We start from the raw sequence: 106,410 nt of genomic DNA, 5'->3' as shown, positions 1-106,410 counted from the left end.
TTACAGCCTTGAGTCTTCTTGGGTATGACGCTACAAGCTTGGCACACCTGTATTTGGGGGGTTTCTCCCATTCTTCTCTGTCAGGTTGGATGGGGAGCGTCGCTGCACAGCTATTTTCAGGTCTCTCTAGAGATGTTCGATCAGGTTCAAGTCCGGGCACTGGCTGGGCCACTCAAGGACATTCAGAGGCTTGTCCCAAAGCGTTGTCTTGGTTGTGTGCTTAGGGTCGTTGTCCTGTTGGAAGGTGAACCTTCTCCCCAGTCTGAGGTCCTGAGCGTTCTGGAGCAGGTTTTCATCAAGGATCACTCTGTACTTTGCTCTGTTCATCTTTCCCTCGATCCTGACTAGTCTCCCAGTCCCTGCTGCTGAAAAACATCCCCACTGCATGATGCTGCCACCACCATGCTTCACCGTAGGGATGGTGTCTTTTGGCAAACTCCAAGTGGGCTGTCATGTGCTTTTTACATTTTTAGTCATTTAGCAGACGCTCTTATCCAGAGCGACTTACATGAGCAATTAGGGTTAAGTGCCTTGCTTAAGGGCACATCGACAGATTTTTCACCTAGTCGGCTTGGGGATTAGAACCAGCGACCTTTCGGTTACTGGCACAACGCTCTTACCCACTAAGCTACCTGCTGCCCCTGAGGAGTGGCTTCCGTCTGGCCACTCTACCATAAAGGCCTACTTGGTGGAGTGCTGCAAAGATTGTTGTCCTTCTGGAAGGTTCTCCCATCTCCACAGGGGAACTCTGGACCAAGGCCCTTCTCCCCCGATTGCTCAGTTTGGCCGGGCGGCCAGCTCTAGGAACGGTCTTGGTGGTTCCAAACTTCTTCAATTTAAGAATGATGGAGGCCACTGTGTTCTTGGGGACCTTCAATGCAGCAGACATTTTTTGCTACCCTTTCCCAGGTCTTTACGGACAATTCCTTTGACCTCATGGCTTAGTTTTTGCTCTGACATGCACTATCAAATGTGGGACCTTGTATAAACAGGTGTGTGCCTTTCCAAATCATGTCCAATCATTTGAATTTACAACAGGTGGACTCCAATCAAGTTGTAGAAACATCTTAAGGATGATCAATGGAAACAGGATGCATCTGAGCTCAGTTTCGAGTGCAAAGGGTCTGAATACTTATGTAAGTAAGGTATTTCTGTTTTTTAAATACATTTCTAAAAATCAGTTTTCGCTTTGTCATTATGGGGTATTGTGTGTAGATTGATGAGGAATTGATGAATACTTTCCGAATGCACTGTAATACAGGGTCCGAGATAATTTGGTGTTCCAGCAATGCATTGGTACGGTTGTTTATGCTTTTCACTTTGGATGTATCAGAGTAAAAAGGATTATCGGGATAAAATAAAGTGTTGTTTAAAAAATAACTTTATATTTGCTATGCAATCATGTAATGGAATACTGTTGTTTTTATTTGTGTTTATAATGTGTATAGTGAAAATACATTACAGTACTCTAATTATGTTGAACCTAAGCCATTAACTGTTTAAAATGTATGACGTGGCTGCGTGGCCGAATTCTCTGGACGTCTCTTCTCGATAGCTAAACTACCGAACCTTCTGTGAAAAAATGTATAGCTGAGTTGTGCATATGAATAACAGTATCAGCAGTTACACCTCCCTACCACGAGGTGGCAGTGAAAGAGCATACATTTGGTTGGTGTAACATTCCAAGTGTGACTGCTCTTGAGTCTGAGTGGGCGTGCAACAATTTCATAATACAATATACTGTTTAGGGTTTTAAAGGGTATATCCATTTTTGGACTTTTAATGAATTATATTTCTTGAATACAACTTATAAATGCCCTATGAGCTTACTTCAACTGACATACCACATCAGACAGTCTATAACAGGGGTACTCAACTCTTACCCTATGACAGGGTTCTTCAATCCCGGTCCTGGAGGGCCAAAACACTTCTTTTCTTTATTTCTACCTGGTAGTTAATTGCACTCACCTGGTGTCCCAGGTCTGAATTAGCCCCTGATTAGAAGGAGAGGATGAAAAACAGAGGTGTTTCGGCCCTCCAGGGCCGGAATTGAAGAACCCTGCCCTATGAGGTCCGGAGCCTGCAGGTTTTCTGTTCTACCTGATAATTAATTGCACACACCTGGTGTCCTAGGTCTAAATCAGTCCCTCATTGGAGGGGAACAATTAAAAAATGCAGTGGAACTGGTTTCGAGGTCCAGAGTTGAGTTTGAGGGCTCTATAACCTCCAAACATGGTTAAAACCATAATATTAATATCATGGATGGTCAGTCCTCGCATAATTGTCAGTCTTGTAGGTTAGAAATGTCCTTCAACCATGCAAACAGCATCTCTCGCAGACAGAAAGCTGTTTAGTTATTACATGTTAACACATTATGACCAATCCAAATCACACTTCAAATATCACTGCAACATGTAAGCTCATTGATCATTTCAACTATTGAAATATAGAGCACTCCTTGAGATTTGAAGAATAACAGTGACTTATTAATGCCTAAACTAGTAAATTCCTGAAGTATTTTACCTACTGTACAACTAGCTATGTGTATTGAAGTTAGGCAATCATTGAACTGATCAATTAGCTGTCGGTCAAGTGTGGTGCCTAGTTGGAACAATATCCTGCAGTACCTGCGGCGCTCCAGGAACAGGGTTACATACCCCTGAGAAAGAGCAAGCACACAGGCTCTAAAGGCTTCCTTCCTTCCTTCCTTCCTTCCTTCCATCCTTCCATCCACCCATCCATCCATCCTTCCATCCACCCATCCATCCATCCATCCATCCATCCATCCATCCATCCATCCATCTATCCAGCCTTCCATCCTTAAGTAACGGTGATTTAGTGAACCACACTTGTGTGGTGAGTAACCTTTCCTGAGGTCTGAAACCCCCAATTTAGCTCAGTGGGCTAACACAGTCTTGTGGTGCACAGGAGACCTGGATTCAAACCTAGTCTACCACATCCCCTTCCTTCCTTTTCTCTTTCCCTACTCACTGTCATTTAGTGATCACCTAAAGGAAGGAATACAAATCAGACTGTATTTGTAATGTACACAGTTGGCATGTATAAAAGGTGCAGTGAAATGCTTGCGTTCAAGCTCCCTCAACATTCCAGTACAATAATCAATATCCCCATACGTCCCCAACACACTCAGGTTAGCCCCAGGTTAGGTTACCCACCACTGTTCCAACCAAAGCTGACGATGAACAGCCTGACCTGTCTAGCGTACCGTAGGAGATACACAGACCAGGGCTTCCATTGTCTGACCCATTGATAAAACCCTCTCTGCCCCTAAACCTGCTGACAGGGCTGAAACATGGCCCTACCCCCGCTACGTCCTGCACCCCTATCCTCTCCCCCATCTCCCCTCTGGCCTTCATCCAGCCCCACAATGCCCTCTAAGCGCTCTGCCCTAGCCGAGGACGGTTGGTCTTGGCAGGTGAGTCTGTGGGCTGGAAAAAAAGCCTGGCTGATGCTTTGTGTAAGCCTCTGTGCTGGGCCGGGTGAAAGCCCAGCGGGATTAGGTTAATACAGCGGTGAGCGAGGCCCGGAGGGAAGTCACCGGGAGAGGGATCAGAGCCATGGGAACTGGCGGTGGGTGTGGAGGGGTCTGTTTGGGTGGATAGCTCCTCTCTCTGTGTTCTTAGGCTTTAACACACACTGCTGCTTTACAAAGGAATTGCCATGCTATTTCACACAAACACAATGATACAGACACAGACACACACACACACACACACACAGATCAGACAGACATAAACAACGGCTCCACCCACACACACACACACACACACACACACACACACACACACACACACACACACACACACACACACACACACACACACACACACACACACACCACACCTCAATAGAGACAGAATCTGTAGGAAGGCTATTGTATTGATTAATGTACATGACCCATGATAATGTAGGCTACATAGAGCTGGGCCCTAACATGACCCATGATACTGTAGGATACATAGAGCTGGGCCCTAACATGACCCATGATACTGTAGGATACATAGCCAGGGGGCCCTAACTATACATTAACTGTATCCGGCAGTTCAGATCACCTCCCTTTCAGTTTCGCCTGCTGTTTCTCCTGCTGTTTCCCTGCTGTTTCCCTTCTGTTTCCTCTGCTGTTTTCCCTGCTGTTTTCCCTGCTGTTCCCCTGCTGTATACCTGCTGTTTCCCCTGCTGTTTCCCTGCTGTTTCCCTGCTGTTTCCCCTGCTGTTTCCCTGCGGTTTCCCTGCTGTTTCCCCTGCTGCTTCCCCTGCTGTTTCCCAGCTGTTTCCCTGCTGTTTCCCCTGCTGCTTCCCCTGCTGTTTCCCCTGCTGTTTCCCTGCTGTTTCCCCTGCTGTTTCCCTGCTGTTTCCCTGCTATTTCCCCTGCTGTTACCCTGCTGTTTCCCCCACTGTTTCTCCCGCTGCTTCCACTGCTGTTTCCACTGCTGTTACCCTGCTGTTTCCCTGCTGTTTCCCCTGCTGTTTCCCTGCTGTTTCCCCTGCTGTTTCCCTGCTGTTTCCCTGCTGTTTCCCTTGCTGTTTCCCTACTGTTTTCCCTTATGTTTCCCCTACTGTTTTCCCTTATGTTTCCCCTGCTGTTTCCCTGCTATTTTCCCTGCTGTTTCCCCTGCTGTTTTCCCTTATGTTTCCCCTGCTGTTTCCCTGCTGTTTCCCCTGCTGTTTCCCTGCTGTTTCCCCTGCTGTTTCCCTGTTGTTTCCCCTGCTGTTTCCCTGCTGTTTCCCCTGCTGTTTCCTCTGCTGTTTCCCCGGCTGTTTCCCCTGCTGTTTCCCTGCTGTTTCCCCTGCTGTTTCCCTGCTATTTCCCCTGCTGTTACCCTGCTGTTTCCCCCGCTGTTTCTCCCGCTGCTTCCACTGCTGTTTCCACTGCTGTTACCCTGCTGTTTCCCTGCAGTTTCCCTGCTGTTTCCCCTGCTGTTTCCCTGCAGTTTCCCTGCAGTTTCCCTGCTGTTTCCCCTGCTGTTTCCCTACTGTTTCCCTCTATTTTCCCTGCTGTTTCCCCTGCTGTTTCCCTGCTGTTTCCCTGCTGTTTCCCCTGCTGTTTCCCTACTGTTTCCCTGCTGTTTTCCCTGCTGTTTCCCCTGCTGTTTCCCCTGCTGTTTCCCTGCTGTTTACCCTGCTGTTTCCTCTGCTGTTTCCCCGGCTGTTTCCCTAATGTTTCCCTAATGTTTCCCCTGCTGTTTCCCTGCTGTTTCCCCTGCTGTTTCCCTGCTGTTGCCCCTGCTGTTTCCCCTGCTCTTTCCCTGCTGTTTCCCCTGCTGCTTCCCCTGCTGTTTCCCTGCTGTTTCCCCTGCTGCTTCCCCTGCTGTTTCCCTGCTGTTTCCCCTGCTGCTTCCCCTGCTGTTTCCCCTGCTGTTTCCCTGCTGTTTCCCCTGCTGTTTCCCTGCTGTTTCCCCTGCTGTTTCCCCTGCTGTTTCCCTGCTGTTTCCCCTGCTGTTTCCCCTGCTGTTACCCTGCTGTTTCCCCCGCTGTTTCCCCCGCTGTTTCCACTGCTGTTTCCACTGCTGTTATCCCCTGCTGTTTCCCTGCTGTTTCCCCTGCTGTTTCCTCTGCTGTTTCCCCTGCTGTTTCCCCTGCTATTTCCTCTGCTGTTTCCTCTGCTGTTTCCATCTGCTGTTTCCCCTGCTGTCCCTGCTGTTTCCCTAATGTTTCCCCTGCTGTTTCCCTGCTGTTTCCCTGCTGTTTCCCCTGCTGTTTCCCTGCTGTTGCCCCTGCTGTTTCCCCTGCTCTTTCCCTGCTGTTTCCCTGCTGTTTCCCCTGCTGCTTCCCCTGCTGTTTCCCTGCTGTTTCCCCTACTGCTTCCCCTGCTGTTTCCCTGCTGTTTCCCCTGCTGCTTCCCCTGCTGTTTCCCCTGCTGTTTCCCTGCTGTTTCCCCTGCTGTTTCCCCTGCTGTTACCCTGCTGTTTCCCCCGCTGTTTCCCCCGCTGTTTCCACTGCTGTTTCCCCTGCTGTTTCCCCTGCTGTTTCCCTGCTGTTTCCCCTGCTGTTTCCCCTGCTGTTTCCCCTGCTGTTACCCTGCTGTTTCCCTGCTGTTTCCCTGCTGTTTCCCCCGCTGTTTCCACTGCTGTTTCCCCTGCTGTTATCCCCTGCTGTTCCCCTGTTGTTTCCCCTGCTGTTCCCCTGCTGTTCCCCTGCTGTTTCCCCTGCTGTTTCCCTGCTGTTTCCCCTGCTGTTTCCCTGCTGTATCCCTGCTGTTTCCCCTGCTGTTCCCCTGCTGTTTCCCTTGCTGTTTCCCCTCTGCATTTCTCTTTACATTCCATATTACATTCCATACATTCCATACTTTTCGTCCCACATCGGACAAATACCCATGTTGACCGCTCCCCGCCCTCACACAGCCATCCCCAGACTGTATTGTGACTAAGTCTGCTCTTCATCCCAACAAAGTACCAGAACAATACTGTGTGTGTCTGTGTGTGTGTGTGTGTGTGTGTTCGCATGTGTGCATGTCTGTGTCTGTGTTTGTGTGTGTGTGCGTGTCTGTGCGTGTGTTTGTGTGTTTGTGTGTGTCTGTGCGTGTCTGTGCGTGTGTTTGTGTGTGTGTTTTTGTGTGTGTGAAAGACAGAGAGAGAGAGGATGAGCATGTCGGTGCTCCACAACTTCGCTACACGTCAAGGCCTTAATGTACACACACAGACAGGTTCAATTCCCATACCCTGTTTCCAATGTCAGAAACCCCACCAACCACAGGAGGCTGCTGAGGGGAGGACGGTTCATGATAATGGCTGGAATGGAGTGAATGGAATGGTATCAAACACATGGAACCCATGTGTTTGATTTGTTCAATACCATTCCATTTATTCTGTTCCAGCCATTACTATGAGCCAGTCCTCCCTCTCTCTCTCTCTCTCTCTCTCTCTCTCTCTCTCTCTCTCTCTCTCTCTCTCTCTCTCTCTCTCTCTCTCTCTCTCTCCGTTCTCCTCACCCCTCGACAGGCCAAGCCTCGGCTTGTTTTGGCAGACCCTTGTCGTCCGGTCGGCGCTGGCATAGGTCCCGCCACGTTACGAGGGCCAGCCTCCCCCGGGGGCCAGACTGTAGCTGAACGGGCCAGTGTGCACACCGCCTGCAGATTCTGCTGACAGAGCCCGTCCCACCATGAGATAATGCCATTCCACAGAGATCCACACTAAAGCCCCTCTTTTCTGCCCCACAGGTATATAAAGAGGGGGCGGCTGCAGAGGAGAGGGCACGCACCACTTGGGACCCCTACTCTTCTCTACTACTATTACTGCCTTTGTATCTCTCCCACTGCAGCTCTTGTCCTCCCTCTCGCCTCTCTCTCTCTCTACTCCTAACGGAACACAGGCACTAGCCAGCCGAGCTAAAGCCGAGCAGCGAGAAATTGCTTTATTTTGTTTAGCCCGTTGAGCTAAAACCTAACCTACACTACTATGGATATTGCCATCCAGCACCCCTGGTTCAGACGCGCCATGGGCTCCATGTATCCTGCCCGTCTCTTTGATCAGTTTTTTGGGGAGGGCATGTTCGACTACGACCTGTTCCCCTACGCTGCCTCCACCATCAGCCCCTACTACAGACAGTCGCTGTTCCGCAACTTCCTGGACTCCACCAACTCTGGCATGTCTGAGGTAACAACTAACCTGTTCAACCTGACCGATCACTGTGCTCAGCATTGGAAGTGAAGCGTTCAGTCTGGTTTACCCAGGCTAACCTGCTCCATCCTCTGGGGAAGAATAGGATCCACTAAAACCTATTCATTCACCATCATTCTGAATCTGTAGTCACTTTAGTTTAGTTCAAACTACCCAAACGTATAATTTGCACTTTTTTGTTTTCTATCTTTATGGATAAAAAGCAGATTTGGTTGTCCGTGTTTGATGTCATAGAATAGAAGAGCCTGCATGTTGTCGTAGCTTACAGAGAGAGCTTGTGTGTCCTTGGAGGAATCGAAGCCGGGTTATTAGTGCCATGATGCATTGGTGCATTGGTTACATCCTCTACAGTTTCATTGGTTGAACAGTATGCTGTTTTCCTATAAAAAGAGGAAGCGCAAAATGGACTGAGATTGGACAGATCTGACTCATACTGTAATTTGCCCTAAGGTGGTCTATGTGTGCAGATCTTTCACAGAGAAAACTCAATGTATTTAATCTAGGAGGCCTATACTGAATTCATTACTAATACAGGGAGATGCAACAGTTATAGAGTAGAGAAAGCTGAGTGGGGGAGACAAGGACATGACCCTGGGGAAGTGGCTGTAGTAAATCAGAGAGAAGCAGTAGCGCTAGCCAGATCTGTTCTTGAATGGCTATGACAGCAGTAGCGCTAGCCAGATCTGTTATTGAATGTCTACGACAGCAGCAGCGCTAGCCATATCTGTTATTGAATGGCTACGACAGCAGTAGCGCTAGCCAGATCTGTTATTGAATGGCTATGACAGCAGCAGCGCTAGCCAGATCTGTTATTGAATGGCTACGACAGCAGTAGCGCTAGCCAGATCTGTTATTGAATGGCTACGACAGCAGTAGCGCTAGCCAGATCTGTTATTGAATGGCTACGACAGCAGCAGCGCTAGCCAGATCTGTTATTGAATGGCTACGACAGCAGTAGCGCTAGCCAGATCTGTTATTGAATGGCTACGACAGCAGTAGCGCTAGCCAGATCTGTTATTGAATGGCTACGACAGCAGTAGCGCTAGCCAGATATGTTATTGAATGGCTACGACATCCTGCAATCCTATACAGCTGTAGTATCTGTTGCTGATTCTCATAAGAGAGCACAGAGAACAAAGAGGTCAAACATCCCTACTAATGGAGCTTTAACCAACTAAACAAAGTGCATTTTGCGGTTTGCAAGATTATTGCAAGTGTGCTGAAAATGTATTGAAATCATCTTGTTCACGTTGCCACATGAGCGGCAAATGGAAGGCACTAATCTTGTGTGATTCTCAGTAGGGAAGAGCTCAGAGACTGGTGCAGTGTTCTCTATCTAGTCGAAATCAGGCCAATCAGAGTCATGCTCCCTCCAGCCCATCATATACTGGCTTATTCCATTACTAGCTTAAACTGCATTTCAACTTGGGTGCCAGGATAGCAGAATTTCGATGTCCAAACAACATACAGTGGGGGAAAAAAGTATTTAGTCAGCCACCAATTGTGCAAGTTCTCCCACTTAAAAAGATGAGCGAGGCCTGTAATTTTCATCATAGGTACACGTCAACTATGACAGACAAATTGAGAAAAAAAATTCCAGAAAATCACATTGTAGGATTTTTTATGAATTTATTTGCAAATGATGGTGGAAAATAAGTATTTGGTCACCTACAAACAAGCAAGATTTCTGGCTCTCACAGACCTGTAACTTCTTCTTTAAGAGGCTCCTCTGTCCTCCACTCGTTACCTGTATTAATGACACCTGTTTGAACTTGTTATCAGTATAAAAGACACCTGTCCACAACCTCAAACAGTCACACTCCAAACTCCACTATGGCCAAGACCAAAGAGCTGTCAAAGGACACCAGAAACAAAATTGTAGACCTGCACCAGGCTGGGAAGACTGAATCTGCAATAGGTAAGCAGCTTGGTTTGAAGAAATCAACTGTGGGAGCAATTATTAGGAAATGGAAGACATACAAGACCACTGATAATCTCCCTCGATCTGGGGCTCCACGCAAGATCTCACCCCGTGGGGTCAAAATGATCACAAGAACGGTGAGCAAAAATCCCAGAACCACACGGGGGGACCTAGTGAATGACCTGCAGAGAGCTGGGACCAAAGTAACAAAGCCTACCATCAGTAACACACTACGCCGCCAGGGACTAAAATACTGCAGTGCCAGACGTGTCCCCCTGCTTAAGCCAGTACATGTCCAGGCCCGTCTGAAGTTTGCTAGAGTGCATTTGGATGATCCAGAAGAGGATTGGGAGAATGTCATATGGTCAGATGAAACCAAAATAGAACTTTTTGGTAAAAACTCAACTCGTCGTGTTTGGAGGACAAAGAATGCTGAGTTGCATCCAAAGAACACCATACCTACTGTGAAGAATGGGGGCGGAAACATCATGCTTTGGGGCTGTTTTTCTGCAAAGGGACCAGGACGACTGATCCGTGTAAAGGAAAGAATGAATGGGGCCGTGTATCGTGAGATTTTGAGTGAAAACCTCCTTCCATCAGCAAGGGCATTGAAGATGAAACGTGGCTGGGTCTTTCAGCATGACAATGATCCCAAACACACTGCCCGGGCAACGAAGGAGTGGCTTCGTAAGAAGCATTTCAAGGTCCTGGAGTGGCCTAGCCAGTCTCCAGATCACAACCCCATAGAAAATCTTTGGAGGGAGTGTTGCCCAGCGACAGCCCCAAAACATCACTGCTCTAGAGGAGATCTGCATGGAGGAATGGGCCAAAATACCAGCAACAGTGTGTGAAAACCTTGTGAAGACTTACAGAAAACGTTTGACCTGTGTCATTGCCAACAAAGGGTATATAACAAAGTATTGAGAAACTTTTGTTATTGACCAAATACTTATTTTCCACCATAATTTGCAAATAAATTCATTAAAAATCCTACAATGTGATTTTCTGGATTTTTTTTCCTCATTTTGTCTGTCATAGTTGACGTGTACCTATGATGAAAATTACAGGCCTCTCTCATCTTTTTAAGTGGGAGAACTTGCACAATTGGTGGCTGACTAAATACTTTTTTTCCCCACTGTATACTGTTTTGGTGACTAGTGACACACATTTTGTTTTGCAGCATCTATACACAAACTTTAGAAATGGATCATCTTCTTCATATCTCTCTGAGGTATGACTCGATGACAACATATAGAATTGAATTGAAAGGATATTGAAAAAAAATACATTTCAGAAGATGAGCATCACTGTGGTTACCAGATTTCCGCCACCTGCTACCCCTGACCTCTAACCTTCAACCCCCCTCCCTCTATCTCTCCAGGTGAGGTCCGACAGGGACAAGTTCTCGGTCTTCATGGATGTGAAGCACTTCTCTCCTGATGAACTCAACGTGAAGGTGACTGATGACTATGTGGAGATCCAGGGCAAGCATGGAGAGAGACAGGTGAGGCCTCCCACCATCGGTGTCCCCTGGTTGGATGGGTTAAGATTCCATCCCCATCCAAGCACCACACACCCTAATCTCTCTGGACAGACAAGCCGAGCTAGCTCAAAACTTTTACTATGACTTGTGGTAGTACACCCAATCCTGAGTTCAAACACAATCCCTCTACTATGGCTTGGCACACCAAAGCCAGGTTTCTCTCATGTGCACATATATATCAGTGAAGGCTGCTGACGGGAGGACGGCTCATAATAATGGCTGGAACAGAGCGAATGGAATGGCATCAAACACCTGGAAACCATGTGTTTGATGTATTTGATACCATTCCACTAATTCCGCTCCAGTCATTACCACGAGCCCATCCTCCCAAATTAAGGTGCCACCAACCTCCTGTGACATATATACATAGTGTGAGTGTCTGTCACATAGAAACGACCTGTGGCAGTAGTTGAAGCAACAGGCGCACCAGATACTGTCATCACTGTGCTTTCCAGGTCAGTGCATTGATCCTTAGGCAGGTTGCTCATTCCAACTAACTAAACACAGCCACAACAACAACCACCAGCTTTAACCAGCCAAGTCCTCAAAGAGATGCTAATAAGATGTGTTATTAGAGTCAACAGTTTGAGTCAGAGGAGAATTTCTCAACCTAAATAGCTAATTGATTCAAAGAATGTGTGTGCGTGTGTGCGTGTGTTTGTGTGTTGTGCACTCGTGTGTAAGTGAGTATATGTGTGTGTGTGTGTGTGTGTCGATGTGCACACACAACAACAGCCTTGCTTTGTTTACTCTGTGAATTGGTCGGCTTACGCGCATTGCCCTTCATACAAATTCAATTCAACCCTTTTCAAGACCCATGTTCAGCCAGGATAAAGTCAAACAACCAAGCAATTACGTGTCCTCAGACGAAACCATACACACTGACACACTTTGCTAGGAAAAACATCTCCAATGATAGGGATTCCTACATAAACAATGGGACACACTGCTTGGGATCAATTAATTTCCTTGGCCACACGGTGACACAGAACGAATGTGACGTATGTTAGTCATAGAGGTGAACGTGGCCCACATAGAGTTTTCCTTTTGTAAGATTTAAGCATCATTACATTAGATTACACTATACTACTTCTCCCTCTCTCTCTCTCCCTCTCTTCTCTCTCTTCCACTCTTTCTCCCTCTCTCTTTTCTCTCTCCTCTCTCTCTCCCTCTCTTCTCTCTCTCCCACTCTTTCTCCCTCTCTCTTTTCTCTCTCCTCTCTCTCTCTCCCTCTCTTCTCTCTCTCCCACTCTTTCTCCCTCTCTCTTTTCTCTCTCCTCTCCTCTCTCCCTCTCTTCTCTCCCTCTATCTCCTCTTCATAGTCTGTTGTTATTCACTCTCCTGTTTCCTCCTGCATTTTCCTCTCTCTCTCTCCCTCCATGTTGTCATGTATTGTCATTCTGGATGTTAGTGGCCTCCAGGGACAGGCTGAGTTGGGGAGTCGTTGTAACTAAACAACGTTTTGTTTTCTCCAACGTCCTTTCTGCGTAATTCCCAGCAGCTGCAGATCTTTTTTCTTAGAGGGCGGAATTCATACGGTTAGGCCTACATATGACAGACAGCATGAAGGGATAATGTTTTTTTTTTTAAAGCACCATAAAAACTGTAATATTTTGTTAAAATCTAAAGTGTTGAACCCCCTACATTGCAACCATCTGCAACCATTTGTTTCTCTCACCTTCATTTCTCTCTCTCCTCTCTCCAGGACGACCACGGTTACATCTCGCGTGAGTTCCACCGCCGCTATCGCCTCCCCTCCAGCGTGGACCAATCGGCTATCTCCTGCACACTGTCCACCGACGGCCTCCTGACCCTGTGTGGCCCAAAGGTCACCGGTGGCGGTGGCGACCTCGGCCGTGGCGACCGCAGCATCCCCGTCACCCGTGACGACAAGACTAACGCCGCCCCCTCCTCTTAAGAAGACGGGCGTGTGGCGTGCTGCCGGCCGGGTGGCACCGGGGATGGGGGGGAGGGGTCGATGGGCGGGAGGGGGCATGCAGAGGGGGCTTCTCTTCCAAATAAAGCAGCCATGTGGCTGGGGCTGGGGCAGGGTGGGGGGGGGCTGAACAACACATTCCTTTACCCCCAAAGTCTCCCTCCCCCCTCGCTCCTCTTCCTTCCCCTCGCCACCCTACCCCGATCCCTCTCTCCCTGACTCCACACCTAGAAGATATCAGTGTATTTCTAGCCTAATATTTTCTCCTTTTTTAGACTTCGCTAGACTATTATGGCAATATTCATATTCTGGTTCTGATTCTGATGACTCATGACCCATGAGGACGGATAAAGAGAGGGATGGTTGGGGCTTGGGGGACAACAACAAAACAAAAGGATTTAAGAGAGGGTCACATGACTTAACCCTGGCTTTCTACTTCCTGTGTAAACAAACAACACCCCAGGGGTACCATGGGTAATATTTCACCCAGTGAGGAAGCTGCCGTCTTTCTCCTGGCTGTACTGAAGGGCTTTACTGAGCAACTCTTCCTAAGAGTAAGAAAGAGAGGGAGGGAGGGAGGGCTGGAGGATAGGAGGGAGGGCTGGAGGATAGGGGGGAGGGCTGGAGGATAGGGGGGAGTTGGGGTTAAGTGCATACCATTGTCTGGTCGTATAGGATTGTTGTAGTACTGCAAAGGGGTTCCATCATTGGGCTCATACCACCCACCTGGCTTTTTTCCATTCATGTGTCGCGACTTTTTCCAAACCCTTCTCTCTTGTCCTTGAATATTTCCTGTGCTGTAGCGTTAGCCCTGTTCAGCTGATATCTGCTCACTATCTGAGAAGTAGAAACAATAAAGCTGTAATATTAACCAAGAAGCAACCCCTTGTCTGTACTTTCTCTGTTTCATGAAGTATTCATTGGCTGTGAACGTATCCGTTGCGCAGGTCAACCGCAAAGCTACTGAGGAAAACTAGGCCACCTATTCTTGTATAGAGGTGAGTGTTTGTTTCTTAGAGCTATGATTAATCTTATCCTCTTCTTCTCTCACATAATCAGTCAAAGAGACTGAGACAGAGAGAGACTGAGACATAGAGAGACTGAGACAGAGAGAGACTGAGAGAGACTGAGACAGAGAGAGACTGAGACAGAGAGAGACTGAGACAGAGAGAGACTGGGACAGAGAGAGGCTGAGACAGAGAGAGGCTGGGACAGAGAGAGACTGAGACAGAGAGAGACTGGGACAGAGAGAAGCTGGGACAGAGAGAGGCTGGGACAGAGAGAGACTGAGACAGAGAGAGACTGGGACAGAGAGAGACTGGGACAGAGGGAGCCTGAGACAGAGGGAGACTGGGACAGAGAGAGACTGAGACAGAGATAGACTGGGACAGAGAGAGACTGAGACAGAGAGAGACTGAGACAGAGAGAGACTGAGACAGAGAGAGACTGGGACAGAGAGAGACTGGGACAGAGAGAGACTGGGACAGAGAGAGACTGGGACAGAGAGAGACTGAGACAGAGAGAGACTGGGACAGAGAGAGACTGAGAGACACTGAGACAGAGAGAGACTGAGAGAGGCTGGGACAGAGAGAGACTGAGACAGAGAGAGACTGGGACAGAGGGAGACTGAGACAGAGAGAGGCTGGGACAGAGAGAGACTGAGAGAGACTGAGAGAGAGAGAGACTGAGAGAGACTGAGACAGAGAGAGACTGGGACAGAGAGAGACTGGGACAGAGAGAGACTGAGACAGAGAGAGACTGAGACAGAGAGAGACTGAGACAGAGATAGACTGGGACAGAGAGAGACTGGGACAGAGAGAGACTGAGAGAGACTGAGAGAGAGAGAGACTGAGAGAGACTGAGACAGAGAGAGACTGGGACAGAGAGAGACTGGGACAGAGAGAGACTGAGACAGAGAGAGACTGAGACAGAGAGAGACTGGGACAGAGAGAGACTGAGACAGAGAGAGACTGAGACAGAGAGAGACTGAGACAGAGAGAGACTGGGACAGAGAGAGACTGAGATAGAGAGAGGCTGGGACAGAGAGAGACTGAGACAGAGAGAGGCTGGGACAGAGAGAGGCTGGGACAGAGAGAGACTGAGCCAGAGAGAGACTGAGACAGAGAGATGCTGGGACAGAGAGAGGCTGGGACAGAGAGAGACTGAGACAGAGAGAGACTGAGACAGAGAGAGACTGGGACAGAGAGAGGCTGGGACAGAGAGAGACTGAGACAGAGAGAGACTGAGACAGAGGGAGCCTGAGACAGAGGGAGACTGGGACAGAGAGAGACTGAGACAGAGAGAGACTGAGACAGAGATAGACTGGGACAGAGAGAGACAGAGAGAGACTGAGACAGAGAGAGACTGAGACAGAGAGAGACTGAGACAGAGAGAGACTGGGACAGAGAGAGACTGGGACAGAGAGAGACTGAGACAGAGAGAGACTGGGACAGAGAGAGACTGAGAGAGACTGAGAGAGAGAGAGACTGAGAGAGACTGAGACAGAGAGAGACTGGGACAGAGAGAGACTGGGACAGAGAGAGACTGAGACAGAGAGAGACTGAGACAGAGAGAGACTGAGACAGAGAGAGACTGGGACAGAGAGAGACTGAGACAGAGAGAGACTGAGACAGAGAGAGACAGAGAGAAACTGGGACAGAGAGAGACTGGGACAGAGAGAGAGACTGAGACAGAGAGAGACTGAGACAGAGAGAGACTGAGACAGAGAGAGACTGGGACAGAGAGAGACTGAGATAGAGAGAGGCTGGGACAGAGAGAGACTGAGACAGAGAGAGACTGGGACAGAGAGAGACTGAGACAGAGAGAGACTGAGACAGAGAGAGACTGAGACAGAGAGAGGCTGGGACAGAGAGAGACTGAGACAGAGAGAGGCTGGGACAGAGAGAGAGACTGAGACAGAGAGAGACTGAGACAGAGAGAGACTGAGACAGAGAGAGACTGGGACAGAGAGAGACTGAGATAGAGAGAGGCTGGGACAGAGAGAGACTGAGACAGAGAGAGACTGGGACAGAGAGAGACTGAGACAGAGAGAGACTGAGACAGAGAGAGACTGAGACAGAGAGAGGCTGGGACAGAGAGAGACTGAGACAGAGAGAGGCTGGGACAGAGAGAGGCTGGGACAGAGAGAGACTGAGACAGAGAGAGGCTGGGACAGAGAGAGACTGAGACAGAGAGAGACTGAGACAGAGAGAGACTGAGACAGAGAGAGGCTGGGACAGAGAGAGACTGAGACAGAGAGAGACTGGGACAGAGAGAGACTGAGAGAGAGAGAGACTGAGACAGAGAGAGACTGAGACAGAGAGAGGCTGGGACAGAGAGAGACTGAGAGAGAGACTGGGACAGAGAGAGACAGACAGAGAGAGACTGAGACAGAGAGAGACTGGGACAGAGAGAGGCTGAGACTGAGAGAGAGGCTGGGACAGAGAGAGACTGAGAGAGAGAGAGGCTGGGACAGAGATAGACTGGGACAGAGGGAGCCTGGGACAGGTGAGAGAAAAAGAGATAGCGGAGCCAGGGTCAGTAGTGCATTGTGTGACGCACAGTCACACACACACACACACACACACAATCAAGGAAGTGCATTTCAGACAGGAAACACCACATATTGGTTTTACCATTAAATAACCAAATAAATGACAATACATTAGGTCTTGGCGTGCTCCTTCAGAGGAGCTCACTGCCAGAGCAAGGCTCAATCATTACCATAATACCAAACTCCAGGCAGTGAGGGAGGTATATCTATACCAATCCCCCTGACTGGAACCAAAGCAGAGCCAGACAGGTGGAGGCTGGGGTGGTGGTGGGCCAGCAGAAAACAGAGGAGACATAGAGAGCAACAGCAATAAACAGCAAAGACCAGTAACAGCTTTTTTAATTCCTTTGTTAAAAAATGGTCCAACAACGTATGAAATAGTATTAAACTAAAAAAATTATATTTACAATGTTCAACAAATACAAAAAAACTGTTATTACAGAGAGGTTTGGTGAGTCTGGTCCACTCAATACTATGTGTCATATTGTTTGTTCAAAAGGCACAAGGCGGGTCTGAATTCAAACCGCATGAGAAAACACTTATTTTAAGTCGTCTTCCTCATGCCAACTGCACTGAATCAAAGACAGTTTATAGAAGACGACAGGGAGACAACAACTATTAATGAACCTAGTTAGTAATAGGATAATAGGAGAATACTGGGAGTAGTGCTTCCTGGAAAAAACTAACGTCTCCATAGTAGCTCAATTATTGGTATTTTCAGTTCACACAACATTTTACATTTACATTTTAGTTATTTAGCAGACGCTCTTATCCAGAGCGACTTACAGTTAGTGAGTGCATTCATTAATTTTTTTTATATATTTTTTTCATACTGGGAATCGAACCCACAACCCTGGCGTTGCAAACGCCATGCTCTACCAACTGAGCTACATCCCTGCCGGCCATTCCCTCCCCTACCCTGGACAACGCTGGGCCAATTGTGCGCCGTCGCATGGGTCTCCCGGTCGCGGCCGGCTACGACAGAGCCTGGATTCAAACCAAAATCTCTAGTGGCACAGCTAACACTGCGATGCAGTGCCTTAGACCACTGCGCCACTCGGGAGACATGTCAGTTTGCACATGATCAGAATTACATTAAAAATAGATATATAATTGAATCATTTAGCAGACACTTTTATCTAAAGCGACTTACAGTAAGTGCATTCATGTTAAGATAGCAAGGTGAGACAACCCCATATCACAGTCGTAGTAAGTACATTTTTCCCTATATAGAAAAGTTATCGGCAAAGTCAGTGCTAGTAGGAAAAGAGAAGTGCAATGTCTTATTTAAGATACTCTTTGAAGAGGTAGGGTTTCAGTTGTTTTGGGAAGATGGGCAGGGACTCTGCTGTCCTAGCTTTAGGGGGAAGCTGCTTCCACCATTAGACTCACAGTCCATCCTAAGTAGGTCCCACTGATGTCATCCTTCTTTGTAAATGTCCACAGTTGCCAGAGTATTGTGGCATTGAGTCATTAGGGACATATGTCTGAGGACCAGTTCCATTTCTCCAGTCTCTCTCCTAATGTTAGCCTTGAGACCGTTGCTGTCCAACAGCTGCTAGGCCTGTAGTCCTGGGTGTTTCCTACAGGCCGTACCCAGGCTCCATTCTCCCTACTAGGCATGGAGGCAGACGTGGCTGGCGTTGGAGCTGGGGCCGCCTGGAGGTCTGGGAGGGGGTATAGAGGAGGTGGTTGGCCCAGGGTCTTGACTGAGGCTGAGGCTGGGGGTCAGAGTGGGAATGCAGTAACTGAGGCTGAGACTGGGGGTCTGGGTGGTTGTGGGGATGGTGGTGCAGTAGCTGAGACTGGGGGTCTGGGTGGTTGTGGGGGTAGGATTGCAGCAGCTGAGACTGGGGGTCTGGGTGGTTGTGGGGGTTGGAGTGGGGGTGCAGTAGCTGAGACTGGGGGTCTGGGTGGGTGTGGTGGTGGGAGTGGGGTGGGGGGTGCAGTAGCTGAGACTGGGGGTCTGGGTGGTTGTGGGGGTGGGAGTGGGGGTGCAGTAGCTGAGACTGGGGGTCTGGGTGGTTGTGGGGGTGGGAGTGGGGGTGCAGTAGCTGAGACTGGGGGTCTGGGTGGTTGTGGGGGTGGGAGTGGGGGTGCAGTAGCTGAGACTGGGGGTCTGGGTGGTTGTGGGGGTGGGAGTGGGGGTGCAGTAGCTGCGACTGGGGGTCTGGGTGGTTGTAGGGGTGGGAGTGGGGGTGCAGTAGCTGAGACTGGGGGTCTGGGTGGTTGTGGGGGTGGGAGTGGGGGTGCAGTAGCTGCAACTGGGGGTCTGGGTGGTTGTAGGGGTGGGAGTGGGGGTGCAGTAGCTGCGACTGGGGGTCTGGGTGGTTGTATGGGTGGAGGTGGGGGTGCAGTAGCTGAGACTGGTGGTTCGGGTGGGGGTACTGGGGCTGAACAGGGAGGCGAGGAAGGTCAGAGAAGGGTGGGCTGTGGTTCTCAACCCGAGGAGAGCTGATATGGAGATGGGTCTCCAAGAGGTGGGCAGCCGACGCCACCATGGCTGAAGAAGAGAAGGAGGAAGAGGAGGAGGAAGGGGAGGAGGAAGGGGATAAGTCTAATGGTTGCTCCGAGCATAGAGATAGGTAGGACAGTGGGTGTGTCTTTTGGTGTAGCTGTGGGTGCAGTTGTGGCTGTGGATGTAGTTGTGGGTGTAGTTGTGGCTGTGGGTGTAGTTGTGAGTGTGGGTGTAGTTGTGGCTGTAGTTGTGGGTGTAGTTGTGAGTGTGGGTGTAGTTGTGGGTGTAGTTGTGAGTGTGGGTGTAGTTGTGAGTGTGGTTGTAGTTGTGGCTGTGGGTGTAGTTGTGGCTGTGGGTGTAGTTGTGGGTGTGGTTGTGAGTGTAGTCGTGGGTATGGGTGTAGTTGTGGTTGTGGGTGTGGCGAGTGGGTCTGTTGAAGGGAGTGTGTGAGGAAGTCATGTGACAGTGTGTGTGTGGAGAGCAGGCCAATGGGAGGACGAGGAGGAGCGGGAACGTTAGGAGGGACGGGAGGAGACAGGAAGAGGTGTGGTGACGGGGAGGAAGAGGTGGGGTGGCGGAGAGAAAGAGGTGTGGTCGGGCGGAATTGGTACAGTGGAATCTGGATCACTCTGGGGGAAGACACAGAGAAGAGTCAGTAGAGCAACAGGTGTCTAATATTTTCAAATACTCGGGCTGCGCTTCATTTAGTTTGCTCCAATACAATGGAACCAATGGAACCAATGGAACTGGTTGCAGGAGCAACGTCCAAGACAAATCAAGCAAATGCTTAAAAGCTTTTGACAAATGTATTTCACCCAAATCAAAATGGCTTGATAATAATTTGAGTCGCAATGATAACATCTGAAGAAACAAAAAGGTCTCTGCCTCACTTCTGCTGCTGGAAGCTGTCCTCTGACAGTGGTGTGGTGGGGACACAGTGGGACAGGCCTTGGCCCCCCCAGGCAGGGGGGCAGGGTGCAGGGCAGGGTGCAGGGCCAGAGGCAGGGCGGGACCACCCGGGCCGGACCCTGGGGCCCTTCATCTTGTTCAGTCCCAGCAGGCCCTTGGCGCTGGCATCCCTCCTCAACTGCTGGCGGAACACCCTCAGACCTGGAACAGAGGTCAAAGGTCATGACATCATAAACCTTTATGAAAGCCGCCACAAATAGATCTAGAACTAAATTGTTACTAACGGTTACAGAATTATGTTTATTTTAGAGAGCAGTTTGTGTGTTCAGACAGGTATCTTAATATCTTGTGGAGTTCCTCAAGGATCCATTCTAGGACCTTTGTTGTTTCTGATCTACATCAAAGATGATTAAAACTCAAGAGTTGTCTCCAATGTGTAAGACAATAGCCAATTACAGTATATGTAAGGTTTTCTTCTTTCCATCCATCATACTTGATCTGTGCTTTCATTTTGATGTGGTCGTCCATACCTTGTGTTAGAGCGCCGGTGTCCATGTCGGAGGATCGGTGGACCTCCTGGAAGCTGGGTACAGGGAGGCTGTCCTGCGGAGGGGGCTGCAGGGTGGACGACAGGGCCAGGGCCAGATGACCGGTAGTGACCAGTAACTGATAGGGGTCGTCAACAGTGCTGGGCAGGGTAGAGGACTGGGTCAGGGGGGACTCTGTTGGAATATAGGTCCCAGGGCCAACCACAGTAGTGACCAGTAACATATAGGGGTCCTCAATAGGGCTGGACAGGCTGGGACTGGCAGAGGACGAAGAGGAGGAAGAGGATAAACTATCTGAGGAAGCTTGGTCGGATGAGTTTACCACAATACCTGTAGATGAGGAGAGAGCAGGGAACAAGTAAAGTAGTTTAGCCCTGTAACTTTGACAATGTGAAAGTGGGCTATGTATAGTGGTGTGTATAGTGGTGTGTATAGTGGTGTGTATAGTGGTGTGTATAGTGGTGTGTATAGTGGTGTGTATAGTGGTGTGTATAGTGGTGTGTATAGTGGTGTGTATAGTGGTGTGTGTAGTGGTGTGTATAGTGGTGTGTATAGTGGTGTGTATAGTGGTGTGTATAGTGGTGTGTATAGTGGTGTGTATAGTGGTGTGTATAGTGGTGTGTATAGTGGGTGTGTTGTGTGTACTTCATGCAAATGTGTGTATCTAAATGAACATAGTGCAGATTTGTGTGAGTGTGTGTGCGTGTGCACATGTGTGTCTCAGTACTCACAAGGTGGGCTGCACTGCTGGAGGCTGGCAGAGACCTCAGCCAGAGTGTGTCTGAGGGAGGGGTCTAAGGAGAGGAGTGCTGCACCTCCCTCCTCTTGCAGCTCCTCTTCCTGTGGCTCCTCCCCCTGGTTTCCATGGTGATCCTTCTCACTGATGCAGGTCGGTAGCAGAGTGCCGGGGTCAGGATTGGGGGTCAGGCCCACCTGTTCGGTGCTCGGGGGCAGTCTGAGGGAGCGCAGCTCTTTCACCTTCTCCAGCATGAGACGGTAGATAGCAGAGAAGTGGTTGTAGCTGCTGCTCTGAAGAGACTGGAGCGAGGGAGAGAGCGAGAGAGAGAGAGAGAGAGAGAGAGAGAGAGAGTGAGAGAGAGAGGCAGAGAGGAGATTGACTCAAATGGCATATACATTCAAGAGGATAAACTTTTTCCCAAACACAAAGTGGCTAAACTCTGGTGCCCAAACACTAGACATGCCCTGGAGCTGTTGTCAGAGGACAGACTAGGGTCCCCCAACCACATCATAATTCACACGGGCACAAATGACCTGAGAGCCCAGCAGGAAAGGGTGGCCACAGCACTCAAGGGAGTGATTGAAAAAGCTTCTTCCACTTTCCCCAACGCACAATATGATGATTATTATTATTATTCATTTTTCTACCTTTATTTAACTAGGCAAGTCAGTTAAGAACTAATTCTTATTTACAATGACGGCCTACCAAAAGGCAAAAGGCCTCCTGCGGGGACGAGGGCTGCGATAAAAAAAAAATATATATATATATATATATATATAGGACCAAATACACATCACAACAAGAGAGACAACACAACACTACATAAAGAGAGACCTAAGACAACAACATAGCATGGCAGCAACACACGACAACACAGCAAGGTAGCAACCCAACATGAAAACAACATGGTAGCAACACAACATGGCAGCAGCACAACATGGTAGCAGAACAAAACGTGGTAGAAACATTATTGGGCACAGACAACAGCACAAAGGCAAGAAGGTAGAGACAACAATACATCACGCGAAGCAGCCACAACTGTCAGTAAGAGTGTCCATGATTTGAGTCTTTGAATGAAGAGATGGAGCTCAAACTGTCCAATTTGAGTGTTTTTTGCAGCTCGTTCCAGTCGCCAGCTGAAGCAAACTGAAAAGAGGAGTGACCCAGGGATGTGTGTGCTTTGGGGACCTTTAACAGAATGTGACTGGCAGAACGGGTGTTGTATGTGGAGGATGAGGGCTGGAGTAGGTATCTCAGATAGGGGGGAGTGAGGCCTAAGAGTTATCTCCACCCTGCTACCATGAAAAGACTTTCACCCTGCTACCATACAGAGGGTGAATGCAGCATAATGTCTACCTGGCCCACCACTCCACCCTGGACTTGAACAGCCTTTACCACCAGGTCCACCTCTACATGGCAGCAATCCCAACTTTTGCCAGGTCCCTGAAGGACGTCACCATCAACCGTAGCCCCAGCACCTCACACAGGAGCAACAGAGCAACGGACACCCCACCCAGACCAGCGAGACACCCTCCCAGACCTGCAAGACCCCCTCCTGAAGGACCTGCACCGAGAGAACCCACGCCAAGAGGACCTACACACAGACCACAGCATCACAAGCCACACCCCAACCAGCTAAGACCACCCCAAGCAAACCCTGGCTCACCCTATATAGGCCCCCCCCAGATCAGACCTATGCCCTTTCCACCAAACTACCAGGTGTAGAGGAGACGGACCCACTGGTTGCCCTCTAGGTTACAGAGAGCTGGTAGTCCCATCCACCAAACTAACAGGTGTAGAGGAGACGGACCCACTGGTTGCCCTCTAGGTTACAGAGAGCTGGTAGTCCCATCCACCAAACTAACAGGTGTAGAGGAGACGGACCCACTGGTTGCCCTCTAGGTTACAGAGAGCTGGTAGTCCCATCCACCAAACTACCAGGTGTAGAGGAGACGGATCCACTGGTTGCCCTCTAGGTTACAGAGAGCTGGTAGTCCCATCCACCAAACTACCAGGTGTAGAGGAGACGGACCCACTGGTTGCCCTCTAGGTTACAGAGAGCTGGTAGTCCCATCCACCAAACTAACAGGTGTAGAGGAGACGGATCCACTGGTTGCCCTCTAGGTTACAGAGAGCTGGTAGTCCCATCCACCAAACTACCAGGTGTAGAGGAGACGGATCCACTGGTTGCCCTCTAGGTTACAGAGAGCTGGTAGTCCCATCCACCAAACTAACAGGTGTAGAGGAGACGGATCCACTGGTTGCCCTCTAGGTTACAGAGAGCTGGTAGTCCCATCCACCAAACTACCAGGTGTGAAACAGGTAAGAGACTCAGGGGTATACTAATTTGGTATAGAGCAGACCTAACCCACTCTATTAAATTAGTCAAAACAGGAACATTTTACATCTGGCTAGAAATTAATAAGTAAATGATCTCAACAGAGACAAATGTCCTCCTGTGTGCTACCTATATCCCCCCAATAGAATCCCCATACTTTAACGATGACAGCTTCTCCATCCTAGAGGGGCAGATCAACCATTTCCAGGCCCAGGGACATGTACTAGTCTGTGGCGACCTAAATGCCAAAACTGGACAAGAACCTGACACCCTCAGCACACAGCGGGACAAACACCTACCTGGAGGTGACAGCATTCCCTCCCCCATACGCCCCCCTAGGTGCAACTACGACAACATAACCAACAAAAACGGGTCACAACTCCTGCAGCTCTGTCGCACGCTGGGTATGTACATAGTCAATGGTAGGCTTCGAATCTGAAGTCAAATGTCTACTGTTTGCTGATGATCTGGTGCTTCTGTCACCAACCAAGGAGGGCCTACAGCAGCACCTAGATCTTCTGCACAGATTCTGTCAGACCTGGGCCCTGACAGTAAATCTCAGTAAGACAAAAATAATGGTGTTCCAAAAAAGGTCCAGTTGCCAGGACCACGAATACAAATTCCCTCTAGACACCATTGCCCTAGAGCACACAAAAAACTATACATACCTCGGCCTAAACATCAGCACCACAGGTAAATTCCACAAAGCTGTGAACGATCTGAGAGACAAGGCAAGAAGAGCCTTCTATGCCATCAAAAGGAACATAAAATTCGACATACCAATTAGGATCTGGCAAAAAATACTTGAATCAGTTACAGAACCCATTGCCCTTTATGGTTGTGAGGTCTGGGGTCCGCTCACCAACCAAGAATTCACAAAATGGGACAAACACCAAATTGTGACTCTGCATGCAGAATTCTGCCAAAATATCCTCCGTGTACAACATAAAACACCAAATAATGCATGCAGAGCAGAATTAGGCAGATACCCGCAAATTATCAAAATCCAGAAAAGAGCCGTTAAATTCTACAACCACCTAAAAGGAAGCGATTGCCAAACCTTCCATAACAAAGCCATCACCTACAGAGAGATTAACCTGGAGAAGAGTCCCCTAAGTAAGCTGGTCCTGGGGCTCTGTTCACAAACACAAACAGACCCCACAGAGCCCCAGGACAACAACACAATTAGACCCAACCAAATCATGAGAAAACAAAAAGATAATTACTTGACACATTGAAAATAATTTACAAAAAAACAGAGCAAACTAGAATGCTATTTGGCCCTAAACAGAGAGTACACAGTGGCAGAATACCTAACCACTGTGACTGACCCAAACTTAAGGAAATCTTTGACTATGTACAGACTCAGTGAGCATAGTCTTGCTATTGAGAAAGGCCGCCGTAGGCAGACCTGGCTCTCAAGAGAAGACAGGCTATGTGCACACTGCCCACAAAATGAGGTGGAAACTGAGCTGCACTTCCTAACTTCCTGCCAAATGTATGACTATATTAGAGACATATTTCCCTCAGATTACACAGACCCACAAATAATTCGAAAAAAATCCAATTTTGATAAACTCCCATATCTGTTTGAATTGAATTGAATTGATAGAGAGAGAGAGAGAGAGAAAGAGAGAGAGAGAGAGAGAGAGACAGAGAGAGAGAGAGAGAGAGAGAGAGAGAGAGAGAGAGAGAGGAAGAGGAAGAGAGAGAGACAGAGAGAGACAGAGAGAGAGAGGAAGAGAGAGAGACAGAGAGAGAGAGAGAGAGAGAGAGAGAGAGAGAGAGAGAGAGAGAGAGAGAGCTACTGAAATGACATACAGTAAGCAATGTAGCTATATAGATATCGAATTACACATAGGACTCGCATTGGCCTAATCAAACCTGGTCTCTTAGTATTTCTCCCACTCACCTCAATGGTCCTCTGCCGGTCGATGCCCAGGGTCTGCATGAGGCCAAGGACCGGCTCGCTGTAATTCTCCCCCAGACAGGGCTCTGCTTCAGGGGCCAGGGCAGGGGTCTGCTGGGGCGTCTCTGGAGGGGCTGCCGTGACCGGGGGGTCCGCCTTCATCCAGCGGTGCTTCTTGATCCGGGCCACCGTGATGCGTTTGGCCGGGTCAATTACCAACATCCTCCGCACCAGGTTCTCACAGTCTGACGGTATGGAGGGAGATAAGGGACAAAATAAAAGAGGGTTTCAGAACCAGCTGATGTCACCGCTGTAGTTTGATTGGTTAGTGTTCTATGATCAAAGGAAAAGCCATTTTTTTCGTTGGTGGTGACTATAGCAGTGTTTGGTTGATTAATACAACATGGATTTATAACATCTATAATCATATCTAACTTTGTATGTGAATGTGTTCGAAATGGCACCCTATTATCAAGGGCTGGGAATTGCCAGGGACCTTACAATACAACATTATCACCATACTATATGTATGAGATTCCCATCATTCTATTTGTATTGCGATTGGATGTTCCAAACATATTGCTCACTATATGTCTGCTGCAGAGAGACAAGAGAGCATGAGAAAATGAGTTTTGATCGGTCATGGAAATAAAAGTGCTGAAAATAAGCTATTGGTGTCACGACTTCCGCCGAGGCTGCCTCCCCTCCTTGTTCGGGCAGGTTTCAGCGTTCATAGTCACCGGCTTATTAGCTACTGCCGATCCATTTATTATCACTCCATTTGTCTTGTCTTCAATCACACACCTGGTCCTTATCCCTCATTAGTCATTGTATAAGTGTTCCCTCTGCTTCCTTGTCTGTGTGGGTGATTGTTTATTGTGGAGGTTAGTGAAGCTCGGTGGAGTATTTCCTGTGTGCCTTGGAGTGTGTTTGACGCAGTTCTGCGTAAACCTGTATTTTGCGGATTAAAGCCTGTTATTCTGTGATTTACCCTCCTGCGCCTGACTCCTTCAACACCACCTCATCACAATTGGATGAATAATACCGGAGTTTTGGCGTAATTACATCCGACTAGCGCTAGCTAACGCTAGCAACAACAACAACAAAAATATATATATACAGAGCCTTCAGAAAGTATTCATACCTCTTGACTTATTCCACATTTAGTCATCTTACAGCCTGAATTCAAACTGGATTAAATATATATTTTTATCACCCATCTACACACAGTACCCCTTAATGGAAAAGTGAAAACATGTTTTTAGAAATTGTTGCACATTTGTTGAAAATGAAATACAGAAATTGAATTTACATAAGTATTCACACCACTGAGTCAATACTTTGTAGAAGCACCTTTGGCAGCAATTACAGCTGTGAGTCTTTCTGGGTAAGTCTCTAAGAGCTTTCCACACATGAATTGTGCAACATTTGCCCATTATGCTTTTCAAAATTCTTCAAGCTCTGTCAAATTGGTTGTTGATCATTGCTAGACAAACATTTTCAGGTCTTGCCATAGCTTTTATGTAGATTTAAGTCAAAACTGTAACTTGGCCACTGAGGAACATTCACTGTCTTCTTGGTAAGTAACTCCAGTGTCGATTTGGCCTTGTGTTTTAGGTTATTGTCCTGCTGAAAGGTGAATTCGTCTCCCTGTGTCTGGTGGAAAGCAGACTGAACCAGGTTTTCCTCTAGGATTTTGCCTGTGCTTAGCCTCATTGCATTTATTTTTTATCCTGAAAAACTCCCCAGTCCTTAACAATTACAAGCATACCCATTACATGATGCAGCCACCACTATGCTTGAAAATATGGAGAGTTGTACTAAGTAATGTGTTGGATTGGATTTGCCCCAAACATAACACTTTGTATGCAGCACAAAAAGTTAATTGCTTTGCCACATTTCTTGCAGTATTATTTTAGTGCCTTGTTGCAAACAGGATGCATGTTTTGGAATATGTTTATTCTGTACAGGCTTCCTTCTTTTCACTCTGTCAATTAGGTTAGTATTGTGGAGTAACTACAATGTTGTTTTGATCCATCCTCAGTTTTCTCCTATCACAGCCATTAAACTCTAACTGTTTTAAAGTCACCATTGGCCTCATGGTGAAATCCCTGAACGGTTTCCTTCCTCTCCGGCAACTGAGTTAGAAAGGACGCCTGTATCTTTGTAGTGACTGGGTGTATTGATACACCATCCAAAGTGTAATTAGTAACTTCACCATGCTCAAAGGGATATTCAATGTCTGTTGTCAATAGCTGCCCTTCTTTGCGAGGCATTGGAAAACCTCCATGGTCTATGTGGTTGAGTCTGAAATTCAGTGCTCGACTGAGGGACCTTACAGATCATTGTATGTGTGTGGTACAGAGATGATGTAGTCATTCAAAAATCATGTTAAACAATATTATTGCACACAGAGTTAGTCCATGCAACTTATGTGACTTGTTAAGCACATTTTTACTCCTGAACTTATTTAGGCTTGCCATAACAAAGGGGTTGAAAACGTATTGACTCAAGACCGTGCTTCTACATCTGCATTGCTTGCTGTTTGGGGTTTTAGGCTGGGTTTCTGTATAGCACTTTGTTACATCTGCTGATGTAAAAAGGGCTTTGTAAATAACATTTGATTAATTGAAGCTTTTCATTTAATTTCAATTCCACTTTACATTATGGGGTATTGTGTGTAGGCCAGTGACAGAAACAAGCAATTTAATCTATTTTAAAGTCAGGCTGTAACACAACAAAATGTGGAAGTCAAGGGGTGTGAATACTTTCTGAAGGCACTGTATACAGTTGAAGTCGGAAGTTTACATACACCTTAGCCAACAACATTTAAACTCAGTTTTTCACAATTCCTGACATTTAATCCTAGTAAAAAATCCCTGTCTTAGGTCAGTTAGGATCACCACTTTACTTTAAGAATGTGAAATATCAGAATAATAGTAGAGAGAATGATTTATTTCAGCTTTTATTTCTTTCATCACATTCCCAGTGGGTCAGAAGTTTACATACACTCAATTAGTATTTGGTAGCATTGCCTTTAAATTGTTTAACTTGGGTCAAACGTTTCGGGTAGCCTTCCACAAGCTTCCCACAATAAGTTGGGTGAATTTTGGCCCATTCCTCCTGACAGAGCTGGTGTAACTGAGTCAGGTTTGTAGGCCTCCTTGCTCGAACACGCTTTTTCAGTTCTGCCCACACATTTTCTATAGGATTGAGGTCAGGGCTTTGTGATGGCCATTCCAATACCTTGACTTTGTTGTCCTTAAGCCATTTTGCCACAACTTTGGAAGTATGCTTGGGGTCACTGTCCATTTTGAAGACCAATTTGTGACCAAGCTTTAACTTCCTGACTGATGGCTTGAGATGTTGCTTCAATAATCCACATAATGTTCCTTCCTCATGATGCCATCTATTTTGTGAAGTGCACCAGTCCTTCCTGCAGCAAAGCACCCCCACAGCATGATGCTGCCACTCCCGTGCTTCACGGTTGGAATGGTATTCTTCGGCTTGCAAGCGACCCCCTTTTTCCTCCAAACATAACAATGGTCATTATGGCCAAACAGTTCTATTTTTGCTTCATCAGACCAGAGGACATTTCTCCAAAAAGTACGATCTTTGTCCCCATGTGCAGTTGCAAACCATAGTTTGGCTTTTTTATGGCGGTTTTGGAGCAGTGGCTTCTTCCTTGCTGAGTGGCCTTTCAGGTTATGTCGATATAGGACTCGTTTTACTGTGGATATAGATACTTTTGTACCTGTTTCCTCCAGCATCTTCACACGGTCCTTTGCTGTTGTTCTGGGATTGATTTGCACTTTTCGCACCAAAGTATGTTCATCTCCAGGAGACAGAACGCATCTCCTTCCTGAGCAGTATGACGGGTGTTGTGGTCCCATGGTGTTTATACTTGCGTACTATTGTTTTTACAGATGAACGTGGTACCTTCAGGCATTTGGATATTACTCCCAAGGATGAACCAGACTTGTGGAGGTATACCATTTTTTTTCTGAGGTCTTGGCTGATTTATTTTGATTTTCCCATGATGTCAAGCAAAGAGGCACTGAGTTTGAAGGTAGGCCTTGAAATACATCAACAGGTATACCTCCAATTGACCAAATTATGTCAATTAGCCTATCAGAAGCTTTTAAAGCCATGACATCATTTTCTGGAATTTTCCAAGCTGTTTAAAGTCACAGTCAACTTAGTGTATTTAAACTTCTGACCCACTGGAATTGTGATACAGTGAATTATAAGTGAAATAATCTGTCTGTAAACAATAGTTGGAAAAATTACTTGTGTCATGCACAAAGTAGATGTCCTAACCGACTTGCCAAAACTATAGTTTGTTAAAAAGAAATTTGTGGAGTGGTTGAAAAACTAGTTTTAATGACTCCAACCTAAGTGTATGTAAACTTCAGACTTCAACTGTATATATATATATATATATATATATTGTTTTTATCGATACTTGGTGTCAAAGTATCGATATAATATCTTCCAAAATAATATTGGGATATGTAACTGTATCGATTTTTGCCCCCATCAATAATCGTATCTATATACCGCACTAACTTACTGCACTACTGCAGAGTAGCAATAATCGTATCTATATACTGCACTAACTTACCGCACTAACTTACTGCACTAACTTACTGCACTAACTTACTGCACTACTGCAGAGTAGAGCACTAAATAGGGAATAGGGTGTCGTTTCAGACTTGTCCTGTGAATATCTGTCATGTGACCACTCCTGCAGGACCGTACCTTGGGACATGTAGAAGGGGATTCTAAAGCGTCCCTCCCGGACCCTCTGTCTGAGTGCGGGGAGGGAGGGGCCATCAAAGGGCAGGACGCCACACACCAACACGTACAGCACCACCCCCAGACTCTGAACACCAGAGGGGAGAGAGATGAGCACCACAGTCCTGCTACTTCCTACTACTATTAGTACTACTGTCACTACCAGGGATTTGATTGGAAAAAAGGGACAATTTCTGCAAAAAATAGGATAGGATAAAGATGTAGAATTCCTGATGAATCATCTCTGCACCGCCATAACCACCTATAGGGTTATTACAGTACAAGAGGGAATCTGAGATCTGAAAACGTACAACCTTCATCTGCACTTTCCTTCCCATGACATTCCAATGGGTTATAGAGGAATAACCAACCCAAAGCAAGAGAATAGGAGCGAAACCATCCCTTCCTGGTCCCTTACCCAGATGTCTAGAGGTGGCCCCTCGTACTCAATCCCCTCAAACACCTCTGGAGCGGCGTAGGGCGGGGACCCACACCAGGTGGACAGAAATTCTCCTTCACTGAAGAAGTTCCCAAAACCAAAGTCTACAGGGAGGGAGAGGAAAAAGTATATTCATATTAGAGGATACTATCCCTAAAGCCAGGGCTGTTCAACTCCGGTCCTGGAGGGCCAAAACACTTCTGGTTTTCATCCTCTTCTGATCAGGGACTGGTTCAGACCTGGGACACCAGGTGACTGCAATTAACTACCAGGTAGAAACAAATAATGGATATGTTTTGGCCCTCCAGGACCGGAGTTGAATAGCCCTGCCTAAAGCCCTCGCGAATCCTCTGAAACGTTCTCATTCATATCATAGGACACATATGCACATGACAAGGGACACCATAGCAACCATACTGTAAGTGAATATTTTTTGTAATTTCTTAAACCACCACCTTTAATAGAATCTAATAAATATAATAGTGCATTCGGGAAGTATTCAGACCCCTTGACTTTTTCCACATTTTGTTACATTACAGCCTTATTCTAAAATTGATTCAATTAATTTTTTCCCTCATCAATATACACACAATACCCCATAATGACAAAGTGAAAACTGTTTTTTAGAAATCTTTGCAAATGTATTACTAATAAAAAACAGAAATACTTATTTACATTTTGGATTGATGAGGGGAAAAAACTATTTAATCAATTTTAGAATAAGGCTGTAATGTAACAAAATGTGGAAAAAGTCAAGGGGTCTGAATACTTTCCGAATACACTGTAGCTTAATTACTAACTAAAACAATTATATTTGACCAGTTTTTTTAAACATCCATCTTTCTGTGAATCAAGGTTGATTGATTTCCAAGCCTCTCCTTTCTGCCTGTACCTGCTACTTTGATGTCCATGTTGGAGTCCAGCAGAAGGTTCTCAGCCTTCAGGTCTCTGTGGACGATGTGGTTGCTGTGGCAGTAGTCCACCGCTGACAGGATCTGCCAGAACTTCCTGCGAGCCTCGCTCTCACACAGCCGCCCCGACGATGACAAGTAGTCTACAGAAAGAAAGTGGGATGTAGGGAGAGGAGGGCATAGAGGGTGGGATGTAGGGAGAGGTGGGGATAGAGGGTGGGATGTAGGGAGAGGTTGGGATAGAGGGTGGGATGTAGGGAGAGGTGGGGATAGAGGGTGGGATGTAGGGAGAGGAGGGGATAGAGGGTGGGATGTAGGGAGAGGTGGGGATAGAGGGTGGGATGTAGGGAGAGGTGGGGATAGAGGGTGGGATGTAGGGAGAGGTGGGGATAGAGGGTGGGATGTAGGGAGAGGTGGGGATAGAGGGTGGGATGTAGTGAGAGGTGGGGATAGAGGGTGGGATGTAGGGAGAGGTGGGGATAGAGGGTGGGATGTAGGGAGAGGTGGGGATAGAGGGTGGGATGTAGGGAGAGGTTGGGATAGAGGGTGGGATGTAGGGAGAGGTGGGGATAGAGGGTGGGATGTAGGGAGAGGTGGGGATAGAGGGTGGGATGTAGGGAGAGGTGGGGATAGAGGGTGGGATGTAGGGAGAGGTTGGGATAGAGGGTGGGATGTAGGGAGAGGAGGGGATAGAGGGTGGGATGTAGGGAGAGGTGGGCATAGAGGGTGGGATGTAGGGAGAGGAGGGGATAGAGGGTGGGATGTAGTGAGAGGTGGGGATAGAGGGTGGGATGTAGGGAGAGGTGGGGATAGAGGGTGGGATGTAGGGAGAGGTGGGGATAGAGGGTGGGATGTAGGGAGAGGTGGGGATAGAGGGTGGGATGTAGGGAGAGGTTGGGATAGAGGGTGGGATGTAGTGAGAGGTGGGGATAGAGGGTGGGATGTAGGGAGAGGTGGGGATAGAGGGTGGGATGTAGGGAGAGGTGGGGATAGAGGGTGGGATGTAGGGAGAGGTGGGGATAGAGGGTGGGATGTAGGGAGAGGTGGGGATAGAGGGTGGGATGTAGGGAGAGGTGGGGATAGAGGGTGGGATGTAGGGAGAGGAGGGGATAGAGGGTGGGATGTAGGGAGAGGTGGGGATAGAGGGTGGGATGTAGGGAGAGGTGGGGATAGAGGGTGGGATGTAGGGAGAGGTGGGGATAGAGGGTGGGATGTAGGGAGAGGAGGGGATAGAGGGTGGGATGTAGGGAGAGGTGGGGATAGAGGGTGGGATGTAGGGAGAGGTGGGGATAGAGGGTGGGATGTAGGGAGAGGTGGGGATAGAGGGTGGGATGTAGGGAGAGGTGGGGATAGAGGGTGGGATGTAGGGAGAGGTGGGGATAGAGGGTGGGATGTAGGGAGAGGTGGGGATAGAGGGTGGGATGTAGGGAGAGGTGGGGATAGAGGGTGGGATGTAGGGAGAGGTGGGGATAGAGGGTGGGATGTAGGGAGAGGAGGGGATAGAGGGTGAATAATGAGGAATGTAATTGATTGGTTGGTTCAGATTGTTTGATTGAACCATTGTAAATAATGAGTGATCAAGTACACATGTGCACATACACACACACACACTGTTCTAAGAGATTGCACCAAGCAAGATGGAAACCTCTAGAGCGATACCCTCCCACTTACCAAACATCTCTCCGTTCCTGGCATACTCCATCACCATGTACAACATGTCCTTAGTTTCCATGACCTGCAAGACACAAGAGAGGCACACTCACTGATAAATAAATACATCTTAAAATATAAATGTCCTATGTCACTATTACATGTAAGGCTGTGGAACAGTGTGCCCGAAGTGGCACATCTTGGAATCCTTAAAAACCATTACAAAAACGAAGTAAAAGATTCTCGGACTCACTGAGTTGTTTTAAGAAATATTTGCTTTGAGACCATATTGGAAGTAGGGGAGGGTTCACGGGGTCTTCATTTTCCATTCTAAAAACCCCATGTGACTCATAGAGCTGGGGTTGGCTGGGCTGAGGGCTGGGAAACACACACACTTAACCCCTATTACAAGATAAACAACCTGACCTTTCAAAATCCTCCTCGTACTGAGAATGAGAGAGGGGGCAGAGAGAGAGAGAGAGAGAGAGAGAGAGAGAGAGAGAGAGAGAGAGAGAGAGAGAGAGAGAGAGAGAGAGAGAGAGAGAGAGAGAGAGAGAGAGAGAGAGAGAGAGAGAGAGAGAGAGAGAGAGAGAGAGAGAGAGAGAGAGAGAGAGAGAGAGAGAGAGAGAGAGAGAGAGAGAGAGAGAGAGAGAGAGAGAGAGAGAGAGAGAGAGAGAGAGAGAGAGAGAGAGAGAGAGAGAGAGAGAGAGAGAGAGAGAGAGAGAGAGAGAGCGTAGTTCCACATCTCTATACCTTACCTGATAGAGCTTGACAATGTGAGGATGATTGAGGAGCTACCCAATAGAGCTTGATAATGTGATGATGGTTGAGGAGCGACCTCATACAGCTTGATAAAGTGAGGATGGTTGAGGAGCTACCCAATAAAGCTTGATAATGTGAGGATGGTTGAGGAGCGACCTCATAAAGCTTGATAAAGTGAGGATGGTTGAGGAGCTACCCAATAGAGCTTGATAATGTGAGGATGGTTGAGGAGCTACCTGATAGAGCTTGATAATGTGAGGATGGTTAAGGAGCTTCATCACCTCGACCTCTCTGTAAATCTTCTTCAGGTCAGAGGGCTCCAGTCTTTTCTTATCAATGATTTTAATGGCCACCTGTGTGTGAAGAAAGCAGAGTTAATTTCAAAATGGTACCCAAACCCTATATAATGCACTACTTTTGACCAAAGCCCTGGACCCTGGTCAAAAGTAGTGCACTTTGACTATACAGGGAATAGGGTGCCATTTCAGACTCAACCAAGGTCCCATTCCAGCCTGGTCACATAGACTAGACGTAACATAGTAAACATAAATCCGGGACACTCAAATTAGTATGATATGATACTTCGGGATGTTGGCAATGAGGCCCTTTATCCACTTCCCCTGAGTCAGATGAACTCGTGGATTCCATTTGTATGTATCTGTGTCCAGTATGAAGTAAGTTAGAGTTATTTTTGCGAGCCAATGCCAACTAGTGTTAGCACAATGACTGGAAGTCTATGGGTATTTGCTGATAGGGGATACCCATAGACTTCCAGTCATTGTGCTAACAGCAATTAGCAATTGCGCTAGCGCTAGTTAGCTGCTTCCTTCAAACTGGATGCAGAGACATAAAAATGGTATCCACGAGTTCATCTCACTATTGGGAAGTAGATAAAGGGCCTCATTGCCAAAATCCCGAAGTATCCCTTAAACACCATAACCTAACTCCTAGCCTTAACCCTAACATTAGCCACCTAGCTAACGTTAGCTACAACAAATTGGGATTCATAACATATCATACATTTAGAAAATTCGTAACATATTGTATGTTTTGCAAATGTATGTAACATATCATACGAATTGTAATTCCTAACATATCATACGACATTGATGATGGCATCCACAAATTAATACATTCCATACGAAACGTAACATATCATGCTAAATGTAGTGTCTCGGAATTACGTACAGAATAATACGAAATCCTCTGAGACCATGTTTCTCATTCTGTCACTTGTTTGCTAAGCAGCAGCTGGCTGTAAATCCTAACAGTATGAAATCACTCTATGTTAACAAACTGTATAACGTTGGAGTTGAATATTGGAGATTGATGGTGTAGGGAAGAAATGTTTAATATGCATTATGCTTGCGTAATTAAGCACCTGGGTTTTTGTGACTTTGTGACAAGCCAGTTTAACCACGGCGAAGTTTCCCTTCCCCAGCGTCCTGATGATCTCGTAGAAACCGACCTGAACCGGCCCCCCAGGGCACGGAGGAGAGCCATCTGATAAAACCACCATTGTGCAGAGGCACCCCAGTGACCGGATAAATCTATTGTCCACTTCCCAGGATTAGGCTACCGTTATTAGGTCACTCCTGTAAACAAAATTGAAAAAACATATTTGGCTGCATATATATAGGCTGCATATAACAGGAAATAAAAAATATACAATTGTGATATTAAATCTAGTAGGCCTAGGTTATAAATCACCTTTCAAAAAGTGTAATTCTATTTAACTATTTAGGAGATTAAAGACTATAGCCTGCGTAACAGCGTAAGAGTATAGCCATTAGCCAACAAGTGTCATTGAAATAAAAAAAGACCATAGGTTATTATTCATTTGTAATTTACCTTCACAGAAAACCTACAGTTCAATACATCCACCTGTGTTGTTGGAATCCTCCACCGTTCTAGAACAATGAGCGCACCCAGGCTACTTTCCTAAGAAGTGCGCACAGACGATTTGTTCCTCATATTTTGATAACGGGGGATCAGTCTGGTATGCAATAATTCACACAACCTCTGTAACTCAAACTCGGCTGGAAATCTTCTCCTGCCATAATAAACTAAAACACACTTCAATAACGTCACGCTTGCGTCAGAGTTGCTGAGCAACTGTCCCGCGTGCTTCTCGTGGAGCGGGAAAGGTGTATTGGAGCTGGACACGGTGACGTCCAAGTGGTCTCCACGAGGTTTGCACAATGAATAGGCTGTGGCAGCCGCTCACGGTACAATAACGCTAAACAGTAACATTGGGCAGCAACGTCTCTCTATTGAATTAGACCATACACGTTTCTACTAGACTAGAGGCTCACTAGTCTCCTCCCTGTAAGCAGTTTAACGGACAGGCATCAAGTCAAGTGGGTCATGATGACCAACGTGGTGATGACTCATGAGCCAACGCTAACATTGTTCAACTCAATTTGCGACACTCAGCAGCATGATATTTTGTTGGATTCTAGCCTACATTTTGTTGTTATGTTAATGTTGCATTGACATTGTATGATACAATATACTTTATTGCCCATTTGCATTGGAATTCTACTGTATATATATAACACAAAGAAAGTACACAAATCCAATACACTATAATTCAACATAATATAATGCAATGCAATACAAAGTGAACACAGACATTCACACAGTACCCTGTGACATGCATAGCCTACTGTCCGGACAGATAATGTAAATTGTGTCCTTTGTCCCACTATTCAATAGGATGATGGGCGTAAGGATGAAGCTTGCCCTGCTTCTGTTGTTACTGAACCCCGGGACCTTGTAGCCTTGTAGTAGTTGTGTTACTGAACCCCAGGACCTTGTAGCCTTGTAGTCGTTTTATTACTGAACCCCGGGACCTTGTAGCCTTGTAGTCGTTTTATTACTGAACCCCGGGACCTTGTAGCCTTGTAGTCGTTTTGTTGTTACTGAACCCCGGGACCTTGTAGCCTTGTAGTCGTTTTGTTACTGAACCCCGGGACCTTGTAGCCTTGTAGTCGTTTTGTTACTGAACCCCGGGACCTTGTAGCCTTGTAGTCGTTTTGTTACTGAACCCCGGGACCTTGTAGCCTTGTAGTCGTTTTATTACTGAACCCCGGGACCTTGTAGCATTGTAGTCGTTTTGTTGTTACTGAACCCCGGGACCTTGTAGCCTTGTAGTCGTTTTGTTGTTACTGAACCCCGGGACCTTGTAGCCTTGTAGTGTTTTTGTTGATGCTGAGAAGTAGGAAGTTGTTTAAGATGGAAAATACACTGGGGAGAGGACTGTCCCTTGGGGAGCAATGTTAGATATACACAATGAGATAACTGTCCCCTTGGGAGCACCGTTAGATATACACAATGAGAGAACTGTCCCTTTGGGAGCACCGTTAGATATACACAATGAGATAACTGTCCCTTTAAGAAGCACCGTTAGATATACACAATGAGAGAACTGTCCCTTTGGGAGCACCTTTAGATATACACAATGAGAGGGATTTGGAATTGTTGATTTTGACATGCTGACCCCTGTTCAGTAGGACGTCCATCACCCACAACTTTATTGTAGGTCAACTGTAGGTCTAGTCTAAAATAATTTTGATGTGTAATCCTTCTGGGAGTTCTTCACAGTCCACTAAGGATAGTTGCCACAGAGCAAAAGTTCATCAATGTTTCTTGTCTCCTTTCCGTTCCTCAAAATACAGGAAATCGATCAGGAAGCAGGCTCCCAGCAGCACAGCCTTCATCTTCACATCCAGGTCCATTGGGAACACGATTCCAAAATTATCCGCGTCTGTGTAGGCTTCTCGCAGGAAGCCGGACCACTGCTTATTGATGTGTCCTATCGACATTGAGTCATCCAGAGTCTTTACCTCAAATGTGACGTCTCTGCAACAACTACAGAAAAACAGCGGCCCTTTGATCCTCAGCTGAGGCTGTCTCCTCTCGTTCAGCACAGTGAGTTTGGGCAGGAACGGGTGACACTCCTGCACCACATACCCTATTGGAATACCGGGGGGACTCTGCACCTCCAGGTCTTGCAGGCAGCAGGGGAAGCAGCAGTAGCTGCACGCAAGAGGGCGCGTCAGGGTCAGCACCTCCTGCCCCAGGTTGTCCTGGATGTGAAAGGTGAAAGGTCGGCTGGGACCAAAGCACTGTAGGGTGCAGCAGTTGTTCTCCTCTTCCGCGAGAAACACTTGTTGCCCGATGCTGTTCTTCACATTGTAGGAATTTCTAACCTCCCAACCAAGCAGTTCGGCCAGATGAAAAGTCTGATGGACGAGAAGCTGGTCGATTTGAATCAGGTATTCCAGTCCTGGGGGGCAGCCGGTGGGTCGGAGATCAGGCGGAGGGGCAGGCATCATCGCGGGGACCGGAGGGGGCACGTAGCCTGGGGGTACTGGCGGGACTCCGGGGTTCGGGGGCGCGGGGTAGACAGCATTAGGGTGTCCGAAAGGGGCAGGCATCATCGGAGGCACCGGAAGGGGCACGTAGCCTGGGGGTGGGAATCCGGGGTTTGTAGGCACGGGGTAGACAACATTAGGGTGTCCAAGAGGGGCAGGCATCATCGGAGGAGCGGAAGGGGTCACGTATCCGGGAGGTGTGAAACCAGGGTTCGTGGGCGCGGGGTAGACAACATTGTGTGGTACGAGGGAGGCAGGCATCATCATATGAACCGGTGGGGCTGAAGGTGTCAGGCAGCTTGGGGGTGGTGGCACCACGGTGGGCGCTGGGTACACAGCATTGTGACCAGGCGGTACCTCTTTGGAGTAAGCTGGGGCCGGGGGTAACTGTCCTGAGTCGGTGTCGCCATGTCCTTTGGAGGCCATTGGAACGATGGACTTCCACGTTCTAAAAGATCAAACAAGACACCAAAAATGTTCTTCCTTATTTTTGTAACTACAAAACCAAGTTACACCTCTGCTGTATCGCTTCACATGCTCTGACACATACATTTTCTACAAGTTAGCAAGGTATTGGCAACACACCTCTCTTCTGAGTGTAAGCAAGTTCGTGTTGGTTTGTGAGAGGATTTGCAAATTACTATTATTAGCAAAGATCCTTAGCGGACAGAATCCAGCCCAGTCTTTTAGCCCTCTCATCTTATGTGTACAGTACAGTAGCACCTCAGAGATACAATCACGTTGGGAATGGAGGTCGGGTCAGAATATGGAAATGTTTGTGACTTTGAAATGGACTGCAACTCAACAAACTGAGGCTTGACTGTATATGTACACAGAGTCTTACTTGCTTCAATACCATACAGCCTGGTGTCCACGTGCCGAGTCAGCTTACTCAGTGTCATCCCCTCAGACACTGAAAGGCTTATCCACTTTAGGAGACTCCTAATGACCAGGCCAATCTCTACGTCATAATCTCTGTTTATCTGGGAGACGGGGGCTCAGTTGGTAGAGCATGGCGCTTGCAACACCAGGGGGATGGGTTCGATTCCCACGGGGGACCAGTACGAAAAAGTATGAAAATGTATTCACTCACTACTGTAAGTCACTCTGGATAAGAGCGTCTGCTACATGGCTAACATGTAAACGTAGATGGTGTTGAGGAGTCACGTGTGAGGTGGTCCAGGATATGGTGGTGGGAGAACAGGACAGTCAGACAAATTCACACACACAAGCCTCTCCTAACCTGGTTAAAATAGGCTACATATAAATGAACGTTCATTTGGGAAAAGTTTTGAATAACATTTTTATTGTCTGTAACAATGGTAAAACACAACACACACAAATAACCGATCCTCCATTGTTACTTGACCTCAAGGTACTTGACCTAACAAAATAAGAACATGAGGCTGACTATGGTATTAGCTGGTATTAGGTCAACAGGCTAACTGGTAGAAACAGATCCAAGTCAACAGCAGCTAAATACGTTAAACAAACAGACTATAACATATGGCAAGTAAAGGTAATGCTTGCCTTGGATTGTGTCAACAATCTGTTGACATACACAGTTTTGTAGTGCGTATGTATGTTCTATGTATGGGGTATGAATGTGTTATGAAGCCCTTATGTACAGTTATGGGGTTCTACTGGTCCGGAACCAACCTGACAAAGTCCGAGGACCGGGTGGAAAAGCGAGAAAGGGACACGATGGAACCGCGTAATGAGGAGAGAGTTCGGACCCAGCTTCCACAGTGCACCATGGGAGCTCTCCTCAGTAGAGAACTCTCTCATCAGAGAACCGTATGAAAGCATCATCATCATCATCACATGAGTGTGACGTGTCGCTAGTGCTGTGTGTTTGACTGGGTTGGGTGTATTTATACATGTACTTGGTCAGAGGAGGAGGTGCCGTGGGGGTCCAGGAAGGAGGCGCGGAGGGAGCCCAGGTCATCCAGGGTCTCCTGGGCCGTCTGCCTCAGGGCCGGGTGGCGGCTGGAGGTGGCCAGCGTGCGGATGCGCTCCAGGGGGATGAGGGGGTCGTCTAGCAGCAGCCCGGGCCCCACCAGGGCCACCGCCTCCTCCAGCAGCACTGACTGGAGCAGCCGCAGGGCGTGGAGGCATACCTCAGAGTCCCCGTCTCAGGAGGGGAAGATGGGTCAAGAGAGGGAGAAAGGAGGACAGAAGAGAGAGAGAGAACGAGAGAGAGCGAGAGAGAGAGAGAGAGAGAGAGAGAGAGAGAGAGAGAGAGAGAGAGAGAGAGAGAGAGAGAGAGAGAGAGAGAGAGAGAGAGAGCGAGAGAGAGAGAGAGAAAGAGAGATATTCTTAATCCACCTAACTGTCCACAACAAATGAGCCCTGCTTCACTGATCTGAGTTAAACATACTGATGCCAGCTCTCTGACCTCTGATTCAGGCTCTCTCTGTCCGACACACACTGGACTCTTGGACGATTAGCCCCATTGTGGGCTATAATAGATCCTTATTAACAAACAAATGCTTTTGAATGCACACATTTTATAACGACACATACAAAACACACAAGCCCACGCCTCACTCCCCTCTTACCTTCCAAAAGGGTCCAGATGAGAGAGTGAAGTCCTGGAAACTCCCTGATATACTTCAGTCCCTTTACACTGATACTGACATTATACAGAGCCATCAGCATCAACCTGCAACACAGAGAAACTACAATAACCATCATCATTCATCCACTTGCAGATAAACTACAACAACCATCAGCATCCACCTGCAGATAAACTACAATGGTCATCCACATCCACCTGCAGAGAAACTACAATAACCATCATCATTCATCCACCTGCAGAAAAACTACAATGCCTAGTTAATTTATTATTGCAGGTATCATTTGATTTGGATTCAGACGGCTGTGTGTATTAATGTGTGTGTATGTGTTGGGTCGGCCAACATAACCGCTGAGGAGAGCGTGTGTGTGTGTGTGTGATTAAGGAGTCCTCCAGTCTTACACTTTGAGTTTGGGGAAGACCCCAGGCTTAAGGAGCTCCAGCAGCTGCATCAGAGTCTCCAAGAGGACGTGGGCGAAGCTGGACAGGTAGTCCCGCCCACACGTCACCGCCGCCACGTCTGAGTGGACAATCACGCAGCAGGGAGGTCACCAATTGGAGAGCTAAAGATGTTAATGCTGAGCAGCGTGCGTTATTTATTATACGATGCAGAATATGATATATAGTACAGCATAGACTGGAATAACTCACAGTGAGATAGTGTAATTACTGTGGTTATAAAATACATTCAATAGACAGTTTGGATGGCATGCCATGCTGGCATAGTTGCATACTCACTGGTGACGACTCCGGCCAGCGCCAGGACAAACTGGTGCTCATGGGAGTTGGAGTCTTGCTGCTCGGCCTTGGCCTCCCCATCCAAAGACTTGACAAAGCTCTCCAGGGTCTGGCCCGCCACGCTCAGGAAGGACTGCAGCTTACCCTACAATCAGAGTAATGAGGCAGGGTCAGAGGTCGGCCAGAGGAAAAGGGGAGGAGTTAAGGAACAAGGAAGGATAAAAGCAAACGAGAACCAGGACATGGACTGGAGTTCAAAGAGAACCAGGCCATGGACTGGAGTTCAAAGAGAACCAGGCCATGGACTGGAGTTCAAAGAGAACCAGGCCATGGACTGGAGTTCAAAGAGAACCAGGACATGGACTGGTGGAAAGCATCAGAGGCAGATGAGTGCTGAATCCTAAATTGACCCCTAGGTCCTTGGTACTTCTGTGGATCTGAAATGATATGATAGGTGTCAGCGCAATACAGTGAAAAGTCCACCAAGTCTATCAAAGGGTGTGATGAAGCTATTGGCCATAATGTTATACCTATCCAATCCTCTCAGATCTCCACAGGTGCATAAGCGACTAGGGGTTGATTTGGAATTGGGTGAAAGGGTTTGTACGGTCTGTAGATGAATGCCTCTCACATCGGCCAGGATGTCTTTGACTGCCTCCTCCTTACTGGAGGTGCTCCATAGCAGGGTGCAGGAGGCAGCCCCCAGCCCAGTACAGAACTCCGCCTGCTGCTGCAGCTGCTCCCGACTCTCCCATAGCTGCTCCCTCAGAACCAGCTTCTCCTGCAGGGGCATGCAGCAGATAGACTAACACGCATGCACACACACACACTTGTTCCAGGAACCATCTTCTTCTCTGGGTCTACTAGTAAGGCCTTAAGACATACTCTGACACACCCAATGTTACCTAGGAAACAGATTACCCAATCCACAGACTCAACACACATTTAGTTAATCTCCTTTCTCTAATATCCCTCCATCTCTCACCTCCCTCTCTAATATCCCTCCCTCTCTAATATCCCTCCATCTCTCACCTCCCTCTCTTATATCCCTCCATCTCTCACCTCCCTCTCTTTCTGACACTCGCTCTGCGCTGCGTCCAGGCGAGAGCGGAGGTGCAGACACTCCTGTCTCAGTTGCTCCTGTTCCTGACCAAGGCGCTCCTTCACTACACACACACACACACACACACACACACACACAAACACACATACACAGGATTTTCCCTTTCACTGTTTAGGCTACTTCCCAATACCAACATTCATGTTATTCATCATCTGCCCACTTGTATGATAACAACCGGCGTAGAGCCATTTCAAGGGCAGCTTACTTGTCTCTGCAGCACGGGCTTTCTGCAGCATCTCAATCAGGTCTCCGTTCACTACTTTGGGTAAGAACTCTCGGAGCTGCATGACCTCTGTAGTCAATCTCTCCAAGTCTCTTTTTCTGATTTGGACCAAGCCATCTCGGCTGTCATCCTAGAACAGAAAACCAATAGCCAGTCATGTGCATAAATGTTTTGTTACAGCTTTAAATGATTATTTGCAAGGTGTGGCTTATATTTGCCAACATGACAGGCAAATATGTGTATGCAGTAGTCATAGCTGTAGTCTCCCTAGGCAACAGGGGTGCCTTCCACAATGTGAACAATGCTCCTAGTGCTTTTGCCCTAGATCTGGGATTTCCGACACTATCATATCTGTAATATTAGGAGGTATGCAGTAGTCATATCTGTAATATTAGGTGGTATGCAGTAGTCATATCTGTAATATTAGGTGGTATGCAGTAGTCATAGCTGTAATATTAGGTGGTATGCAGTAGTCATATCTGTAATATTAGGTGGTATGCAGTAGTCATAGCTGTAATATTAGGTATACATTTAGAGTCCCTGTATACATACAGTTCACTAGAAGCAGACCATCTTTGCTAGAAGCTCTGTAATAGTTATTGCAGTTCTGGCATCTAGTGGACAAATCTGAAAATTACCATGTCAATTTCAGGACACGGATGGACAGACCTTTCCCGTACCTCTTCACACGACAAATAACGGGCTCGGGCTTGACCAGACCGAAATAGTATAGCTAGATAGTAGCCAAATTCATCATTACTCATCCTAAAAGTCTAGCTGACATTGACTCTTCAACTTTGTTTTCTGAGATGGTTGTTACAAGGAGAGAATTTACTTGTGAATAAGTAGTAACTTCATCTTCATGTAAGTGCCTGTGTATATTCGTGTCTGGTTAGCTCTTGTTAGCTAGCTAGCTGTAGCAAGCTTAGCTAGCAAACATGCAGCTTCATGGTCAAGGAAGCTAGTTTGTGAGCTCAATATTTTTGTTTTACTGATAGTCAAAAATACCTTTCCTTTCTTGCACAAAGCCACCACTTTTGTGTCTATTGCTTGAGTCATTTTGAATTCCTCCGAGGTTTGTTTTGAGATTAGTTTAGTGCACTTGCCACTAGTGATGGGCATTCCGAGTCTTTTCAGTGAATAGGCTCATTGGCTCCGTTCACGTAAAAGAACCGGCTCCCAAATGGTTCCTCGTTCAAAAGGCTTAAAAATCGATCTAGAACCAAGGAAAATGTGCACAAAAAGTAGGCTACCATTATGTCAGATCGTGAAATGCGCGTTGAAATGCATTTTTACCTGGATAAATTATTAATCTCTTTTTAAGGCACTGCAAAAATTAGGGTGGACCAGAATGACGCGCTCTCCCCACTATTTATTGTTATCTCTCTTTAGATAATTATTTTGTAATTTATCTGCAGGTAATAGTTATTTTGAGAACAACAAAAAAACAGTAGTAGCTGTATGTAAATCAGGGAGCCAAATGAACGGCTCTTTCACCGATGGGATTCCCGATGTTCACCAAAAAGATCCTTTCGCGAACGACCCATCGCTAGTACTGTAGGAGGAATAGATACAATCCTTTTAGTTCACGTTTATCTCAGGAAGAAGTCGATAATTTAACCAATGCTCTGTCTATCTATAAACACGAAACTGTGAAATGTGTTGGTCGGATTGACCAAAGGTTTTGGATTCTATTCAAACTATAATGGTTTTTTTCCCTAGGGTTTATTGGTGGAATGTTGTATTACTCCAGCACAATTTCCGAAAATCATACATAATCTCTATGCAACGGCACTGTTTCACTGGGATTTCTTCAGTGCATGTCAAATTATAGGATAAAGTCACAGACAAAATTGGAAAGTTAGTTAGTTACCAGTATATTTAGTAAAGAAACACCATCATCAATTTACAGGAGTAAACAAACAACTTAATATAATTTCACCCCTGGCATAGCCGCGGGAAGTAGGGGTGCTGCAGCACCCCCTGAAAAATCATAATATATATATATATTGTATCTACAAAAGTATTGCACTGGGCCTTTACTAGTCCTGTATTAGCGAACCGATATAAAGCCGTCTGTAGCGCGGGCAACAACAAAAAGATATGCCCCTCCAGTCTCGCAGCACCCCCACCTCCAAACATCTTCCTGTGGCTCTGACCCCTGGGCCCTCAGTGGCCCTGACCTACATGACGTCACGTTTGACGTATCTAGCGTCCTGTGGGCTAGCTACAGTACACAGTGATTCGTTTCAAGAGTTCCTCCATAATGTACTAGAAATCTACAGTACTCACTGTATATTTGACCCATCTCTCATGGTTCAAATGTGTCATTATCTCTCTGGTTGTGCTGTTGTTAAAGTGCACGACCAACGCAGCACGGCGGGCTGGACCTCCTAGACAAGACCCTGTCGTATGTCTGCGACCGGCCCCTCATGCAGGGGGCACTGCCTCCGCTGACCGGGCGTCTACTGGTTCTACAGAGGGGAGCTATGTTCTCTGAGGATTGTGGTCGACCGAGTGGTAGCTGTAGATGGAGAAACTACCACGTCATGTTCATTGGAACAGGTACTGACTGTTGAATGACAGCCCTTCATCAGCCCAATAGACACACCTTATCTTTTGAGCTAGACCCTCCGTGGTAGTGATGTCAGTGTTGATTCTACAGTTAACTGAAGTGTCCTGCTCCCTAACAGAGGAGTGAAAGGTGCAGTACGCTGGTGGTGTCACCGTCACCAAATGAAGAGATTTTGGTCTTCCAGAGCCCAGAACCTGTGAAAGTGCTACGTCTCTCCTCTAGTATGGTAAACACATTTAATGCAAAACAATATTAAACTGACACACTACTGTTTAGGAGTATTTTATTTTTATTTTCTGAGTAACATTGACACTGATGATGATGCGTTCGTCTTGGCATTCATTTCAGATGCCTGGTTGTTAAATAGTGTACAGAGAAAGTGTATGCTATTCCCCCCTGACATAAAGCATAATGACTGCTCGATGTGATGCGTCATCATTGCTGACATCTGTGAATTGTTTTGTACCCAGTAATATCTGTTCCAAAACAGACCACTAGATGGCGGCATTCAATAATTCTTAGGTTCCAAGAACTGGTACACTGATGATTTTGTTTTGCATGACTTTATTCAATTAGTACAGCCAAATATTTATATTTACACACAAGGAATGTACACATGGCAGAAACATTTTGGTCAGGTCATTCATTGTCTGTCCATGAGGACAGGGTCCAGGCCACGGTCCCATATCTTTCATTGGTTATCCAAAACTGCCCCTCTGGACCCAATATAGAAGAATATGTACCTTTAACCAAAGGCAGACAAGGCCCACTGTTTGACATCTGTGGGGCATTGTGGGTATTTCTGCAGGGCCTCCATGATCTGGCTGTGGTCCAACATGAGTTTCATCAGCTGGTACTCCTTCTGGATCTTAGCTGTGGAGCTGTCCATAGACTTAATCAGCTCCAACTGCTGCAGGTGCTCAAACGCCTGGAACAGAGTGTTGTTGGGTTGAATAAATCTTGAGTATCAGATAATACAATAGGCACATGTATGCCAAGACTGTATGTATTATAATACACCTTAGTCAGGGACAACATACAGCATTATATACTGAACAAAAATATAAACGCAACATGCACCGATTTTACAAAGTTACAGTTCATGTAAGGAAATCAACATTTTTTATTTTTTTATTTCACCTTTATTTAACCAGGTAAGCCAATTGAGAACAAGTTCTCATTTACAACTGCGACCTGGCCAAGATAAAGCAAAGCAGTGCGATAAAAACAACAACACAGAGTTACATATGGGGTAAACAAAATATAAAGTCAAAATTACAACAGAAAATATATATACAGTGTGTGCGAATGTAGTAAATTATGGAGGTAAGGCAATAAATAAGCCATAGTGCAAAATAGTTACAATTTCGTATTAACACTGGAATGCTAGATGTGCAAAAGATGAGGAGCAAATAGAGATACTAGGGTGCAAATTAGCAAAATAAATAACAATATGGGGATGAGGTAGTTGGATGGGCTAATTACAGATAGGCTGTGTACAGGTGCAGTGATTGGTAAGCTGCTCTGACAACTGACGCCTAAAGTTAGTGAGGGAGATAAGAGTCTCCAGCTTCAGAGATTTTTGCAGTTCGTTCCAGTCATTGGCAGCAGAGAACTGGAAGGAATGGCGGCCAAAGGAGGTGTTGGCTTTGGGGATGACCAGTGAGATATACCTGCTGGAGCGCAGACTACGGGTGGGTGTTGCTATGGTGACCAGTGAGCTAAGATAAGACGGGGGAGTGTGCTAACGCAGTGATTAACTCAAACTTAGGGAGGAGGCTTCGGATGTTAACGTGCAAGAAACCAAGGCTTTTACAGTTACAGAAGTCAACAAATGATAACGCCTGGGGAGTAGGAGTGATACTGGGGGCTACACGGCCTGGGTTAACCTCTACATCACCAGAGGAACAGAGGAGGAGTAGAATAAGGATACGGCTAAAGGCTTTAAGAACTTTTCTTCTAGTGCGTTGGGTACAGAGAAAAAAAGGGGCAGATTTCCGGGCGTTGTAGAATAGATTCAGGGCATTATGTACAGACAAGGATATGGAAGGATATGAGTACAGTGGAGGTAAACCTAAGCGTTGGGTAACAATGAAAGAGATAGCATCACTGGAGGCACCGATTGAGCCAGTCTCGGCGTGTATGGGGGGTGGAACAAAGGAACTATTTGAGGCAGTTTGAGAGGGACTTGGGGTTCTACAGTGAAATTGTATAATAAGAACTAACTGGAACAGCAATAGGCAAGGCATTTTGACATGGGAGAGAGGCATAAAGCAAGCACAGGTGTTATTCGAGAGAGCTAACACAACAGCTGGTAATGGCGACAAGGTTTGGGCTGAGGATAAACATAAACAGGATGCGGAACCGTATAAAGGAACAGTCCAGCAGGCATCAGCTGTATAGCTGAGTTATCATAAGGTCCGTTGAACAGCAATAGGAGAGTTCGGAGGTAGTTCGGGGGCTGCTACAGCACTGGCGAGCAAGAGGCCCGGCTTACGTGTGCTAGCGGGCCGGGGATAGCAGATGGATCTTCGTGGTCGACGTCGTAACGGGAAGCCTGTTGAAACCACTTCAGACGATTTCGTCGGCAAACCAGTCGTGTTGGATCGGCGGGGCTACGTGTCAACACTAGGAGGTCCCGTCCGGTTGACAGAGGTAGATAGCTGGGAGATGGGCCTGGCTCGAGGCTAGCTCAAGGCTAACTGGTGCTTGCTAAGGGGCAATGGTAATTAGCCAATAACAACAGCCATTTGGTTGCAGCTAGCTGGTTGCGATGATCCGGCGCTAGGGTCCAGGGATTTCGGCAGAAAATCCGATATGCTCTGGGTCGATAGCACGCTGTGCAGACTGGCCGACAAATTGTCCAGGCTAGAGCTAGAGCTGGCTGGTGGATAGTGTAGGCCACGGACAATGGTGAAGACGCTAACGGTGGCTAATAGCAAGAAGCCATTCGGTTGCAGCTAGACTGGTTTCAGCTTAAGGTTCTTGATAAAAGTTATAAAGAAATAATAGAATCCTTTCCACGTTGAGTGAGGTGGGTTGCAGGAAATTATATTTAGTTAAAGAATGAAAAGTAAAATTGAGAAATATATACAAAATAGACAAAAAACAAAAAAAATGGCTATTTACACAAGGACACAGAAAAAAAACACGACCGCAATGCTACGCCATCTTGGATTGATCAGCACACATCCACCCTTCTTCATTGTGGAATAAACTTACTTGAGAATTATCTACAAAAACTTTATAGGATCTTTATGAAGTATACTATTGGAAATGTCTGATGATGTCATTCTACTGAGACAATGTCATGCAGACCCACCTTTATGACGACTGGCTTGTCAAAGTTATGGATAGAATGGGATTTCCTCTGGAGGAATTTCTTGAACTCTGACAAAAATAAAATATATATTAACAGAAACGTATGTCATTCCCAACAATCACATACCAGCTGTTACGTACTGTTTTCCTTACCATTGTGAACCATCTGGAAGTTAAACGGCTCTCCGTCATAGATGTCATTCAAGTGTTTCATGGCAATTATCAGGCACAGTTCAAGAATGGACAGACCTGGAAAGAACAACGAAGCAAAATTATCAATGTTTTATAAAATGGTCATACGTCTATCAAAGAAATCCTCTCAAACTGACCAGGCTATTCTCATTCACTAGAGGCCAATAACACTGAATGTGTGAGCTGCGGGCTCTAAAAACAACCCTAGCTCCAGGGCTCTACCCTGTCTTGTTCTTCAAAACAACCCTAGCTCCAGGGCTCTACCCTGTCTTGTTCTTCAAAACAACCCTAGCTCCAGGGCTCTACCCTGTCTTGTTCTTCAAAACAACCCTAGCTCCAGGGCTCTACCCTGTCTTGTTCTTCAAAACAACCCTAGCTCCAGGGCTCTACCCTGTCTTGTTCTTCAAAACAACCCTAGCTCCAGGGCTCTACCCTGTCTTGTTCTTCAAAACAACCCTAGCTCCAGGGCTCTACCCTGTCTTGTTCTTCAAAACAACCCTAGCTCCAGGGCTCTACCCTGTCTTGTTCTTCAAAACAACCCTAGCTCCAGGGCTCTACCCTGTCTTGTTCTTCAAACAACCCTAGCTCCAGGGCTCTACCCTGTCTTGTTCTTCAAAACAACCCTAGCTCCAGGGCTCTACCCTGTCTTGTTCTTCAAAACAACCCTAGCTCCAGGGCTCTACTCTGTCTTGTTCTTCAAAACAACCCTAGCTCCAGGGCTCTACCCTGTCTTGTTCTTCAAACAACCCTAGCTCCAGGGCTCTACCCTGTCTTGTTCTTCAAAACAACTCTAGCTCCAGGGCTCTACCCTGTCTTGTTCTTCAAAACAACCCTAGCTCCAGGGCTCTACCCTGTCTTGTTCTTCAAAACAACCCTAGCTCCAGGGCTCTACCCAGTCTTGTTCTTCAAAACAACCCTAGCTCCAGCAAGTGATACCAGTAATGGCTTTAGGCTTTAAATTACCATGAAGTATGTTTGCTTTAGAGTCCACCATACAGACTCTGCTGGCCTCCAAGAGATCAGTGGGCTTGATGGCAGGTTTAGATGCGCTCACACGGCTCAGAGCCAGCATCTGCAGAGAGGGGGCCACACACACAAACCAACATACAGATTTTTTTTTTCCCACTCTTTGCTTTAATACTACAGACATGTTCTAGAAATACAAACTCTTACCAGCAACAAGTGCAAGGAGCGGAAGTCTTTGCTGGAGTTATAATGTCTTTGTAAGACATCCACCACTGGTTGGTCTTCACATAGCGTCTGAGAGAGAGTCCGGAGGCATCGTGAGTCAGAAGAAAAATGCCTTTCAGATAAAGCCAACTACAGCACATCACAAATCAAGTATTTTAAAAAATGTATAATAATGTTTGCAGTCCTGGACTGGCCTGGTCTCACCTTGATGCCGTCGTTCCACTCCTCACAGAACTTGGTGTCGGGGAAGTCTTGTGGCAGGCTGAGCTGTGAGCGGACGTTGTCCAGGTACTGTCTGAAGCTCAGGGAGCTGAGCAGGTGGATCTGTCTGTGGCTGAACCTGGACTTGACCCTCTTCTCTAGCAGCTCCAGGACATCCTGCAGCAAGCAGAGACGAGACCAGTTGTGATCACCAGAGAAGAGAATGAAAGAGAAGAGGGTAAAGTAGAATTGAGTAGAGTCACAGGAGGCTGCGGAGGGGAGGACAGCTCATAATAATGGCTGGAATGGAGTAAACGGAATGGTATCAAACACATGGTTTGCCACAAACAGATTCTCTTCTCTTTCATTCTCTTGTTCAATACCATTCCATTAATTCCGTTCCAGTCATTACTAAGAGCCCCTCCTCCCCAATTAAGGTACCACAGGCCGCCTGTGAGTAGAGTAGAATAGAATAGAGTACAATATAGTAGAATAGAGTAGAATAGAATTGAGTAGAATAGAATTAGATTGAAATCTATCCTTTTGAAACTAAAACTAGTTCATCACTGGTCCCTGAGGTCTAAATACTAGATAGAACAGAACTCAAACTGAGGCAGAAGAGCCCTTACCAGTCTGCAGGTGAGGCCGATCACAGCGACGGGAGCCTGGGCAGACTGGGAGACGTCCAGGAGGTTGTAGAGCAGAGTCTGGTTCTTATGGTGGGCAAACAGGTCAAACTCATCCAGAATGAAGAGGACAGGCCGACTGCTGCTACGATCACCTGGGACAAAGACAGAACAGTACACTGTAGAGACATACTATCAGCATAAATGGGAGGATTCTTCTAAATTACAGTGAGGGCAATGTGCAGAAATGATTACCTTTTTTCAACGCCTCAAGAAGGAAGGCCAGGTTTTCTGCAAAACTACCCTGAGAATAACAACCAAATAAAGAGCAAGTTCTAAGTTGCAAAGGAACATAACATACAGCATAACTTCTGTAAACACCGTCTTACTGTCTACATTACTTACAAACACTTTGTCTCCAACAACATTCTCCAGATTGAGCTGCCGTGTGATTTCTTTGAGCGCTATTCGATCATCAGTCTGTAAAAGACCTAGAGAGACAGAGGACAGAGAAGAAGAGTTTGGGAGAGAATTAACAGACACAGAAACAGACACAGAAACAATCACAGACATCCTACTACCTACCATTCAGGTGGACCGGTAACACATTCTTATTGACATCCTTCACCTCCAGCAACTCTCTCAAGACACAGTTCAGGAGCTGGAGAAAACAGAAGAACGTCAACATGCATGACGACGACAATAGGAGTTGGCTGATCTGGGACCAGGCTAGGTAATGACTATAGGAGTTGGCTATATAGCACAAACAGATCTGGGACCAGGCTAGGTAATGACTATAGGAGTTGGCAAGACAGCACAAACAGATCTGGGACCAGGCTAGCCTCTTAGCATTCCATACCATTGTTTTCCCAGATCCCCTGGGTCCAACGATGAGTACAGAGTTACTCTCTCCGTGGACAGCTGTCCTCCTCAGCAGCTCCAGCAGGTGTCTGGAACATTAACACAAGGACCGTTACCCACAATGCCCTACTCTCTGCAGCTCAGTATATATCCTGGCCGGTTGACACATTCAAAACAACTGGCAAATGGGAAATCTCTGACTTCCGACTTCAGTGCGTTCAAAAGAAATGGGAACTCTGAAAAAAACCCGATTTAAACGGTCATCCAACTCGTAATTCCAACTCGGGAACTCAGGCCTCTTTCTAGAGCTCCGACTTTCCGACCTGAAGATCACTGACGTCATGATTTGACCTCGTATTTCTCTGAGTTTCCAGTTGTTTTGAACGCGGCCGGTGGCTGCCACAGTGTGACACTAGACAGCACAGACACAGAAACAGACATGACAGGTGTAGCTGGAGCAAAATAATAAACAACAGGGTCCGTGTGAAATTGAAAATCTGAACAGTTAAGCTTATTATGCTGAGACTTTCAGCCCCCCCCAAAATGCACATTGCCATGATACATGACCTGTGGTGTACCCCTCATAAAACACACTTGTCATGTGTCATGGCAAATAAACCCAACTTATACCCTTACATTAATCAATCTGCTACAGTACAGTCGGTGTCATGTTTGTCAATTTATAAAACCTTAGTTAGTAGGTCAGCACCACCAAGGTACCTACTTGTGTTGTGATTCCATTCCCACTGGCTTTTCAGGAAGTCTCTGATGACAGAATCTCTCCCTCAATATCACCTGAACCTACAAGTTTAAGTATTTGTGAGTAATGTTGTTCATGGGACATCATACCTTAATGTGTTATCTGGGTAAGGTCACCACCACCAACAAATGCATTGATAATGTATGTTGCCTGTTCAATGTAAATATTCTATAAAAACAAACGAATACAAACCTGAGAAATACATTCGCCGACTGTCATGTGTGTTTCTTTCACCTTTCGTTTACTCATGGTGACAACAGTCCTGATGGACAAAACACAAGAGACTTGAGCTAAAGCTAACTAGCTAACAGGAGCTAGCTAGTAAGCAACATGGCATGCAGTGCAAACAAAGCGATATATTTCTCTATTATACTAGGAACTAGCTGCTGAATCGCCTTATAAAAATAGAAATGTAAGATGACACATATGACTGAGTGATATTTACAAGTTTGTTGCATTTTTTAAGAATAATTATTTACTTTTTTCTCGATGACAGTGGTCTAAGCGCGAAATTGGAATCTTTGCGAAGACATTTCTCATTCAAGATTCACAACTCCAACCAACTTCCGGGTTACCTAATTATTGGACCTAGGAGGCGATCTTTCTGCACAAAACAATCTACACACAATTAAATTAATGATTCCAGTATGTAAAATTCCATGCATCTAATTAATATAAAATGTATCTTTCAACAGAGGCCTGAGACACAACAATGATTATCCTACCACCCCCACCAAGTTAGCATTTATGATGGGAATCTATTATGAATGCATTTACTGAACAAGGTCGGTCCCTTTTATCAGTGGTGGAAAAACACCCAATTGTCATACTTGAATAAAAGTAAATATACCTTAATATAAAATGTAAAAGTGAAAATCACCCAGTAAAATACTACTTGAGTAAAAGTCTAAAAGTATTTGGTAAGTATCAAAACCAAATGTATTTGCTAAAATATACTTAAGTATCAAAAGTAAAAGTATAAATAATTTCAAATTACTTCTATTAGGCAATCCAAACGGCACAATTTTCTTGTTTTTATTTTATTTACGGATAGTCAAGGGCACTCCAACACTCAGACATAATTTACAAACGAAGCATTTGTGTTTAGTGAGTCCGCCAGATCAGAGGCAGTAGGGATGACCAGGGATGTTCTCTTGATAAGTGTGTGAATTAGACAATTTTTCTGTCCTGCTAACAATTCTAAATGTAACGAGTACTTTTGGGTGTCAAGGAAAATGTATGGAGTAAAAAGTACATTATTTTATTTAGGAATGTATTGGAGTAAAAGTAAAAGTTGTCAAAAATATAAATAGTAAAGTACAGATACCCAAAAAAAATACTTAAGTAGTACTTTAAAGTATTTTTACACCAAGTACTTTACACCACTGCCTTTTATTGAATCAGCTGAAAGTGAGACATGACAGATTTGCAGTTGTGTAAAGGACTTAAGTAGGTTGTTTTGGTATCTGTACTTAACTTTACTATTTATATTTTTGCCAACTTTTACTTTTACTTCACTACATTCATAAAGAAAATTATGTACTTTTTACTCCATACATTTTCCTTGACACCCAAAAGTACTCGTTACATTTTGAATGCTTAGCAGGACAGGATAATTGTCCAATTGGATATCCATAAATAAATAAAAACTCGAACATTGTGGTTTGCTTAACATAAGGAATTTTAAGTGATTTATACTTTGACTTTGACTTTTGATGCTTAAGTATATTTAGGCAATTCCATTTACTTTTGATACTTAAGTATATTTAAAACCAAATACTTTTAGACTTTTACTCAAGTAGTATTTTACTGGGTGACTTTCACTTTTACTTGTGTCATTTTCTATTAACGTCTCTTTACTTTTACTCAAGTATGACAATTGAGTACTTTTTCCACCACTGCAGATTGGTAATTTAATTTGAAGGAATATCTGGATAGACACTTTTCTATTGTGTTGCATAACTGAGTAACATGATGTTTTTCTTGATTTTGCTCTTTGCTCTTGTCATGTCTGAGCAACACATATCCCCCCCTACTGTGCTAATGGAAAACGGGATCCTTGGGACGTCCCAATTCTGACGTCACCCCAGTAAAGTTAAAATGTAAAACGGTTAAAGTAAGGGTAAGTAACCGTAAAGGTAATGGTTTAGTTTTAGGTTTAGAGTTTCAGCTTTCGTTTTTCGGGTAGGGACGTCCCAAGGATTCCGAATTGCGCTAATCCTGTTCTCTCCTCTCATCTCATCTCATCTCATCTCATCTCTCTGCGGCGCAGGAGCAGTAAAGCGCTCCATCTTTATCCCAAGCCCAGGGAGAACCAGCCGAGACATTTCATGGGCAGGCTTTTTATTTTTATTTTTAAAGGGCCAGAAGCAAATAGGAGGGAGTTGAAATATACTATGTCAGCCACCATGGACTTTCAAGAAATCATTTGATTCTCGGAAAGATGGAGAAAACGTTTTTAAGGCTATAAGATTGGAATCTCAAAAGCTCCTGTCTCTGCAAAGCAACCCTCTGCACTGCTCAGCTATCCTTTCACTGGCCTGTGTGCCCCTGCCTCGTCCCTAGCTGGAGACGTTTCACATAGGAAAATACGCTCAACGCTCTCCAGTTACGATAAAAACTTCGACATTTCGAGTCGGGATATAATCTTTTCGTACAGTGGAATATCATTAAAGGTATGTTAATGTTTTGGAGTTTGTGTTAGATTACACGGGTATGTTTATTTCCATTTCATTTTCGGTTAACGTTAGCTACTTACTAGCGTTAGCATTCTGCTAGTTATTTAGCTTAGCTAAGTTGGTTACCTAGCCTGCCATCGACAAATGATGTTGTTTGGCGAGCTGTCTTCTAGCTAACGTTAGATAGCTAGTCAAAATCGATGGGCTAAATAAGGCCCGCTAGTAGTTGTTTTTCTTCGTTAAAACAACCGTCTTATATTGACTTTGGCTAACGTCAACATTAGACCGAAGAGTTAGCTAACTGTTAGCGAGCTAATATCAAGTGCATAGATATCACCCACCCAACTAGCAAACATTTAGATTCTTTATAACTAACGTTAACTAACTAGCTAGGCTAAGTAACGTTGGCGATCAGCTGATATGCTAGCCTAGTAGCTAGCTAGGTAGTTGGCAAGGTAGCCAACTATCTCCCTATCTAGCTAACGTTAGCTAGATAAAAAACATTGTATGTCCCCCAAAGCTAGCTAACATTATCTGGGTAGCTAGCTAGCTAACTTGTAATAATTTAGCTAGACCTTTTTGATTCTGCAGACGAAAAGGAGTGCTCTAGCTACATTAACGTTATGCTATGTGGCGCATTGGTCGAATTTGATTTGGCATTTCAGCAATAGCTTGCCATCACATATCATGGCAATTATTAACAATAACCTAGTTTTCCAGCTATACAGGTGTCTGTCTGTTTCTTCCCCATCTTCATGTGGTTGTCAGTTTAATAAGAGTTAGTGAGCTACCTGCTGTCATTTCTCAAAATATCTTGTTGAAATGCACCACTTGATTCACAGAGAGCTGTGCAATGCCATTAAGCCTGCTGTCATAAATGGGTCGTTGCTTTTCTGCAACCCAAAATGGGCCCAGTCAGGTGTCAGCCCTATGTCATTCCAGAGGTTCAACCAGTGGGTCTTTCACCAAATCAAATCCTCACACAGGAGGTTTGTCATAGATGTATGAAAAAAAGAAAGAAATGTATGCCCTCACTAACTGTACTTCGCTCTGGATAAGAGCGTCTGCTAAATGACTAAAATGTAAAAATGTATTAGTCCTGTAACACCTCCGTATTCATATTCAGTGTTTTTGGCAGGAAGATTTCCATAAAGAAGATTAGGTATTCTGTGACAGTGAATAGAGGTTTTACATAATCAACTATCATAAGTAGTAAGTAAGTAGCCTTGCACGAGCCTTGGCTTGTGCGAGTGGAACGGCTAATAGGAGCAGGAGCCTATCTCCTGTTTCTGTAGCGTGAGGCAGCTTGATGTACAAGCACACCTCCTGGACAGGACGCTAGTCTATCACAGGGCCTTACCACCCAATCTATCTCCTTAATGATGAGTGCCAAGCAGAGATGCATTTTATCCCATTTTTACACTCTTTGGTATGACTCGGCCGGGGATCGAACTCCCAACCTTCCACTCTAACCACAAGGCTACTGAGTTGGTCTCAGCTATCATAGCTACATCGTATAATACAGATCCTTCTGCTTGTTGTGACCCTGGGTGCCGCTCCACCCGTCCGACCATACCTTGACTCCAGATAGAACCTGGTGCTTGTGTCTCTCTTTAGCTCTCCCCCTCCCTCCATCCCTACACAGGGACAGTTATGAGTCAGCACACAAGGGCTTGGATTAGTAGCCTGTGGCAGTACAGCACTGATCCCTGTGACAGTCAAGGCCAAAGCATGGCCTCTCAACAATAGTAAGATCCTTGGTCTTCAGAAAACACATTTAGACCCCCCGAGTGCCACTACTATATCTTTCACAGAACTTGTCTGCAAGGAATTATTCAGTGGATCAAACTGATGTTAAATCTGCACCATTAGATAAAGGTGGGTAGGTCAGGTAGGCCTGAATTGGACATAACATGAATGTAGGCTACAATCACTGCACACACACAAACCTTTGTTTGTTGTTGCAGGTAGTTTTGTGTAAATGTTGGTTGATGTCATACAACAATGTTTTCTAATACCTTTCTTTATTTTTCCCAATCAGGAACCATGGGAATACTTCAAATAACCTGCTCCAGAAGGAATACCTAGCATGTCTTCATGAGCCACTCCTGGTTCCACCTGTGTTGCCCCAGTCTCTCTGAATCTGATTCAGTGTCTATGGCTCTGAATGACAGAGACAGATATGGAAATCTCGTTGGTGTTCAGTAGTAAAACTATGAAGGGTCTCAAAGGTTAGGATTCGCTGTGAGCTTGCCTCACATCACACGGACCCAGCCCATACTTCATCCAAATTTGAGAGTGAAGTTGTATTGTACAGCAAAGTCCTCTTTATTGGAAGACAAAGATGCCATGTACTCTGAAGTCTCTGGTTAATGTGTGATATGCTCTGAGGTGTTGTGTGCTAAACCAACTAGAACAATGAATGGAGGAAAGGACTGTAAGGGAGGGGTCTCAGAGGGGGTGGGGCATACAGCCCCTGTCCAGGTCCCTATTGGCTGGCAGCGCAAGGTGGATCCAACTAATGGAGTCCTCTACATCAGGTAAGACCCATTGCAGTGCTCTGTTTTTTGAAATGATGCCACAATAATGCACTTCTGTTTGGTTTGTAATCAACAGTCTTGGTGGCTAGAATCAACTCTCCAACCTGTGTGTGTGTTTCTTTCGGAGAGGTTGGGATAAAGCACAAGATAAATGTCCTTATTGGACAGTCATGTATATTGGACAATAAATGTTTTTATTTTAACATGATCCTTTGTTTGGTTTGTAACCTCCAGTCCTAGTGGCTCGGTGCTGTCCTGTCTAGACCGGGTGAAGAGCTACTTGCTTACAGACGGGACCTGCAAATGCGGCTTGGAGTGCCCGCTCATCCTCCCAAAGGTACGTTAACTAACCGTGTTGTTGGTTGTCGCGTCTGTCTGTCTAAGCCTTTAGCTAACCTCAATTGACTCTGAATGCCTAGCTGCCAAAGAAGCACTACACAAAGCTTGAAGGGATACTTTGGGATGTTGGCAACGCGGCCCTTTATCTACTTCCCCAGAGTCAGATCAACTCGTGGAGACCATTTTTATGTCTCTGTGTCCAGTATGAAGGAAGTTAGAGGTAGTTTCGCAAGCCAATGCTAACTAGCGTTAGCACAATGATTTGATGTCTATGGGTAACTGCTAGCAGATACCCATAGACTTCCATTCATTGCGCTAAAGCTAGTTAGCAATTGCGCTAGTAATCAACTTCCTTCAAACCGCACGCAGAGAAATAAAAATGGTATACACAAGTTTATCAGACTGGGGAAGTATCTGGCCTCATTGCCAAAATCCCGAAGTATTCCTTTAAGGGTAGAGATTAAGATTTACTCCTGAGTGATCCAAAGAACAGTTTTGTTAAACCCAGGTATTCAATTAAACTGAGGTTGTTTTTCCACATATAGTAACCTACATTTTCTTCTTAATTTATCATTTTTTTGTGTGTTGCGTTATATTGAAACGGAGACGTGCAGGTCACTGCGTTCATATGCAAGGCAAGGCCAATATGTATTCATATGCAAATGTAGTGTAGGCTTCTGGAGAAGCAGGAGGCTTGGAGGAGGATATGACAAGACAAGTAGTGGACATTCCCTTTTTACTGGTCTTTACCTTATGTACGTCCTTGTGGATAAACCCCCTCCTTTCACCAAGACAGGTCAGGTAACAGAGAGCTTACTCTCCTCTCCTCAGGTGTTTAGCTTTGATCCGGGGGCTGCCGTTAAACAGAGGACGGCGGAGGACGTGAGGGCAGATGAAGACGTCACCAAGCTGTGTATCCACAAGAGAAAGCTGCTGGCTGTGGCCACGCTACACAAGAGTATGACGCTACCGCACCCTGCTCTGACTCTTACCAGTCCTGTTGGAGGTACAAGTATGTTTTGGTTGTTTTCCAATGATCAACTTCTCAAAGATTTCAGACTGTTTCATGGGTGATACACTTTCAATGTTTTAAAGCTGGAGTCTGTGATGGTGAAACTGCTACGTCTGTTTGCGATATTACAACAACAAAGAAGTTGCTTCAAACAACAAACACAGTTTATTTCACTCTTGACAACATTGCACATCTTTGTATGTGCGATAGAACAATCAAGTATTTTTTTTACTGCCTTTTTTTAACCACAATGCTGGAAGCTCCTCTGTTCCGTTTCATCAACAACAACAATAACAAATGTGCTAAGGCAAACAGTGGTGCTGTTTCCTCTATTGCAGATTTCAGCTTTAACATTTCACCTATCTTCCCCCCAGGTTCAACATCTATGGTCCCGTCACATTCCACGAATCCACGAGCAATACGGAATAAATCCCACGAGTCCCTGCTACCCAACTCTGTGGTTCCGAACTGCAAGAACCCTTTCAAAATGATGATGGTGGCTGCAGCAGGTCAGCGGCACTTTCCCCAAGAGCTAGGAGGTCCACCCCAGCAGCAGGAGCTGTACCCTGGCTATCTCAACAGACAACGGAGACTGAGCAGTGAGCCTGGGCCCAGGTCTTCGTACCGCTCTGGCTATGGTAGCATGCTGAGTCCAGGGGGCCCCGGCTCTCAGCTCTATGGGCCCGGGGACGGGTCACCACTCTCCCCTAGCCTCAGGTCTGATCCTCTGGGGAGCCCAGATGGGTTTAGAAACAACCCCTGTGGCTTCCCTGGAGCCAACAACTCCAGCCCCATCCACGGGGGCAACAGGATGCCTCTCTCCCCACCAGGGATGCTCCTCCACGGCTCTCCGGCTGGGGCCCAGACGTCCTGCGCTATGGCAGGAAGGACTAGCACGCCCCTCTCCCCTACCGCCACTGTCAAAAGCCCAGTGATGATGAAGAAGCCTGTGTGTAACTTCCCCGGACCCCCCAGTATGGATATGCCCATACGAGCACCGTTTCACCACAAAACACAGCCCGGCGCCCCACACCCTGGCCCTCCGTCTGCCATACCTCCCTCCTGCACCCTCCAGAAAAATCTGCTGACCTCTGAAAAGGACCCGTTAGGCATCCTAGATCCCATCCCCAGCAAGCCTAGCATCAGTATCAGCCAGACAAACTCCAACTTCCAACCTAGTGTCCACTCCTCTCAGGTACAAATGATGAATGTAAACATTAACAACCACCCTCCTCCTGCCGTCGTCCCCTTGCCAAGCAACCTCCCTCTCCCCACTGTCAAACCCGGCCCAGTGGGCCACACTCACGGAGGCCACATGCAGAGGACTCAACAGCAGACCTCCATAACCTCCATGTCCCCCTCTCCCATCACCTCCCCAGTCCACATGTCAGGCCCTGTCCTGGGCAGCAGGATGGAGGCCTCCCCCCAGCGCTCCCGCTCCTCCTCCACCTCCTCGGACCACGGGAGCTTTGCCATGCCCTCAGGCCCCAGTCAGGGTCCGTGTGGTGGGATGAAAGCTCCTCCTCGCTCCCCCCAGTCCTCCATGGGCTCTCCCTGGCCCACCATGCCCGTTAACATGCCCTCTAGCCCCTCCTCTGCCAAGCCTGACTCACACCCACTCCACCAGTACAAAGACCTACCCAGTCAGCTGCTGGTTGGGATGAGTAACCAGAACGCCATCAACACCCAGCACAACAACCCCGGCATGTACCCCCCTGCCACCTCCTCTGGCCCCTCCATCGCTGCTCCTCACCAGGCCCAGAACCAGAAGGGCCAGAACCACCCAGGTCTGTTAGGGATGCCCCTGAACCAGATCCTGAACCAGCAGAACGCTGCCTCCTTCCCCGCCAGCAGCCTACTGTCAGCAGCAGCCAAAGCACAGCTAGCAAATCAAAACAAACATGGTGACAACAGCAGTGAGCCTGGCGGTGGAGGTGGTGGTATGGGGGGTGGAGGCCCAGGTAGGGTTGATGGGTAGTAGTGGAGTTGGGCATCCCACTGGCCCTCTCAGTGGCACTCGAAGTGGCATAGAGGGGCACAGTAGCAGCACTTTAAACCCCATGCTTCCCCCTAACTCCACCATGCTGATGCCCTCCATTGCGGAAGCAGCAGCAGGGGGTCAGAGCGGTCGAGCTGCCCTCCGGGACAAGCTCATGGCCCAGCAGAGAGACAGAGGAGACCCCCTGGTCCGTAAGCGCAAGCAGCAGCCGTCAGGCCCCCCACCGCCCAACAACACCCTCAACCACCACGACAGCATGGTCTTCAACATGCTCAACAAGCCCCCTAACATGGGTGGAGGTCCAGGTCCCAGGCTACCGCCACCAAGCTCAGCAGAACAGCTGAGGAAAGTGGCACGGCTTGGGTGCCTACCGCCCAACACCTCCATGGCCCAGCTGCTTCAGTCCATGAGCAACCACAACAACCACCATAACCGGTACCAAGGTCCTGTAGGCCCCCCAAGCCCTGGTCAGATGCACTACAGTGATGGGGCTGGGGTCATGCCTCCTGGAGCCTCCCAGCAGCAGCAGAACCTACTGGCCCAACAGAGGATGCTAGGCCAAGGGGAGGGTCAAGGTATGTTCTGCCAGAGTATGGACTCTGGAGGCCCTCATTCTCACGGCCCTCGGTTCCCAGGGTTGATGAACCAGATCCAGGCCAATTCATTGGTGAACTGTGTCCCTCTGGGGCCCGGTGGACAAGTGGGCCTTGGCCCTGGGAACATGCCCCTGAGCCACCACCCCAACACTAACCCACCACCACTGTCCCACCCGTCTCACCCTAGTCAACATCCACATCAACAGCAGCACAGCCACCTTCACGCTGCACTGGGACGGACTAGTATGTCAGGAATGTCACTCGGCAACAATGATGGGAGTTGTGGTCAAACCATCTCTGAGCCAGGTGAGACACTAACAGAAACACACACTTTGTTTGTTCGATGAGCTTTGCCCTGATGGTGTCAGAGTTTGGTAAATTCACCCAGATGGCTTTTGAGTTGAACGACAGTCTTAATCTCTCGTAGAGAGTGTACGTTGAGAGGCTGGCCCTCGTGTTTGTGTAATCATTCAGGCTTCTCTCTTTTTATTAGCATGCTAGCTGCAAGTTCAGTGCTCAGCTCAGTGGCAGAATACTGAATGAAAACATATCTTTTTTTCTCCCTCCTTTTAAGAAAATAAATCTCTAGGCCAGATATAGTGAAGAGCTGGCTGGTAGCTATAGTAACGCTTGGTTCTGAATGGAGGCCTGGGTGAAGCCTTTGGAGAAGGGTTGTATTCCTCCAGTAGTCCTAGTATGTGTATATGCTCTGATATAGGCCTAACTGGATAGATAGTTGTTTTTCCTTCGGCCCACTGTGTTGAACTTGGCTGTATTTGGCCTGCTGTTGTGTGAACACTATAGCAGGAAGCAGTGCTAGAGTCTATAAGATACGGGATATGTTTGTCTTTATGTAGGCTAGCTCAGCAAGCCTAGCAGCTATCTTTAATCTCTTTGTGGAATGCTAGCCCATCTCCGTAGATGCGTTCATTCCAACCAAACACTTATCTTCCCCTACCTCATGCCCAGGCAGCTCCCCCACCCCAGCCACCACCCCAATCCCACCATCCAAGCATCCAGCCCTGCCTCTGACCCCATCCCCATCCCCCGGCTGGGCCGTTAAATCACGTCCCTCCCCTTCCTCAACCCCCAGCCTTCTCCCAGGTTGCCAGCTCTGAAATAAGCCATGGCTCAGACAGCACCACCAATCATCACACCGTTCCCATAGCAACCTCCCCTGCAACCATCATCACTATATCATAGCAGGGCAGCTGCCTTGGCTGAGCCCTGGTGAGGCTAGTGTGAGAGGACAGGAGAGGCGGAGGACAGGAGAGGAGCTAGTGAGGAGGAGAGGAGCGAGTGAGAGAGAGGAGGAGAGGAGCTAGTGAGGCGAGTGAGAGGAGGAGAGGAGCGAGTGAGGGGAGGAGCGAGTGAGGGGAGGAGCGAGTGAGGGGAGGAGCGAGTGAGGAGAGGAGAGGAGCGAGTGAGGAGAGGAGAGAAGCTAGTGAGAGGAGCGAGTGAGAGAGAGGAGGAGAGCAGCTAGTGAGAGGAGGAGAAGATCTAGTGAGAGGCTCTAGTGAGGAGCTGGAGAGGAGAGGAGCTAGTGAGGAGAGGAGCTAGTGAGAGGAGGAGAGGAGCTAGTGAGAGGAGGAGAGGAGCTAGTGAGAGGAGGGAGGAGCTAGTGAGAGGAGGAGAGGAGCTAGTGAGAGGAGGGAGGAGCTAGTGAGAGGAGGGAGAGGAGCTAGTGAGAGGAGGAGAGGAGCTAGTGAGAGGAGGAGAGGAGCTAGTGAGAGGAGGAGAGGAGCTAGTGAGAGGCTCTAGTGAGGAGAGGAGAGGAGCTAGTGAGAGGAGGAGAGGAGCTAGTGAGAGGAGGAGAGGAGCTAGTGAGAGGAGGAGAGGAGCTAGTGAGAGGATCTAGTGAGAGGAGGAACTGAAAGAGACCAGTGAGGAGTGGAGCACAGGACTAGAGCCTAAACCAGCGGGCTTTCCAGCTAGCTATAGAGCACTGCAACAGCTGCTCCAGTCACTGCCAGCCGCAGGTCTACAGCTGCTCCAGTCACTGCCAGCCACAGGACTACAGCTGCTCCAGTCACTGCCAGCCGCAGGTCTACAGCTGCTCCAGTCACTGCCAGCCGCAGGTCTACAGCTGCTCCAGTCACTGCCAGCCACAGGTCTACAGCTGCTCCAGTCACTGCCAGCCACAGGTCTACAGCTGCTCCAGTCACTGCCAGCCGCAGGTCTACAGCTGCTCCAGTCACTGCCAGCCACAGGTCTACAGCTGCTCCAGTCACTGCCAGCCGCAGGTCTACAGCTGCTCCAGTCACTGCCAGCCGCAGGTCTACAGCTGCTCCAGTCACTGCCAGCCGCAGGTCTACAGCTGCTCCAGTCACTGCCAGCCACAGGACTACAGCTGCTCCAGTCACTGCCAGCCGCAGGTCTACAGCTGCTCCAGTCACTGCCAGCCGCAGGGCAACAGCTGCTCCAGTCACTGCCAGCCACAGGGCTACAGCTGCTCCAGTCACTGCCAGCCACAGGTCTACAGCTGCTCCAGTCACTGCCAGCCACAGGACTACAGCTGCTCCAGTCACTGCCAGCCACAGGGCTCGTCTCCCTGACACACACACCATCTCCAAGAATCTCTTTCTCTTTCAATCTCGGCCGTCGGCACCACATTTAATGCAAGACTTTTGGTATGGTTGTAAAAGTGTATTCGTTCAATGACAAGAATTTCCATCTTCCCACTCCTCTTCCATCATTTTGCTCATATGTCCTTTGTGACATCAGGAGTAGAATTGTGCTGACTCACTCATTAATTCATGATGATATTATTCATATTGATAAGGAAAAATAGACCTTGACATTTGGAGACGGGTATATCTTGTGTATACTGTGAGACGGTACGATACAGTTTTACAAGTTTCAAATGATTCTTTCCACCAATAAGGACTCCTGTCTTGTTGTCAGTCAGAGTATTGATTTCCCCCTCTGACCTGTCTGTCCTCCCCAGGCAGTTAAGGGGTGCAATTTCCCTGATTTGAAAATAACAATGAACAGTATTATTCTTCCACCCCAACAGGAGACCCATCTAACCTAGTAAACTGCAGTATGGGCAACATGGCCAGCCTCCAGCCCCACGTCATCAACAGCTCCAGCAGTGGTGGTGGTACCAAGGTGTTCCAGCAGCATCAGGCCCAGCAGCAGCAGCTTCATCAGGGCATTCAGCGGGCCATGCAGGGCCTCCCTCCTGGCTACCACAGCTCACAGCAACCTGGCTTCCCTGAGAACAACAACTCCTCCAACTCCCACCCTATGGCCTGCCTCTTCCAGAACTTCCAGGTTAGTCTGTCTATTTGAAGGGTGTGTTCAGTGACGCGAAACAGCTCTGAACGTTGCAGATAGAAATAGAATGAATAGAGCTGACAAGATTCTCTGATTCACTACTGGCGGATGATCTACACGGTACATTTCTGTAACATTTCTGTAACATTCCATCCTCCTGAAAAGGACCCCAGTTGTTGTTCCTTGTGGATTCTCTGACATGCTAGGAGTGATGATGTCACATTTCCCCTTTTCATCTGGATGAATTTTACGTCTGTCTTGTTTCAGGACCGTTTGCTAGACAACAGCATATCAGTCACTCACTCACAGATGATCGCTCAGTCTGGTATGACATCACTTCCTGAGTCTCAGGGGATGCTGTCACACCCCCAGTTTGGTGTCGGCCAACGGGAGATGCAGCAGACGCAGGGAGAGGGGCTACCCCCAGGGATGCACGGCCCTGATAGGCTACCCAGCGGAGGGGTGGAGTCCGTAGACGCCATCTACAGGGCTGTGGTGGATGCTGCCAGTAAAGGAATGCATGTAGTCATCACCACCACGGTTAGTGGCACTACCCAGTCCAGCCCTGTACCCACTCTCAGCACCATGAGTGCCTTCACCAACTCCGTAGGGGAGCCGGTCAGCATCAACCACAACCTCCCACACAGCCATGCTGCAGTCAGCCATAGTGGCCACCGGGTGGCGCACCAGGATGGGGAGCAGACACCGACCCTGAGCCAACAGCCCAGCTCCAGGCAGGTTAGAGCAGGACGGCCCCGGAAGAACTCTGGTCAGGGGAAGAGTAATGTTAGCATCCCCGAGGGTCAGGGAGCACTTCCAGAGGCCCCCCACCAGGACTACTTCAGATCCCCAGACCATGGCACCCCCAGGGGGCAGTGGGAAGGCGAGACCGGGCACCCTGGAAGTCTGGACGGAGGTCACACGGCGTGGGGCGGTGAGGAGTTCCTAGAGTGTTCCACTCATGTACGGAGCAGCCCCTGTATGGAGAGACCTGGGAGTCTAGCTCCTGCACCCCCCTGTCCAGCCGACAGCGGCCCCCACGAAGGTCACCACCACTCTCTCCCCATCCCCTCAGACAAGGCCTTCCTGGAGGATGGATTCAACCGCTTCAACAACTGCAACCGGACGGCCGTGAACATCATCAACTACAAAGAGAGGTTGGATCAGACTGTGGAGAGATGCGCCCATATGAACGGAGGTGGCGTCGGACCCCCCAGGTCCAGTTCTCTCTCCGGGGGTACGGTGTTTCCGACCCCCTCGGCCCCCCTAGACAGGGAGACCTAACCGGGGACGACCAGTCTCCCAGCTCCTCCACCAGCCTGGAGGGTCCGTTGGTTAAAGAGTACGTGGGCCACTACAACGGTCACTTCAACGGAGGCTGTGCCCCCAGCCCATCTGACACCAAGTCCCTGAGCAGCGAGGAGGACCTGAGGCACCCGGACAGCCCCTCGTCAGAGATGCTCCACTATAGACCCAGGACGTTTAACATGGGGGATCTGGTCTGGGGACAGGGCTTTAAAGGGTTCCCGTCCTGGCCTGGTAAACTGGCAGGGGAGGAGGCGGGGCACAACCATCACCACCATGCCAGCCTGCAGCTCAGAGAGGAGAGTAAGGTGAGATATCAGGACCGACTCTGGTCTCTTCTTTCATGATTGACTTTAACTGAAAGTAACTGTGGGAGAACACTACTTCTGAGTGATGGGACTTAGTCAGGCTTTAGGTCCTATTATTAGACAGAACACAATGTCTGACATCTGTTATTACCCCAGGTGGAGCCAGAGAAGCTGGAAACACTATCTGACATCTGTTATTACCCCAGGTGGAGCCAGAGAAGCTGAAGACTCTAACACATGACCTGGAGGCCCTGGACAGAGCGACCAAGAGGAACAGAAAGTAAGTTATATTGTTGTAGGATGTATGGTACTGTACATGTTGTGATTATCTACATCAGTGTGTATGTGGAACTACTTTCTCCTGTGTTTAAAAGAGACATTGCTTTTCGATAAACGGAAGTGTTTTTTTTTGTTGCTCCATTTGAAGAATGGAAGTCCATCCCACCATCCATTCTAGAATGTTGATGGGCCAGGCTAGTTCCACGTCCCGGCTGGCTAGTTCCACGTCCCGGCTGGCTAGTTCCACGTCCCGGCTGGCTAGTTCCACGTCCCGGCTGGCTAGTTCCACGTCCCGGCTGGCTAGTTCCACGTCCCGGCTGGCTAGTTCCACGTCCCGGCTGGCTGGGTCCACGCCCCCGCTGGCCACTTCCACGCCTCGGCTGGCTAGTTCCACGTCCCGGCTGGCTAGTTCCACACCCCGGCTGGCTAGTTCCACACCCCGGCTGGCTGGGTCCATCCCGGCTGGCTGCTCTCAGTATCGAGGAGTGGTTAATAGCACCTGCCTGTACTCTCTGTCCCACTCTGCAGCCATTTGACCATGTCTGCGTCCCAAATGGCTCCCTATTTAATGCACCACTTTTGAGCCCTGGTCAGAAGTACTGCACTAAATAGGGAATAGGGTGTTTTTGGGATGCACCCTGTGTGCCTGCTGCTTCCCTGGTGCTGCCCTGGCTGGCTAGTCATTATCCCCTGGAGCTGCCCTGGCTGGCTAGTCATTATCCCCTGGTGCTGCCCTGGCTGGCTAGTCATTATCCCCTGGAGCTGCCATGGCTGGCTAGTCATTATCCCCTGGTGATGCCCTGGCTGGCTAGTCATTATCCCCTGGTGATGCCCTGGCTGGCTAGTCATTATCCCCTGGTGATGCCCTGGCTGGCTAGTCATTATCCCCTGGTGATGCCCTGGCTGGCTAGTCATTATCCCCTGGTGATGCCCTGGCTGGCTAGTCATTATCCTCCGGTGATGCCCTGGCTGGCTAGTCATTATCCCCGGTGATGCCCTGGCTGGCTAGTCATTATCCCCTGGTGATGCCCTGGCTGGCTAGTCATTATCCCCTGGTGATGCCCTGGCTGGCTAGTCATTATCCCCTGGTGATGCCCTGGCTGGCTAGTCATTATCCTCCGGTGATACCCTGGCTGGCTAGTCATTATCCTCCGGTGCTGCCCTTGCTGGCTAGTCATTATCCCCTGGTGCTGCCCTTGCTGGCTAGTCATTATCCCCTGGTGATGCCCTGGCTGGCTAGTCATTATCCCCTGGTGATGCCCTGGCTGGCTAGTCATTATCCCCTGGTGATGCCCTGGCTGGCTAGTCATTATCCCCTGGTGATGCCCTGGCTGGCTAGTCATTATCCCCTGGTGATGCCCTGGCTGGCTAGTCATTATCCCCTGGTGATACCCTGGCTGGCTAGTCATTATCCTCCGGTGATGCCCTGGCTGGCTAGTCATTATCCCCTGGTGATGCCCTGGCTGGCTAGTCATTATCCCCTGGTGATGCCCTGGCTGGCTAGTCATTATCCCCTGGTGATGCCCTGGCTGGCTAGTCATTATCCCCTGGTGATGCCCTGGCTGGCTAGTCATTATCCCCTGGTGATGCCCTGGCTGGCTAGTCATTATCCTCCGGTGATGCCCTGGCTGGCTAGTCATTATCCCCCAGTGATGCCCTGGCTGGCTAGTCATTATCCCCCGGTGATGCCCTGGCTGGCTAGTCATTATCCCATGGTGATGCCCTGGCTGGCTAGTCATTATCCCCTGGTGATGCCCTGGCTGGCTAGTCATTATCCCCTGGTGATGCCCTGGCTGGCTAGTCATTATCCCCTGGTGATGCCCTGGCTGGCTAGTCATTATCCCCCGGTGATGCCCTGGCTGGCTAGTCATTATCCCCCGGTGATGCCCTGGCTGGCTAGTCATTATCCCATGGTGATGCCCTCATCCTGCAGTACAATTACTACTGAAGATTAAAAACCTCCACTACTCCTGTTCTCACACACACACACACACACACGCAGCGCTTACCTCACCTTAGGAGCTGTTCTCCCTCACAACTGGATCTCCCTCTCCTCAATGTTCTGTCAAATGTACCTGGACCACAGTGAGGCACATTGCTTACAGCTCATGTTATAATTGCATACATTATCCTTCCGTAGCAGGAGGCAGAGTTGAAAAGATCTAAGGCCAAGAGATTATTCATATAATTGTCCAAAGTGAAAAAGAAAATGCTGAGTGTTTAGGTTTAGGACTTATTTATGTTTCTGAAGCATGATTTTTTCATTGTTCCCAACAGAGCTGGGAAGTTGAATAATCATTTAGAAGCTGCTATACATGAGGCCATGAGTGAGCTGGACAAGATGTCAGGGACTGTGAGTATACAATATTACAACTCCATGCTCTCCCAGAAGGCCTCTCCTCTTCTCTCTCCCCCTCATCCTCTCCTGTCTCCCGTCTCCCTCTCCTCTCCTCTGTCTCCCTCTCCTCTCCCTCTCCTCTGTGTCACCCACCTCTTTCTCTCCCCTCTCCTCTCCCTTACCTCCACTACCCCTCTCCCCTCTCCTCTCCCTTACCTCCACTACCCCTCTCCCCTCTCCTCTCCCCCTCCACTACCCCTCTCCTCTCTCCTCTCCCTCTCTCCTCTCCCTCTCTAGACTGTCCCACAGGCTAAGCTGAGCAGAGCTAAGACTACAGCCACTGTTGATCCAAGGGCTGTCTCTGTGTCAGCCGGGAGACACCACACACACACACACACACACACACACACACACACACACACACACACACACCCAGTCAGAGGATTACATAAACAAGATGAAACAGCCCCTCAACCAGCACCACATTTCAATTTGAAAAGGATTCACTGTGCTGTTAATGCATCTTGCAGCCTTTCCTCTTAATTCAGACAGGCTGAATATGAAATCAGACACTTTCAGCGGAGAAGAGGACAGCGTGAGCTTTGTCAGATTAGGATGTGGTCTTTTGGAGTAATGTCTGAACTCGTGCTATGAAACACTGTAGAATATACACTACTACCTGCACAAGCCAACAGAGACTGGGTTGTTTGCTTGAAAAGCACTGGATGATGCTGTGGCATGGATTAATACGTCTTCTATTAAGTATTTTCTGTCCTCAGGTTAAAGGTTAAGGCTGAAAGTTAAGTGTTATTTAAATGTTAGGGTTAGTGGAAAATGTTATGGTTAGGGTTAAATTAGAGCCCTAAGTTATGCATTAATATGTACTGTATTATGTCTTCTCTGTCCTCAGGTTCATCAGATCCCTTCCAGAGATAGACAGGTGAAGCTGCCCAAGCCCAAGAGGAGAAAGATCTCCAGATAACATTGAATGTGTTTGGTCATCTAATAACAGTCCAGTACCTAGCCAGTACCCAGCCTTGGAACAACGGTTCAGACCGCCGCACCGCGACCTTTGAACTCCAACCAGGTGCTACAATATGGATAGTAGTGGTACATTATCGTCCCACGACCTCCCTAACTGACTGACATTGAAGGTGCTGGAAAAGCCAATCAAAAATATTACAGTTTTAAATTTCAACTGTAAAAAACGACGGTTGTAATTTGTCTACAGCTAGCTGAATGATAACTGTTTTTTTTCTAGAATAACATATTTTAAAAAACTGATAGAGAAAAAAAAATACTACATTTTAAAGAAAATAGACAGTCCAAATATTTCTGATACATTTTCAATATGTACATAGGTAATACGGAAGATTTCATGAATATGAAGAAACGGATGTAAAAATTGTACAATGGTAATGTACAACATACTTAATAATGCACATTTGAACTTGTATTGTACAAAGCGGCAGCAGAAGAAGTGCACCAATGTCTTGGTTTTTATTCAATACATACACAGTCATTATGACTGTATGCATAGGACAAATAAAGACTAGATACAACCTAAAGCTTTTATATGGTTATCTTATAGACATGCTGTTTATTATATTGAATAGCAGGGTCCGTATTCACAAAGCATTCCAGGAGTAGGCGTGCTGATCTCGGATCAGTTTAACTGTTTAGATTATAATGAATAAGATTACATAGGGGGGAGACCTGCTACGAGATCATCACTGGCAGTAGGATCAGCTGATCTGGGATCAGGTCCCCCCCCCTGTCCACATAATCTTGTTCATTAGGATCTACAAGGCTAAACTGATCCTAGTTCAGCACTCCAACTCTGAGATGCTTTATGAATACAGGCCCAGGAGAACCAGGCATTACTTCAACACCACTAAGTGTTCGTTCATTTCTATATGTTTAAAAACAGAATGAACTTTACCAGCTGAAAGGCTTTCTGTTTCCAATCTACGGTACTATAGAAAAAGGGGATGATTAGAATTAGAAGGAAGAATCATTCTAATTCTATGATGTCAGCCTAATAAAACCACAGACCAAGTTGTCTAATACCATTCAGCTGTTTATGCGCAATTACATTTTCTTTTTGATGTGATTTGTTATTTTTCTTAATATCATTTTCAAATAGTGTCATCATTTTATCAGACAGCTATAGCTTTAGATAGTAACCAACCTTGAAACGCATAGATGCAGTATATTATTATGTCGTAAGTGTGGGATTGTGAAAATAACACTAACTGCCTGAGGTGAAATGGTGGAAAGAGTTAATCCTACAATTAGGGGCCTTATGTGTAGTTTATTTGTTATAAATTATTTATGTACAGTATTTCATATTTATTTTAAGCTTTACAATGTTCTAGATGGCAATAATACTACCAAGAGTTAAAAACTCTAAGCCTTATGTGTTTGTCTTTTACACAGGAATAGCCCAAATACTGTATTCATTTTAACCTGACTGTTTTCCAGTTTGATTTAAAACGTGCTTTTTGGATCCCTTAACGTTGTGTACTATTGTTTTTTCCAGTTCTGCTAGCTATTTCTTATTTAGTTTTGTTACAGTAGACCATGTTAACATGTCCTGAAGATGTCATTGACTGCCTCCTAGAAAGTGAAGGTTGCGTATCTCCAGAGTCTGTCTCGGGACCATGCTATTTATAAGCAGAAGCATGTCTGAAAAGCCTTCACTATATATTTAGACAGCATTCTGTCTTTAAAAAAAAAAAAATCCAGAATCAACTTTTAAACAACGTAAATTGTCATTTAAAATCAGCGCAGTTAGTATGATAATCGTTTTTTAAGGAATAGGAGAAATGTTTAACATCGATAATATGCAGTATGTTATCTTAGTATGGAAAGAAATGTGATAATTTGGCCCTTCTGTCACAGGGTTGGTTACATTGGTGGAAGAAAAAAAATCACTACTGAATAGAATATCAAAAGAAGTTTGTTCATTGGAGACTGTCCAAATATATACAACTGTTTCACTACATTTGTGCTGATGAGATTTGGATGCTTTTTATGGCCCCATTGGAAACAGAATTGTTATATTCACTACAGTGTGTCATGTGCAATACAAATAAGTTACATCATTAAATCAACTTCAGAACGTCCATCTTTTTTTTTAAATGTAAACGTTCATGTTACAAACCATGTCTAGATGGATCAACTGTAATTCACTCCAGCCAGAAGTATTTTACACTACTTCTAGAAAAGTATTCATGCTTTTCACAAATACTCTTGAGAGCAGTCGAGAGAATACATGAACTCTTTCGGTAAAGTTCATTCTGTCCTTGTGCGATGACATAGAGACCCAGTCAGTCTCATGTTCAAACCCCATGTTGTATAATGTCTTTCACTTTTACCTTTCTGTTGTCTGCAGTCGGTCAAAGCAGTTATGGTCAGTGCAGTCCAATTTCTTCACATGCGTGTGAATGTTCTTTTTTGAGATCAGTGTGTGTGTTCTGTTCTTACCCTTGCTTGCTCTTTGAATCTTATTTGTGTGTTATTATCAACATGTTGCTGTTGTCAGTGTTGGTTTTTCCACATGTAACTAAGTGTATGTTTTGTCACTAATATATATATATATATATATACTTTACAAAAGTAGACTACTTTGTAAAGTATGTTGTGCACTTGATTTCATTTGTTGCATTGTGGGTGCTAGGAAAAATAGTGTGAAGTCCATAATTCCTCATTGTTTGGCGTTTTTCTATGATTTCATGTAAGCAGCAGTTTTTATTTTGTAAATATTGTAAACATTACAGGTCATATACAGTGATGGAACATTTGAACAATGTTGCACAGATGTTTAAGATATTAAAAACTGGTCACTCCTACTTGAATTATTTGGCATTTAAGGGCACTCTTCTTCACTCTTGTTATTTCACTTTTATGTCCAGATTTTTACTAATACACATACTGTTTTAAAGTTCATGCACATCCAATTATCACATGCTATCAAAAGGAATTTAAATATATTGCAATTAGTTGCACGTAGTAGTTTTTTTATCCCATTGATGGGCAATAGAATTTCAAAGTTGACGCTTATACATTTCCTTCATTGTTAAATACTGACCTCTAGCGGTTATTTTGAGGATATAGCAGCGAGATGCTGGGCCCCAGCCCAGAGGGAGGAGGGAGGTGCTGATGCTGATGCAGTGTGGAAGAGAAGAGTGCAGAGCAACGTGCAGGATGATGCGGTGGTTTCTCAATTCCGTGGCACTCGTCTCTTCTGAAGGGTCGGCTTTACCTATCTACTTGTAAATTATATTTTAGTAGGATTTATTTTTTTCATCCAAGACTGTCTTCGGAACAATATTTTGCATTCTGATCGGAATGGACGACTGCAGTTGATTTCTCTGTCTCAACTAAATGCCCATGGCGTAGCGAACTAGAGGCACTTTGGGTGAAGGACGCGTTGGTTTATTGATAGTCATTCAACAGATAAAAACAATCCTCGGATCACAAGTTTATCTGGATATCTGCTTGCCTGGATAGAACGCAACCATGGCGGATGCTGCAGCCGAATACGGCGTGAAAGTAATGTGCCGATTCAGGCCACTAAATGAATCCGAAATAACAAGAGGAGACAAATATATCCCCAAATTTAAAGAAGACGACACCGTGGTTATAACTGTAAGTGCTGCATCTAATAGTTAATTGATATGCTGTGTAGGTAAGTATTGTTGCCTTAACTAGACAACTCGAACACCAGCAAAACGCGCAGAGGAAATGTGCAATGCAGTGAGCATTTCCAATAGAGATCGCCCAATGCATTGACTGAATCTTTACACACAGCACATTGAATTGTAGCCTATTGAAAAACATTTTTATGTGGCAACTTCCACAAACATCGCAAAAATGTTTGTGACCCTCTGCAGAGCATTTGTTGGTAGCCTATATGTTTTGATTGTGTTGCGCTGTAGCTTTCTCCAGCGGCAGCTGATGGCCTCAGATGGAATATTGGGAATTGTTGCCGGAGATAGACAGTGGCCGGGTGCTGTTGCCAGAGAGGCAGATTGTGCTTTGACACTGCTGTGATGCAGTATTCACTCTGCTGAGATAGCAGATTCCAGGTGGCTAACATTCTGTTCTTCTCTGTCTAAGCTCTGTCACCTGTGGTGAATGCAAGCTGAGCTGCACTCATAATAGGACAATTAACAACATTGAAATAAGGCATTTCCTCTCATTCTACTAACTATAAAGCACACAGCCTATACCTTGAATGTATTAATTTGATTGAATCTAATAGGATTTATTTAAAGTTCCCATTTAAAAAGTGGCAAGCCTGTTAAATTGATGTACAGTAGTTGGATAACTGGCTTGGCTTGAATGATTCAGGTTTCAGCTGGTGGCAAGGGAGACATCTACATTTCTCCTGTGGTGGACACCCCTTCAAATTAGTGGATTCGGCTATTTCAGCCACACCCGTTGCTGACAGGTGTATAAAATCGAGCACACAGCCATGCAATCTCCATAGACAGCTCAGTGACTTTCAACGTGGCTGAAGGTGGCATCATAGGATGCCACCTTTCCTATAAGTCAGTTCGTAAAATTCCTGCCCTGTAAGTGCTGTTATTATGAAGTGGAAACATCTAGGAGCAACAAGGGCTCAGCCACGAAGTGGTAGGCCACACAAGCTCACAGAACGGGACCACCAAGTGCTAAATCGAGTAGCATGTAAAAAATAGTCTGTACTCTGTTGCAACACTCACTACCGAGTTCCAAACTGCCTCTGGAAGCAACATCAGCACAAGAACTGTTCATCATGAAATGGGTTTCCATGGCCGAGCAGCTGCACACAAGCCTAAGATTAACATCTGCATTGCTAAGCGTCGGCTGGAGTGGTGTAAAGCTCACCGCCATTGGACTCTGGAGCAGTGGAAACGCGTTCTCTGGAGTGATGAATCAAGCTTCACCATCTGGCAGTCCGATGGACGAATCTGGGTTTGGCGGATGCCAGAAGAACGCTGCCTGCCCGAATGCATAGTGCCAACTGTAAAGTTTGGTGGAGGAGGAATAATGGTCTGGGGCTGTTTGTCATTGGTCGGGCTAGGCCCCTTAGTTCCAGTGAAGGGAAATCTTAATGCTACAGCATACAATGACATTCTAAACGATTCTGTACTTCCAACTTTGTGGCAACAGTTTGGGGAAGGCCCTTTCCTGTTTCAGCATGACAATGCCCCCGTGCACAAAGCGAGGTCCATACAGAAATGGTTTGTCGAGATCGGTGTGGAAGAACTTGACTGGCCTGCACAGAGCCCTGACCTCAACCCCATCGAACATCTTTGGGATGAATTGGAACACCGACTGCAAGCCAGGCCTAATCGCCCAACATCAGTGCCCGACCTCAGTAATGCTCTTGTGGCTAAATGAAAGCAAGTCCCCGCAGCAATGTCCAACATCTAGTGGAAAGCCTTTCCAGAAGAGTGGAGGCTGTTATAGCAGCAAAGGGGGGACCAACTCCATATTAATGCCTGTGATTTTGAAACGAGATGGTTGACGAGCAGGTGTCCACATACCTTTGGTCATGTAGTACAGTTCTAATCTAGATCTTTTGTAAGAATCTAAAGGTCTTATTTTGCGTGCTCCGTTGTATTAGAATGAGGTCTTGTGTACAGAAAGCCTACACAGTTATCATCACAATAGCTTGTCTCTCTGTTAACAGTATCTGACTACAGGCTCCTCCCCTTGCTCAACAGCCGTTCAGTGTTCATGTATTATTCATAAGGTTGTATGCCATCATAAAGAAACATTGTGTCAGTGTGTGTTAAGGAAGTCCACTGTATACCACATATTTACCTAATATAATATGAAATTGAGGCCTAATGCAGTTGTGTATTATGAAGGCCTATGAGATCTCGCGTCAATCACTTTAGTTCCAGAGAAAGAACAGAAGCCTCTGTTTAAAGCCGGAGGCCTACTAGCTGGTACAGACATCTCTTCATTCTCCTGTAGCCTGCAGACAGCTCAGCTGGTACAGACATCTCCTCCCTCATTCAGCTGCTGACAGGCTGGTTGTCAAGTGAGGGAAGCCTTGTCCTGTGTTGTGTCCGTCACCGTAGACCAGGCTGGATCGTGTTGATTAAACCTGCTGCTTGTAGCTCTATTGTAATTGTCTCACAAGCTCTGCTGCTGATTATTGATTACCATTCACAAGCTCTGCTATTGATTACCATTCACAAGCTCTGCTATTGATGATTGATTGCCATTCAAAAGCTCTGCTACTGATTATTGATTACCATTCACAAGCGCTGCTATTAATTATTGATTACCATTCACAAACTGCTATTGATGATTGATTACCATTCACAACCTCTGCTATTGATTATTCATTACCATTCACAAGCTGTACTATTAATTATTCATTACCATTCACAAACTCTGCTATTGATTATTGATTACTATTCACAAACTGCTATTGATTATTGATTACCATTCACATCCTCTGCTATTGATTATTGAGTACCATTCACAAGCACTGCTATTGATTAGTGAGTACCATTCACAATCGCTGCTATGGATTATTGAGTACCATTCACATAATGTTGTTGCTCCCATTTACCCATCCCTCTTTCCCATAGAGCTCTGTAGTCACTGTGCATCTCTTTTGTCTGTTGTGGACAGGGTAAACCATATGTCTTTGACCGCGTCCTGCCTCCCAACACAGCCCAGGAGCAGGTCTACGATGCCTGTGCCAAACAGATTGTTAAAGGTAGGCTAGCCCTAAACAGATTGCTAAAGGTAGACTAGCCCTACCAGCTGGTGAGTCCTTACCCTTGTGGAATACGTGTTATTATGTCTGATCCACATTCCTTGTGTACAGTGTATTCTGAAAGTATTCAGACCCCTTGACCTTTTCCACATTTTGTTATGTTAGTCTTATTCTAAAATGGATTAAATAAAAATGTTTCCTCATCAATCTACACACAATACCCCATAATGATAAAGCGAAAACAGGTTTTTCTAAATTTTAGCAAATTTATTACAAATAAAAAAACAGAAATACCTTATTTACATAAGTATTCAGACCCTTTGCTATGAGACTCGAAATTGAGCTCAGGTTCATCCTGTTTCCATTGATCATCCTTGAGATGTTTCTACAACTTGATTGGAGTCCACCTGTGGTAAATTCAATTGATTGGACATGATTTGGAAAGGCACACACCAGTATATATATGTTCCCACAGTTGACTTTGCATGTCAGAGCAAAAACCAAGCCATGAGGTCGAAGGAATTGTCCCTAGAGCTCCGAGACAGGATTGTGTCGAGGCACAGATCTGTGGAAGGGTACCAAACAATTTCTGTAGCATTGAAGGTCCCCAAGAACACAGTGGCCTCCATCATTCTTAAATGGAAGAAGTTTGGAACTCTTCTTAGAGCTGGCTGTCCGGCCAAACTGAGAAATCAGGGGAGAAGGGCCTTGGTCAGGGAGGTGACCAAAAACCCGATGGTCACTCTGACAGAGCGCCAGAGTTCCTCTGCGGAGATGGGAGAACCTTCCAGAATGACAACCATCTCTGCAGCACTCCACCAATCAGGCCTTTATTGTGGAGTGGCCAGACGAAAGCCACTCTTCAGTAAAAGGCACATGACAGCCCACTTGGAGTTTGCCAAAAGGCACCTATAGACACGATTCTCTGGTCTGATGAAACCAAGATTGAACTCTTTGGCCCGAATGCCAAGCGTCACATCTGGAGGAAACCTGGCACCATCTCTACGGTGAAGCATGATGGTGGCAGCATCATACAGTGGGGGATGTTTTTCAGTGGCAGGTATTGGCGATTAGTCAGGATCAAGGGATAGATGAATGGAGCAAAGTACAGAGAGATCCTTGATGAAAACCTGCTCCAGAGCGCTCAGGACCTCCGACTGGGGCTAAGGTTCACCTTCCAACAGGACAACGACCCTAAGCACACAGCCAAGACAATGCAGGAGTGGCTTCGGGACAACATTTACGTCATTTAGCAGACGCTCTTATCCAGAGCGACTTACATGAGCAATTAGGGTTAAGTGCCTTGCTTAAGGGCACATCGACAGATTTTTCTCCTAGTCGACTCGGGGATTAGAACCAGCGACCTTTCGGTTACTGGCACAACGCTCTTACCCACTAAGCTACCAAGTCTCTGAATGTCCTTGAGTGGCACAGCCAGAGGCCAAACTTGAACCCGATGGATAATCTCTAGAGAGACCTGAAAATAGCTGTGCAGCGATGCTCCCAAACTGACAGAGCTTGAGAGTATCTGCAGAGAAGAATGGGAGAAACTCCCCAAATACAGGTGTGCCAAGCTTTTAGCATCATACCCAACTCCCCAACGGGCTCGGGAGGCAAAGGTCGAGTCATGTGTCCTCCGAAACATGACCCGCCAAACCGCGCTTCTTAACACCTGCCCGCTTAACCCGGAAGCCAGCTGCACCAATGTGTTGGAGGAAACACAGTACAACTGCCGACCGGGGTCAGCGTGCAGGCGCCCGGCCCGCCACAAGGAGTCGCTAGAGCGCGATGAGCCAAATAAAGCCCCCCCGGCCAAACCCTCCCCGGACGACGCTGGGTCAATTGTGCGCTGACCTATGGGACTCCCGATCACGGCCGGTTGTGATACAGTCCGGGATCGAACCCGGGTCTGTAGTGACGCCTCACTGCGATGCCTTTGACCACTGTGCCACTCGGGAGGCCTCAGTTTTTTATTTTGCAAAAATCTCTAAAAACCTGTTTTTGCTTTGTCATTATGGGGTATTGTGTGTAGATTGATGAGAAAAAAACAATTGAATCCATTTTAGAAAAAGGCTGTAACGGAACAAAATGTGGAAAAAGTCAAGGGGTCTGAATACTTTCCGAATGCACTGTATGTGTGGTGTCCGGCGGGTCGGAAAAAAACACAAGACCGCAAAAATACAAATGTTTTGTTTCACAAAGGACAAATAAAGTTTAACAGTATTGTATTGTATTCACACAGACGTCCTGGGAGGATACAATGGAACCATCTTTGCCTATGGACAGACCTCCTCGGGGAAGACCCACACCATGGAGGTCAGCGTGATTCTCTGTAGTAATAGTACCTGCGTAAATGAAGAGAAATATGAAATATTTGATCTATACTATATGTTGTAGGTATGCGCTAAGAACACGGCACCAAGCCTACTGCACTCATTATTCTCAGACAGTTCAGCAGAGCGGTTTCTGACATGATATTTCACTGGAAGTCAGTCCAGCCTTTCTAAGAGCATTAAAACCCATCAGATCAGTTAGTGAGGCAGACATACATTACGTGATTTTATTACTCTCTGAGATTGAATTGATTTAGGATGAGATTATGGTACTGTAGTGTGAGTGATTAGAAGAACTGGGCCCCCCAACGCTATAGGTTGCATTTGTCCTCGGGCAATGAATTACTTTTTATTAAAGTGGCAAGGATCAGCTAAAGCCAGCAGTAGATAGAGTACAGTATATAGAACAGCTGCTTCTTGGGGTATAGATGTATATTATATAGAACTGCTGTAGATATTCAGTGTATATAGAACAGCTGGCTATAAGGGATGTTTTCCGGACCCCAAGACTATTTAGTGATAATAATCAGTATTGAGTGTGATGTGATTTATTTTTCCTCATCGCAGGGCAAGCTCCATGACCCACAGCTGATGGGCATCATCCCACGCATCGCTCACGACATCTTTGATCACATCTACTCCATGGACGAGAACCTTGAGTTCCACATCAAGGTATTAAATTGTTCAATTCAACTTTATTTATCCCCTCGGGGGCCATTAAGAAAGGCAAAGTCAGTCTACAAGTATCAAATCAATTTCAACACGATGTCTGGTCATCAAAATGTACAAAAAGAGGAATGAATCCAAAACTGAAACAGTGTGGTGGTTTCCATCCCCTCCAGTATTCTCATGTTGATACCTACACACCTGGAACAGACACTATTTGGTGTAAAGGACCTTTAAAGATCGCAGGCGGCTTCCTACCATTTCTATGGTCATCAAAATGTACACTGTATTGATTCCTGTTTTCTTGTGCAGGTCTCGTATTTTGAAATCTACCTGGACAAGATCCGAGACTTACTAGATGGTAAGAAGACCTCATGTTCTGTTGGATGGACTTCAAAAAGAGAAGTCTTTTGAAGATGAACAGAGATCATTTTAGACAGATCATAACGGGGGGCGGCAGGTAGCCTAGCAGTTAAGTGCGTTGGGCCAGGAACCGAAAGGTCGCTGGTTCGAATCCCAGAGGTGGCGAGTTTGAAAAATCTGCCGTTCTGCCCTGACTAGGTATCCTTTTCTAACGACTCACTTTCCTCTTTTCCAGTGTCGAAGACCAACCTGGCTGTGCATGAGGACAAGAACAGAGTTCCCTATGTCAAGGTGAGCAGTACAGATGGTTGGGTAACACATTCTGCAGGTATAATGCTTTATTACTTGTCATAAGCATGTATCAGCCTTTTATAATGTCTTATTATGAGGCTTATATGTTATAGCAATCAGAAAAGGCACCAACCTGTTAAAGCTGTGATGATGTGATCCTGTCCCAGGGTTGTACAGAGCGCTTTGTATCCAGTCCAGAGGAGGTCATGGATGTCATCGATGAGGGAAAGGCCAACCGGCACGTGGCTGTGACAAGTATGTTGTGTGTCTCTTCAATCAATCAATCACATTTATTTATGAAGCCCTTCTTAGATCAATAGTTGTGTAAAAGTGTTTAACAGTATCCCGACCTAGAAGGGTGTATCATTGCTATTATAAGATGTACTTCTTCTATAATATATACTTCTTCTATAAGATATACTTCTTCTATAATATATAAATGACTTATTCTATAATATATACTTCTTCTATAAGATATACTTCTTCTATAATATATACTTATTCTATAAGATATACTTCTTCTATAAGATATACTTCTTCTATAATATATACTTCTTCTATAAGATATACTTCTTCTATAAAATATACTTCTTCCATAAGATATACTTCTTCTATAATATATACTTCTTCTATAATATATACTTCTTCTATAAGATATACTTCTTCCATAAGATATACTTCTTCAATAATATATACTTCTTCAAAAATATAGACTTCTTCAATAATATATACTTCTTCTATAAGATATACTTCTTCCATAAGATATACTTCTTCAATAATATATACTTCTTCTATAATATATACTTCTTCTATAATATATACTTCTTCTATAAGATATACTTCTTCAATAATATAGACTTCTTCAATAATATATACTTCTTCAATAATATAGACTTCTTCAATAATATATACTTCTTCTATAAGATATACTTCTTCCATAAGATATACAGTGAGGGAAAAAAGTATTTGATCCCCTGCTGATTTTGTACGTTTGCCCACTGACAAAGAAATGATCAGTCTATCATTTTAATGGTAGGTTTATTTGAACAGTGAGAGACAGAATAACAACAACAAAATCCAGAAAAACGCATGTCGAAAATGTTATAAATTGATTTGCATTTTAATGAGGGAAATAAGTATTTGACCCCCTCTCAATTAGAAAGATTTCTGGCTCCCAGGTGTCTTTTATACAGGTAACGAGCTGAGATTAGGAGCACACTCTTAAAGGGAGTGCTCCTAATCTCAGCTTGTTACCTGTATAAAAGACACCTGTCCACAGAAGCAATCAATCAATCAGATTCCAAACTCTACACCATGGCCAAGACCAAAGAGCTCTCCAAGGATGTCAGAGACAAGATTGTAGACCTACACAAGGCTTGAATGGGCTACAAGACCATCGCCAAGCAGCTTGGTGAGAAGGTGACAACAGTTGGTGCGATTATTCGTAAATGGAAGAAACACAAAATAACTGTCAATCTCCCTCGGCCTGGGGCTCCATGCAAGATCTCACCTCGTGGAGTTGCAATGATCATGAGAACGGTGAGGAATCAGCCCAGAACTACACGGGAGGATCTTGTCAATGATCTCAAGGCAGCTGGGACCATAGTCACCAAGAAAACAATTGGTAACACACTACGCCGTGAAGGACTGAAATCCTGCAGTGCCCGCAAGGTCCCCCTGCTCAAGAAAGCACATATACAGGGCCGTCTGAAGTTTGCCAATGAACATCTGAATGATTCAGAGGAGAACTGGGTGAAAGTGTTGTGGTCAGATGAGACCAAAATCGAGCTCTTTGGCATCAACTCAACTCGCCGTGTTTGGAGGAGGAGGAATGCTGCCTATGACCCCAAGAACACCATCCCCACCGTCAAACATGGAGGTGGAAACATTATGCTTTGGGGGTGTTTTTCTGCTAAGGGAACAGGACAACTTCACTGCATCAAAGGGACGATGGACGGGGCCATGTACTGTCAAATCTTGGGTGAGAACCTCCTTCCCTCAGCCAGGGCATTGAAAATGGGTCGTGGATGGGTATTCCAGCATGACAATGACCCAAAACACACGGCCAAGGCAACAAAGGAGTGGCTCAAGAAGAAGCACATTAAGGTCCTGGAATGGCCTAGCCAGTCTCCAGACTTTAATCCCATAGAAAATCTGTGGAGGGATCTGAAGGTTCGAGTTGCCAAACGTCAGCCTCGAAACCTTAATGACTTGGAGAAGATCTGCCAAGAGGAGTGGAACATAATCCCTCCTGAGATGTGTGCAAACCTGGTGGCCAACTACAAGAAACGTCTGACCTCTGTGATTGCCAACAAGGGTTTTGCCACCAAGTACTAAGTCATGTTTTGCAGAGGGGTCAAATACTTATTTCCCTCATTAAAATGCAAATCAATTTATAACATTTTTGACATGCGTTTTTCTGATTTTTTTGTTGTTATTCTGTCTCTCACTGTTCAAATAAACCTACCATTAAAATTATAGACTGATCATGTCTTTGTCAGTGGGCAAACGTACAAAATCAGCAGGGGATCAAATACTTTTTTCCCTCACTGTACTTCTTCAATAATATATACTTCTTCAATAATATATACTTCTTCTATAATATATACTTCTTCTATAAGATATACTTATTTTGTCCGTGTTCATAGACATGAATGAGCACAGTTCCAGAAGCCACAGCATCTTCCTGATCAACATCAAACAAGAGAATGTGGAAACAGAGAAGAAACTGTCAGGGAAGTTATACCTGGTGGATCTGGCTGGTAGTGAGAAGGTAAATCAGTATGACGGTAAAGACAGACTCCAACAAACCACCAGAACTTTACAACTGTTTATAACTTGTATCACAACTGTGTTATAACTCTAGGCTTGTCTGATGACGACGCCAATGAACTGCCATAACTTGTGTTAGAACTGTGCAATGATTGTGTTATAATGTGTTATAACTCCCAGCTTGTCAGTCAGGCGTAAGATGCTGAAGACAGACCCCCAACAAACGAATTGTGATATGACTGTTATAACTGTTTTATAATGTGTTATAACTCCAGGCCTGTCAGTTATAAGATGCTGCAGCATTGTGTGGCCTCTCTCCCCTGCTGACAGCCTTTTCTCTCTTTAAGGTCAGTAAGACAGGTGCTGAAGGAGCCGTGTTGGACGAAGCTAAAAATATCAATAAGTCCCTCTCCGCTCTGGGGAATGTCATCTCTGCTCTGGCTGAGGGGACAGTGAGTTCTCTATAAATATTACCCTTACCCTTCTCTCTTTAATATAGTGACATCAGCAGGGATTACTGAATACTTTGCATATGTGAAATTGAAATAATGCAAAAACAATACAGTCGTGGTCAAAAGTTTTGAGAATGACACAAGTATTGGTCTTCACAAAGTTCGCTGCTTCAGTGTTTTTAGATATTTTTGTCAGATGTTACTATGGTATACTGAAGTATAATTACAAGCATTCCATAAGTGTCAAAAGCATTTATTGACAATTATATTACGTTTATGCAAAGAGTCAATATTTGCAGTGTTGACCCTTCTTTTTCAAGACCTCTTGCAATCCGCCCTGGCATGCTGTCAATTAACTTCTGAGCCACATCCTGACTGATGGCAGCCCATTCTTGCATAATCAATGCTTGGAGTTTGTCAGAATTTGTGGGTTTTTGTTTGTTTGAGGATCGACCACAAGTTCTCAATGGGATTAAGATCTGGGGAGTTTCCTGGCCATGGACCCAAAATGTATATGTTTTGTTCCCCGAGCCACTTAGTTATCACTTTTGCATTATGGCAAGGTGCTCCATCATGCTGGAAAAGGCATTGTTCGTCACCAAACTGTTCTTGGATGGTTGGGAGAAGTTGCTCTCGGAGGATGTATTGGTACCATTCTTTATTCATGGCTGTGTTCTTAGGCAAAATTGTGAGTGAGCCCACTCCCTTGCCTGAGAAGCAACCCCACACATGAATGGTCTCAGGATGCTTTACTGTTGGCATGACACAGGACTGATGGTAGCGCTCACCTTGTCTTCTCCGGACAAGCTTTTTTCCGGATGCCCCAAACAATCGGAAAGGGGATTCATCAGAGAAAATGACTTTACCCCAGTCCTCAGCAGTCCAATCCCTGTACCTTTTGAAGAATATCAGTCTGTCCCTGATGTTTTTCCTGGACAGAAGTGGCACCAGGCACTCCTCCAAATGTCTTCGCCTCACTGTGCGTGCAGATGCACTCACACCTGCCTGCTGCCATTCCTGAGCAAGCTCTGCACTGGTGGTGCCCCGATCCCGCAGCTGAATCAACTTTAGGAGACAGTCCTGGCGCTTGCTGGACTTTCTTGGGCGCCCTGAAGCCTTCTTCACAACAATTGAACCTCTCTCCTTGAAGTTCTTGATGATCCGATAAATGGTTGATTTAGGTGCAATCTTACTAGCAGCAATATCCATGCCTGTGAAGCCCTTTTTGTGCAAAGCAATGATGACGGTATGCGTTTCCTTGCAGGTAACCATGGTTAACAGAGGAAGAACAATGATTTCAAGCACCACCCTCCTTTTAAAGCTTCCAGTCTGTTATTCTAACTCAATCAGCATGACATAGTGATCTCCAGCCTTGTCCTAGTCAACACTCTCACCTGTGTTAACGAGAGAATCACTGACATGATGTCAGCTGATCCTTTTGTGGCAGGGCTGAAATGCAGTGGAACTGTTTTTGGGGGATTAAGTTCATTTTCATGGCAAAGAGGGACTTTGCAATTAATTGCAATTCATCTGATCACTCTTCATAACATTCTGGAGTATATGCAAATTGCCATCATAAAAACTGAGGCAGCAGACTTTGTGAAAATTAATATTTGTGTCATTCTCAAAACTTTTGACCACGACTGTAGACCAAAATGTGCTTTTGCTGAAAAAAGTTCTGCATCAGCAGTAAGGTCATGTTTTACCTCTGATCTGGCCCTGATGGATGCTGATAGGCCCTGATGGCTGATTGGTTATCTATGAGACTGTCTGCTGATAGGCCCTGATGGCTGATTGGTTATCTATGAGACTGTCTGCTGAAAGGCCCTGATGGCTGACTGGTTATCTATGAGGCTGTCTGCTGAAAGGCCCTGATGGTTAAATGATGTGTTGTTTGTTTTCAGAAAACCCACGTCCCGTATAGAGACAGCAAGATGACTCGTATCCTGCAGGACTCTCTAGGAGGGAACTGCAGGACTACCATCATCATCTGTGCATCTCCCTCTATCTACAACGAGTGTGAGACCAAGTCTACCCTCATGTTCGGACAGAGGTGGGTCAGCACCACTCTACAGTTTACCTAGTCTAGTGACAGACTACATTTACAACATAAGTCTACCCTCATGTTCAGACAGAGGTGAGCTGCACCAGACCCAGTTCCCCTATTTTATGTAAACAATTAAAGGTTTCCCATGGCAGATGGGCCGTCGTTAATCCAGCAGGATGCTGACAGTGACAGTTGATGATGAGTAGAGCTGGTGATTACCCAGTGTATTCCCTCCTGTTCAGTGCTTACTGAGGGGTTGCATAACAAGCCTCTGCTCTAAGTCTTTATCCAGATGATGAAGACATTGTTCATCCCTCTGACCTTTAGCTAAGTGTTACATCCATCCACTACCCTAAATTCTGATCCGTAGGGCTTTATCCTGCCTCCTGGCTGGACAGCAACAGTAGCATCAGTGGGAGTTAGCCTAGGCTGCTCTGTGTGTTAGAGAACACAGGGAACTTCCAGAACATTCTGACTCTGCTGCCCTGCCAGAGAACACAGGGGACATCCAGAACATTCTGACTCTGCTGCCCTGCCAGAGAACACAGGGGACATCCAGAACATTCTGACTCTGCTGCCCTGCCAGAGAACACAGGGGACATCCAGAACATTCTGTCTGTGTTGCCCTGCCAGAGAACACAGGAAACTTCCAGAACATTCTGACTCTGCTGCCCTGCCAGAGAACACAGGGGACATCCAGAACATTCTGACTCTGCTGCCCTGCCAGAGAACACAGGGGACATCCAGAACATTCTGACTCTGCTGCCCTGCCAGAGAACACAGGGGACATCCAGAACATTCTGTCTGTGTTGCCCTGCCAGAGAACACAGGAAACTTCCAGAACATTCTGACTCTGCTGCCCTGCCAGAGAACACCGGGGACATCCAGAATATTCTGTCTGTGTTGCCCTGCCAGAGAACACAGGGGACATCCAGAACATTCTGTCTCTGCCGCCCTGCCAGAGAAAACAGGGTACATCCAGAACATTCTGTGGAGAGGAGCTGATGGAGGTAGAACAGTAGGGGCTACAGAGCGATGTGCTGTGCTGTGGTGCGCTCCACTGCTCTGCACTGCCTGCACCCATGTGACCACCACTGCTGTCTGTGAGAAGAGGCTGAGAGGAGTTGGGCTTTACACGTCAGTCTACAGTACACGGCATGGCTAATTTGTCCCCGGTCACCTTCACAAGGGACAACTCCTGTCATATATCTCAGACCAGTTACTATATGCAGCTATCTGCCCACCCTGCTTCTTATTGGATCACCTCCTCCAGTTGTGTTGATTCAATGTTTATCCCATCTGTTCAGAGCTGTTCTGACAAAATATTATATTGTAGATAAGTGATGAGTAAATGAAGCCACAATGTCCTTTGGTGGATGAATTACAGCCCATTTGCCATGTACAAGTAGTGCTTTGCTGTATAGGGAATAGGGTGTGATTAGGAATCTGAGTGTGTGTGTCCCACCCTCCACACAGAGCCAAGACCATCAAGAACACAGTGTCTGTGAACCTGGAGCTGACTGCTGAGGAGTGGAAGAAGAAGTACGAGAAGGAGAAGGAGAAGAACAAGAGTCTGAAGAACGTCATCCACAGACTGGAGATGGAGCTCAACCGTTGGAGGAACGGTGAGGGAGGGAGATGGGGAGGTGGAGAGAGAGAGAGAGAGAGAGGGGGGTAAGAGAGAGAGAGAGAGGGGTAAGAGAGAGAGAGAGAGAGAGAGAGAGAGAGAGAGAGAGAGAGAGAGAGAGAGAGAGAGAGAGAGAGAGAGAGAGAGAGAGAGAGAGAGAGAGAGAGAGAGAGAGAGAGAGAGAGAGAGAGAGAGAGAGAGAGAGAGAGAGAGAGAGAGAGAGAGAGAGAGAGAGAGAGAGAGAGAGAGAGAGAGAGAATTGAAACCTTCATATGAAATAGAGCCAGACTGAGTTAGTGTTCCCATGGTAGACATTGAGTGAATGAGTGCACAGTTCAGGGAGAAGGTTAGAGAATCGGACCGCAGCTCATGTCTGATTATAGACCCAGACAACCAGTGTTCTAACCAGTGCCCCCTACTTGTCTGTCCCTGTCTCAGGTGAGAACGTCCCTGAGGAGGAGCAGCTGAGTGCTAAGGAGCAGAAGCACCTGGAGCCGTGTGACAACACTCCCATCATAGATAACATGGCTCCAGCTAACGGCCTGGTCCTGGTCGTCTCCACCGAGGAGAAGAGCAAGTACGAAGAGGACATCAGCAATCTGTACAAACAACTGGACGACAAGGTCAACCAGGGAAATCTAAGCAGACTAGATTAGAGAACTGAGTCAATTCATTTTGGAGCATACAATCTCAACATACATAAAGAATAACAGACATTAAAACACATGCATCAACATTAAATGGTTGGCTAGATTGGGCAGGAGTAGGAAGGGGTTGGATTTTTAAAGTCAAATCAATGTTTCCAACTATATTGTAAATGAAATGTAAATTGTTGCTTGTTTTGTTTGTGTCCCACAGGATGATGAGATCAACCAGCAGAGCCAGCTGGCGGAGAAACTCAAGGAACAGATGTTGGACCAGGATGAGGTGACCAATCATGAACAACCTTATTTTCTCATCTTAAAGGGCAATGTCACTCAAAAACTTGATTTTGATACAGTACCAAAATGTTTTGCATGTCAGCAGTCAAGTTGTTAAGATATTGGACTTTCAAGAAGAATAGTGTCTCCTGCCACATCATGATGATGAGGCGTTTTGCATCATCATGATAATGTGGCTGGAGACACTTTTCTTCTTAAAAGTCCAATGTCTTGATGATGCTTTCAAATGGATGATATACATCTAAGGGGGATTCAACCAGGTTACATGGTGTGAATTTGTCTGTGTGTGTTCCCTTTTCCGTGTGTGTGTGTGTGTGTGTGTGTGTGTGTGTGTGTGTGTGTGTGTGTGTGTGTGTGTGTGTGTGTGTGCGTGTGTGTGTCCATGTGGGTCTCTCCTCAGCTGCTGGCGTCGACGAGAAGGGACTATGAGAAGATCCATGAGGATCTGTCTCGTCTGCAGACGGAGAACGAGGCTGCCAAGGAGGAGGTGAAGGAGAACATTATGAATGAATCCACATTATTATTATAGAATTATAAATTATTGTATCATTATTATGTTCTTATTATTCTAGGTGAAGGAGGTGCTGCAGGCGTTGGAGGAGCTGGCTGTGAACTACGACCAGAAGAGCCAGGAGGTGGAGAACAGGAGCCAGGCCAACGAACAGCTGCAGGATGAGCTGCAGCAGAAGACTGTGGGTCTATGGGCATGATGGGTGGGATAGAGAGGTCTATGGGCATGATGGGTGGGATAGAGAGGTCTATGGGCATGATGGGTGGGATAGAGAGGTCTATGGGCATGATGGGTGGGATAGAGAGGTATATGGGCATGATGGGTGGGATAGAGAGGTCTAGAGCAGTTCAGCCTTAGCTTATTTTTTGGTTTACCGTACCCCTAATGACATTTTGTTCTACCGAGGTACCCCTTAATGTGTGAGTGATCTATATACAGTACCAGTCAAACGTTTGGACACACCTACTCATTCAAGGGTTTTTCTTTATTTTTACTATTTTCTACATTGTAGCATAATAGTGAAGACATCAAAACTATGAAATAACACATATGGAATCATGTAGTAACCAAAAAAGTGTTTAAAAAAATCTAAATATATTTTAGATATTCTTCAAAGTAGCCACCCTTTGCCTTGATGACAGTTTTGCACACTCTTGGCATTCTCCCAACCAGCTTCATGAGGAATGCTTTTCCAAAAGTCTTGAAGCAGTTCCCACATATGTTGAGCACTTGTTGGATGATTTTCCTTCACTCTGCTGTCCGACTCATCCCAAACCATCTCAATTGGGTTGAGGTCAGGTGATTGCGGAGGCCAGGTCATTCAAGGCACACTTAACCAGTGTGTCATTGTCCTGTTGAAAAACAAATGATAGTCCCACTAAGCGCAAACCAGATGGGATGGTGTATTGCTGCAGAATGGTGTGGTAGCCATGCTGGTTAAGTGTGCCTTGAATTCTAAATAAATCACTGACAGTGTCACCAGCAAAGCACCATCACACCTCCTCCTCCATGCTTCATGGTGGGAACCACACATGCGGAGATCATCTGTTCACCTACTCTGCGTCTCACAAAGACACAGCGATTGGAACCAATAATCTCAAATTTGGACTCATCAGACCAAAGGACAGATTTCCACCGGTCTAATGTCCATTGCTCGTGTTTCTTGGCCCAAGCAAGTCTCTTCTTATTATTGGTGTCCTTTAGTAGTGGTTTCTTTGCAGTGACCATGAAGGCCTGATTCATGCAGTCTCCTCTGAACAGTTGATGTTGAGATGTGTCTCTTACTTGAATTCTGTGAAGCATTTATTTGGGCTGCAATTTCTGAGGTGTAGTTAACTCTAATGAACATATCCTCTGCAGCAGAGGTAACTCTGGGTCTTCCTTTCCTGTGGCGGTCCTCATGAGAGACAGTTTCATCATAGCGCTTGATGGTTTTTGCGACTGCACTTGAAGAAACTTTCAAAGTTCTTGAGATTTTCCGGATTGACTGACCTTCATGTCTTTAAAGTAATGATGGACTGTCATTTCTCTTTGATTATTTGAGCTGTTCTGGCCATAATATGGACTTGGTCTTTTACCAAATAGGGCTATCTTCAGTATACCACCCCTACCTTGTCACAAGACAACTGATTGGCTCAAACGCATTAAGAAGGAAAGAAATTCCAAAAATTAACTTTTAACATGGCACATCTGTTAATTGAAATGCATTCCAGGTGACTACCTCATGAAGCTGGTTGAGAGAATGCCAAGAGTGCTCAAAGCTGTCATCAAGTCAAAGGGTGGCTACTTTGAAGAATCTCAAATATAAAATATATTTTGATTTGTTTAACACTTTTTTGGTTACTACATGATTCCATATGTGTTATTTCATAGTTTTGATGTCTTCACCATTATTCTACAATGTAGAAAATAGTAAAAATAAAGAAAAACCTTGGAATGAGAAGGTGTGTCCAAACTTTTGACTGGTACTATACCTATGTTCTAATGAGTCTTTCCCAGATTCCCCTGTGGGTAGACCAGGTACTAGAACTGTATAGAGGGCCCTTAATGATGGAGTGATGTACAACTGCTCCATGTATCTGATGTGTTCCCCAGACGGTCTTGTTGTCAGTTCAGAGGGAGCTGACCACGCTCCAGGAGCTCAGCGGACACCAGAAGAAGAGAGCTGCAGAGATCCTCCACCTGCTGCTCAGAGACCTCAGTGAGATAGGAGCCACCATGGGCACCAGCGACATCAAGGTGGTGAGGGGACCTACACAGCAGATATACATAGACACACATACAGTAGAAACACACACCAAACCAAATACAAACAGTCCCATTCACAACAGTCCTGTTAATTTAACGGGTTGGAACATCGTTCACCTACTGTATGTAGCTAGCAAACCTCTCCACAACATACAACATGAGTCAGAGTTCATGCCCTTTAGTTTACTAACAGTATATCTTCCTCCTAGACTGTTGTAATCCTACTGTTCATCCTCTAGGCTTTATTGAACTCTCTATTTAACTCTACAGTCTTCTTTTTCCTGTCTAGATGGCTGAAGGGAACGGTAACGGTGGAGTGATAGAGGAGGACTTCACCATGACCCGTCTCTACATCAGTAAGATGAAGTCAGAGGTCAAGTCTCTGGTGAACCGCTCCAAGCAGTTGGAAAGCGCCCAGGGTGACACCTCACGCAAGATCGCCACCAACGAGAAGGAGCTGGCTTCCTGTCAGCTGCTCATTTCCCAGGTAACAGAGGAGGGGCCAGGTTTCCCTATAATTGAGAAACATTCTAAAGGCCGACGCAGAAATGCTCTTCCATGATCCTATGTTGAGTCGCTGAATTTCTTTTCACTCTTTGCTGAAGCCCTACAAAATGGCGACACAGGGCTGTGTTCAGTAGGTGTGAAAACAGGAAAGGTTTTGAAACGCTGACCCTGTGTTGGTGTGTTCTGATGTAGCACCAGGCCAAGATCAAGTCCCTGACAGACTACATGCAGAACATGGAACAGAAGAAGAGACAGCTAGAGGAGAGTCAGGACGCTCTGACTGAGGAGCTGGCCAAGATGCACGCTCAGGGTGAGACATGTGCTCACGCTACACGTTCCCTCTATCGACACCACTGCTTCCTTCATAACATGGTTAACATTGTTGTTCAACAGAGAAAATGCACGAGGTGTCAGTGGTGGACACAGAGAAGGAACACATCAGTAGACTGGAAGGTGAAGAGGAAATTAAGGTGATCAAACCCGTGATTAAGGCGTCCACAAGGTGGATCTGGAAGTAGTCTTAGGATGGTTATTCTGTTGGGGAAACAATCTGAAGTTGTACGCATGTGTTTGTGTGTCTCTGTGTGTGACCTCTGATCTGTCCTCCTGTCCGTCACGTAGAAGACCCTGGAACAGCAGATGGAGGCTCACAGAGAGGCCCACCAGAAGCAGCTGGCCCGACTCAGGGACGAGATCGAAGACAAACAGAGGATGCTGGATGAACTCACAGAGTGAGAAGCTATATATACCGTCCGGCGACTCTCTGTGTTTGAGAACACTTTTCTAACTACAATTCATAAAGGCTTCATAGGGCATTCATAAAGGCTTCATAGGGCATTCATACATTCCTCATAAGCACTACATAAATGCTTCACAAATCCTTTACAGGCTGTCATAATACAGTACTAAATGAAAGGTGGTATAAAAGGTCATTACATCTGAAGCATCTATATAGGCCTTATAAAGAATTGATGAATGCTCTATAAAGCCTATGTAACGTCTACTGTTCTCTCCTCCTTTTCACCCTCTACTCTCCCCCTCTCCTCTCCCCCTCTCCTCCTCCGTGTCTCCCCCTCTCCTCTCCCCCTCTCCTCTACCTCTCCTCTCCCCTCTCCTCTCCCCCTCTCCTCCTCCGTGTCTCCCCCCTCCTCTCCCCCTCTCCTCTCCCCCTCTCCTCCTCCGTGTCTCCCCCTCCTCTCCCCCTCTCCTCTCCCCCTCTCCTCCTCCGTATCTCCCCCTCTCCTCTCCCCCTCTCCTCTACCTCTCCTCTCCCCCTCTCCTCTACCTCTCCTCTCCCCCTCTCCTCTCCCCCTCTCCTCCTCCGTGTCTCCCCCTCTCCTCTCCCCCTCTCCTCTACCTCTCCTCTCCCCTCTCCTCTACCTCTCCTCTCCCCCTCTCCTCTCCCCCCTCTCCTCCTCCGTGTCTCCCCCTCTCCTCTCCCCCTCTCCTCCTCCGTGTCTCCCCCCTCTCCTCTCCCCCCTCTCCTCTCCCCCCTCTCCTTTCCCCCTCTCCCCCTCTCCTCTCCCCCTCTCCTCTCCCCCTCTCCTCCTCCGTGTCTCCCCCAGTCTGAACCAGGGCCTGGTGCTGGAGCAGAACAAGCTGCTGTCTGACCATGAGAAGCTGAAGGTGAAGGAACAGGAGACGGACGTGAAGCTCCAGAAGCTGGTCGTCTTCAACCAACAGAGGGAGCAGGCCAGACAGGACCTCAAGGGACTGGAGGAGACTGTGGTACGTCAAGGCTATGAATGACTGACTGACTGGCTGACTGACTGAATGAGTATAGCTCTTCACTTCCTAAGTCTTGCAGATAAATCAATACATCATAGATGTCCATTTCAACATCTTACACTGAGTACAAGTGTCTTCTCTCTGTTTTGTCTTTAAAGGCCAAAGAGCTGCAGACTCTTCATAACCTACGCAGGCTCTTTGTTCAAGACCTCACAACACGCGTCAAGAAGGTAAGGAGATGTTTGCCCATGTAAGAGAGGCTGTGTATCAGAATGCCACCAACCTGTCAGCAGAATGTCAGAGATGCTCGTCTGAAGTCTGTTGTCTTTCAGTGATGACCTGTAGTCTGTAGACTGCGCTCTGTAGTCTGTAGTCTGTAGTCTTTCAGTGATGACCTGTAGTCTGGTCTGTGTGGATAGACTGACTGATGTTTCTGTCCTCTCCTGTTGTGTCCAGAGTGCAGAGCTGGACTGTGAGGATGGAGTGGGCAGCGCCGCCCAGAAACAGAAGATCTCCTTTCTGGAGAATAACCTGGAGCAGCTCACTAAAGTCCACAAGCAGGTACTGTACTGGGACATTATTAAGCAGGTACTGTACTGGGACATTAGCTACTGTACTGGGACATTATTAAGCAGGTACTGTACTGGGACTTTAGCTACTGTACTGGGACATTATTAAGCAGGTACTGTACTGGGACATTATTAACTCAGGTACTGTACTGGAACATTATTAAGCAGGTACTGTACTGGAACATTATTAAGCAGGTACTGTACTGGGACATTATTAAGCAGGTACTGTACTGGGACATTATTAACTCAGGTACTGTACTGGAACATTATTAAGCAGGTACTGTACTGGAACATTATTAAGCAGGTACTGTACTGGAACATTATTAAGCAGGTACTGTACTGGGACATTATTAAGCAGGTACTGGGACATTATTAAGCAGGTACTGTACTGGGACATTATTAAGCAGGTACTGTACTGGGACATCTTTGCAGGTAGAGAAAATGTATCGTTTGATTGGTTCAAAATTATAAATACATTTGATTTGATTTATTAACATTCCTGCCCCCTTCTGGCTGTGTCCTTCTAGTTGGTGCGTGATAACGCGGACCTGCTCTGCAAGCTTCGTAAGCTGACCCTGATATCTCTGTTTCTCCCTCCCTCCCTTTCTCCCCCCCCCCCTCCCTCCCTCCCTTTCTCCCTCCCTCCCTCCCTCCCTCCCTCCATCCCTGTCTCCCCCATCTCCCTGCCTCCCCTCTCTCCCTCCCTCCCAGTTGGTGCGTGACAACGCGGACCTGCGCTGCGAGCTTCCCAAGCTGGAGAAGCGTCTGCGGGCCACGGCCGAGCGGGTCAAGGCCCTGGAGAATGCCCTGAAGGAGGCCAAGGAGAGCGCTATGAGGGACAGGAAACGCTACCAGCTAGAGGTGGACCGCATCAAGGAGGTCGTCAGGGCCAAGAACATGGCCAGGAGAGGAAACTCCGCTCAGATCGGTAAGGATGAAGGGAGGGAGGGAGGGAGGGAGGGGAGGGAGACAGGGAGGGAGGGAGAGAGGGATGGAAGGAAGGAAGGATGGAAGGAAGGAAGGAAGGAAGGAAGGAAGGAAGGAAGGAAGGAAGGAAGGAAGGAAGGAAGGAAGGAAGGAAGGAAGGAAGGGAGGAAGGGAGGGAGGGGAGGGGAGGGGAGGATGGGTTAGGGGCGTGTGTGTGTGGGGGTGGCAGTGTGTGTTGGTATTGATGACTATGTTCTGTCTTCCAGCTAAGCCCATCCGACCAGGCCAACACCCCCTGTCTTCCCCTACAGTCATCAGGGGAGGAGGCCTGTACAGCCACAGCTACAACCACAGCACCAAGTAACCATGTAGAATGTAGACCCTGAGTCAGGAGTGCATGTATGGTAGGTACAGACTGTCCCATTCCCGGTAAGACCACTCTGCCCTCAACCTCCTGTCCTTCCTCTGGGTCTAGGAGTAAGACCACTCTGCCCTCAACCTCCTGTGCTGTCCTTCCTCTGGGTCTAGGAGTAAGACCACTCTGCCCTCAACCTCCTGTTCTGTCCTTCCTCTGGGTCTAGGAGTAAGACCACTCTGCCCTCAACCTCCTGTTCTGTCCTTCCTCTGGGTCTAGGAGTAAGACCACTCTGCCCTCAACCTCCTGGCCTGTCCTTCCTCTGGGTCTAGGAGTAAGACCACTCTGCCCTCAACCTCCTGGCCTGTCCTTCCTCTGGGTCTAGGAGTAAGACCACTCTGCCCTCAACCTCCTGGCCTGTCCTTCCTCTGGGTCTAGGAGTAAGACCACTCTGCCCTCAACCTCCTGGCCTGTCCTTCCTCTGGGTCTAGGAGTAAGACCCTCTGAAAGGCCCTGTGGCATCTTTCATAGTTCTCACATACTGAATGTCTCACACAATCTCTCTCTCTCTCTCGCTCTCTTTTGTACAAATACATATATATTTCATTGTAGTGTTGTCTTGGAGGGGATTAGGTGTGCTGATAGAAGATCGAGTGTATATTACCGAGGGTGATATGTCGTCACTAAGAATCACATTGTATAGTATATGACAGTCACAGTAATGGAAACAGGATCTTTACTTGTTGTTGAAGAATCCTTTGCTTTGCCGACTGCATTAGGAATGTATGATAGTTCACCTAAAGATGTTAAAGTTCAGACTGGAATGATCGCCCACCTGCACTGTGTTTAGCACTATTTTCATTTACTTCAGTTATGATTAGCACATTGTTTTTGCTCTGCTGTATTGGTAAGCATATTGATAATGGTTTACCAATGCTTTTAGGGACATTTTATTCTTAAAAGAAGCTAAGTCTGAATGTAATGTTTTAATTCACGTACAAAGCAAGCTGTGCTCTATTTTAAATTATGCAACTGATTGTAATGACCACTGCATTGAGAAACTTGTGGTGCATAGACCAAAAAGAAAACATCAAGTGTCCCAATTTTACCTAGCCTCAAATTGTGAGGTCGATTTCAATGTCCACCAGTAGAGGGGAGTGTTTTGCAGTTGAGTGCACTGCACTGTATCCATTCTAGGCTACTGCAGTGATGCTGATCAGCCAATCGGAGATGTTCATGCAGTGATCCTGGGGAACAGTGCAATACACTCTATTTCCAAAACTCTAAAAGAAAGAGAAATTGGTAAAAATGTAGGTTTCAATGTAAGCTTCCTACTTACAATGTGGCTCCAATTGTTTTAGTTATCACCGTACTTGCCTCTCACCACTTGCCAAACCGTCATTGTAAATAAACATGTCTTCGTAACTGACTCGCCTAATATAAAATCTATTAAGTAAGGTCATGTAAATAAATCTTGTCAGGAAGTGAATTATGTTTAATCTGAATGGAGATCCATTCCCCAAGTATGTGTTGATATTTCTGTTATGCTTTAAATTTGATCATCTAAGAGCATGATATGGATATATGTACATAATGTTCTAGATGTGTGTTCCATTTGTAAATTATGAAATGATTGCATCTTTCACAGCCATGCCTATAGCTCCTTACCATAGTATGGCTATGGGATATTGTAAGACGTTCCCTCAATGAAGGAACAGCACCACAAGGCAAGTTAGCTTTGAGATGTTGCTTTGAACTCTGCCAGACAACATGGATGGCTCCAAAACAAAGCAGGCATATGATTGATTAATGGCTATTATAACTGCATGGTGTATAATTCATTTTAAATGTTTAAGTCAAAGCAAATAAATAAAGATATTTAACATAAACTGTTTGTTTTTATTGAAACTTCACTCAAGTTGACACAAGCCTCTTAGTTTGTTGATTAAACATTGATCAATGATGTCAAGCTCTGATGTGTCCAGGTGTGGATAATCTGCTATCTATCTCAGCAGGTCCTACATAGTCAATAGAGGGTTGATGACAGTCACATTTTCCTCCGTGTCTTTGTTGTTTCCCCCATATAGCATGTCCACAGAAGCAGCATAGCATGTCCACAGAAGCAGCATAGCATGTCCACAGAAGCAGCATAGCATGTCCACAGAAGCAGCATAGCATGTCCACAGAAGCAGCATAGCATGTCCACAGAAGCAGCATAGCATGTCCACAGAAGCAGCATAGCATGTCCACAGAAGCAGCATAGCATGTCCACAGAAGCAGCATAGCATGTCCACAGAAGCAGCATAGCATGTCCACAGAAGCAGCATAGCATGTCCACAGAAGCAGCATAGCATGTCCACAGAAGCAGCATAGCATGTCCACAGAAGCAGCATAGCATGTCCACAGAAGCAGCATAGCATGTCCACAGAAGCAGCATAGCATGTCCACAGAAGCAGCATAGCATGTCCACAGAAGCAGCATAGCATGTCCACAGAAGCAGCATAGCATGTCCACAGAAGCAGCATAGCATGTCCACAGAAGCAGCATAGCATGTCCACAGAAGCAGCATAGCATGTCCACAGAAGCAGCATAGCATGTCCACAGAAGCAGCATAGCATGTCCACAGAAGCAGCATAGCATGTCCACAGAAGCAGCATAGCATGTCCACAGAAGCAGCATAGCATGTCCACAGAAGCAGCTCACCACAAACATTCAGTCAAATATACTCAGCATTGGATGAGCTAAAAAATGTCAAGCTTTGAAAGTTCAACGGTGAGGTGGGAATGAAATCCAGAACAGAATAAAACATTGTATTCTGTTGTATCCCTCTGAAATCCAGGCTCTGCTCTGTATAGAACCTCTCATTGTTCCGTAGAGAACATCTAACCCCGACACACCTGCACAGGTTACTTGTATCTTAATGAATAATTTATTAATACCTCTGGATTTAAATCCCTCTCCCATGGTCATGTTCAGGTGTACAGACAGTCAGTGGCGTGAATAGACCAGTGTGTTGTCCCATGAGTATGAATGACTGATCTGTTCATAACATACTATTAACTGACTGATCTGTTCATAACAGACTACTAACTGACTGATCTGTTATAAGACTACTGACTGACTGATCTGTTCATAACAGACTACTAATTGACTGATCTGTTCATAGCAGACTACTAACTGACTGATCTGTTCATAACAGACTACTGACTGACTGATCTGTTCATAACAGACTATTAACTGACTGATCTGTTCATAACAGACTAATAACTGACTGATCGGTTCATAACAGACTACTGACTGACTGATCTGTTCATAACAGACTACTAATTGACTGATCTGTTCATAGCAGACTACTAACTGACTGATCTGTTCATAACAGACTAATAACTGACTGATCGGTTCATAACAGACTACTGACTGACTGATCTGTTCATAACAGACTACTAACTGACTGATCTGTTCATAGCAGACTACTAACTGACTGATCTGTTCATAACAGACTACTAACTGACTGATCTGTTCATAACTAACTGACTGACTGATCTGTTAATAGACTAGTGACCGACTGATCTGTTCATTACAGACTACTAACTGACTGATCTGTTCATAACAGACTACTAACTGACTGATCTGTTCATAACAGACTATTAACTGACTGATCTGTTCATAACAGACTACTAACTGACTGATCTGTTCATAACAGACTACTGACTGACTGATCTGTTCATAACTAACTGACTGACTGATCTGTTAATAGACTAGTGACCGACTGATCTGTTCATTACAGACTACTAACTGACTGATCTGTTCATAACAGACTACTAACTGACTGATCTGTTCATAACATACTATTAACTGACTGATCTGTTCATAACAGACTACTAACTGACTGATCTGTTCATAACTAACTGACTGACTGATCTGTTCATAACATACTATTAACTGACTGATCTGTTCATAACAGACTACTAACTGACTGAACTGTTCATAACAGACTACTAACTGACTGATCTGTTCATAACAGACTACTAACTGACTGATCTGTTCATAACTAACTGACTGACTGATCTGTTCATAACAGACTACTAACTGACTGATCTGTTCATAACAGACTACTAACTGACTGATATGTTCATAACAGACTACTAACTGACTGATCTGTTCATAACAGACCACTAACTAACTGACTGATCTGTTCATAACATACTATTATCTGACTGATCTGTTCATAACAGACTACTAACTGACTGATCTGTTCAAAACAGACTACTAACTGACTGATCTGTTCATAACAGACTACTAACTGACTGATCTGTTCATAACAGACTACTAACTGACTGATATGTTCATAACAGACTACTAACTGACTGATCTGTTCATAACTAACTGACTGACTGATCTGTTCATAACAGACTACTAACTGACTGATCTGTTCATAACAGACTACTAACTGACTGATATGTTCATAACAGACTACTAACTGACTGATCTGTTCATAACAGACCACTAACTAACTGACTGATATGTTCATAACATACTATTATCTGACTGATCTGTTCATAACAGACTACTAACTGACTGATCTGTTCATAGCAGACTGACTGACTGATCTGTTCATAACAGACTACTAACTGACTGATCTGTTCATAACAGACTATTAACTGACTGATCTGTTCATAACAGACCACTAACTGACTGATTTGTTCATAACAGACTATTTACTGACTGACTGATATGTTCATAACAGACTACTAACTGACTGATTTGTTCATAACAGACTAACTGACTGACTGATCTGTTCATAACAGACTACTGACTGACTGATCTGTTCATAACAGACTACTGACTGACTGATCTGTTCATAACAGACTAGCTGATTGCAAGTTTATAGACACAATATTTTCTAAATGTGGACAACAGCAGTGCATAATGTTTTATTGTCTATTTATCAATGCAAGGTCTATTTATTAATATCAGCGTCTATGACTGCCATGTGGGTTTTACAAAAAAACCTGATCTTGTATGAACTGTTTTTGAACTGACTCACTTCATTCATGGATCAGTCAATGTGTTGTGTACGAAGTCGGTTGGTTCAGAGGGTCTGTTTGTTGAACCAGAGATGTATGGGATGTGTGTTTGGATTTCTCTGACTGTGTTTTCAGTTTACTTTCCCATGCACTGTGTCAACCCGTCCTAGCATTTCAGTAACATCTGATTATAAGCCAGACAACACATTGGGAAACTATTCACCATTCCTGTCAATATTGCCTGTACCGCAAATACTACTTTAAAGCGGCAATCAGCAGTTGAAACAATAACAAAGCGAATCCCCGCCCCTGTTTCGGTAAAAAGCTGAGGGATGGGCCTGGAGAAATGGAACCACTCTCAAATGCATAGACAGAACTATGGTTGCGAGGACTGACCATCTATGATATCAACACTATAGTTTTAACCATGTTTTAAGGCTATATAGAGTTTGTTTACATTTACTTTGTTTACAAACATTGGAGTAAAACAAGCTTATATTTTGAGTTCTGTGGGGTTACGACAGTTGAACTAAGCTCATGAGGCGTTTATAAATGATGTTTTTCAAGAATCAATACGTTCATATCATTAATTTAAAAGTCAAAAAATGGATGTAGCAACAGCAGATTTCCCCTTTAAATACATCTAAACAACATTGTGCAATAGTTGTTGTTCATCCTTTTGCTATACTGAGTTCTAAAGTCCTGCATGATGATTGGGTTGGAAGCTGTGTGGACATTTTCTTGGCTTTAAAAAGCAGTAAGAAATAGCATTGATACAAGGGAACATTGGGCATCTTGTGTGTTTTCTTGCAAAGCATTGAGTTGTTACAGACACAGACACACCATTTAGATGCAGCCAGGGCTTCCACATTGTTCCAGATGTGACATATGTCAGACCTTGTTTCTGTCGTATGGTATTTAGAGACCCATTTTAATTGATGACACATCCCTTTAAGGTCTAGACTTAGTCTGTAGCCGTAGAAGGATGCCAGTGCCTTCAGGGAACGTGTGTGTCATGCTATGACTTGGTTATTGAAGATGGACTAGGCCACTACTGCACCAAATGTCCAGCGCTCATAATCACTTACCATTGACATGACAGCTGGAACACAAACAGACATCATCGTCTATTGTGGACGTCCCAAGAGACATGCCATGGTTGCTTCATTTCTTCATTCCAGGGGTGTGTTCTGCAAGGTGCTGTTGAAAGGCTTTACATGACGAATCTCCATCTGTCAGGCAAGTACAGTTCCTTCCTTCCTGTCTGGACATTTACTACTGAAATACCTCCATTTGTCAAGGGACTGTCAGTACAGCCGTCATCATTGGACTGTCAGTACAGCCGTCATCATTGGACTGTCAGTACAGCCGTCATCAAGGGACTGTCAGTACAGCCGTCATCATTGGACTGTCAGTACAGCCGTCATCATTGGACTGTCAGTACAGCCGTCATCATTGGACTGTCAGTACAGCCGTCGTCATGGGACTGTCAGTACAGCCGTCATCATTGGACTGTCAGTACAGCCATCATCATGGGACTGTCAGTACAGTCATCATCATTGGACTGTCAGTACAGCCGTCATCATTGGACTGTCAGTACAGCCGTCGTCATGGGACTGTCAGTACAGCCGTCATCATTGGACTGTCAGTACAGCCGTCGTCATGGGACTGTCAGTACAGCCGTCGTCATGGGACTGTCAGTACAGCCGTCATCATTGGACTGTCAGTACAGCCATCATCATGGGACTGTCAGTACAGTCATCATCATTGGACTGTCAGTACAGCCGTCATCATTGGACTGTCAGTACAGCCGTCGTCATGGGACTGTCAGTACAGCCGTCATCATTGGACTGTCAGTACAGCCGTCGTCATGGGACTGTCAGTACAGCCGTCGTCATGGGACTGTCAGTACAGCCGTCGTCATGGGACTGTCAGTACAGCCGTCGTCATGGGACTGTCAGTGCAGCCGTCGTCATGGGACTGTCAGTGCAGCCGTCGTCATGGGACTGTCAGTGCAGCCGTCGTCATGGGACTGTCAGTGCAGCCGTCATCATGGGACTGTCAGTACAGCCGTCGTCATGGGACTGTCAGTACAGCCGTCGTCAAGGCACTGTCAGTACAGCCGTCGACATGGGACTGTCAGTACAGCCTTCATCATTGGACTGTCAGTACAGCCGTCGTCATGGGACTGTCAGTACAGCTGTCGTCATGGGACTGTCAGTGCAGCCGTCATCATGGGACTGTCAGTACAGCTGTCATCATTCCCATCCCCTGTGCTTCTCATGTCACAGAGATTATCAGATATATTTCAGGGATGCCCAAAGGGCTGGCTTGTGTCATTGATCCTCCTTGAGAAACATATACAGTCCTCTATCTATATAACTAGATGCATATCTTGTGCTCAGGGATTTTGAGTAGAAGTATCATCGGAAGCATAATACTAGTGTGGGGTTTTCTGATATGCTTGTGGGACTATGAATGGGCCATCTAGCAGAGCATGCTCCTTTGAAACTGATATCCCCTTCCATACTCATACATATTTTATCTGCTTACTGAATGGGCTGTCCCAGTGCTGAACAACCCAGGTAGTGTTATTACTGAATGGGCTGTCTCAGTGCTGAACAGCCCTGGTAGTGTTATTACTGAATGGGCTGTCCCAGTGCTGAACAACCCAGGTAGTGTTATTACTGAATGGGCTGTCCCAGTGCTGAACAACCCAGGTAGTGTTATTACTGAATGGGCTGTCCCAGTGCTGAACAGCCCTGGTAGTGTTATTACTGAATGGGCTGTCCCAGTGCTGAACAGCCCTGGTAGTGTTATTACTGAATGGGCTGTCCCAGTGCTGAACAGCCCTGGTAGTGTTATTACTGAATGGGCTGTCCCAGTGTTGAACAGCCCTGGTAGTGTTATTACTGAATGGGCTGTCCCAGTGCTAAACAACCCAGGTAGTGTTATTACTGAATGGGCTGTCCCAGTGCTGAACAACCCAGGTAGTGTTATTACTGAATGGGCTGTCCCAGTGCTGAACAACCCAGGTAGTGTTATTACTGAATGGGCTGTCCCAGTGCTGATCAACCCAGGTAGTGTTATTACTGAATGGGCTGTCCCAGTGCTGAACAACCCAGGTAGTGTTATTACTGAATGGGCTGTCCCAGTGCTGAACAACCCAGGTAGTGTTATTACTGAATGGGCTGTCCCAGTGCTCAACAACCCAGGTAGTGTTATTACTGAATGGGCTGTCCCAGTGCTGAACAGCCCTGGTAGTGTTATTACTGAATGGGCTGTCCCAGTGCTGAACAGCCCTGGTAGTGTTATTACTGAATGGGCTGTCCCAGTGCTGAACAGCCCTGGTAGTGTTATTACTGAATGGGCTGTCCCAGTGCTGAACAGCCCTGGTAGTGTTATTACTGAATGGGCTGTCCCAGTGCTGAACAGCCCTGGTAGTGTTATTACTGAACGGGCTGTCCCAGTGCTGAACAGCCCTGGTAGTGTTATTACTGAACGGGCTGTCCCAGTGCTGAACAGCCCTGGTAGTGTTATTACTGAACGGGCTGTCCCAGTGCTGAACAGCCCTGGTAGTGTTATTACTGAACGGGCTGTCCCAGTGCTGAACAGCCCTGGTAGTGTTATTACTGAACGGGCTGTCCCAGTGCTGAACAACCCAGGTAGTGTTATTACTGAATGGGCTGTCCCAGTGCTGAACAACCCAGGTAGTGTTATTACTGAATGGGCTGTCCCAGTGCTGAACAGCCCTGGTAGTGTTATTACTGAACGGGCTGTCCCAGTGCTGAACAGCCCTGGTAGTGTTATTACTGAACGGGCTGTCCCAGTGCTGAACAGCCCTGGTAGTGTTATTACTGAACGGGCTGTCCCAGTGCTGAACAGCCCTGGTAGTGTTATTACTGAACGGGCTATCCCAGTGTTAAATAGTATCATTCTGTGTTGTGTGTATTCTGTTAATCTCTCTACATCTGTCTGCATTAACATCAGTGCACTAATTGTTCATAATGTCGTAGAGGTATTCCAATACCTTCTTCTGTCTGTTTTACGGGCCGTTGGGGGCTCAGGGGCACGATCAGCCCTTTTAAGCAGGCTAAGCAGGCGCCTCAAAGGCAGTCTTAACCCCAAAATGGCACTTAGCAAGACTAGCAGAGGTTAAGAGGAGGTAACTGACACATCATGTGGGCAGAGGGTTAAAAACAAGCTTCACTTTCAATCAAATAAAATCAAATAAAATTGTATTTGTCACATGCGCCGAATACAACAGGTGTAGACCTTACCGTGAAATGCTTACTTACAAGCCCTTAACCAACAATGCAGTTCAAGAAATAGAGTTAAGTAAATATTTACTAAATAAACTAAAGTAAAAAATTAAATAAAAAGTAACACAATAAAATAACAATAACGAGGCTATATACAGGGGGTACCGGTACCGAGTCAATGTGCGGGGGTACAGGTTAGTCGAGGTAATTTGTACATGTAGGTAGGGGTAAAGTGACTATATAATAAACAGCGAGTAGCAACAGTGTAAAAACAAAAAGGGTCAATGTAAATAGTCCGGGAGGCCATTTGTTTAATTGTTCAGCAGTCGTATGGCTTTGGGGTAGAAACTGTTAGCCTCTTAAGGATCGGACACTTTTTTTCTATTTTCGCTTAAAATGACCCAAATCTAACTGCCTTTGGCTCAGGACCTGAAGCAAGGACATGCATATCCTTGATACCATTTGAAAGGAAACACTTTGAAGTTTGTGGAAATGTGAAATTAATGTAGGAGAATATAACAGTTTAGGCGCAGTGTGTGTGCAAAGTTTCAGATTGATCCAGTGAAGCGTTGCAATACTGGACTATTTTGTATGAAGTCTGCCCAAATGTGCCGAATTGGTCAATTGATACATTTTCAAGTACATAACTATGGAGAACATACAAAACTGATATGGTAATACAAAATGTAAGTTTACACACTCCCAGGAATGTCATACATGATGGATCATTAGCTTATACACTAACTTTCACACATCTAGATGGCCTGGTGGGGTGGGTGTGGAGGCAGAGACAGCAGGGGTTCAAACTGTAGAACCCAGTTCCTACATTTGAATATAAAAATGAATTTTATCAAACAAAACTAGGCTACATTTTATCTCTGGGACCCTTAGGATGACAAATCAGAGCAAGATTACTGAATGTAAGTACATTATTTATTATTATTATTATAGAGGTGAACGTATCAAACCAGTTGCCGTGATACGTTTTTGTTGTTGTGCACTCTCCTCAAACAATAGCACTGTAATAGCTACTGTAAATTGGACAGTGCAGTTAGATTAACAAGAATGTAAGCTTTCTGCCCATATAAGACATGTCTATGTCCTGGAAAGTTTGCTAATCACATTCATGCTAATCACATTAGCGCACGTTAGCTCAACCATCCCGTATACGGGACACCAATCCCGTAGAGGTTAAGGAGTCTTTTCGACCTAGACTTGGCACTCCAGTACCACTTGCCATGTGGTAGCAGAGAGAACAGTCTATGACTTGGGTGACTGGAGTCTTTGACAATTTTTTGGGCCTTCCTCTGACACAGCCTAGTATATCCTGGATGGCAGGAAGCTTGGCTCCAGTGATGTACTGGGCCGTACGTATTACCCTCTGTAGCGCCTTACGGTCAGATGCCGAGCAGTTGCCATACCAGGCGGTGATGCAACCGGTCAGGATGCTCTCTATGGTGCAGCTGTAGAACTCTTTGAGGATCTGGGGACCCATGCCACATTTTTCAGTCTCCTGAGGGGGAACTTGAACTTGAACTCTCGACCCACTCCAATATAGCCCT

The 106,410-nt window shown here is 46.1% G+C and overlaps 7 protein-coding genes across 7 annotated transcripts; 3 read left to right on the top strand and 4 right to left on the bottom strand.

The window, feature by feature from the left end:
- Nucleotides 1–7,059: 7,059 nt before the first annotated feature.
- On the top strand, nucleotides 7,060–13,615 carry cryaa (crystallin, alpha A). The gene is made up of 3 exons (XM_041885077.2): nucleotides 7,060–7,613; nucleotides 10,940–11,062; nucleotides 12,807–13,615. The coding sequence occupies exons 1-3, from the start codon at nucleotides 7,416–7,418 to the stop codon at nucleotides 13,017–13,019; spliced, it is 534 nt and encodes a 177-aa protein (XP_041741011.1). The 5' UTR covers nucleotides 7,060–7,415; the 3' UTR covers nucleotides 13,020–13,615.
- A 4,558-nt stretch (nucleotides 13,616–18,173) lies between these two features.
- LOC121572647 (serine/threonine-protein kinase SIK2-like) lies at nucleotides 18,174–36,241 on the bottom strand. Its single transcript, XM_045209297.1, has 12 exons — nucleotides 35,902–36,241; nucleotides 35,432–35,645; nucleotides 34,287–34,403; nucleotides 33,310–33,373; nucleotides 31,620–31,781; nucleotides 30,707–30,831; nucleotides 30,253–30,376; nucleotides 25,495–25,736; nucleotides 21,237–21,543; nucleotides 20,488–20,835; nucleotides 19,939–20,158; nucleotides 18,174–19,677 (listed from the first exon to the last, which is right to left on the bottom strand). The coding sequence occupies exons 2-12, from the start codon at nucleotides 35,567–35,569 to the stop codon at nucleotides 18,174–18,176; spliced, it is 3,351 nt and encodes a 1,116-aa protein (XP_045065232.1). The 5' UTR covers nucleotides 35,570–35,645; nucleotides 35,902–36,241.
- A 1,450-nt stretch (nucleotides 36,242–37,691) lies between these two features.
- On the bottom strand, nucleotides 37,692–38,624 carry LOC121573040 (phospholipid scramblase 2-like). The gene has a single exon (XM_041885078.1). The coding sequence runs from the start codon at nucleotides 38,592–38,594 to the stop codon at nucleotides 37,692–37,694; it is 903 nt and encodes a 300-aa protein (XP_041741012.1). The 5' UTR covers nucleotides 38,595–38,624.
- Nucleotides 38,625–40,014: 1,390 nt separating this feature from the next.
- LOC121573041 (heat shock transcription factor 2 binding protein) lies at nucleotides 40,015–44,260 on the bottom strand. The gene is made up of 8 exons (XM_041885079.1): nucleotides 44,100–44,260; nucleotides 43,074–43,221; nucleotides 42,808–42,911; nucleotides 42,377–42,526; nucleotides 41,746–41,890; nucleotides 41,410–41,527; nucleotides 40,991–41,094; nucleotides 40,015–40,563 (listed from the first exon to the last, which is right to left on the bottom strand). Exons 1-8 carry the CDS (start codon nucleotides 44,211–44,213, stop codon nucleotides 40,304–40,306), a joined length of 1,143 nt encoding a protein of 380 aa, XP_041741013.1. The 5' UTR covers nucleotides 44,214–44,260; the 3' UTR covers nucleotides 40,015–40,303.
- A 1,953-nt stretch (nucleotides 44,261–46,213) lies between these two features.
- orc4 (origin recognition complex, subunit 4) lies at nucleotides 46,214–53,407 on the bottom strand. Its single transcript, XM_041885081.2, has 14 exons — nucleotides 53,298–53,407; nucleotides 53,011–53,080; nucleotides 52,783–52,859; nucleotides 52,057–52,147; nucleotides 51,783–51,858; nucleotides 51,603–51,688; nucleotides 51,453–51,501; nucleotides 51,201–51,352; nucleotides 50,575–50,748; nucleotides 50,353–50,439; nucleotides 50,143–50,251; nucleotides 49,141–49,236; nucleotides 48,989–49,056; nucleotides 46,214–46,594 (listed from the first exon to the last, which is right to left on the bottom strand). The coding sequence occupies exons 2-14, from the start codon at nucleotides 53,065–53,067 to the stop codon at nucleotides 46,412–46,414; spliced, it is 1,305 nt and encodes a 434-aa protein (XP_041741015.2). The 5' UTR covers nucleotides 53,068–53,080; nucleotides 53,298–53,407; the 3' UTR covers nucleotides 46,214–46,411.
- Nucleotides 53,408–55,079: 1,672 nt separating this feature from the next.
- LOC121572306 (methyl-CpG-binding domain protein 5-like) lies at nucleotides 55,080–73,354 on the top strand. Its single transcript, XM_045209650.1, is given in 12 exon segments — nucleotides 55,080–55,493; nucleotides 57,538–58,036; nucleotides 58,271–58,373; nucleotides 59,207–59,381; nucleotides 59,762–61,336; nucleotides 61,374–62,288; nucleotides 64,999–65,258; nucleotides 65,529–66,491; nucleotides 66,494–66,874; nucleotides 67,081–67,154; nucleotides 69,431–69,506; nucleotides 70,402–73,354. Coding segments are annotated over 11 exon segments (4,716 nt in total). The 5' UTR covers nucleotides 55,080–55,493; nucleotides 57,538–57,914; the 3' UTR covers nucleotides 70,474–73,354.
- Nucleotides 73,355–73,660: 306 nt separating this feature from the next.
- LOC121572307 (kinesin heavy chain) lies at nucleotides 73,661–97,448 on the top strand. The gene is made up of 25 exons (XM_041884353.2): nucleotides 73,661–74,144; nucleotides 77,136–77,223; nucleotides 79,466–79,539; nucleotides 80,124–80,228; nucleotides 80,535–80,583; nucleotides 80,821–80,876; nucleotides 81,044–81,131; nucleotides 83,525–83,649; nucleotides 83,996–84,100; nucleotides 86,005–86,153; nucleotides 87,624–87,772; nucleotides 88,213–88,397; nucleotides 88,633–88,701; nucleotides 89,116–89,202; nucleotides 89,288–89,407; nucleotides 91,321–91,467; nucleotides 91,763–91,960; nucleotides 92,173–92,290; nucleotides 92,374–92,450; nucleotides 92,602–92,711; nucleotides 93,546–93,708; nucleotides 93,867–93,938; nucleotides 94,165–94,269; nucleotides 94,989–95,205; nucleotides 95,471–97,448. The coding sequence occupies exons 1-25, from the start codon at nucleotides 74,016–74,018 to the stop codon at nucleotides 95,566–95,568; spliced, it is 2,883 nt and encodes a 960-aa protein (XP_041740287.1). The 5' UTR covers nucleotides 73,661–74,015; the 3' UTR covers nucleotides 95,569–97,448.
- The last annotated feature ends 8,962 nt before the right edge of the window (nucleotides 97,449–106,410 follow it).

Source organism: Coregonus clupeaformis, chromosome 30, assembly GCF_020615455.1.
Source record: "Coregonus clupeaformis isolate EN_2021a chromosome 30, ASM2061545v1, whole genome shotgun sequence".
NCBI lineage: Eukaryota > Metazoa > Chordata > Actinopteri > Salmoniformes > Salmonidae > Coregonus > Coregonus clupeaformis.
This window is presented reverse-complemented; position numbering and strand designations above follow the sequence as displayed.

Bases quoted from the DNA above. Each gene is read 5' to 3' on its own strand.
- orc4 (XM_041885081.2), bottom strand. From the start codon at position 53,067: ATGAGTAAACGAAAGGTGAAAGAAACACACATGACAGTCGGCGAATGT. The intron at 52,860-53,010 runs GTTTGTATTCGT...TTAAACTTGTAG, and splicing joins TCGGCGAATGTATTTCTCAG to GTTCAGGTGATATTGAGGGA. The intron at 51,689-51,782 runs GTAGGTAGTAGG...CTGTCTCTCTAG, and splicing joins GTTACCGGTCCACCTGAATG to GTCTTTTACAGACTGATGAT.
- LOC121573041 (XM_041885079.1), bottom strand. From the start codon at position 44,213: ATGCCCATCACTAGTGGCAAGTGCACTAAACTAATCTCAAAACAAACC. The intron at 41,891-42,376 runs GTGAGAGGCATT...CTCTGATTGTAG, and splicing joins TCAAAGACATCCTGGCCGAT to GGTAAGCTGCAGTCCTTCCT. The intron at 41,528-41,745 runs GTGAGTATGCAA...TTGTCCACTCAG, and splicing joins GCTGGCCGGAGTCGTCACCA to ACGTGGCGGCGGTGACGTGT.
- LOC121572647 (XM_045209297.1), bottom strand. From the start codon at position 35,569: ATGGTGGTTTTATCAGATGGCTCTCCTCCGTGCCCTGGGGGGCCGGTT. The intron at 21,544-25,494 runs GTGAGTGGGAGA...CCCTCGCTCCAG, and splicing joins ACCGGCAGAGGACCATTGAG to TCTCTTCAGAGCAGCAGCTA. The intron at 19,678-19,938 runs GTGAGGCAGAGA...GTCTTCCCCCAG, and splicing joins GACAGCTTCCAGCAGCAGAA to AGTGATCCAGATTCCACTGT.
- LOC121572307 (XM_041884353.2), top strand. From the start codon at position 74,016: ATGGCGGATGCTGCAGCCGAATACGGCGTGAAAGTAATGTGCCGATTC. The intron at 80,584-80,820 runs GTAAGAAGACCT...CCTCTTTTCCAG, and splicing joins GATCCGAGACTTACTAGATG to TGTCGAAGACCAACCTGGCT. The intron at 86,154-87,623 runs GTGGGTCAGCAC...CCCTCCACACAG, and splicing joins ACCCTCATGTTCGGACAGAG to AGCCAAGACCATCAAGAACA.
- LOC121573040 (XM_041885078.1), bottom strand. From the start codon at position 38,594: ATGATGCCTGCCCCTCTTGGACACCCTAATGTTGTCTACCCCGTGCCT.
- cryaa (XM_041885077.2), top strand. From the start codon at position 7,416: ATGGATATTGCCATCCAGCACCCCTGGTTCAGACGCGCCATGGGCTCC. The intron at 7,614-10,939 runs GTAACAACTAAC...CTATCTCTCCAG, and splicing joins CCAACTCTGGCATGTCTGAG to GTGAGGTCCGACAGGGACAA. The intron at 11,063-12,806 runs GTGAGGCCTCCC...TCCTCTCTCCAG, and splicing joins GCAAGCATGGAGAGAGACAG to GACGACCACGGTTACATCTC.